The sequence below is a fragment of the Platalea leucorodia genome (genome assembly GCF_965183815.1).
Source record: "Platalea leucorodia genome assembly, chromosome: 18".
Lineage (NCBI taxonomy): Eukaryota > Metazoa > Chordata > Aves > Pelecaniformes > Threskiornithidae > Platalea > Platalea leucorodia.
In genome coordinates this window covers 8,760,082-8,877,167 of record NC_138840.1, presented here as the reverse complement: position 1 = coordinate 8,877,167, position 117,086 = coordinate 8,760,082, and the positions used below count along the sequence as shown (strand labels likewise).

At 48.8% G+C, this 117,086-nt stretch overlaps 5 protein-coding genes across 18 annotated transcripts in view; all 5 read right to left on the bottom strand.

Annotated features, from left to right (window-relative positions):
• The window catches only part of SRRM1 (serine and arginine repetitive matrix 1), a 19,706-nt gene extending 16,149 nt beyond the window's left edge, over positions 1 to 3,557 (bottom strand). For 5 of the 8 annotated variants that reach the window (XM_082329882.1, XM_082329894.1, XM_082329891.1 and 2 more), the window contains exons 1-2: positions 3,423 to 3,556; positions 688 to 777 (exon numbers count right to left, since the gene is read on the bottom strand). In XM_082329882.1, the coding sequence (XP_082186008.1) occupies positions 688 to 777; positions 3,423 to 3,443 (111 nt within the window). In that variant the 5' untranslated portion in view covers positions 3,444 to 3,556. Of the gene's footprint in view, positions 1 to 687; positions 778 to 3,422 lie in introns of all 8 variants that reach the window. The other 3 variants (XM_082329896.1, XM_082329893.1, XM_082329895.1) reach the window with 1 other exon arrangement.
• A 4,324-nt stretch (positions 3,558 to 7,881) lies between these two features.
• On the bottom strand, positions 7,882 to 8,799 carry NCMAP (non-compact myelin associated protein; the record flags this gene model as incomplete). Its single annotated transcript, XM_082329399.1, has 3 exons — positions 7,882 to 8,023; positions 8,500 to 8,584; positions 8,715 to 8,799. The coding sequence occupies 3 exons, from the start codon at positions 8,797 to 8,799 to the stop codon at positions 7,882 to 7,884; spliced, it is 312 nt and encodes a 103-aa protein (XP_082185525.1).
• Positions 8,800 to 28,625: 19,826 nt separating this feature from the next.
• Positions 28,626 to 49,337, bottom strand: RCAN3 (RCAN family member 3). 4 transcript variants are annotated; one of them, XM_082329702.1, is made up of 6 exons: positions 42,105 to 42,173; positions 38,517 to 38,557; positions 36,563 to 36,805; positions 32,465 to 32,638; positions 31,569 to 31,740; positions 28,626 to 30,766 (listed from the first exon to the last, which is right to left on the bottom strand). In XM_082329702.1, the coding sequence occupies exons 3-6, from the start codon at positions 36,755 to 36,757 to the stop codon at positions 30,558 to 30,560; spliced, it is 750 nt and encodes a 249-aa protein (XP_082185828.1). In that variant the 5' UTR covers positions 36,758 to 36,805; positions 38,517 to 38,557; positions 42,105 to 42,173; the 3' UTR covers positions 28,626 to 30,557. The 4 variants fall into 4 exon arrangements, with proteins under 4 accessions (XP_082185828.1, XP_082185829.1, XP_082185827.1 ...); XM_082329703.1 differs by lacking the exons at positions 38,517 to 38,557; positions 42,105 to 42,173 and adding an exon at positions 49,277 to 49,337; XM_082329701.1 differs by lacking the exons at positions 38,517 to 38,557; positions 42,105 to 42,173 and adding an exon at positions 41,336 to 41,422.
• Positions 45,431 to 61,302, bottom strand: NIPAL3 (NIPA like domain containing 3). 3 transcript variants are annotated; one of them, XM_082329696.1, is made up of 12 exons: positions 60,920 to 61,302; positions 59,387 to 59,796; positions 57,476 to 57,544; positions 57,207 to 57,378; positions 57,038 to 57,097; positions 56,185 to 56,330; positions 55,305 to 55,401; positions 53,892 to 54,027; positions 53,129 to 53,217; positions 51,547 to 51,610; positions 50,408 to 50,502; positions 45,431 to 49,715 (listed from the first exon to the last, which is right to left on the bottom strand). In XM_082329696.1, the coding sequence occupies exons 2-12, from the start codon at positions 59,483 to 59,485 to the stop codon at positions 49,516 to 49,518; spliced, it is 1,227 nt and encodes a 408-aa protein (XP_082185822.1). In that variant the 5' UTR covers positions 59,486 to 59,796; positions 60,920 to 61,302; the 3' UTR covers positions 45,431 to 49,515. The 3 variants fall into 3 exon arrangements, with proteins under 3 accessions (XP_082185822.1, XP_082185823.1, XP_082185824.1); XM_082329697.1 differs by having other exon boundaries at positions 49,514 to 49,715; positions 56,185 to 56,306; XM_082329698.1 differs by lacking the exons at positions 50,408 to 50,502; positions 51,547 to 51,610 and having other exon boundaries at positions 49,514 to 49,715.
• Positions 61,303 to 80,894: 19,592 nt separating this feature from the next.
• GRHL3 (grainyhead like transcription factor 3) lies at positions 80,895 to 109,278 on the bottom strand (the record flags this gene model as incomplete). Of its 2 annotated transcripts, none has more annotated exons than XM_082329357.1 (15): positions 109,181 to 109,278; positions 98,601 to 98,787; positions 97,821 to 97,882; positions 95,889 to 96,225; positions 95,509 to 95,588; positions 93,463 to 93,616; positions 92,536 to 92,647; positions 91,728 to 91,822; positions 89,871 to 90,029; positions 89,219 to 89,297; positions 88,642 to 88,816; positions 86,956 to 87,044; positions 86,726 to 86,811; positions 85,503 to 85,567; positions 80,895 to 81,009 (listed from the first exon to the last, which is right to left on the bottom strand). In XM_082329357.1, the coding sequence occupies exons 1-15, from the start codon at positions 109,195 to 109,197 to the stop codon at positions 80,895 to 80,897; spliced, it is 1,812 nt and encodes a 603-aa protein (XP_082185483.1). In that variant the 5' UTR covers positions 109,198 to 109,278. The 2 variants fall into 2 exon arrangements, with proteins under 2 accessions (XP_082185483.1, XP_082185484.1); XM_082329358.1 differs by lacking the exon at positions 109,181 to 109,278 and adding an exon at positions 87,760 to 87,794 and having other exon boundaries at positions 88,683 to 88,816; positions 98,601 to 98,780.
• Between the last annotated feature and the right edge of the window lie 7,808 nt (positions 109,279 to 117,086).

Here is a 117,086-nt window from a genome sequence, read left to right as displayed (position 1 = left end):
CACCAGTTGCTTCCTTTGCAGGTTAGAGCCAACAAAGCCTCACGAAGGACCAGCTCCACGCTTTGAAATAAAATGTTTACTAAATCGGTATCTACTGACAGCAACTACCCTGGTTGCATCACTTAAACACCCACCTGAGGAATGCACCCTCCCTAACAATCAACAGGTAAAGACTTTCACGGGGCAAGTAACTGCATCCAAGCAAGGAACTCTAAATTGAGTGTTCTGCAGCTCTCACAGCCTCCCTCCGCTGCCCTAGAGACTATCACTGCAATAACTGCACCTTCACCCACTGCATAACCACTGTGCGTTTCTAACACACTAGTCTAGAAAACCTGAAACAACAACAACCAACACCCCAAAAACCACCACCCCAAAAAAGGGGGCTGGTGGCAACATTGAAGGATGCCTAGAATTCTAAATTACTTAACATTTCTTGGAAATCGGACTTCTTTTGAAGCTGTATTTTACATAAAAGCCTACTGGTGATGTTTAGTACTATAAGTAGATCATGTATGTTACTACTATATCTCTGATGCTCAAGTGGACATTCCAAATGTCCTCCAGTACAGTTTTAGAGAAGACAGTCCTCACATTCTTGTATGTACCTTCTGATACCAAATTACTCCATTGAAAATTGTCTTCAATTTGTGTGCCTTGCTTCCTATCTCATCCTAATCAACTTACCTTCTTTTCTAAGCATTCTGCAAATTTCAACTGCTTCAACAGCTTCTTCTGCTTGTTGCTGAAGCGATTGTCCTGTTCTGCGCTTGTTCCCTAAAGCACAGGAAATAAGATTTTTAGTCTGTATGACATTCAGCTATCTTCGAGTATCAGTTTCCCACGTATTTGCACTGGACAGCGCACAGCAACACCAGTCATACCGTTCTGTAAGCAAATAAGCCTTTTCAGGTGGAATAAGCCTTTTCAGGTGCCTTTCAATTTTAGCACTAAAGTCTTCATCTACTGCTGAAGATTTAGGGGTCAGCAGGCTCTTACAGTGACACCTTAATCATATAATCTCCCTGGCATACTACTTACAAATTCAAAAGTACAGTGGTATCAAACTGCTATGAAAAGGACTTATGCTGGAATTCACAGACTCCTTAGAAGGAATAAGCTCTTCTTCCTCAGTCCAAGAACAAAACCGTCACATTTGTTTACAGTGACATCTATGAAACCTTTGGGTAAATTTCTCCGAAGCAAATCAGCCAACACAGAGCCAGCAAGAGTACAAAGAATACTCTTTTATTGATCATGCTCCGTTAAAGTTCACCAACTCATTCCACTTTCATGAACAGAAACTATAGGTTAATTCATTTGGAATTGAAAGGCTTGAAAGTCCAGTTCTGGAAAATTTACTTGCACAGAAGTAAACAGAACCACCCATGAACAAGAGTGTGTGCAGAACTGCATCCAAATACTGCCGACCTGTTAATGATTCAAAACAAACCCACAACTCACACGTGAAGTGAAGCTTATTCAGGAAACCAACCTGACTGATGGAAAACACAGGAATTTAATACATGCAGTTTCCTATACACAGAAGAAGGGGCTGAGTACCAGCAATAATATAAGCTGGTAAGAAACCAGAAGATAATAAATAAGAAAAAGCTCAAATTCTAAGGTAACCTAACCACTTTGTTTGATCAGAAAGCACCTTGAGTTAGCAACGTAACATGCTACGAAGTCATCAGATATTGAAAGGGAACTATTAACATTCCCATTTGCTATTCTGGAACACAGGAATCCCAAAGGCTGATTGTGGCACAGGCACTTAACAGGATTAAGTCTGTTTAAAACTTTTTATGTTTGGAGTCCGCTCTGTGGCTTACACATTAGCAACAAACACAATACTCGTCAGATCACTCAAGAATTTGATGTTCTATATTTTTTTTTAAAATTGTCTTTCACAACCCAGAAGTGAAACAGAAAGGAATGGAATTTTTCTTAGCCTGTTTATAACACATGGCAAGCAGCAAGGGTAACCAAACAAGACACAGAGCACAGTATCACAGGGATTTCAAGGCAGAGACAAAACAGTTTGCACTGACAACTTTACAAAAGTGTGAAGAACTGAAAGAATTATTAATAGCAGCTTTCTTGATAAGGTGAGTCCAAATGGCTGCCCTGCTGCACTTCCGTAGCTTCCACAAGGGCTTTGGCTTCTCCTGAACCCAGACTAAAACTTGACCAGAACACTGTTTTCAACCCCGTTTCAGTGCCATGTTGCTTTTGTTTTTATAAAGTCACCTTTCACAGGCCAGTTTTAAAAGAACATTAGATTTCTAACTCAGTGTTTTCAGTCCCAGGAATTCTGCTGTCAATTACAACTACTTGATTTGTAAACTTTTTAACAGTTGCATTACACAGAACAAGCATAGATTTAACTTGTAATTATTTTTCCTGGGCTAGCACATTAACACAAAATTGAGTTAAATGAAGGATTATGTGTGCCCTCATGTTTTAAAAGTATCCTAGGTGCAGGAATAGAAAATAATAGGGCTGAACAGGTGAATGAATCTTGGAAAATTAAACTGGTTTTCAAAATTGTCAAGGAACCCTCAAAAAACAGGTTCATTCCAATTAATGGGAGAAAAGGCTGAAAATAAGTATACCCTAGGTAGGTTACTGTTTAATAGTCTCTGCAGAAAAAACAGCACAGCTGAAAGAAAAGAAGAACTCAATGATTAAAAAAAAAAAATCAAAGACCAACCTAAAAATAAAACATAAGATTAAAAGGGCAGGGGTTTTTTTATTTGCTTTGAACACGGACACCAAAGCGCATTTCACTGCAAAATCCGGTTCACCTCCCATCTGCCCCTCGGCCCTTCCTCCCGCACTTCCTCGCACCTAAGGGCCGCCAGAGGCCCGGAGCTGCGCGGGGGGCAGCCCTGACACAAGCCCGCACAGGGCAGGCCCCGAGCCGCTGCGACCCCTCTTCCTCCGGCGGGCTGAGAGGCCCGGCCGCCGCGCGGCCTAGCGCAGGAACCGGCGGGCTGCGGGACCGGGTCGGGCGAGCGCGGCCCTCGGGGGCCGCCAGGGAACCCGTGCTGCGGGCAGGCGGGCCCCCGCCGCGCAGAGAGCGGCCGGCCCCTCCGGCGACCCCGGGCCTGGGGCGACGAAGCCCCTCCGGGCCGCTCCCCTCCCTCTCCCGCAGCCCCGCGGCGCCGCGGCCTCGCGGATGGGCCGAGCCGCACCGGCCTCCTTCCCGCCGCCATTTTCTTAGCGGCGCCTCCTCACAGGAGCCTGCGCAGGGCGGGGGCGGGGGGGCACGGCGGCGCTCCTCGGGCGAGCGCGGCGCCAGCGGCTTCGCCCGCGGCGGCGGGGCCCGCCGCGGCCCGGCTCGGCCGCGCTCTCCCCGCCGGGGCTGCCCTGCCGCCTTCCCCGCCCGCCCGGCCCCCCGTGAGGCCGGCACTTACGCGGAAGAACCCCGCGTCCATCTTGCCTCCTCCGCCTCCTCCTGCTCGCAGCGCGCTGCCGTCCCGGCGTGCACCGCGCGCCCGCAAGCCCCCTCGCACGAGCGAAGGGGCGGGGCCGGGCCCTCCGCAAAGGCTCTCCGACGCCTGCCGATTGGTGGCCGAGGCCGCGGAGGGTCGGTGCGCGCGCGGGAGCCGGCCAATCAGAAAGCGTGGCGTTCCGGGCGGAGGGGGGGGGGAGGTGGGTGCGCGTGAGACTCCTCCTCTCGCGAGATGTTGACGTTCGGCGGAGCGGCCCGCTGCGCGCGCGGGGCGCCGGTCAGGTGACCTGGCGGCAAACGGCGCGTGCGTGGCGGGGCATGGCCATGGCGGCGGCGGCCCCCTCACCGCGCTGTCCGCGCCCGGCGGCTCCCTCCCCGCTGCCTCCCCTCGGGAACGGTCTCCTCCCGGCAGCTGGGCTCCTCCCCGGCAGAACAGGGCTCCCCGGGCCCGTGCGGCCCCACAGGAGACAGCGCGGCCTCCGCACCACCGGGGCCTGGAGGGGTCACTGCTGTGAGGCGCCGTGCCCCTGGAGGCCGGCCCAGGCCTCTGCGGCCCTGCAGTGCTCCCCTGGTACACGGGCACCGCGGGCCGTGCGCGGTCCCCACTGCCCGGTCAGTCTACGCAGTGGGCTGCGGTCGGTTACCCTGCTGGCAGTTGCCACGAGCAGCCTGGCCCCCGTCCCACCCAACGCCGAGTTGGCGTCTGTCTTGTGCAGGCAAAGCTCGCGTGTGGCACGTTACTGGCTGAAAAACACGTGGGAGGAGGGGAGAGTAAAGTCACAGTTCGCTGCGGTTAACATAAATTTATCCAAGCTAACAGCCCTGGGGTTTATCTAAAAGAAACTCCTGTCCTTTATCTTTGAAAAGGAAATACCAGGTTCCTTTAAATAAACTTAGATTATACTTCAAGCACAACTGCTTCCCGCTTTATCAGCGGTCATTAGTAAGCGTCATGTGTGAGAGACACACGGTTTTACACGTCTTTTTGGAAAATAGATTGGTTATGGGACTCGGGAACATTCCTGTATTTTATCTGCTTAGGTTTCCCATGATCGTACCTCTGCCTTTTGCACAGCCAAACTGGGGACGGCGTTCAGCTCGGCTGCTTAACGGTCCTGGCACCGCGGAGTACGGGGAGGGAGGAGCGGGCTGGGGGTGCCGGTAGTTTCTGAAAGGTGGTGAAGCTGGCAGCTAAACTCGGAATGACTTTACGGTTTATGTCCGATGAGGAGTTGCAAGCTGTTGGAGGGGAGGAGGACACTAGGTGGAGCTACGTGCTCTCTGCTGAAGCAAGGCGGGTGAGGGATGCGGCAGGGGCGAAAGCTGCCTTGCAGGAGCCGGGGGAAACAGGACTCGCCCAGAAATGAAAACTGAAACATTTCACTCGTGTGCTTGCATCAGTAAGGTGCCAGCTGTGAGACGGAAGGATCCAACCTGCTGAAGCAGTAAATTCCCACAGACTTTCAGGAGCAAGAAAAAAATACCAATTCTTGCAAGACCCGCTGCACACCAACCATTGCGTACGCCCTTAGGAAAAAATTTTAGCAGTATTTGATTGTATGACCTGCAGAGCAAATGTTCTCATTGTCACTGCTGCACCCAGCCCTGCTGGCGTTTTGTAAAGAGAGAAGCTTAACCAAAGAACAGAGTGAGGAACTAGGAAGGTTGCGCGTACCACGCTGCCGAGCAGGAAGGCACGCTGGCTCAGCGTGCCACTGCGGGTTCGACTTTGTGTTTGCAGAGCTCCGTGGATAACCTCTAATGAGTCTGTGTGAATGAGTTAACGCCCTACGCTTACACTGCCTGGTCTCTCCAAAGGCTCACCTGGTCTGGGATTTCTTTAATAGACCAATTTGCAGTATCAGCTTTCACTTGTGGGGTTTTTTTAACCAGCAGGTTTACCTGATGGCAAGCCTGGGCGCGAAGGCAGCTGAAGGGGAGCTTTTCCAGAAGCTGGGGGTTTGACAGCGGAAGCCGGGTGCCCAGATGGCGCAGGTCGAATCAGTGCTGAAGCAGCTACTGTTACAGGACAAGGACAGCGTGGGATTGTTCCTGGAAAACCGTTAAATCCACAGCAAATTACACAAGCGTTACAGTGGCAGTGCAGTGGAAATACAGTGATTTTTGTTTCTTAAGAAGGCGATTTTGCTTGGTCAGCATAAGCATTTGCTGACAGGAGTCAGAACGGATTGTGGGGGCCTCCCGGGCTGTGCCAACAGAAGGCAAATTTGACTGGTAGAACAGCACGCTTTGAATTTTTCAGATTGAGCAATGCTAGTGTGGTCAAGGCAGGAATTCTCCTGCCAATAATAGTAATTCTACCAATCTAGAATTGCTTATAGTAGTACTGCTTATTCTGCTTCGGTGAAGCAAAGTGAACTTCATTGTTCTGAAATTCTGTAAATGGAAAGTAAACAAAATTTGCTAGAATTAGGTCTGGCTGGTAATGTTAAAAAATAACAGTAAGATGGGGCTTATCTTTTCTAAAGATCTTGATTTTAATACAGTGGAACACGCTCAGGAAACATCCTTAGCTGTCCAGAGACAGGAACAGGAGGGCAACTCCTTTACATTTTTAGAAAAAAATTAAATTGGCAGCTGCAGTCCCCTCTGAATGATTGTATCATCATTCCTGACACAAAAAATAAGTTAGAGAACTAGGGCAAGTAAAATATTTACAATAAGGTTTAGAAACTTTGCAAACAGCTGTCTCAATATTTAGTTTGGAATTCAAACTGCGCTCCAGTTTCAGACAAAAAAAAATTGCAAAGTAATTGAACTTTGTTCCTCCATAAAAATACCAGTCAGAAAAAATGACCTGTTCAGGGAAAAAAATATATCGACTTATCACTCCAGTCCCTCACCACTTGACTCTGAGAATTGGTCAGCTTTGTTTTGGCACCGCGTGGCTGAAGGATGCAGCTATTGGCGATGTGTGACGGTGTGGGGAAGAGCACAAGTGAACCGCTGCAGGACAAAAGGCTTTGAAGCTGGAGGCTCTCTGTGATCGATGCGGTTAGACAACAGTAACTTCTTTCTCTCCAGCGCCCAGAACGGAGTTGAAAACGCTCCTAACAGTTTTACTAAGGTCCACAAACAGGCTGGAGCCCTCTAATGGCCACAGTCGCTTGGAGCTAAGCGCTGGCAGCGTCTCAGTGCAAGACACGGACGATGCAATAAATCCAGACTACGACGTTACCGCTGTGTTCGCTTCAGGCTCTGTCCAGCCATTCCAGCGAGTGGTGCCGTAAAATTTAAGCTGTGCGTGCCAACGCGTGGAGCTGTTTCTCAGAGCCTCACGTACTTCTGTTTAAGACAAGGTTTAACTCCTCGACTTCTTCCTCATCCTTCCCATCTGTCCGTCAGCCAGCGTTTCAGGGCTGCTTGGATTCGCAGGCGTGTGACAGTCGGCCACTCAACGCCTGACAATGCTGCTGTGTGTTCGCACTCGGTGGGCTGGGAATATCCTTGGGAATTTCTTTGTTGCATTACTGTACACCCACAATCATCACACTTGCAAAACAACATCACTTTCGGTTACTTTCTAGAATAAAAAATGTCTAAAAATAGTTCAAGCCTAGTCTGCATTAGAGAATAAACCATTTCAGGATGAGTTGTACACAGTAGCTGCATAAAGCCTCACTTGCTTTATGCCGCCTTTCCGTGCTTACTTTGTCCATTAAAGAACTTCTCAGATTTTGTGTAAGACAAAACTAACGCAACTCCAGTCATGAACCTAAAGCAATTCTTGGCGTGAGAGTGAAAACCCTTAGATGTTGAGTTCATTTAGAAACGGACAGGTTACCAAGTTTATAGAAATATTTTAAAAATACTTGAAAATAAAAAGTAACTTTTTCTCTTTTGTCTACAACCATACATACGTGGCATTAGAAACACAAAAGATGAGTAAAGACAAACACAATTTTCATACCTCCTGTACTATCCATCATGTACAAAATAGAGTACAAACCTGTTTCACATAAATCGTAATAAACCCAGGTTCAGCCTGAGGGGCAGCTTGTATGTCCAAATTTTTCTTCCCATTTATCATCAGTCGTTGCCGAAGAAAAAAAAGCTCAAACTCTCCGAGTAAGCAAAAGCTCCACAAAAGATGAGTGTGCATCTTTTCTTCCAACGAACGGGCTTGGTTTATTCGGTCTCTCCATGCCCAGAGCTCTGTAAGAAGGCTCGCTGCCTTTCTTGTGATGTGTATGCCTCCACCAGTTGATTTCAGCCATACGAAAAGTGTCCAGACCTTTTATTTTTCCTCCCCAAGAGAGAAAGCAGGATTAATGACAATCTACAGACAAAATAACAGCTCGTTGCTATTCCAAACGCAGCGTCGCTTTGCTGAGGCGTCCCAGGTCCACGTAAATAAGAATTCCAGCTCTCTTCTCTCACTGGGGGACGAGCGGTCCCAGTTACCTGTGGTGCATGTGGATATCCACAGGTATGAAAGTCACCGTAGGATGCTGAGGCACGCTGTGGCCGCTCTGCCCCAACGCAGGCGGCATTGCTGTTGTGGTGGGTTTGGGTTCCAGCTCCCGCTTCACTCTCATGCGCCTGTAAAGGCAAAAATGAAATTGTCACCAGAGCTGGCACGTGCTGCGGTCTCTCCCGCGGTAGGTACCGGGCAGGGTCCCGCGGAAGCAGGTTACATCGAGCAGCTACCGAGAAGTCAACGCAAGCCAGGATTTCATCCCAAAGACACTAAATGGCGAGTCAGTGCTTCTACAGCAGGTAAGTCTAACCCGATGCCCTGAAAAGTGAGAAATCAAGCAGCCTCGATGCACGCAGACCTTGCCTGCGTCAGAGCTTCCATCAAGCATCCTCGATCAAGAACCTCCTTCTGCTTCCTAGCAATTCAATCGCAGAACACCGACGGTGAGATTCAGGACACGTCAGCACATTATAGTTTAAATTCTCCTGGACATTTTCAGCAACAAATACTGAAATGGCCTGCTAGACGAGAGCACACCTAACGGTGATTTTGGTTCATCTTCTCTCGCCTTAGTGAAGCACAGAGCTTGGCCACGTACCTGTTATATGTTTTCAATATGAGCAGAACCACTGTAAAAATAATAATCACTCCTACTACGATGGCGGCAACTATTGCTCCAGAACCTAGCAGGGAAGCAGAAAGGAAAAAAAAGGGTTTATTTACAAAGTTGTCATTGTACTGTTTGAAGTTTGCTAAGTTCAAGGTCCACTTAAAAAAAAAAAAAAAAAGCCACCACCCCACTACTTTTCTTACTTTGATAGAGACTTTGTTCTTGAGACTTTGTGGTCACATTTACCGAGAACTGCGTGTTATTGATCAGTGGTGCGGCTGTCGTCATCTTGATTCGGCTACAGAAGAAAAAAAAAGAAGAGTGAGCTCATAAAATATTAATCAAAATTTGACAGCAGAATTCACTGATAATTAGGCAACAACCCATTAAAGATTCAGAGCTCACTAAGTGCAGGCTCACCGAGCTGGGGTTCTTAATATTTTCTTAGTGGTGTAAATCTGACCCTGCTGAAGTCAATGGAAATGTCGCTACAATCTGGTCTTGAGCAATTTGCCTTTCGATACAGGCTGCTCAGTATTAATAGGATAAAATAAGATATAAACAGAATAATGCATTGTTACCTATATATTATTGCTGTCATACAAGTTTTGGATAAATATGTATATTTTAAATGCTTTAGGATTTTAGATTATCATTTCAGGCTGAGATTCAGATTACTGAGCAAATAAGTGTGAAGAGTAATATGTCTTTAAGGACAGGAAAAAAGTCAGCACAGAACGGTTTAAAAACACCTTTATAGAATAAAGTTTAAAGTAGCTTCATTCATCTAACATGGAGAAGAAAAACCATTTAACCCCCGAAGTGGAAGCCCCAAAAGCTCCATGACAAAGAACGGCTCTCCCACGACAGAAAACAAACGTTGCACCGCGACTACGACAGAAAGGCGACGCCGGCCGGGCCCAGCACCTCGCTCACGGCAGAGTGGCCTCAGGTCCGTCCTGGGAAGGCGACGAGCCTGCACGCGGGTAGCTGAAAATACGCCTGCTCCTGCATTTTGGCAGGATAAAGCTGTAGGTCTAGAAAGAGCAGCCTGTATGTTTACTGATTTTTAAAAGCGTTTTCCAAATGTTTTCTAAGTGTGACTAGTAACCTCAGCCGTTAAAAGACTCCTTCAGTCTGAGAAGGGTGTGAATACCACTTCAAACAGACCTCCGAAACCATTTCAGCTCCCGGCTTCACAGAGCTAATACCCTCAAATTATCCATCGAAAATTCAATTATTCTTCAACACCTGATCCTGGCACTGAGTTTACCGTTTCAGCTTTGATTTTACAGAGCACAAGATACAGAACAGCCAGAAAATTACTGAGTGGATAGAAACCAGTCAGTAATAAAGAGAAGTGCCAACGTGAAAGGCAGCCTGCCCTCCCTTCCCCCTTGTTGAGGCTTTCCTAAAGGTTTCTGCAAAGCAGCGCCCATCGCGCGCGCTGCGTGCTTGGGAGGCTCCGCTAGCGGGTATACGAGAACGAGAGGGATGGGGAAGGGAGACAGCCAACGTCTGCCTGGGTACGAAGGATCAGAATTGCGAGGTCGATTCATCAAATACTTCGATCCTCTTAAGTTAAGAAGGTTGGGGTTTTTTTTCTTTAGAAAAACAAAAATAACTCTGTCTTGAGTCTGTAACTGGGTCGTTCTCTGACTGAATGATTCCTTTGTTTTGCCAAGGCCAAGTTAATTCAGCAACACGATCATCAGCTGTAGTCGTAGATCTTTCCACGCTGAAAGGCGTATTTTGTGTTTAGAGTTTGCCCAGCCTCATTGTACAGCACAGCGAAAGGATTTACGTGCGCCATGGAGGAACCGGCGAGAGGCAGCGACGCTCGGGTGACAGCGCTGTCCCCATCTCTTTCCCCACCCATCCATTCGAAACCGCGTTGATGGAGGTGGTACCACTGACAAGCAGAGGCTGAAGGGGCTCCCGGTCCCGCTGCAGGCTGGGGGAAGCTGAGCAAGTATTTTGACTGTGGACATAATTCAGAAAAAGCCACGTCCAACTTTTACCTCGTTGCTCCTGACTAGGAGAGCACAAATTCCAGATTTACAAAAGTGTTTTTCTCCTCCTCTGGCTGCTAAAGTGAAAATCCCAAATAAAGAAGGCTGAATATTTTGCTATTAAGCCATGTAATATTCATACTTACTAACTTCCATCTGGTTCAAACCACCTTGGTAATGGTGAGCTATTTGTGCATGAGTCACCTATAACCAAAGAATTTTTATTGTTGTCAGTGAAACCGCCTGTTTACAGAAGGAATGAATTTAGCCAACAGGGTGTAAGAATCTAAGATGCAATTTGAAAAATGCATCAAATCTTTTTTTTTCTGCATTGTGTAGCAAGGAAAGAGGTCCAAAGGCTGTGTCTCAGGCCAGGCTGGGAGGTACCAGTCCTCAGTTCGGCCGTTTTACCTGCCCCAGGTCTCAGCTCCATTCCTCACCGATGAATCAGCGGGGTTACGCCTGACCAAGCCTGCGCTGCGAGGACCCAGCGACGTCCAGCGAAACCCATGGGAACCTCCTGGTTTCGGGGTATCGCAGGCTGGATCCTGCTCCGTTTAGAAAAGCATTTTGAAAATCAAGAGTGCTCAATAAAAGCTATGCAGCAGGGGAAAAGAAATGGACTTTGACACAGCAATCAGAGGACATTCCTTCTTTATGACACACGGCGGGCACTTCCCCCTGTGCATACACACCTGCCTGCGGCGCTGAGAGCCACTAATTCACCCGCAGTTCTCAAGGTGGGGGCACACACTGCTGGTTATTTTTGCATCCCCATATTACGGAGCTGGAAATGTTTCCATAAAGTTAAGCTTTGGGCGCGTTTCCATTTAAAACACCTTTGCAGATACAGCGCCTAGGTTGTTTTGGCAAGTGGTAGCAATGCTCCCATTTACGCAGCCGTCCCGCCTCCCCCTCCCCTGCCGGATTTCAGGCTGAATGGCCGGTCTCATTGACCGGAGACCGGGATCAGGGCTCATCCGTCAAGCGGCTCCCGCAGCACCTGGCAATGACAGGAGAGGGGGGACGGGGAACAGAGGGGATGGAGTTTTTTTCCAGGAGAGCCGGACTCCGAGAGCCAGCTCCCTGCCAGGGAAGGCAGGTGCTGGTTAGGCAGACACACAAATTCAGCGCTTTGCCACCCAGAAAAAGGTGCATCAAGCTGTGTTGCAGGCTTTAAACCGGACACAAAGCCAGCTATTGTTTCTCCAGCAGTAATACATACTAGTTTTGACCCAGAAGCTCGCTTAGAGAATCAGTTCATCCCTTCAACTGCGCTGCTGCACAGGCAGTATGTTCATCTCACACTGTGGCCAAACCCAGGCTGAAAATCAGGTGATTTTTCCCTCCTTACTTATCCAGGTCTATGGAAGAGCACTGGCTGCCAGCTCTGCTGCTCTGGGACTTGATTCCCTTCCCAAAAATGTCAGCAAGGCAGAGTCTTAAATCACAAAAAAAACCCCACTAAAGAATGCGACAAGAAAACCCAGCACTGGTTTCCTTGATTTCTGGTTTTCTTTCTCAGTATACTGGCCGTGACAGCTGCTAGGAAAGGGAATATTCTCTAGAATATTTAGAACTAGATTTGGGCTCTTCTCTTCCCTCGGGTCCTCTTGCAGATGTAACTGAGCAGTGCCATGCGAAAACCATCTTACGTGATCAAGGGACCACCGAGAGCTGAACTTAGATGAACACTACCAGGGTGCTGTGTGAGGAGAGGCAAATTATCAGCGGTATAAAGCATTCATTCCAATAAACAAATGCCAAGATGTCAGCGAAGCGGCCCAGGAGGTGGTCAGACCCTATTAAATAAGGGGGGAAGGACTTCCCACCACATGGGCGGTAGATGTCCCGACAGTCGATGGAACCTCAGATTCATTCTCTCCTGCGAGAATCCCACACCACAGAGCCATCACCATCCTCTGTCCCGCGAAAGAAGAGGCTGAGGAGTCAGCCACCGTCCACACCCACCCTCCCACCGCTCCGAAGTGGCTTTGTGCTAAGGCACGACTGATTGAGGCTCAGCTCAAAGCATTTGGGCTCGGCTCAGCTCGCACATCAAGCTCAGCAGCAAACTCGCTCCCATCCAAGGGAGAAGTTCATCCTTCTAAGTAAGTCTGGAGTTTTTCTCCCTTCCGAAAAGTAACGGGGCTGAAGAGCAAGGAGCCGGCTCGCGAGCAGCCCCCGGGGAAGCGGACGGCTGCTTCAGCTCTGCTCCTGCCTCCACCCGAGCAGCCTGACCTTCCCTGTCTTTGCAACGCGATTTACCTTGTCCGATCGCAGCGAGCACCGAGAGGTCGGAACCTGCACGTTTCACTGTTCCCTGCTGTTTTCCAGCAGCAGGGGAATCAATTGGGCATTCGTGGCACAGCGCGGAAAGGAAACGGGCTTCTATTTACGAGTCACAAACTCAGCTTCAGCTCGCCGTAAACCGGCAAACCATCCATCTTCCAGGCAAACCACCTCGCGGCAGCGCGGCCGCGTGCTCCCGCGCTCGCCTTCGTGAGCGTCACGAGCCACGAGAACCGGGAACGTCGCCGGGTGTTTGAAGGCAAACTGTAATTTCAGAAAGCAATAAAAACACAGTGTGCTTCAGTAAGACCTGAATGTGCCTGAATTTACCTTGCGAGGCTCTAAAGAGGGAGGGAGGGGAGAAAAAAAAACCCAAGTTCAAACGGGCCGGTGGGAGCTAAAGCATAAACGTGGCCTCAGGCAAACAACCCTGCTCTGTATGGAGCCTGTGTGTTGGGACGTGTCCCGATGTCAGAGCGGCACCTTTACATAAGCATTTGTCTCAGGTTCTGGCATGAGCTCTCCAGGTTTAGCTGTTGTTAAAACACATATTAAAAGCATTTCACTTCCTTGCCAAGACAAAGTTACACAAACTGCAGGCAACTCTACCGTGCAATAGCAGCACCAAGAAAAAAAAAAAAACAGTAATTCTACCTGCGTGGCGTATATCTTGAGAGGGGCTAAAAATCCTCAGCTCACACAGACGGCGAGAGCTGAGGAAGCGAAGACAGGTCCCCAGAAAGGAACGCCCTGGTTTCGAAAGCCGTGCCTGGAAATACGAACCAGACAGACTTTGTCGTTGGCTTGCCCAGGAGCAACGTCTAAACCGGACTGTGAACTGCAGATTTCCCAATTCTAATTTTTTTGCCTTAAAATGCTGGGCCACACACGTTTCTCCTCTCCCTCTGTGTGAATGCACTCATTCATGGGAACTGCAGTAATTCCACCACGTTCAGCAAAGTGCATTCACATCATAAAACCACTCCAGATCCTTCGGGGTAGGGCTCTCTATGCAGACAAGCCATGATATGGAACCAGCACAAGCCAGAGGTATCTTCCCGCTGGTTACAGGCCAGGATCTAAGGCACACTCGGATTAGAAGACTTGCTTAGACACTTGTGAAATATATGTCAGAACCAGAATTTGAACTTAAAATGGGAAAACCCCAGCACGCCACCACCACACCGCTGGCGTTCCTGCAGCTCAAAGCTTGCACCGCTCACGTGTAACCTCCGGCCGGGTTACGGAACTGCGGGGCCTGGCAGGCTGTTGTTGAATTTGTTATTTTTTAAACACCCTAACTCCCCCTCTTTCACTGGCAAACACCGTCTGTGTCAGCTGGGGCTTCCCACTAGCTCTGGCGGTTGTCCGGGATTTCCCGTCCTGGACCCAGCCACGCGTTGCTACCTGTCTGCGTTTCCAGGCAGACCCGTGGAAGTCAGGATGCATAAAACCCCCTCCATCCAGGAATGCTAAAACCCCCTGAAATTATAAACTAATACATAATCCAAAAGAAAACGGTCCGTTTAATGTGATTATATAGCAAGGCTCTTTAAAGGGCATTTACAATAAATCATTTGGTCCAATGGTTGCATTTGCAGAGGACGGAGTTACTTCAGTATTTAGACCTGAAGTGATTCGTGTAAGAGGATATGGAATAACATTTTAAAACAAAACTTCCATTTACGTGCAACGCAGAGAGGATAGATCAAACATCGAGAGAGACCTGGGAGCCATTTCTGAAAGGAATTCTGAAAGGAAAGGCAAATTCCTGAAAGGAATGCTAGAGGTTTTCTTTTGTTGGCAGCCTTTTTTAATTATTATTAGAAGGCTCTTATTCTACATTTTTAACTTATGACTGTACACACACAAGATGCTAAATTAACCAACTACGAGTGGTGGAATCAAGAGCTGGCAAATAAGAGGTCTCACGGGATCGACCTTATTATAACAAAGAGGGAAAGGTGCGAGACACTGCTTGGTCTTTTTGTTTCTTGAGAAAAGATTCCTCACTTTCCAAACACACAGAACCATGTCTCAAGACTTAGAGCAAAATAACCAACGTCCAGGTTCACGAGGAGGTCTCAAGGCTCAGGCAGCGTCAGCAACCTCTCTGGTTCTGCCCCTGCAATCAGGGAAGCCTTTCCTAACAGTGCCGCGCGACAGGCGGGCGATTTGTAGCTCCTTCGGGGCCGGAGCTAGCTCACAGCTCTCTGCACTGGGTCAAGACGACCATACATCATTTTTTTTCTTCAGATGTGCTCTTCCACCAGAAGGCTTTGTCCGAGCAGATATTGGGAGTTTTTCTATCCCTTGGTACCCGGGAATCCTCCATTTCAGTCATCGCTGCACAGATTCAGTAGCTCCGAGTACGGCTGCACATCTGGAAACCTGGGATACACCCCCGTGCAGTAAGCCCCGTGCTCTCTGGAAGGGATCGGATGGACCTCTGTATCGCATTTTACAGCACATTGCTAGAGATATACCACTGCCTCCCAGAGTGCTGCTTATGTGCTAGAGGCAGCTCAGACGCACGCAATTCGGCCAGGAGAATCAACGGGAGGGACGCGAGCCGATTCATGGTACAGAACAAAGCCCGCGGCCGATCCCCAGCTCATCTGGACTCAGCAGGAGCTGGAAGCCCCTTCCGCGCCCAGGAATATTAGCAGAACCGTATTTCTGAGCGGCAGCTCCCACCAGTGCCTGGCAGCATGCTTAACCTCCCATTTGGGAATGAAAAAGGCAGTCTGGTGGATCACAAGATCACAGCAATGGGTGAAGAAAATCCACCCGCGCTCGTGCACGTAACAAGCAGGGACCGGGGCAGCACGTGCAAAGCATCGCAGGAGCCCAAAGCCCGCGTGGGCTCCCCAAACCTGACGCGGTCCGGGCTCTCTGCTTGCGGTAAGGTGGCTTTACCCACCGCGCACCGGTAAGGTCCCACGCACCGCGCGCGCTCCTGGGGGCACAGGAGCTGTAATTAGCAGTTAAACATTACCCTGAAAAAAATGATACGGAAAGAAGAAAAATGCCTGCAGGCACCGCTATGGCTCTCAAGGGAGGAATGACTCGGGGGGGGGTGAATGGGAGTCAAGGTGACAAACCTGAGAAACCATCAACCTGTGCGCTCAAATGGAAAGCAAGAAAATTAATCTGAGCTGAACCCTCGGTGAGACTCGCAGCGGTCGGTGGCACCGTGTCACGCGTCCCTCAACTCGCACGACCCAGCAGTTTGTCTCTGCTGTTCAAAGAAGCCCCATGTTGGTGGCAAATTCGGCGGATCTGGACAAACCAGCCACGCAAAAGCAGCTTGCCCTTGAGGCCGGTCTGCTGCTGTTCTTGCAGCGGGAAAGCAACCCTGCTTTGTGCGCAGAATGCTCTAGGAAAGGCCCTGTTACGCAGGACTCATTTCAGCTCTTCAGCAGTATCTCTGGAAAACTCCCTCCAGCTTTTCAGATTCCTAGAGAAGAGAGTTTGAAATACATTCCAGACTCAGTAACGCTTGTGCAGAAATGATTACCAGGCTCTGCACCTTGCTGGATCTGCCGTTTACCGCAAGGCCGGAGCAGTTCAGGAGGTTGCACTGTTGGAGAAATCCTCTCTCACCTGGATTTTCCATCAGAGCATCTCCTTTACCCCGGGCACAACCCAGGAATGCTCCGGAGCAGGAGAGAGGGGATTAGGACTGAAACTCTGAGCGCGGGAATTGCAGCATGAACCCTTTTATTTAAAGGTCAGAAACAGGCATCTGTCTGAAAGTCCAGTATTAAAAGGAAGATCCCAAATGGTTCCCAATTAGAAAGGAAGAAAGAAAAAGCTCAAACAAAAACCAAGAGACTGTGGTTTAGAAAAGGAATCGCAGCACAGAAGAGATTGGTTTCATGTAGGGCCAAAGGTTTCAATAAATGTAACTTTACACGGAGTACGTAACTGCAATCGCTTGGAGAAAGAAAATGTCCCAGCACTTCCAGATCAAACCCCTGACTTCTGGGATCCAGCCCAGGCTGAACTGGTCTGAATCTGCGTTCCTGCAGAGCCAGGTGTGTTTTCTGCGTGCTCCCTACAGCTCCAGAGCTCCTCAGAAAAGGCGAGAAACAGAAAATAGAGGAGCATTTCCCTGCTAGTCCAGAGCTGCATAAAATCCCATCTCGGTGTGGTCTCGGACCCTCAAAACACCGCCGCTCTGGCCACTGCTCTGGGGGACAAAACGTTTCCCTTTGCTCATCAAAACCTGCGTCACAAAAACCCAGATATTGCAGCTACGCGCTCCTACAAGCAGAAGTCTCCACCGAGCCGAGGACGTGGTCCAGGCATCAGGACCCTTGTCGCTGCTCGGTGTCTGTGGCCAGGCTTGGCACTTGTTCGCAGCGCGACCAGGCAGAACAGGAACGCTCAGGAGGCCCCTGCCCGCCAGCCAGGAATCCGGAGAACCCAGAGACGAAGAGGGAATGGCAGGGGCGAGGAGCCGGAGCGGGGCGAGGACGGGCTCAGAAATCCTGGGAACAAGCTGCACGGTGCAGCCGCTGCCCCCAGGAGCCGGTGCCCTGCGGATGCCGGTGCCCTGCGGATGCCGAGCCGGTGCCCTGCGGATGCCGGTGCCCTGCGGATGCCGGTGCCCTGCGGATGCCGAGCCGGTGCCCTGCGGATGCCGAGCCGGTGCCCTGCGGATGCCGGTGCCCTGCGGATGCCGAGCCGGTGCCCTGCGGATGCCGGTGCCCTGCGGATGCCGAGCCGGGCAGCGGTGTGCCACTGCCAAGCGCTGCAGGACAGATGTAGCACCTCAGCCCCGTTCTCACGGGCAATGCAGAGAAGAGGAACTCGATGGCCCGTTTCGTGTTACTGGAACAGGACTGATAGAAACCACAAAAACAATCTCAAAGCATCGTATCCAGCTGGAGAACAGCATGAAATTAATTAACATCAGTAGCACAGGGCAGATCTGGGCTCCTGCTGTGGCATGCAGATCTGGAATCAGATCCAATTCCAAAGATTCCCAGAGTTCAGGGAGTTTTTAGATCTTGTCTGGCCAGTTTGCATCCCTTCCCCGTGAAGGGCTGGCCGAGAGACAGGCGTGCAGCGGAGCAGCTTTGCGTGGCGGTGCCGACAGTGAAGAGGGAGGTTTTTAGAGACCCCGAAACATATTCATAGAACCCTATCGTATGCACGCAACCTCGTCTGCCCCGGGGACCAGTGACCTCTCGTGAAGCCCAAAGAGAAGAGGGGAAACCCAGTAAAAACATCCTCTGCTTTGCCGAGACATGGGGAACTCGGCTCACAGGACAAAGAGCTGCTAAAATACTGACAGCCACTTGTGACCAGAGAAGGAAAAGGGAGTTCCCTGGAGCAAATGAAGGCTTGTAAGGACAGTAACAACCAAAAAAAGGAGACACGCAAGTCAAATGCATTGAAATCTATAGCTCCACCTTCCTTCCCAGCCAAACCCAACCATGGCTGGAATCCAGTATCATTTGCGAACAATTTCCCCAAACCAGGACTGGGATCCCAGGCTGGAAAACCACTGCTCCCAGTTCCCACGCCATCGCACGCCTCCCCGGCCAGTCCCTTCTGTTCTCCAAACCCCTCGCTGCCTGTGGGCAAGTCACTTACCCAAAGGCACGCAGATGCCAGGAACAAACCCCAGGAGGAAGGCGATGCCAGAGGTGCCCTCAGGCACCCCTCGCTGCGTCCCGCAGAGCCAGAGAGACGGGAGCAGCTCCTTCTGCATTTACCTTACACCGAGATTCCCGTGGGACAGAGCCAACACCAGCGGCTCGCACCGTCACCCGCAGCGGGCTGGAAGGAGTTCACACCCTGAGCTGCCTTTCATGTCAGAGAACGGCGCTCTGCATTTATCAGCACAAACCGCAGCACGTCAATCAACACGGCTCCCGTTTGCTGGCAGATGGGTGTTCGTTTTCCTTTTCTAAAGACAAATGCATTTGCTGGGTCAAGAGTTTTGAGGCTTCCATTACAGACTAATAAGTAAATAGGAAACTCTGTCTTTCCAAGTGATTATTTGGTTTCTGTTCTGCTCCGAGCAGAAGCACAAAGCAGCTGCGCAGCACGCGGGGCTGCGGCGCTGCGGCTCGGCACAGCAGCTGACGGCAGCCCGAGCCCCCCATGCTGCTGTGACGATCCCCGGGCTCGTTCCTCAGCCCGAGCCCTGCCAAATCCCACCAAAAATCCCCGTTCTTTGCAAGCGCGCAGTCGAGTGCTTGGACGCTGGCGTTAGGTGGGACGACCCTGGGTGTCTGTCTGGGCCAGGGGCTGCCTCCATCCAAAGGGGGGGATGCGATAAAGGCCGAGCCCCTCTCCGCTGCCCCCCAGGTGCTCAGCCTGGCGCTTGAAGCAACTGCACCGTCAGCCACGTAGCTGGGCCGGGGATCCCCGACCGGCGCCTGGCCCCGAGCAGGGGACGGCGAGGAAGCACCATGACTCCAGGGCCCCTGGCGTTAGGTTATAACTCTCTTGCTCCATGGTGGTGGTTGTGAAAACATTAAGCTATGTATGTTAGTGAGAAACCGGATGACTCAGACATCCCAGGAGCTTTTTTTTTCTTGCTTTCCTCCGTGATCTCCGTTCACGCCTCGTATCATCGCTCCCTGCAAGAGGCTTAACGAACACTATAGGTTTTGGCTGCGTTTCCTGATTTCTCTGACTCTCAATAAAAGCAGCACAGTCACCCCCACCGCGTTTTCCCCCAGCAGGCCAGGCCAAGGTTAACTCGCCGGCCCCCGCCAAGCCCCCTCCTAACCCAGCCGCTCTCCAGCGACGCTGCTCCCAGCCCGGCACGAGATGCCAGCAGGCGAGGCATCACCCCGGGGAGCAGGGGCTGCTGTGGGCAGGCACCAGCGCCCCGCGGGGCGCTCAGCATTGCTGGATTTACCCCGCGAGCACAGCAGCTGCTGACCTGAGCCCGCCATAGGCACTCGGCGTATCACTCACGGGCTTCTCCGGCTCCTTGGTGCACTAAATCCTGGCTGATTCACTGTTTATTGCCATAAGTAAGAAGAAGAATTTAGTGTAACCAATAAAAGTCACGCTTTCGGCAGCAGCGGACAGACAGGAGCAGGACTGGCCGGGAAACGTTCATGAATTACTGCCAACAGAGGAGCCAGCTCTGCTGCCGGCGGTGGACTGGAGCTTGAGGACTCGTCCCCTGCCCGCAGCTCCGGCGCGCGGTGCAACGTGCTCCCCAGCTACGGGGCTGGATCTCCTGCAGCTCGAGCTGTTCACCTACCAGACAAATGCAAATCTCAGTACTGTTGTAAGCACCTCCGCAAGCTTCGCATCCTTCAGTTTTTTCTGTATTAAAAAATACAGCGAGAATTCCGTGTGCAATACAGAAATGCAACTCCTTCACAAACAGCCAGGGAAAGGCAGTCAGATTTCCTCACGCACTGCATATACAAACTTGCTGAATCGATGAGGCACATTCCCCTCTTCCAAGAACACCGAGAGACAAACCCGTAGGCAGCGCGGTACCTCGCCCTGACACCTCCATCCACTCCATCCACCCGCTCCGAGTCCCCGGCGAGCCCTCAGCGCCTGAGCCCGGCATCCGCAGCCGCGGCCGGCCCCATGCAGCCACTCCTGCGGGGCCACGACGGCACCGACGGCTGCGCTGCCTTTGTCTGCTGCTTTCCACCCGCCCAGTCAAACCCCCCTGCCCAACCACTCCGTCCAGCACAGCGCGTCCCGTCAGCGAAGACTGCTTACAAAACACCGTGCTTCCTTTAGCAAGAACTTCTGGGGCATTAAGTACAACAACTACCACGAAAAACCAGAAATCGCAGTTCCAACCTGTCAGCCGCTTCAGCACGTTCCCGAACAACGCCAGCAGCGTAGTTCTGCGCTGGCGACACTCGGCGAACTCTAACGCGACGCTCCAAGCTTTCTAGGTCTTTTCACGTTAGATATCAGCCTGCCAGCCCTTTCCAGCGCGCCGCTCAGCAGATTTTTAAAAAAAAAAAAAGCCACCGACAAAACCTTACTTTGGTGCTGGGGCTGAATCAGTCAGGGCAAGGATGGAGCACAGCCCCGGGGTGGTGGGACGCTGCCGGCGAGGGAGCGATCTCCGGGGCAGCCCCGCACGCTGCTCCCCGGGGAGAGGCGACTCCCCAGCTCCAGTCCCGGTACCCCAACGGCTTCCAGTGAACGACACAGCAGCTACAGCAGCAGATTAGAAGGAAATCGTACGATGACATCTGCTCCGTGTTTCTTTCTGGTTCGGACTTACCGATAAAGAACGTGCGGCACGCAGAAGCCTTGACTGCAGTATACACCATGGCTTGCACATAAACCGGAGTAGCCCCAGTGGAGCGGCTATTTACAGCCGTTTCGCTGGCAGCAGGGAGTAACTGAGAGCTCGAGAGCAAAGTTAAACCGACGCCAACCCCAAAGCTACGTCCCGGCGCACCCAGCCCCCGCCAGCCTCCCCCGCCCGGCGGCCGCGGCTGCTCACGGGGATGGATGCTGCCGGCTCCGAGCTCCGCGCCGCCGGGGCCGGGGCCGCCGCCGCCTCGGCCCCCGCCGCCTCGGCCCCCGCCGCCTCCCCGAGGGCTGCGGAGGAGCGGGCCCGGCCCTGCCGCTGCCCGCGGGGAGCCGGGGCCGCCGCAGGTGCCTCCCCCGGCCCGGCCCCGGCGCCGCCTCCCCGCGGCCGCGGAGGGGGGGGGCCGCTCCCGCAAGCGGGGGCCGGAGGTGAGCGGCTCCCAGGGGCGAAGCCGCCTCTCAGCCGCGGCCGGTGCCCCCCGAAAAGCCCAACCCCGTCCCTCGCCCAGCGGCCGCGCCTGTCCCGGCCGGTACCGCCGCGCTTCGGGTCCCGGCCGCCGGGCTGGGGCGGGGGCTGGAGCCCGGGGCTGGGGAGGGGGAGCTGGGGGGGCTCAGCCTGGAGAGGAGGAGGCTGAGGGGAGCCCTCATCGCTCTCTGCAACGGCCTGAAAGGAGGCTGGAGCCGGGGGGGTCGGGCTCTGCTCCCCAGGAACGAGCGCTGGGACGAGAGGGAACGGCCTCAAGCTGCGCCAGGGCAGGGTTGGGTTGGGTATGGGGAAAAACTTCTTCCCCCAAAGGGCTGCCAGGGCCTGGCCCAGGCTGCCCAGGGCAGGGGCTGAGTCCCCATCCCTGGGGGGATGTAAAGGACGGGCAGATGTGGTGCTCGAGGACATGGTTTAGTGGTGGGCTTGGCAGCGCTGGGTTAACGGTTGGGCTCGATGATCTTAAGGGTCTTTTCCAACCTTAACGATTCCATCATTCTACGAGGGGTTTCGTGGAGGCGGCGGCACCTGGCCGGGCCCTGCTGGCTCCCAGCTCGCCGGGCGATCGTCCGGGCCTTGGGGAACAGCCTGGCTTCTGGGGGGTTCAGCGCCCAGAGGTCTCCCAGGCGCCTTCGGAGAAGAATCCCAAACACATCCAGCCCCAAGCCCGAACAAGTGGTTTTGTCTGCTCATTACCAGCATCAAACTGGAAAGGAATCCTTGCCTTTAACCTGTGCTCAGCTGGTTTTATTCTGCATTTCCCACTAACGAGTGGGGAAGAAACGTGTGACCGCAGTCCCTGTCTGCATTTTTCACGTGGAAATCACACGTCCGAAGGGGTCTGTGCCCTGCCCGGGGCCTGACGCTGCTCCCACCAGAAGCCAGGAACCCACATTAACCAGCCCGCAGCCCTCGGTCTGGGCTCAGTCCCTGGTTTATGGCTGCTGAGCTCCCCCCGTCCTGCATCTCAGCCTCCCCATCTGCAACCAGAACTGACACCACCATCTCTGTTCTAAAGCAACCTGAAACACGTGGATGAAACCTGCCCGTTACAAAATCCTGCCTCCGTCGGGGAGGGCAGCAACAGGGGGGTCGTAACCCTCCATAAACATCGGCAGCGGATTTCTTGGAAAGCCCAGAGCCCATCACGCGTGGCTACCCAGCCTCCATCGATGACTGACTTCGCTAGGGTGCAGGTTTGACTGTAAATGAATCTATAAATTATTGCTTTTTGGTGATTTAAACCTGTGCACCCTCAGCCAGCCCCTGGCTGAGCTGGCGTGGCTTGCGCGGTGGGATAACGACTGCCAACTTCTTTTCAAGACTTCTCCAGGTGACAGTTACCCGGCTGCCACTGGGCTGCGCAGGGTTTACCTGCGTGTTTCCTCACGCAGGGATTGCCGCCCACTGCGGGGTTCGTAACACGCCACGCAGCAAAACTCCTCTGCTCCTGCCGGTCTCCGCTCTGTCGTGTGGGCACCAAAGTCCAGGCTGGGATCACCCGTGACCTGGGGTTTTGCTGGAGTGTGAAACTGATAAGAGACAACCAGCGACGTGAGGGGAGAGCCACGATTTTCTACGATGTTTGCAGCTTCTCTTTGGGGACAGCTCTAGGAAAGCTGGGGCCCGCGGCAAGGGGAGTTTCAAATGCTTGGTTTGTGGCGGGTCCCCCCACGCCTTCACGCAAGAAGTCGGGCGATGGCAGCAGGCGGCTTCTCGTCGGCCCCAGCGGGAACGGCGCATTGCTCCGCAGCATCCCCCCGAGGGCACGCGGGAACGGCCGCACCGGCATCTCCCGCAGCTCCCCAGGGCTGAGCAGCTCCCCGGCCGCACCTTTCTCACCCTCCAGACATGGATGCCTTTCCCTTCCAGTAGCCCAGAGGATGAAACTTGTGCCGGCTGGTCTGAACGTACGAGCGTCGGCAGCCACGGAGCCCGGGTATCGGCTGCAGAACCCCAGCACCCGCGCATTTCTAAGCGTTTCACTGATCGGGCATCGCTGAAGCGAACAAGCTCCTTCCCGAATCGCGGGTGGACAGAGGCAGGGCTTGGAGAGCGAGCACCGGCTTGTTACTGCCGGGTCTGGTGGGGAAAGACGAACAGGAAGATCGAGAGGGCAAAAGATTTCATCTCACACTTGAAATGTTTTGAAAGCTGGAGAACCTACCGCCGACAGAAGCGGGCAAGTAGGTGCCTGCCTTGTCCACCTTTACACGAAGCCTTCGAAGGGAGAACCAGGACTTCCCCAGCCCACAGCTGGGGTTCGATAAGCAAACAGGAGAAAGCTAAATCAGGAGCTGGCTCCAAAAATCAAGAGCTCCTTTAAAAATCACAAAATTTAGAGTATGTATCAGCATTCACAGGGATATTTCTTTCTAGTGTTTAAATCGGTTTTTCCTTTGCAGCTGTGAAGGAAAGAAAAAAAAGAGACACACAAAAAAAAAAGGTAAGGTTCTTACACCATCGTGTTTCTCCAGAAGCTGCTGCTTAGAGAAAGCACCGACACCGGAGGCTGAGAACAGCCGTCAGCCTCGGCAGAGCGCCCCGTCCCCGCTGCGCAGAGGTGGGGGTTACAAGCGGGGCGCTGCCTGCGCCGGACGGGCTTCGGGAGGCGGTGGTGGAGGAGCGCCCTCGACGCAGCCCGCGGGAGCAAAGCGGGCGCGATGCAGCTCTCCAAAGCGACCACGCAGCAGGGAGCGGGAGACGGCTCATGGCCGCTGCAGCCAGGCAGCTCTGCCGCCAGGACGCTCTCTCCCCATCAGGACCCAGTTATAAAAGCATTTCTGGTTTCCCTTGCTTACGCACAGCAACTCGGTTATGCAAAGAAACACGCTACCCGACGCTACATCTCACTGCGAACCTGCAAGATCCCCTTGTCTCGCGTGGGGCTGTGCTTTCTGCCCAGATGAGGAGCGTTGCTATCTAAACGCGGCTCTTGCCATTACACGCTCTTCTCAGTACAAAACAAGAGCTGCTGAAGGCGGGAGACCTCATTCGTTCCACTCGATTCACCACGTATTTTCCTGCCCTGTGAAATAACAGCTTGAAACCAGCTCAGTCCCGGGGTGCTCTGAGCGGTGGGTTCACACGTGGGAAGGCGACGGACCAGAACCAGGCTTCTGGGGCTCTGCGGCGCGGCTGCGCGACGGCTTTGGTGACCTGGTGCTTTGAGCCGGCAGCCGGAGCAGAACCTACCGTTCCTGAAGGAGGGCGTTTTCCCTGATTTGCTTATTTGAGCTGGCTGGAGGAGGCAGAGAAAGGGCAGCAAAGACATCCACAGCCGGCAGCCCGCTGGATCTAGCTCTGGAGGAGGAACACAAAGACGGATCGGGTACGCAGGTGTCGCCGCGTAAGGCACTTTGGGAGCCACTGGTAAAGACGTCGGCTATAAACCTAAACCTGCATTCATAAACCTGAGCTTGCCTTGGCGCCAGCCACCCCAGCGCTTGCACCGAAGAGAAAGCGACAGCCACACGTCCCGTTTCATAAGCTGGCGCCCAAGTCCAAGTGCAGACTGTAAGGAGCAAACCAAATACCACCCATCCCGGCGGTAACCAGATACTTATCTCCTAAAGAAACGTTTCTGTTTTCCTAACACGGGTTTTGCTTCAGTTTGGTGTTCACGATTGACTGGTTTCGACACTGAACCCCAAGCTGAACCCCATAGAACAAAACCACAGAGGCTTTCTCACCAGAGTTTAAGAATTAGGAGTTTCAAGATCCAATTATTTAGCAAAAATTGGGTTTGTATAGCTACAAAGACCCACATTAGTCACTTCCAGCTAAATCCTTTTGCCTCAATCACACTAAAACCCGTGCAGATATCGCAGCTCCTTAAAACCACAGACTGACACCTCAGTGAGGATGACTCACCGTTCATCTTTGCAGGGGAATAAATGCAGTTTGATCGGTTTCTTTACGGTCGCCGCCTCGTCCTGCACGAATGAGAACGAGCCCGCGGCTCTCTCCCGGGCAGAGCAGGGGCGCGCGGCCGCGGGCTTGCCCTGGGCTGTGCCTCTCCGTCGCCCAAAGGGGCTTCTTTCAACAGCGTGCACTCGTAACGCCGAAGAGGTGCGGCTACTTACATGTACGTTAATAATAATAATTAATAATAATAGTCCTAACTCAATTTAAATAGTGCGAGAAAGGAGACACCAGCCACCGCGACTGTCAGGCAGACCACATGAATGTGGAAAGAGGAAAAAGTCCTGTATTTTCCCCAAATTCCTTTCCTGTTGTCTTTGTGAATTGCTAGGAAAAGCAGAGTAGCGAGGTACGTCGTCAGCGGTTCCCCAGATCCCCTGTTCTTTCCTCCATGATGAAACCAGAGCAGATCTCCTAAGTCTGGATCTGGTGGGAGGCACAACTGGATCCGGAGGAATCCTGGAGCGATGGAGTCTGCGCCGCTTGGCGGATCCCCAGCCTCGCACAGAGCCTGCTAGGCAGGGTGAGCCTCGGTGCCAACGCTTTCTTGCCTATCTGTCTTTGCAGTAAACCCTGCAGAGCATTTATGAGCTTATACAACTGCGTACAGCGGGGCACACCCCGACAAAGCTGCCAGGCCTCGGAGGCTGGGCTCACCCACAGGCATGGGCTCGTACCTCATCTTGCTCCTCGGGAGCCGTCGGCCGCCTTGATAAAGCCGAGATTCAATTCAAGGTGAGATTTGGGAAGGGACTGAGATTTTTAAGACACCCAACACGCACTTAGCCCCCCTCGTCTCCAGAGTCAACTAGTTCCAGGGCAGCCCGTTGGCCACTTCTGCATCCTTGGAAGAGGGCTTCGTGGCCTTCCTCGCGGCCAGCAAGAAGAAAGCGAGGCCATCTTCACCAGCCTGGTGGAAGCGGGCAGCTGGAAGGCGTTGCGCGCGCCGCAGTTTCTCCCTAACGAGGTTCCGGAGCCTGGATGTCCACAGACGCTTACTGGAAGACCAGCTGGTGCTGTCTGACGCTAGTGCCAAGCACGGCGGGTCCCATCACTGATGCTGGGTCGCCGTAGCACATTTTGAAGGTTCAGCTGGTTCAAAAGTGTTGCTTTCACTGCATGCAGTATTTTATATTAGCTAAGTCAAAGCTCGAGACAATAGCGTTTGTGGAAAAGTTTGGGATTGTTTACCAGCATTGGGCTTCTGCCCTCTTATTTCTCATTTTCTTTGCTCTGTTTCATCTGTTACGGATACTGCCACGGACGGAAAGGAGGATTCACAGGTGAGACACAAAAGGAGAGGCTCAGAGACCAAGCGCAGCTCAGCTTCTGTGCTTATGGAACCGGCGTAGCATTTTGCAGCACGAAAGCTTCCAGTCACACTGTTCTGGAGGTCAATAGCTCCGGGAGAAAAAGCACTTTATCTTGCTCAGAACAAAGGTGAAGAGCTGCGTAAGCACCCGCTCCTCGGAGGCGTCGGGGACCGCGGTTCCCTCCCAGCGACTCCAGCGTCCCCGCGCCCCTCAGGCTGGCCTCGGCGCCCGCGGGACGCAGAGGTCCCAGCGCCGTGCCGCAACGCTGCCTCCCGCTCCGTTCGGTAAAGGAAATACGGCTGCGTTTTTCTCCACGGGAACGAGGCTTGGCCGCGGTCTCTTCCCGCGTTAGAAGCACACCGGACCGTGAACTCCTCCTAGCAAGTTTTACACATTAAGCAGAGCAAGTAAACAAAACCTGGGAAGCGTAAGACTCATAAGACAATCTTCTGTGCTGGGCTAAAAAAGATGGGTAATCCAAAACCAGACAAAAATGGAACTATAACCTTTCAGAAAATAAATTAAGCAAGAGACGTTTTATGCATGAGGTCTTTCTGGGGGGAAGCCGTTCAGTAACAAGGCAGAAACAGAACAAGGAGCAGCAATCACAGGACCGCAAAAATAAGGGCCATTCTTAGCTATTATAAAATAAAGTACTCCCGGCAGCTTGTTCTCCAGAACACGCAGGCAGGTGGCCCAGAGAAACAACCATACGTTTTTGCAGCTGCTTCTCAAGAAGAATGCTATAAAGGAATTGGGGATATTTATCTACACAAAGCGCAAGCTCAGAAAGGATGAGGCACCAGTGCCAGCCTACTTCTGAACACAGCCCTGCAGTTAACAGCAGGTCAGTGATGACGAGAAACAGGTTCTGGTGGTCATTACGGAATCATCACCTGGAGTAAATAAAGCAAACTTGAATTTCCTCCATTTTACAAGGAAGGCTCAGTCACCCTGGAGATTATGGACAGAGTAAAAGCGGAGTAGAATCACTTCTGGTGTTGATCGATGGCTAAATTCAGATTTTCCTTGTTGTGAAGCCTCTGCTTCACCTCCTCCGTGCCCACCCACCTTGGTCCTTGCGCGGAGCCAGGCACCCGACTCCCTTCGGCTCCAGGCGAACGACCGCCTGCTAGACAAATCTCCCATTATATTTGCACAATGGGGCCCCAGGCACTGTCACAGAAACGAGGCAGGGCTTCACGTACAGTAAAGGAATGTGATTTTGTAGCATTTTTAATATAATTCAATTACATTGCGCCGGCGCGCGTTAGGGGAAGGGCAGCCAGCCTCCCTCTGCTGGCTACCGCAAAAACCCGCCCGAGTTTGCCTGATCCGAGAGACGGGAACCTGGTGGGGCAAAAGCACACGCAACGAGCTGCCGTTTCACAATTTTGTCGATCAATGCGTGCACGTTTTCTATAAAGTCTGACCCTTTTCCTCCTGTGCAAATGGGTCTTTGGAAGTCATTATTTATCTTTATTACCACAAATCCGTTACAGAGCTCACTACCGCAACCCAACGTTCCCTCCCACGCCAGCCTAAGCAGGCGTCAGACTCCTCTGCAAAATTAACGCGGGGTAGGGATCCAGATGCAGCTCTGCTGCGACAGGCACCCGACACCACCACCAAACCTCCGTCCCTCCGCCAGCCCAGCTCTTCCCGGGACTGTTCTGGTGAAATCCCCATCCTCTTCAGCACTATTTTTCCAATAATTTGCTTACGGAAAACCAAAAACTCTCTCAACTGTTCACTCAACACTATTACAAAACTTATCTATCGAACTTGGGCCAGTATGGAATACAGTTAAAGAACCACATGTGAATGGCACTGCATTGTTTTTATTTTAAGTGTCTTTACACAATGGAAGATGTCGGAATGCAAGTTGTTACACATCTTACACAAGATACATTGACAACAATTCTTGCTTCATTTGCCTTATAAAACTGTTTCTGAAGGTTTTCCACTTATTCCTACTTACAGCAACTTCTACAATGGGATAGAAATGAAACAATTAAAATATAAACACCACAGAAAATCCAAAACGGACTTCTGGAATTTTAAAAATACACAAGTCTGATGGACAATACAAGGGTTTTGTGGTTTTTTTTTTTTTAATAACATGGAACAGTGAGACAGAGAAGTCGGACTTTGAGTTTAGTACCTGACGAGAGATATAGATATCACGCCTGTGGAGGCAAGATGAACAAACCCCATTTTCCTACCTTTATAATATCTACTATTCCTGCCTCTGGAACGGGGACCTGCCTGCAGGATCCCATTTTGCAACGCGAGGATGGGATCACGAGCCGGCACAATACGGAGTTGAAAACTACCATGCCCATGCAAATTCACGACCGTTAACTTTTTCTCTCCGCCATCAATCAAGTGAAAACACTTTTGAAAATTCAGTAAGCACTTCATGTAGAACTGAACAACACTAAAATGAATTTGAAAAAGGCCAATTTCTGAATGATTTATATGTATGAACATCAGCAGCCTGGTTTGTTCACAAATAATTTTATTTTTTTAAATAGAAAAAAGAAGAATCTGTCTAGACTAAAAAAGGTTGGTTATAAAATAGCATAAAAGCATAGGAGCATGTGTCAGCATACCGAGGCATATTTTCCTCCTACTAAAACACTTAACCCAAGATCACAAAATTAAAGATCTGTATTTTAAAAGATGCATCCTAGTCTCAAAAGTAGCAGATGCTCTATCAGACAGACAGGATGCCGCACAGTCTTCATGAAAAACAGCAAACAAGGGCTGAAACTGCGTAAAAACCGGCTAAGCCAGGCAACCGATTGTCTTAAAAAAATACGAAACAGACTGGAGAAGTTCAGGAGCACAAGTTAAAAATTAACCCTAGATGTTTTATCTCCTAGCATAATGTAGTCACAACATAACAGTCACTGCATTTATTTATAAAGGTAGGCCATCTCGAGGGCTGTAGAGGAACAAACATTACCGTAGTTTCAGAGAGGATCGGAGACGACACATTCAGCAGCTGAATCCCTGCCTCCCTCTAGGGACGGGCCGTCACTCCTCAGGGGTCAGTGCGAACCAGCGTACCTGTCGGTGTACCGTCACAGGGAGTAGCAGCAGCAGTGTCGGCGACAGACCCGAGTCTGTCTTCTCAGTGCTCTGTGGTTCTTCCTCCCGTGTTCTTTTCTGTGTAGTTAGCAAAACTACTGGAATTTAGCTCCGTACGTGTATTTGTGCCTCATGTCAAATTAAAAACACATTCTTGGCACTTCTGAGAAAAGCAAAGATTCATCTTCACCTCAGAAGATCACTGGCTGGGAAGGGATTTTAGCATAAAGAGTACCTTTCACTTGCATTTAACACTATATTAACTGGAAGCTGTTGTACCAGTACAGATCAGCTTTTAATTGCTATACAATGAACCTTCTTGAATCCAATTGTGACAGTAAGAAAGATCTTATCTCAGCACTTGGTACATCACACTGTACAGTATAAAGAAAAGGGTAACATCTTAAAAGAAACCAAACAACAAAAAACCACAACACAATATTTTTCACCATTTCAAGTCAGGCGGATTTGCTACACTTGGGGGACTAGTCCCTAAAATTAAAGTGCTTTTCAGAGCATTGGCATCCGAAATCTTGAACATGAGAGACAACTACAAGTAAAATCTGTTGTCGCTATACATAACATATAGCAGCAGTACAGACATCAACACACGTACTCATTGTCTGATTTTTGATACTACCTTGAGCATCACAGGATTTAACAGTGCAGAGTGCCCCCCACCTCCAGCGTACAATCAAATGCCTTCGATTCATTCAGTATTGTTGCAGGGGGTTCTGGACGCCTTGTCTGCACGATCTTCTGCTTGGGATTTTTTATTTCGTCTTCCTCTTCTGTCTCACTTTCACAGACATGGACAACTACGCTAGGAGTTGATTCTGTTCCTGCATGAAGCTCGTACTTCTCCCCTAAAGAGCAGCAGACAAAAATCATGCTCGGAGCATCCCCAAGGAACAGCACTAAGCCACTTTATCTCAAAAACTCCTTAACAGCTGCAGTAACACAATCCAATATTCATTTATTCCCATCTCACCTTTAACTAGCTCAACTTCCACACTTCACCACACCTGTTAAATGTTTTAAAATAGCCCCTGTATCTGTTATACCGTACTTTGAATACAATCAATCTTTTAACTGATATTTAAAGGAAGGGAGGGAGGGATGCAAAAAACTATCATGAAACACGGAAGACATCAGAAGACAAGCAGCATGCAAATTTTTAAGTGACATCATTTATGCTGTGCCTTTATATGACATTTGTAAATGAAAAGCTACAAAAGCATTTGAAAACATTAAGCCTCCTGATTCTCTGCCTGTCACAGAAAGCAAACAGCACGTTTCCTAGGAAGGCTCATAAAGAAGTCTGACGATTAAATGCACAAAGTACATATTAGCATCCTTAATTACTGGAGCTGTCCATCTGCAAGGGACTGAACTTTCCATTCCTCCTCTTGTTTGTTACTTAATACTGAGACAAAACTCAGTACGTGGATGTGATGAAGTCACTACCACACAATCCAGTTCTGTGCTATACTTTCAGTCAATTAACGAATTAAGTAAGGAAAGTGGTGGATCGTTTTATTCAAGTAAGAAATATGACATTAGGACAGACTCAGTTTCTTCTCACAGAAAGAAAGATAAGTAGATAAATTCCCTCAATAACTATTTTTGAAGTTAAGTAACTCAACAAAAGCAGGTAAATATTCCTACCTGGTCCCAACTTGGAGACAGCACAAAGCAAGTCATAGTTTATCAGGGGAGTTGCATCTTCACTCTGTTTCCATCCAACCGGCGGCGACGCAGGTGGTGATATCAGGAACTGTTTAACAGGTTGTGGAGGAAGGAGGTAGGACTTGTCGCCTATTTCACTGGATACCTGTACCTGAAGACAAAAGCCAGGAGATGCAGAATAAGGTAACAAATATTAATTTTCTTTTTATTTAGTCTACTTCCCCAATAATTCATGCCCATTCTCTGTATTAGCAATGCTTAATTCAGCCTGGCTTTAAAAATAAAAGTAGTACAGCTTTTGTGAGTTCTTGGTATGACACCCTGGAGAAATGCTGCGGGTAAGAAATTGGCCTGTGTAAGTGTTGACAACGTGGCTGCATGTGACACATGAAGGGGCAGAGTCCCCATCCCGGGGGGTATTTAAAAGCCGGGGAGATGTGGTGCTTAGGGACATGGGTTAGTGGTGGCCTTGGCAGTGCTGGGTTACCGGTTGGACTTGATGATCTTAAAGGTCTTTTCCAACCTAAACAATTCTGTGATTCTATGATTCTAAGAAGAATATGCCTGCAAAGCACCTCTTTTAAAGAGATCTTTGGACCCATTTATTTTCTTTCAGCACATTTCTATTTGCATATGGGGGAAGGTGGTCTGTGTCACTGTGCAGCGACTGTTCCACACCAATTACAACTCCGTAAGCTCGAGCTGAAAAGCAAAACTGTCCCCTAAAGCAGGAATTTTCTCCACGAGCGAAAGTAATACCTCTCAGGATAGAAGAATGAGGTTGAAGGTAATTTCAGGTATCTGTCACAAATGAAACTCATGGGCAAAAGTGGAACAAAGAAGAAAGAGGGACACATCATAGTGTTCCATAATACCTGTGCAAAGTACAGCTTCAGCTTTTTCCCGTTGAAGTCAGTTTCATGCAGTTCTATCCGTGCTCTTGCTGCTGCCTCTGGATTGCTGAAGTTTATCCTTACTCTTCTAAAGCTTTTAAACAACTGGAATGTAACTTGATTATCGTAGACTGTGAAAAGTGCTTCAAATCTTTCCTAGAGATGAAGTACAAAGATTCTCCAAACACAAAATGAACATTTTCACTCAATGAAAAGGCATTTTCCTTTCACTTTCCTCTCCCAAATCCCAGTAATTTCCTTAACCGCCTTCTAAACCCGCACATTCCACACTTGCCTCAGTTACCCCAACTTGCAAATCTGTATTCAGTGTCGTACTGCTTTGTCTCACTATTCAAATCTGAATTCCAAGAGCACATTGAGGTGAACAAGTGCACAAAACTCTTAATACATAAAGTGCCACCTAGCGACAGTTACTCAAAAGCACAGATGTCAACAAAAATACTGGTATTTGCACATGACTTTCACCCAAGCGTCTCCAAAAATACTATGCAAATCAGTTAGTTTTTATATTAGATAAGCTAAAGTACCGAGTGCTTAAGGAAGATGTCAAAATTCTCAGGATGAATGAATAAGACTACTTTGGAAGAGACAAAAATCTATTACTACTAAACAACACTTGGTCACAAACATAAAAAATTGAAAAAACCCATGTTTTATTGAATATGGAATCTTATCCTCAAGTTCTTTAAAAAATAACAACTACATTGTTATGAAATTCAATCTGGTTTAATTTACTAGTTCTCTGATCTACAGGAGACCTAATTTACAGATATTTCTTTTTTTTCCTAGTGTAAATGCACTAGGGAATTTCCTAGTGTAAATTTTCATTCAATGTAAAAAGTCAGATTAAAATCAATAGATGAGAAGTATGCAAGCAATCTCTTTTCAGTTTTATTTACTATGTTCTGATAATATTCAGTTATTTGGAGAGATCTACGTAAGCAAGAACTCTTTCCAATGACAATAGTTAATTTGCTTGATTCCAACAGACACCCATCTCTTTACAAAAATCCTGCTGATGCCTTCCTTCCTGTAAAAATACTTACAGGATGAGGGGCTTTCATTTTAATTAAGACTGAAGAACTTCTTCAGATGATGCCCATGTTAGTTTTAACAAAAACACTATTTTCTTGCACTATTCTCTCCAATCTGTACAACGTCAAGGTCTTCATTAAGTCAGAAAACCCGTTCCTTCTGCACACGGGCCAAATTTTGTACTTGACAAACCCAAAACTGCAATCTCGTGGATCAACCCTGCAACTGAAAATGACGAAGACAGCGTTCCAATCATGACATTAGCCTCAGAAAGGTGAGTATTTGAGAAAGAAACAATACGTACTTTATCTGAATTTTTCACCTTTTGCTGTTTAAACTAAACTTGAAAAAACACTTTTAGATGCTATGTAAAAGACAAAATTATTAAAAGATGTGTGCCAACTTAGACACCTTATGGTTCTTCTGTAAACATACCGTGTATTTAACTGCCAACACTGAAACAAAAGTGGAAACTGACCGCATTAAATTCAACAACTTAACAGTCAATTCAACATGACCTGTTAATGTTTAAGCGTTGCTTTAACAAATCAGCAGTAAAAACAGAAATATAGCTAGAAAAGGTCAAAAAAATGGATGAAAGAATCAGGGCAGAAACAGAACCTACGCAAAATGCTTCATAAGAATTAAATATACAGATTTCAAGTCAATAATGTCTTTTTAGTCTTTTCTCCTTACCAGAATATTAACCATTACTCACTTATGTGAAGTTTCACCAATGAAAATGCTGAGCGTAAAATATTTGTGCCTACATACAGAACCGGGCAATCTATTTTGTACAGTTGTGACCACTACAAAATCAGGGAAGAGGAAGACTGACTGCCTGCTTGCAAGTGCTGCTAGCTTTGCTAGTGTTACCAAACGAACTAAAAGGTCGTTGGGCAGCAAAACCCTAAGTGCCATCAAACACGCTCCCCCCCCAATAAAACCCCAAACCACCACAAATTTTCAAACTGCTTTCTGCCCGTGCACAGACAGCACAATTTCCATTTGTTTCATTAACTGCTTGCTGTGCATTCAGCCTTCGAAAGAAGATGTAGGCAGAAGTAAATCAAGCCATTGAAATGCGCGTCCAGGGGCTGACTAAGCTGAATTTCATAAAACAGATAAAAGCCATATATCAAAGCACCTCTATTCTTCCGAGCACTAGGAAGAAGTCTGCATAGTAAATGTTCTATTTATAGATATAACGTACAATTCTGACCTATTCTAAACTAGTGTCTCGGCTATGACAATCAGCTTAGATGAGCTTGCTGACAGTAGAATCGGTACACTTTACAAACTGTACTTTAAATGAAACATTTAAAATTTTAGATTTGTGGCTAAATTTACAAGTGGTTTAACGTGGCAACTAATTATGCCAGTATCATTAGAGAAAAAGCTAGCATGCCTCCCTTGATACACCTCGTATGCACGGATGTGCTGTGGATACTTCCATGGAAAAAAGCAAGTGTGCGTTAAAATGAGAAATCACACGTAGACATGTGCAAAACAATTTAGCAAGGCAGCATTTCCCGTGCACGGTTTCTATACCGGACACACAACGAACTATGGGGCACTGCTTCTGTAGCATCAGAGTTAAATTAGTGCAGTGCATTATTTAATGTTCCCTTGATTAACTGATGCTTTACTACCTTCTTCCAAGGGTAGTAACCACCGAAACAAAAGGAGTGCTCCCTGCTTACAAAAGCCTTTTGAACTAGAAGCTGATCTAGTAGAAACAGTAACAATTTAAATCAGTCATCAGTGAGTTAAAAATTTATCTAGAAAGGGAGACACCATCTTGATTTTTTTTTTAATCAGATGACATATGATTTACATACTCTCATGCATCACCTGCTTTGTTTTCCAGTAAAAACAGCGCTAATATACAAGGCTAGAAATTAACTCTTCTACTGACGTACATAGGCTAGCAACAACTCATGCTCTTTGAAGAAAAGCATTTGACACCAGGCATATAAATAACGGCTAATGAACTGTATCTCATTCTCTCTATAAAACATGGGAAAGAAAAAAAATAAAGCATTGCATCTGAAAATAAGCCACTAAAGACTCAACAGCCTTTTCTGGCACCTTTCTTTCGTACCCGTAGGAATACAATTACCACAAACTACAAGAGCAACAGCTCTCGTTATGCAATACCCTCCTCCAAAAGCGGATCTGTAAGCTGCTTTACAAACTGTTTGTGTGACACCATGCGCACGTTCTCAAGCGATCACTGTTCCTTTTATTTTGAATGTCCATTTGTTAGGAGCACTGGCTTAGGAATTCAGCTCACAGCAAATATTTGAAAGATCGGCTTAAATACAAGTACGCAACTTAGCAACTCTGAGGCACCGAGCAGCATTTCCTATCTGACACCACAGCTTTCCCTCAGATGCTGAAAACTTTGCAGCAAAACTTCCTAAGTACTTTTGTAAACTGAAACTGAAGAAGCTGCAGGCCAAAGCTTTCATATCAGCCCCTATTTTCCCTCACTCATGTAGCGTACGTAATTATTCCTGATGCTCTTGGAAGGAAAGGGAAAGTAGAGATTTGACTGAATACAACGTTAGCAGGCCAGAGAAGATTTAGTTTATTATAAGGTCTTTATAAGCCACTTTCAAGGTGTTCAAGTCAGAACAAGCATCCTGCAAATTCGTAATGCTCTTTTAACAGAATCCTTGCCTTGAAATAAAACATTTAAATTTGTTTTCAGATTTTATTTAAATCTGCCCTTGGATTTGGTACCTTGAATAAAGAGAAAAAAGAAAAAATCAGAAGAGCTTTTCATGGGAGAAGGACTGTATATCCATTAACAACTTCAAATGCCAGAAAAATGTAGTATTATCTGTTCTTTGGTAATTGGACTCATGCTGATCTGAGCTTACCAGGTAAATACTTTGGTTTGGATTTTTTCTCCCAATTATGATATGCAGTAATACACTGACAATCCAGACAAAAATGTTCAACAGCTCTATCTATACTTACAATAATATCCCGCAAATATGCCTCTCTCTACCTTACCTTTTCTTCCTGTACCTCAAACACAGCTTCATGAACACTGCAAGCAAAGAGTGAGGTAGGCAAGTCACTTAAATCCATCATCTCTTCCAAATCATCTTCATTTTCTCCAAAAATCATCTGTTCTTCCTCTTCTTGGTCACTGCTGTAGAGGTCTGACTGGCTGTCACTCCAGGACTTCATCGTATCTCTGAGCATCGTTCACCCAAAGCAACTCTTCTTTATGTTCCAGTTTCTAGTAGGGGTCTGCCATTCCAAAAAACAAAACCAAAACAGCATGTGAAGATACCACATCTTCTTGCTTTGACTGTTCTTTAAGGCAAATAATTTTACAAAAAAGAACAGAAATCAACATGAAACTCGTTCTCTCATCCACGAAATAGAAGCACCGTATCCCATTTCTGTACATGGGATAGAGATGCTGTTGTTCAATCTACGAAAAGGAAGATAAAGTCACTCAGTCAAGTAAACAAAGTTTCTCCTCCCCTTACTGACATAAATCAAGAACTACAATACTGTAGGAAGAGAGTAACTACAGCCTTGAGTAAACACATCAAGGGAGAAAAAAGGCGCAAACAAGCAAAAGACTAAATAAAAGACTTTAGGTAACAAGCTTGTTTTTACACAATAAAAATGATTTTAATAGTGCATACCTTTTGCCACCTATTGCTGCAAAAATCATGAGGAGATTATCACACTACTGTATATTCTAATGTAAATGATAAAAACCATGTAACTGTCCTCTAGATTTGGAGGGGGTGTTAATTTGTGCCATAACATTAAAAAAAGGTAAGTAAACATATTATGTTTCATGGGCAATGATCTCATTTGAATATTTGCTTAACCAGCTTATTCTTTTGAAGCAGTCACTGAGAAATGCCATCAACTGAAACCAATATGCATAAAAAGATGCGTTAAAAAAATCCATAATAAATCTATGCTCACTCATGGGAAAAGGCTTAAGACAAGCTTTCTAATTAACACCACCCAAACGCTCTCAACACTTTGTACTTAAAGAGAAATAGCATGTGAAAATGAGAAAAAAAGATTTAGTACCTATTTTAAGTATTTATAAACTGCTTAGAGACACACACACACAACTTATTAAATCAATGTAACCTCGGTGCGGACACATAAAAGCTGTCTGAGGCAACGTGCGCACACGCACACGTAACTGCACCAGTTCACCGTCGCACCTTTAGGCAAACCATTACAAAGCCATGCACAGACGTGGCTAAATCTTCCCAGCACAGCACGTTTCAAAATTTTCACAGGAAACGCTCCTCAGCATCACAGAAAGAAGGATGCAAATGCAAGAAAACATGTAGCTGGTGGAAACCTAATTTTTTGTGCTCGCTGATTCATGCAAAAAGGAAAGAGAAAAGGAAAAGAAAATACGCCAACACAGTAAAAACAAAAGCCACCATCTGGCTTGGCAGCACAGACTGCAAGAGTTCTGGGCTCTTCAATCCAACATGCAACAGGACACAGCTACCTACAATCCAGCCAAGCTACGTGCAGACAGCATCGAGAGCAACACGCTAGCCTTATCCTGGTTTTGGTCCTACCTCCCCAAGCATCCCCATCAGAGAGGAGTACGGGTCACAATACGAAACACCTAACCCACACGACTGCTCCAAAAACCTCGTTTTCTGACAAATCAAAGAATGAGGAGACTCGCAAACAAGGCAAGAGAGCAAAACTGGCAGAGAAAAGGGAGAGTTTGGAAATGCTGGCATGTAAATTCAAGGATTTATATTAATGGTGAATAAGAGGAAGTAAGGTAACATACAGATCAAAACAAAATTTGGTCAAGTGGGCAGCGTTATGAAGAGCTTTAAAAAGTTCAGGCTGTCTGAGCCTCATACGCTACAAAACGAAGTCAACAAAGCAGACTGGAGGAAGGCAAAAGCATCTAGAAAATAAGATGAACGGAGTGTACAATTATGTGACTTACACTGTGCCTGCAGTAGTACTCCTCTCTTCATTCTGTTAGTACTGTGGAATCAGACATCACAATTAAAATCAGAGAGAATTTAATCCATAAATTATCAACTGAATCCACTACTCCTCCTTTAAAGTTGCTGTCATCTCTTATGTCACTTAAGGAGCGGCAATCTGCTGATTACTGAGACCAAACGCTGCAGTGACCACAGAGACGTTCCTCGGTTTGGTACGTTAGCACAGAGCAACAGCACTTCAGGAAAAAATGAGCAGAGAGATGGACAAAATGACGGCAGATCGAGGGTTTTATTTGTATGTATAAGACACCTGAACTCTGCACTTCTGGCTAATATTCTGTAGAACGAGACTTTGTATAGACTCCTTGAATAGAAACCATCTTTTACACACCAATGAGACAAGTATGCAAACATCTGCTTGAAAATAAAACAAACCTGATACTGTGAAAAAGAGCAAAACAAGGCACTTTCTAAAACACCAACTTAAAGACATAAAGAATGGGGGGGGGGGAGGAATCCCAGTTTTTCTTCCTTCTTTTGCCAAATTTGGTTAAAGTAATTCAGAGAATTAAAATTAAGTTCAAAGTTCATCATGAAGAGATTCTAGAACTCCGAAACTGTTATTTTGTATTTTGGAAAAAAGGCATCCATGTTATTTCCATGTCTGTTTGGTATAACAGAATAGGGCAATTTTGTAAATGAAAATGTGACAACATACAAAAGACAGAGCAGTAGAAAGCAAGAGTGATAGCCAGGTAAACAATATAATTAAGGAGAGTTCTTTGCCATATCAACTTAGGAACCGGAGAGGGATCAGTAACAAACAACTAAAATGTTTGCAAACAAATGCCAGGAGCTCAGATATCACAGACCACCACACACACTGTAAGAGAGGATGGGAAGGAAAAAAGACAGGGAAAAAAGCCAACAAAAAAGCCACAAGATGTAGCTTCTTTTACGATTTAATTTATATAACATTAAGCGATTCAAGTAACCTACGAAGCAGACCTAGATAAAGCGATGGCTGCAAGGTCACTATGATGTGCACCATGCACGAACTGGTCAATAGACGTAAGCGAAACTGTCTAGTTAGCATCTTAACATTAAAGAAATTAAACTTGCAGTTCCCCACATCTTTAGTCTCCTGCATCCTGATTCATTGCATCCAGTTCCATGTGGAACCGACAATCAACAACTACCACTGTCTACCTGCGTGTGCCACCCTCAAAACGCACACAGATTAAAACAAACTACCAAGGCAGGACTGCTCAGAAACAGAGCTGAGCCCTGGTGATCCTGCGCTGCAGGCCTCTTCTCTTCACCACAAAAGATCTTCCCTGGAAACCTTTTACAGCGTAAATACCCTTGATAGGAGGAAAATACTGCTTTTTGCTCAACAGCAATCTGTGGTTATTATGAAACACATCAAATTCTGCACAGGCACGCATTATTGCACTGAGGAGATGTGCTTCAGATTTGTAAAGAAGTTTAAGAATCCTGATGGAAAACACACAAACCTGTCCAGGCACACTATCCAGCTCTGCAGGCAGCCAACAGCCTCTCTGGCTTCAAGTTTCATTATATGCGAATTCATCACGTTGTAACATTTAAATACAGCAACAAAACGTTTTATCGTAAGGTATTTTCTGCTCTGTAAAAAGGCAGCGGGTCTCAAATGCTGTGTGTGAACAGGACCGGAGAGCTGGGGCAGTTTAAACCTCTCCATTGCCATAAAGTAGATTACATTTTTTTCTCAACTAGTAACCAAAATTGAATTACCAGAAATCATCTTGTTCCGTTAGAGAACAAGAGTAGCAACTTGTACACTGTTAAGCTGCAGAAGACAATGCAGTTATTCCCTTGAATTCCTGCAAACAGTCTGCAGGGAAAGTGATTTAATAGAAGCAATCTTAGTCAAAGTTAAGGAAACATTTCAGCAACAAAATCAACAGTTCTGTATAATTTACAGTACGGCATTTCTTGCTAGTATAAAAACAAAATCTGAAAAGCTTCTGTAGAGAGCGCTGAACTATAAAAGCTACTTCAATTATGTTTTGTTCTTTAAAAATTAAGAATGCATCACAGTTCTAATTTTTTTTAATCATAAACCTACATGGTTAACTGTAGTTTTTCCACAGATTACTTGTTTTTCCTGACTTCACCCAAATCAGTATCAAAACATCATGGTTACTGAGCAATGCAAGAATATCCAATAGCCCCCCTGAAATAAGGATGAGACAGGTAAGACTGATGTATGAATGTTAATTAAGAAGTACTGTTAGAAACAGTACTGCGAGAAGTGATACTTTAACAGGTTAGGCAGAACTATTTTATTGTGCAGTTATTAGAAAGCATCAAAATCAGAAGAAGAAATACTGCAAGCTTGACAGGCACAGTGATGTGATTGCCACTGCAACAGCCAAACTGCTCTGCTTCAGCTTCCCCTGGGCAAAAAGCGAATTGCTTCGCTTACCTCCTTGGAAAGGTGAGAAGTACCTATTGATACGATAGTCTGATCCGAATGGAAATACACAAATGCTAGTCATTTGTGACAGTCAGCTAATTCTTACAGTAATATTAACTGCAATAAACAATTCAAAATTATAAGGAAATTCATTGCGTAGACAACTGACAATACTCGTTAGCAAGCTATTTGATCACTCGCTCCCTCTTAGATTTTAGATTAAATGGCCTTACACAGCAGGACTAAAAGGATCCCAAGAACTAAAGCCCCTTGTATAAGACCTTTTACTAAGTCCTTTATTCCTCTGAGAATTCATATCTGCCTATCATTTCAATACCGAGTGACAGGTACCTTTGAAACACTTAAAAGGAAACTCTTCGACAAAGCTTAGGATGTTCAAAATTTAAACAAACTGTGGAAATACAGCTTCTGCCATTGAGAGCTTCAGGTCTTCATCAGAGCATCGGCACAGACAGCGCTGGTATTTTACCTTTGCATCGTCTGGACCCGCTCTTCGGGCACTGCTGAAACACAAGCAGCTCATTTTCATTATCACACCCTTCCCGAAAACCCTGAGTACTCACAAGGACTGAAAACGGCACGGCAATTTCTACATAAACGGTCAAATCTGCTCGGAGGAGTTTAGAAACTCGGGCTCAGTCCTGCAAACCCGCAGAGGACTGGGCTACCCAGGGGAGCAGCCCCGGGCAAGTTCAGGGGCTGGGGGACCAACACCCAAGTTCAGAGTTAATAGGGGATGGGATGAACACGGTGGAGGAGGCAAAAGACCGCTCTGGGATTATTCTGGGGAGAAAAAAAACAACCAAAAAACCCCAAAACAGCCGAACCGTCTGTATCTGCCCTAACGAGCAAGTGCTAAAGGAGAAAACAACTTCGCCGCCCCGCCCGGCCGCCGCGGAGGGCGCAGGCAGCGGCACGGCGGGACGGGAGGGCTCGGCCAGGCCTCGCCCGGGAGGCGGCGGCGGGCGGTGCTCGGCGCTGCACGGCGAACCGCCACCGGGCCGGGCCGCGCCGCCTCACCGCAGGACGGGACTCCCGGCGAAGGGACCGCTGAGGGGACGGGGGAGCAACAGATGGCCGGCGGCGGGGGGGGGCTCACCGTCTCCTCGGCGGGGATCCCCTCGGCAGCGGCGGAGCAGGGCGGCCGCGCAGGGGGCGGCAGCGGGAGCGCGCACTCCCCGCCGGTCGCGGTGCGGAGCGAGCGGCGGCGGGAGGGGAGCGGCGGGAACGCGCCTGCGTGCGCGCCCCCGCGTCGCCTCAGGGAGCGGCGGCGGGGGGGGTCGGTGACCCGGATGGAGGGGGGCGGCTCTGCGCATGCGCCAGCCCCGTTCCCGCCGCGGCGGGCCGCCCTCTGCCCGCCCGCCAAGCCGTGAGGGGCTGCCGCCGGCACCGGCCCCGCCGCCCCGGCCCCGCCGCGGGTTGCAGGCGTCTTTCCCCCCCGCCGTGGCGTCCGGGGGTCTCCACAGCAAAGGGCGCGAAGCGTTTTGGGGACGCGAACGGTGTCGTACATGAGGCAACGGGCTTCCAGCCTCTGCCCGGCCTCGAGGAAGGGCTTTCCTCGGTTCCCTGTGGGAATGACTGAGCTCAGAGAGATGAGAATTGACTCAAAATTTGAAAATTGCTCTCGGAACTGCCTCTGGAGAAGCGGTCGGCGGCTGAGGTGCTGGCAGAGCCCAGTACGGAGGACAAGAGACCTCGTCCATGTTTTTAATTAACAGCCTGGAAACCCTGTTGTGATACCTGCGAATATAGAGAGCAACTATCAATTTAAGTACTTAGAATCATTATACAACAGATGTAACCAAACAAAAGTAAATCTTCGTGAATACTTAGGGCACTTGTAGGACAAGAAGCTCCTGAATACTCCCCTTTAGACAGCTAGGCCTTGGGAGAGCAGATGTGCGGAGCCATGAGGGTAAGGAAGTTGCAGGATGACCATTAGACCCGAACAAACCGACCTTGAAGGACATCGCATACGTGATCCCAGAACTGAGTTTGCGCAGAAGTAGAGGTCAGTCAGCGAACACAGTGAAGAAGACTATGAGCCTTCGTCTGAAGACCCCCAAAGACCACCTGAAGACCACCACGGAAGACGATTGCGCATGTGGATCGGACATTTACATATGTTAATAAGTTCGAGGAAATCTCATGTTCATGTAGCCAAATTATCGGAATCCTATGAATATGTATATTTTCATAGTATATAATTACTGGAAGTTTATCAAGCCGTGGGATCGTTTATGGTGGAATTATCCCCCGTGTTGCCCAGAGCCACAATAAAGAATGCCTTCTTTCTAAAACTCCAAAATTAAGTTGTAGACAGTGAATAATTTTGCCGCTTTCCAGTAACAGTTTGGGACCTGACAGAGGAGCACCTGGGGGTGTCCCAGCAGGACGCTTGGATGACCTTGATGGCTGAAGCCAGAGGAGAGGACGTGGGACAGACTGGGAGCACGGCACCTGTGCTGCGGTGCTTCGGGCTTGGCAGATGGCTGCTGCGACAGGCCCGCCTGCGCTCCTGCGTGGCGGCCGGCGTTCCGTCGGTTTTTCTTTGCGGTTGGCCTCGGCGGGCGGACGCGCTCAGGCAGGTGCCAGATGGGAACAGCGACAGTTTGTGTCCCTCGTGTCTCGGAGTAAATCATGGCTTAATACAGCGCTGAGATGATTCGAGACAGTGGTCATCTGAACTGTGCGATAAATGAATGCGTGTGTACGTTTACATCTAAAGAAAGCACAAACCAACGCCCTTTTACTGGTTGCATTCAGTTTTCCACAAAAAGCACACAAAACTATTGAATTTCACTGACACAAATACTTAGTTCAACAGCTTTGTCCTCACTTGGAAAGCCAGAAGACAGTTAGGATTTTTTTACATAAATACTGAAATTTCAGTGGTTGAAATGCTTTCTTGTGAAGTTTAGGTACAGAAGAAAAGGCAGAAAGTAATGCTAAGCTGCTCTTCTTTACCAGGCTTGTAATTTGTTTGTCCCCAGTGCAGACCTTTCCCTCGTAAGAAAACAGGGCATAGCGGAATTCACTTCAGGGAAGGTAAGGTCAGTCTTAGCGGTCCAGGGAAGGGATTCTGCAGTTTAGATGCAGTGCAAATTTAGGCGGTGATTGGTTAGTCTCAATTACCTTAGGCTTTCCTTGCTGCAATCACATGCTTTATTAATTCAACACCATGTTCTTCCTCCCTGGCCAGCAATATATTCTGCTTTAATACCACAAACTCCCAAGAAAGATTTGCGTCCATTTCAGGGGCATTTTAAATACCGTGTCTTTTGTAATAACCCCTCTTTCGGAGCATGCGTTTTTGTAACGATCCTGGCCTCTGGCTTGATTGCCACCTCTTTAAATTAGCACTTAACACAGTTGTCTCCGATAAAACACCCTAACCCTTAAGTGAGGTATGCTAACAAAGTACTACCACATTTAGCAGAAAGTCCGGGGCTTAGGCATGCTGCTTCTGCAAGCATTCAAGAAAGCGCTAGGCAGTGTTTTAATCCTCCTGTCCAGGGACTTCTATGGAGCGCAGCTTTAACGCCAAAGTGGATAAGGCTGCTCTTGGTGGTTTTTTTTTAATTTCCATTTGTGGCTTGGGACCCCAAGAGATACATTTAATTAAGAGTATCCTGAGGGTTATCTTCTGCTTATCCCCCTGGACTAAAACCCATATGGTGAGTGTTAATTAGGTTGGCAAGCATTCGATTGAGCTACACCGCCAGTATTCTAAATTTATGACCGTCTGTATCTCCTAATGGCATTGTTAGGAAATGCCTTTAAGCTGTCTACTCCTGCAATCAAAGACATGATAGCCTGTATCCGAGGGATGGCATCTCCTCCGGCGGAGCATTCCCAACTAGTATTAGAGGTCTTTGCTGTCTCAGAGAAGCACGCTGTTGTCTCAATTTCAGCATTGAGTTGGCAGGCATGCAAAAATCATGAGTCAGGCCACCAATAATATAATGCTTCTTGTTTTGTGATTTGGCTCATCTTGTGTCGTGGTCCCCCCTCCCCCTTTAGCCTATACTCGGATCACATTTGCAAGCTCTTCTCTGACATAACGAATGCTAACATTTTTTTTCAGGCCCTGTAAAACTAAGGTTTTAGAGGAAATTGCACGATTCCTAAAGCTGACACCAAATACTTGGACGCCCACGTAAAATGGTGAGCGTTAGTAACGCTGCAGCCCCAAGCACGAGTTGTAGCAATCTGCATTTCAGTTACAAGTGCCCTGTTAAAAAAAAAGAGTTCTTCAAGTGCACATAGTACTTATGGTAGTAAAGTAAATCCTGTCTTAACTTCTCTCAAGACATTTATGGCCGATTAAAGGTATACCAAGAGTATGGAGCAGGCCAGAATTCTATAGGTTTTACCACAATCTTTTATTAAGTTTCATTTCCAAAGGTCTCACCTAAAAGACAAACAGAATTAAAGACATGCAACATTGCTTATGAAAAATTAAGCAGCTATCCTTATAGTCCAATACTGTAAAGCTTGATTTATTTACACATTTTAATGTGAACAAGAGAACGTCGTAGGCAGCCCATTTTGTACATTCAGCCAACATGGGAGCTGTATTCCACAGCATTAAGTCACGTGTAAGATGTGCGCTGAGAACGTGTTAAGTGCCCTGGTGCACTGAAAAGCCACACGGTGTGGAGGCAGGAGCCGTCAGCTCCCATTTGATAAAGAAGCTAGGAGATGGCCGAGGAGCTAGTCTACCAGTTTAGCGCAGGAGCCAGCAGTCAGCTGATTTTTGTGCACGCTTTTTCAGCTCCTGATGCCGAGAAGCGCAGCACTTCGGGAAAGCTAAGCACACTGCGCTGCTACAGTGCCCTGCCTCTCTCGGGATCAGCCCTGGAGAAAGGCACGTTTTGACATACGCGTGTTAAAGTGTGCTGTACACCAACAGATTATTTTTCATGCTGCAAGGACTCGAATGTGGCATGGGGCTCCTCTCCGTTAAATCTTCACGTGCTGTTTAGCTGTAAACATTCGCTGCAATCCCGGGCATGGCCATTCTCGCCTCAGACTAACCAATAGTCCGTAAAAAGTACAGACTTGAGGGTACCAATAGCTCCCTGTTTTCAGCCGGTAAGCTCTGAACTGGAAGGGAGGCAAGGAGTTCATTTCAATCCTGAGCTATACCCTCCCACTGTTAGAAATAGCGCAGAAATCCTACAGTCAGCTTAAACACGTTTGGCTTCTCGGGGCCCCTGTTCATCCCGTCTCAGCAACAGAGATGGCAGCTGTAAGACTGTGCTGAAGAGCAGAAAATAAAATCTTTTGGAAGCTTGGGAGAAAGAGCAAGAGAGGGGGAAATAAATAAAATACAACACCCTCCTCACATTTTAAAATTCAAGTATTGAACATAGGCAGCGAGCAGGAGCGAGGTGCAGCCTGGCCGTCCTCCCACCGTGCGTACGGTGGCTAACACAGGCCGGCAAAACGCAACCCTTACATCAGTGCACTGAGTTGAGGCCTATAGCCCAAGGAACGTCCCGGGCTCTGCTGAGGTGGCACAATGGAGTCATCTAAAATATTGTGAGTTATGGGCTGCAGAAAGAGACATCACCTCCCTTGGAGTCCTTTGTCAGGAAGTTTCCAAAAGCAAGTCTCGCTGCAGGTGAAGGGAACTGTCATTATTAAGTAGAATTATTTAAACACACACAGACTGGGTAAATAAAACATGGTTATATAAAGCTTTAAAGCAAGACTCTTGCCTTTAGAGTCTTTGAAAGAAAAAGGCCAAACCAGCACAATAATAGAAAAGCTCAGGTTATGGCTGGAGGAAATCTCACTCAGAGCAGAAGACAGCCACGTGCTGATGACTGAGGGCTCCCTGGCAGAGAGGGAGGTCAGGCCCGCAGTCAGCCAGCGCTCAGGCTGCAGGGCTGTGGTGGATCCGGGCAGCTTACTGCAAAAAAATCACTGAATCGGGCCAGAGAGCAGCCCACAAAGGAGAAGTACGAGCAGGGGCTCAGCACCAGAGCAGCTCTCTGCCCCCGGCAAAGCACTCGGTGTCCGTCTCTCATGATGTCAGGTCCCCGGATTGGGAGAAAAACCTAAGCAGCCATTTACCAGCTACAAAGCCTGCACACCGGTCAGCTGCGGTTTTTAAATACTACTGAAAAACCAAGAACCGAGAAAACACCGTTCTGTTACACACAGGACCATCCTAATAGTAGAAGCCAACAGCAAAACATTTAGGCGCTTCTGATTATTTTATACCACGGCAACATCTGTAATAAACAAACACAGAGAATATTGCCATGTAAAAAGCAGAGTTTGTAGCTACGCGTGGTTTAGCACAGCTTGTTTTAAAACGGTGTGTTTCTGTGGTTTCAGAACTAATAGGTCAAAACAGCTACTGCCTCATTGATGAAAAGGGAAGAGGGAAGAAAAGCCAGCATTCCTGTACCCTTCCCATTCAGCCTCCCCTGTACTACTTCGGTTTGCATTGTTAATGAACAAAAGCTGCACATAAATTCACAAACAATTGATTACCGGGAATACGAAGCCAAAGGCAGTAAATCAGTGTCACTGCAGCTCCAGCACGATGAATGTTCTGGCAGTATTAGCCCATTAACATCGTTATCTTACTTAAACACAAAAAGTATTAAGGGCAAAAGAAAAGCTGCTATTTCGTGAGGTTTCATAAGCTGTAGTGTACAGGATGCCACTGATAAGATCTGAATTGTCAGACTGCCAAGCTGGTGAAGAAACTTCACACACAGGTACACGTACAGCCACTGGGCATCTACTCTTTGCAGGGGGAAGGGTATAATTTTTCCAAGCTGCACAAAAATGCCAAAGCAATCTCAAGTATTTCCAGATTAAATTAGTATTCATAGCTGGCAAAGAAAACATAGGCAGAAGAACAGCTCTGTTGTCATATACAATAGCAAGAATCTGGAATAACTATATACAAGTCAGCGGCGTTCTTGGGAATTTTTGGTAGTGGGAACAGAAACTGGCCATGAGTCAATTTAAAAAAAAAAAAATAAAAAAATCAGAAAGCCACTGTTGCAAGTCCAAGATCCTCCCAAACCCCTTGGTATCAGAGCAACCACTCAGAAATGCGCGCAACACAAGCACTATTCACTTCAAATAACGTCTTCTAAGGTCATGGAGACGCTCCACTATGCGTACAGTCCGAGACACACCAAGCAAACTTAAAATTCTGTTTCCCAGCAAAACAACTGCTCTTAGAGACGATGATGATATCAAAGTGCCAGCATAACTTGCATATGCCAGTAAATGTTGTACTTTGTCCTCTTCACTTGACAAGTTCCCCCCGCCTTGTGTCTATTCTCCCTCCGTATCAGCTTCTAGCCATCTCTTGGAAGCCGGAAAGATAAATATCGTGAGTACACAATGATCCATTATTCTTACAGTCCTCACCGAGTGCTGGACTGTGCATGCTTCTTTTTTCTTCTTAGGTCATTCACCATATTAGACCACTATCTTTTTTTGCCTTTTTTTTTTTTTTTTTAAAAGCTAAATAAAAAGGGGGGGACACCCCAGCCTAAAACACTGAGACTGAGCTTTTTAACTGGGAATGTCAACACCTTTAAGCATTTAAGACCACTAAACAAAGTTGGAAATCCTGCCTCAACCAGAAAGAAAAGTGGTAACAGAATTAGGACCTCATCAAGAGCTACAAAAAATTCCGACCAGACACCAGTCACATTGCTATTCTCATTTCTTCTTCTCACACTTTACAGGGTTCCCTCTGCACCATTTAATCCAACCCAAAGCTCCTGCTATGAAACCAGAAAACTGCCACGTAATCTTTGTTCTAAGCTGCCATATAATGCAGTGGTGCTATAAAACCAATTCACAGACTCGGTGCACATGTCCAACGCTAGTCAGAGAACAGCTGTACAGAAGCGCCCAAGATGCACGCTTTGAAGGAATAACGTAGCTTGCTTACTCTAACCAAATACGCTGCTCTAAAGACACAGTAGGTTTCAGTATTCGTGCTTGAAAACAAATTACATTTTATTGCCATGTTAAGGTAGTTTGGTGGTTACGCTAGAAACATGAGGATTTACAACTTTTCTGGAAATCCGTCACCGTCTCTATATATGAATGATGAAATCCTGCCCTCCTCTCTCTGTGAGCAACTCCTGAAAACTTCTGTTTGGAGATAAACCCGCTCCCAGCAGGGCTAAAAGTTGCACAGTCACTTCTCTTCCCACAGCTCTGCGTTTTCACAGCGTCCGCTATCTCAGCGGTTCCCTACCGCCACGATACTGCACTCACCATTTCACACTTCCAGACAGCAGCCTTCAGTGGAGGACTGTGACTTACTTCTTGCCAAGACGAATGCTTTCAACTTCACAGCCATAGAGGGTTGTTTATTTTAATCATCAGCCTTGAAAGTTACGTTTGAGACGAGCTTTAAACTCTATCGAGGTTGGCTTTACACTTGCTTATATTTTAATGGTTAAATAAATAAAGGTCATACTTCTGACAATTCAAATCAGTTCCTTAAAGGTCACTCACTCCTTCTTGCTGTGCTCCAGCACCCGGTAGGGTGGAGCGGAAACTCCTTTGGAACCATGTTGCTCCTGCACGATCGGCAACGTAGCTGGAGTATAAATTTCCGGCATGTTGTCATTGTTCTCTAGCGCACCGTAGGAAAAAGAAGCTTTGAGGTCAGGCTGAACTGCAATCCCCTTATCGTGCATGTTCAGCATGCCTGAAAAGAGCAAAGACAGAGATTAAATGCTTAGGAACAAAAATTGCATTCTTCCTGCGCTCTGTTAAATCAGCAAGTCTTAGGGTTCGTGATATGCGGCTCATCGGTTCCTCGAGCGTTAAATGAAAGACATAATGTTTTTCTGCTCAGCACTAAAGCAACTAATGGAGAAATAAGCTTCAAGTGAACGAGGGATGGCAGTCAGTTATTTATCAAGTGCTGCTTATCTTTTATACAGCTCACCAGAAAGAGAGTTTAGCTGTACTTCCCAAAATAAATCTCTGCTCCCCCTGGCCTCCACCTCTTGCAACATACCTCAGTCCTCCTCAATAACCAGTTCTTCCTGCTGGATGAAGACCAAGCCCAGTCCCAAGCAAATGCTCAAAACCAGTTCAGCCTCCCAGACAGTAGCCAACTGGACAAGGCTATCCGGACAAAATCTGACATCCCCCCTGGTGTCAGAGGACCCAGAATAAGCGGCATCCAAGTGGCACATCACCTCTCCTCTGCTCTGTGCAGAACAGGCACGTACCCCTCCCAAGGCACAGACAAACAAGAGAAGGTGAAACTAGAAACCAACACAGCCGCCTGATATATCCGGACAGTTCACAGGGCCTAAAGCTTGAGCTTTCTCTGTGAAGCCCAACACTTACAAGAGGAAGAGTGATAAACCACCGTATTTTTACTGTTACCTGGCATAGCATCCATTGATATGTAAGGTTCAAATGGTACAGACTTCTTCCTATTCCTTGTGATCAGGAAGACACCTAGAAATGCTATGAGGCACCTGAGGGAGAAGACAAGATCTACTGAGATAACTATGAAAAGGGAGAGGAGGTAATATGGCATGCTGCTGCTTCTGGGTGCCTAGCATGTAGCACCATAAAGATTCAGAACGGGAAGAGAAGGAACTGTGAAGTCAGAATTACAGGGAACTGTCTCAGCTGAATAACCCTCTTCACCGGGATTGAAATCCACCTAGCAATCAGAACGATTTCACCTTTTCTTTATCAAAGGGCAGGGAAAAGTTTTCACATGAATTAATTAATCTTGACTAACTAAAGGGGAAAGAAGCATATCAAAATTTGGTTTTCTTTGATGAAATTCCAGGATTTAGCAGCCTGACCTTTGAAAGGTTTCCCAAAGGTAAACACATCAACAACTGTCGTTCCTGATTTTTACAGTATGTTGACAGAGAAAGGCACAGTTCCTAACATTAATCTCCCAATTGTTTTTTTCTGTACTAATCTGAAAGACATTTCAGAATGTCCCCTGATTACAGAGAGCTAATCACATCCAGACACTATACTAGGACTAAATACTGAGTTACAGAGCAAACATTTCACTGATCATATCTGCATTGTGCGAGTGCCCATGCCCTAAGAAACAGGACGCCAGAAGCCCAGTCACAGTTCAGTGAAGGCTCGGAGCAAAACCTGAAATCGATTCCCTAGAGATGGCTTCTTTTGGTTACTCTGCAATTCTTCTGGATTCATGAGCAGGTAGCTTGAAAAATAGCCGATACGCTTCGACATGCAAGCTGATCTCCAGTACAGTCAGTACGGGATTTAGTGTTTAACGTACAATTACGCCTAACCTAGTGTTGTACAATTCCTCTAGAGCATCCACCATCGCTCAGCCAAGGTACGGAGCTCTGTGGGCCACTGTCTGCTCTAACGGAGAAAGTCCTTTCATTTGCTCTCCTCTCCAAGAATGTACGTACCTCCAATATACAGAGAGAGGCAGAGATAGATAGATATGCGTTTTTAAAATTTTACTCATATGAAGGAATACTTTCCAGTTTTCTATCAAGGAAACTTTAAACACTTACCCAAGCGCAAACATACATATATGGAGAACGTCTTCACCAGTGAAGTCCAAGTAAAAAGTTGCTCCTTTAAAAGGAAATAATTCATGACATCTCTCTTCCCAGCTTACCCGAGCAATTAGTGCTACATCTCCAGCACTAGTCCCTCCAGAAACCAAATCATGTAAGATTCCTATTTTTATACTCGGCACCTTTGTTTTTCCTGTGATCTTAAAATGGAAAAAGGTGGCCTGATTTCTACTTTTACACAATTTATTGACAAATCTTTCAGAACTTCACTACCAAAATAGTTATACTGGTGTAACCAATATAGATGCAAGTAAAGCTGTACAGCAGCACAGCAGCTAGTACAACTCCTTCCATATTGGGGCAGGGGGTTGCGAAGGAAACATTGCTGGAACTATGGCATGCCACTGTGCTAATAAAGCCCGAGCCAAATTCTCACCATACAGCAGTGGTTACCACATAAACAAGAGACTGTATTTCTGAAGTCTGAATGACAAACCAAATCGGATCTCTCTAACTACAACAGGATACAAACTCTTGACCCCCAACGAGTATCTACAGCTCAAACCTGTGCGACGCCAAGTGTCCTTGGTGTCCTGGATGTCAACAGGACACGCATTCTGGCTCCTGCTCTACATTTCTAATTGAAGTAAAGTAAATAAGCTGATGACTCTGAGAGCAGCATATGGCTTGGAACCTGACAGGCAATAAACATTAGCCAAAGAGCGGGCCATACTCTCTCATGACGTTGAAGAGGAGCATTAAAAGGCAACTTGTAATTTACGGGGGAAGCTATTGCCCTCGTACACCCAGAAGAGCACTGCTATTTACACAGAGAGCATGGCAAGCAGGTGCACTTTCTCCAGTGTTGGGGTTTGGGTTTTTTTGGTTGGTTGGTTGGTTGGTTGGTTTTTTGCCCCCAGTTTTGCTCGTATGTCTAAGTAAGGAGAACACCACCTTAAAAAGGCTGCTCGTCAGGTTTGAAGCCTAAGGGGTTTAAAATGCACATCTTTGTTCACACAGACAAAGCTTTTCCTGTGTGGGCAAGGGCTGAAATTGGAGTCAACTGTCAGGAAGAAAAGCGCCTATAAAGCTGTGAGCAGCTGCATTCTAGATACAATTCAATCAAGACTATCGGGAAGAGAATTGTGACCCCTTTGTACAGAGGAAGCAAATAGGTTTAAACACTGTATCCCATGCATTTTTACAAAATCCAGATAAAACTACACAAGGAGAAATTTTAGCTGTGTATTCAAGTCAAACATCTAAGAGCATACATCACCCTCTTCTTCTACACGCTAGCATGGTATGAGTAATATAGTCTCAAACGTAAATTCCCATGCACTTTAAACAAAATGACAGAACTTAACAGAGAATTTTAACACAGTCTAATGGGATAATTCACATTTTTTGAAAGAAAAAAGAAACAAAGCCAGCTGCAGAAGAGAGACGACAAGAAAATACAAGTCATCATCTTGCTGAGCATTCACCTTCCTCACCTGTAAAGCGAGGATTATATTCCAAAACCTTTTGCCCACCCTTTTAGAAAGAACCAACGCACTGTTTTGTGCCCTGTTACCTGCTGTGATTGCTACGGTTGTGGACAGGATATAGCCGACGCTGGCAATCTGAGATGAGTCATACAGCTGTGAGGCTTGAGCTAAAAATCTGCAATACAAGGACAGACAACAGGGGCTGATTTGGGAAGGATACTCAAATTGCACAGCAGTTATCACGGACTAGTTTCTTTTTGGAAACACCTTTCAGAAGCGATGCATAAATTTAAGAAACTCTTCTCTTTCTCACTAAACCTGCAGCAGCATCCCTTGGAATTAATATATAAGTGACAGAAGAGTAAGCCTTATGCCTGCACTGACTAAAGGCAGAGAAATTACTGCCACTGACCTTAGGGCCAGAACGTCACTCACATTTTTAATAGCTTTTTATCTCTCCTGCTACCGGCTTCTTATGTTATTACAAGTACAGAGGAAGAAAATATAGACACATCATCAACACCACCGATTCTGCACTTTGATTTTAGCCAGCGCACAGATACTGTACTCTATTTGCCACCACTTCATTCCTAACATTGTTTGGCAAATACTTGAAGGATGTATGAATTTGGGGTTAAAACCACTTGGCAGTGTCACTACCTGGAAAAGCAGAGAACACCACTGTCTCAGGCTCCCGTGACACGATTTGAGGACAGGTCACAGAAGAGAATGGATAATTCTTCTCCTAAAACTTAATCAGCATTCTTGGAATGGATAACAAGCAGCCCACTAATTACTGATCCACTGCAACCAGCACAATTCTAGGCAAAAAGAGAGCGAATGTCTTACGTTGCTTGAAAGATCGCCGTAGCAATCATGCACACCAACATGATATAAAATATAGGGTAGTCGAGTTGTAAGTTTCCTTGTATCGAGACAACAATCATGCCTGCCACAGCCTTCACGGTCACGACAGTCATGGAACCTGCGCATGAGAGAGAACGCTTATCAGCTGAAGCACTGACACGGGCTCGATGGGACACGACCGCTGCACATTCGCTCTGTACATGACAGGCATCTGCAAACAAACCCAAGAGCTACAAGAATTGAACCCTCCTTTTGCCAGGGCAAACAAGGGATACAAACTGCAAATTTTATCCCCAACTCTGCCAGTTTTATTCCCAACGACTTCACCACAGTGGCCTTCAATAAATCACTTAACCCTTCTGAATCACGGTTCCCTTCCCTACAGGACTGGGAGCATTTACTGGTTTTTTTAAGTGTTTAAACAGCGTTGTGCAATCACATGATGGAAGAATAAAAATTTTCATTTCTGATGCCGTCTTGGCTTCGTTAATAAAGCTAAGGACATTTTCAAAACAAGAATCAGAAAGAGCCTACGTCCTTTCCATTTCTTGAAAGCACAAGTCAGGGCCATTCAGAATTAGGCCAGTTGCTTTGCCTGATTCACGCAGCCTCTGAGGCATCAGTTACTGAAATGCAGCCGCAAACAGTTAAAAAAAAAAAAAAAAAGACAAGACACTGCAGTGACTGAAGTTGCATAAATAGCAAAAATTGAGGACTGTGACATAGATTCAACAGCACGTCAGACTGCGTCACTGCCTTGCCATTATTCAGCCTTTTTAAAGTTTAATTGATCACAGTTTCTTAAAAAAAACACAGATTAATGTGGAGAAAGGTACAAGTAAAATCCTGGCCTTTCCAGAGTCACTGTAGGATCCCGCTATAGGCTATCAGGAGATCAAAAGCGTCATTTGACCCCATGCCCAGAGGCTCTTCCCACTTAAACAGGGACATACTGGCATGGCAGAATATTTGTCATTTATTTAGCCACACAGCAAATCTTCCCAGAGCCAAGAAGATTCTTGTAGGTCAAACGCTCTCTTTCACCCACTGAATCAGCCTTCCTTATTGAAGAGAGAAGATATTGCACTGTGCTTTGCATGCACAGATTAAAATTAAGAACACTAATAAATAACTGGCACTTTCTGTATTTGGCAGATTATTCATCCTTATGGGAAATAAGTCTTAATTGTTCAAAGGGGATTTGCAAAGACCCTAAACATCACTGCAAGATATCAGCTTTATCTAATTTGCAATAACATTTCTGGAGTGGATTGGTGCATTTTATGACATCGATTAGGTCAATATCATTCCCTATAAGCCATAGATGCCTCAGTTGATTGTAGTTTACTGTTATAAGCCAGAGTTGGAAGATCTTACAAGTCCATATCAACTTACCCAGCAAAGCTACCAGCAGAAGAATAACTACAATGTAGTTTGCATTTTTCTCCTTGTAAAAATACAGTAGCAGGCAGAATACGATGATCTCCACAAGCTACAAAAGATAGAAATGAGAATATTAAAAGATGCAGGGTGCATGGGGTTGGCAGTAAACGGGATTCTGAGCCAGTCAAACATAAGAATGACACAAAAGGGCAAATCAAAGGAAAATGAGGATCCCACACAATTACAGATCAAATTTAGCATGATCTTAGACTCTAATCAGATGAGATACTCAATAGCTTCTTGCAGAACAGGAAACATGAGACACTTTTGACATTATATTCATGGTAAAGCAGCAGATCAAATAATCCTGACTGAATATTTACCTCGGAGATCTCAGCCTGCTTTCTGTAATGAGGTTCTTTAAGTGATCCCTGCAGCACACATCTTTTTTAATGGCCAAACTTATCTCCATTAAAAAACCGAAAGATTTCATAAGATTTTCAATGAGAGATTGAAGAAAGTCAGTCTAGAAAAAGCCCAGGTGCAAGCACAGTATTTGGGCCCCTCTGGAACAGTTGCTCTCAGCTGCCATCAGCGCTACTGCCACAGGCTGAAGCCGACAGGTCAGAGAGCAAGCAAGCTATTTTAAAACTTTTCAGTTCACGGTATTTAAGTCCTAACAGAGTAATTCAGAGAAAGAACGGGAGGGTTCCAAACTGTGCATGCTGGTGTCCGCAGGCAATGTGGAACTGACCCTGGGGAAAGCTGGCATAGGTTCATTAGCAAGTACAAGGAATATTGCTAGTAACCGTAAGGATAAATAAAGCTTGAAACGAAACTCCCAATCAGGCATGTAGCAGAAAACTGTCCCACAGTTTATGGGCCATCTTACCATATACAACAGAAATGGCCAGCTCACTAAATGCCTAGTGATATTTTCTCCTGTCATCTTCTCATGACTATTAGGTCCAAATGTTATCAGCAGATAAGTTCCAACAATTGCCAAACCACAGCCTACAAAGGACAAAACATAGCGCCCTTCGGCAACCAAAGGACAAAAAAAAAAAAAAAAAAAGAGAGAGGACAAAGTTAGTGGGTTAGTCTGGATGCATGGAATTAATGTCGCACGTGCACAGTGACCATTAATGACATCATGCACGTTCCTCCGGATGACTCATTCCTCTGCCCTTCATGCCCCACTTTCAAAATAGTAGAACCAAAAAAACCCTAGGCAATGTGCGTGCTGTGAGTGGAGGAAAAAAAGTTCATACCGGGTAGCATCTGCTGAACAAACAGGAGCTACAAGATCTCTGTCTGGGGCCTATCCTGCCTGGCGCTGCCCACAGCCCATTTTCTAGGAAATGGAGGAATGAATGCCGCAGTTCTGCAAACGCTTGCACATGTAGGAAATTCAGCTGATTCGGTTCTGCCTACGCTATTGCAGAGTCAAGGCCCTAGGCTGCAGCTTCAGCCCGGAGCACCATGATTCACAGATCCTCCAAACAAACACCATTTCCATGTATTTCTAAAATCTGTGAGATTCAGATGATTTGGCACAAGTCAGAAGAAAAATTTAAAAATCCATTTTTAACAAACAGTGGATGAGATGACACGTTTCTTCGAAGAGGTACTACAGCTAAGGGAGATCTTGCCATCCCTCTAATTATGATTCTTGAGAGGCCACGCCATGTGTTGAATGGCTTGTAAACAGAGAGGAAAAAATGAAAAGGAACTGTGCAACTTACTCAAAAAATCCTTGGGCTTCCATTTTTCTTTAATAAATATAATTCCTATGATTGCACTAGCTATAAAAAAAGGAGAGAGAAACAGTGAATTACGCATCGGCCCAGTGATCAGCAATCTCACACCGGAACGCACTCAGGCTTGCATGGCCGTTGCCTCTTTCCCCCTTACCTATAACAGACACTGCACTGAGTGGCACAATCAGTGAAAGAGGAGCAAAGGCGTAAGAGGAAAACACTCCCAGTTCGCCCAGCACCAGCAGAAACAGTCCACACCACCATGTCTTGGTTTTGAAGTAGGCTCGGGGGTCTTTGGAACCTGCCAGTCGGATGTGACTGTATTTCTAGAAAAGAAAATAAAGGCAAAGAATCTTTGGCATGCTTGATGCTCTTTAATGCAGGATGCTTGAGGCAGATCAATATTTGCTTCATGATACTCACCTGGAGATTGAGTGCAATACTGATAACGAGATGCCCAAAAATAGCTAGTAATGCACCAATCAAGTTCTCCTGTAAAAACAAAGTAAACACACAGATATTAAATTTAGCCACTGGACCCTGAAGGAAGCTGGAGCTTTTTGCACAATCTGGAAGAGAGCAGACTTTTAAAACAGCTCCTAGATCACCTGTCAACAAAATCTCCCTTTATCGTCCTCCCTTTCTAGGTGATCTAGGGCAATTCAGGTAAGTTCCCTGTGGCTGTGTTCCAGATCTGTGACACTCAGGTGAAAGATAACCCTTCCTTAACAAACACTTTCTACAAGAGACTTAAGTTAGTGTGCATATATTTGCATTCTTTGCAGTTTCTCAGAGGGGAAGAAGATCACATTTAATGACCCATTCACTCATTCTTCCCTTTGAAAAACTCTTTTTGTGAGGATATTAGGTGGCCTGGAATTCAGCAGAGTAGGGATCAGGAGCCTCTGCATTCTGCAGGTCACAGCTTAAGAACTATCCTGCTCTTCTCCACTTAGAACATCTGCTGGTTCAGTAGGTAATTCAGCCCATTCGATGAGGCAGCCCAATTATCACAGATTTTGTGCTGCTTTTTATATGAACCAGTTATTCCAAAGTCAAAGGCAACTGGTAGCAGCTCCTAGCAAGCTCCCAACCCCTTCTACATTAGCATTCCCAGCTCAGCAATAATTCTCACGGTCTAAAGACAGAATTTGAAATAAAAAAGGATGTAAAGCAGGCTGAGTCACAAAGGAGATGTACATTAGGAGCCAACAGAAGAGCCTGAGGCTAAGCCAGGCCATTTAGCATTTGTGTTCCTCCAACAACTGTCTAAATCTCATTAGATGTCATTAGCACTTTCCATTTCAGTGCTGGTCTCCAAGATACAGCCTAGTACTTTGACTGATTTGGGATAACCGAGCTCACATTCGTATTCCTCCCTTAACAGTAAATATACTGTTCTTGGTTTTCTCATACGTAGTAAGACAAGGACTTCAAGATTTCAAGTTCTTATCAGTGGAACAAAAATCTCTTTATCGGGATGTACAAAAATAAGATTCACCCAAGCAGCTTCATTCGAAAACACCCGAGAGATCTTCCCACAACAGACAGTAAAGTTGGCGGAGAAACGTCCCTGTGTGGTCACAGATGTAGCCAGAGCAGCTCAGCACAGTTTACTGCTTCAGCAACCGGACCTCAGTGTGGCGGACGCGGTGCCTCAGCTGAAGAGCTCCTAAGCGCAGCCCAGGTTTGGGACTGGCTTCGGGCCTGCCAGAGCTCGCAAGCCAACGTCAGCCTGGTCAACTTCTGCAACGCACCTAGGACTGCGTTCTCAGCAAGTTATTTTTTCCAGTGAAAAAAGCCTTTCTTGCTGGGATTTTCTGAGCACCTTCCAAATCAGGGATTCAGAGGATATTGATTTAGGAACAGAATTTAGGAATTTAGAATTTTATTCTCCATTCCCAGTTGGAGAATAAGGAGGAACTACAGCAACGTGTCCTACCTCGGCTGCAGGCTCTCTGCAATACTGTGGGCTGACCCACCTGAAATTCAAGCACTTGAATATACAGCAGACCAGAACATCCGATCTGTTACTGATGTATGGATTGGTCTGAAAAGGCACCTACCAGAATTTATTGCACCTAACCACCTTTAGACATCCACATCTCTTAACTGCCAGTCCTTTCTTCACTTTGCCTAGCTCTTCAAGACACAGAATTTTTCCTTCTTTCTCTCACTGCTTATATACACACCATAAAATACACTGGGGGCTCCAGGCACGGCTACATACACAGACAGTGCATTTTCTGCAAAAAATAACCAAAATACAGTGGTGTTTTCAGCTTACTTGAATAGTTAGGGCCCTCTAGGGATAGACTGGGGTAGAAATCTGACCTTGTAAGAAAAGGAGTCAGTGTGTGGCTGCACAGAAACCGCTGCTGTGGCCAACGGGAGCTGCTGAAGTTGCAGATTTGGACTGTTGCCTCCTTCCATTTTGGTTGATTGCAGTGTTTGCTTTTCAGCCTCTTTGATGCTGGAACTTCTCTTTACAGAAGAGACTTGGACCCTGCTGGAACCGCCTTATCTGTAACTTGGTACCACTTCTTCCCATCCATCCTGTTTTGCTTGGACAAGCAACAGTTAGTTCAGTGAAGCACAAAAAAATTCTCTGTAGCCTGTCTGCTGCCTTTCTTCCCCCACCAGGCTACACTGAGATAGGGTAGGCACCGTAGGCAGAAGTGTAGATAAGCCAATATTTCCAGCAAGTCAGTGGGGCAGCAAGGTTATATTCCTCCAAGGTGATACTAAGGAAAAAAAAAAAAAAATATATAGAATTACGTCAAATGAACTCAATGGTCCAAAACCTGCAATGAAATCCTGCTGAAGGATAGGCCACAGAAGACTCCCAGGAATCAAACCAACAGCTGCACATGTCAGCAGAGAAAGTAGAATTTAAATGCCTTCTCACAAAGTCTCACACGCAGAAACTCACACAGACCTCGCTTTACAAGAGCTCGCAAACCAGCTTGACCCCAAGGGCGACATATTCAGCTGGCATTTAACGTCAGGCCTTGCCATTTGGAAAGCTCTTATCAAAGAGTCTCTGAAGTCCTCTAAGTGCTGCTTTTAATTTCTCTGCTGCCTGCGTACCTCTGTTGTTTGTTTGGGACGCAGCATTGCATTAGTCATGCATTCCCCACATGCTGGGGATGACGGTGCTGCTCTTCACGCAAACAGAGGTCATTTCAGTGTAATCGCTGTGAGCGGAGTTTGGAGGCTAAATTCCTTGGAGCCAGACTCATTATAGGTGTCTGGAAAGCACCACAGACAGCGAACCAGTCTGAGACCCCCCCGTGCTGTGATGGCTCCTTTCCCCAAAGGCCTCAAAGAGCATCAGCGACCCTGAGCAACGGGCGCTGGTGGAAAGACCCCTTTGCACAGAGGGGGATGCTGGTATACAGACATTGCAGGGGTCTGATCCTCACAAGCGACACGTTCCTGTTGCTTTACTGCCCGAAATGGTGCGGGCTGAGCATCCCTTTGACTCAGGCCCTGGATAATTGGCCTGCGGTCACATCCTGAGGTAGCAGGACCCATCCCACGCTCAGGCCGTGAACTGCAAGCTCTTCCTTTGACTCACGGGCTGCCCCCAGCGCGGGGGGACAGGGGCAGCATGGCAGCCCAGCCGTGGAAGGGCAAAAGCACCCCGTTGTGAGGGGAGGTGGGGGGCAAACCCCCTCCCCATGGCGAGGACCCCCCCCCCGGGCAGAGCAGAGCCTGGCTGAGGGCAGGGGGTGCCCCCGGACACCCTCCCCGGGTCAGGCCGCCCTGCCCCGCCGAGACCCGCAGCCGGACCCCAGCGGCGGTTTGGGGAAAACCCGCCAGGCCGAGGCGGGGAGGCGGCCTCCCCCGGCCCCGCTCACTCACCTGCTCCCTCAGGGAGCGGCCCCCACGGCCCGGGCCTTTAACCCCCAACTTCGGTTCCCGGCCGAGCGCCGCGTTCCGTTCCCGCCCGGCCCCTCCGATTTGCCGCCAGCCCTGTCAGTCCGGGCCGGGCCGCGGCTGCCGGCGGGGACTGGCTGCGGGGCGGGGGCCGGGCCTGGCGCAGCCTATGGGCCGAGCCCCTCCGAGGCGCAGGGCTCTGAGGAGGCGGGCGGGAGGAAGGAACGGCGTTCCGCCGCTCGTTTCGGGGGCTCTCCCCGGCCCAGGGCTCCAGGGACAGCGGCGGCACCGCACCCTCCCCCGGCGGGGCCCCGGGCTCCCCCGCGTGCGCGGCTGCGGCCCGCCCCGGGGCCGGCGGCGGCTCCGGCTGGGCCCCCGCCGCCAGGGCCGCCTTAAGGCGCATGCGCAACGCGGCTCCTCCGAGCCACCTTAACCAGCCGCGCATGCCCAACCGCGCGCACGGCGGCTCTGAGAGTTGGCCTGTGATTGGGCGCCTGCCGGAGCGCCCAAAGTAACAGGCGCTGTGATTGGAGGAGGGCTATGTCGGCCGTTGTCTCGGCAACCAGATGTACGCCTTCCCCCTGCCGCCGGTACCGCCGAGGGCCGGAGCGTCCCGAGACGCACGGGCAGGCACGGGCAGGCACGGGCAGGCACGGGCAGGTACAGGCCGCGCCCGGCCGCCCCGCACCGCCTCACCTGGGCGGGGACGGGGCGGGAGGCACGCCCGGCGCGCAGCGCGCTGCCTCACCCCGTCAGGTACCCGCCATTCCCAGCGTGCACCGCGCCATCACGTGGGCGGGGCGGGGCGTGACGTTACTTCCTGTCGCTCCCCGGGGAGCTTTCCCTCAGGCCGCCTCCCCTCACGGTCGCGCTGCGCAGGGGCAGCGCTGCGTCGCTGCTGGCGACAGGGAGGGTTATGGCCGGCCCTTGGCTGCTCTGTAGAGCGGCAGCCCCGCGCTGCCCGCCTGCTGCACGTCAGTAGCGCTGATTTGTTGCAGAAACAAAACGGTGGCGCTGCACGGAGCCGTTATATTTGATGCGTGGTAGCGCGGGCGTGGATGCTTGCCTGTCCGCAGGCACTCGGGGATGTTCGGGAGCAGGAGGTGCGTCGAGCAGAAAAGCACCGCTGGGTGCCACGTAGCGAACAGGAACAGCACTTAATCATTTCACAGCTGAAGAAGGAAAACCCCAACCGCGCAAAGGTTTTTCTTTCAAAGCACAGCAAGGGTTCATGAGTTAATCAATAGGAAGTCGCATCCGGAACAATTTATATCCACATATAGCTGGTTAGAGGTGTTTCAGGTCCAAAATTGCTCTCCTTGGGGACAAACCAACACAAGGGAGTAAGAAACGCTATCAGCTTTCCTAGCCCTCCGGTTGCTGTGTGTTTGGGAAGTTGGCTGCTCCGCAGCACTGACCACCTCCTCGTCCCACGCACCGCCCCGTCCCTGGGAGCTGCTCAGGCCTCTTCACTGACCTTCCCTCTTGTGGCAGAGCTCATCTTAGGACCTGTGCTATCCTTGGTAGGAAGCACACTTACATTTTCAGTGACCTTATATTTAAACTTCCCTAACGCAGCGCTGTTGCCAGCGCAGCTCTGTGACTGGTAGTAACAACACCAGAGCCTGATTAGATGAGGTATCAGTGATGTCGTGCTGTGTCTGTGAGAGACCGTGCAATTTGAAAAACTGTGGTACCTCCCACCTCGCCATCTCTGGGCAGTCAAAGGCCCTGCCAGGAGAAGGCACTTGATTCCAGGCTTGCAGCGCTTCTTGGCTGGCACCGGGCAGCTCAGCGTCCGAGTTCGGCAGGAGCCGGGGCACTCTGCTCAGATTTTCGGCTTAGAGAGGGTCGGCCCCGTGAAGCGAGTGGTTAAGATGCCTGACTCAGTAAATGGGGACAACCTGCAAAAGCCATTTAACAGCACTGAGTCACCCTTAAACCCATCATCAACAGCAGTGCTTCGAAGTGCTTTTTTTCCCTTTGCTTCTTAAATACAACAGGGAAATTAAATGCAGAAATGACTGCTGATTTCTTGACTCGAATACTGCATTAACATTAGATTTGCCTTTAACTTACACATCCTATTTAAAAATAAAAGCTGGTGGTGTAGGTACATGCTTCTTGCATCTCCATATTCAGAATTTTGTTATCATTGGCCGTTCCTTTTAGGTTTCAAGATTTCCTCCGGTCTTTATAAACACTGTAGGAAAGTAATCTCAAACTCGGAAAAAAAGAGATTTAATTCTCAGTCAAAGAGATTTCAGTATAACCAAGTGAGTAACAAAAATGTTTGAGGTTTATGTCTTTGTTTTGAATTTTTTTGCAACTCATAATGATCCTGTTTTGCAACAAGAATAGCAATTAAGTTTAGATCAAGGTTGTTAAATTAGCTTTGTAATCACAACTGATAACAGTATGAGAAAAGTGGTAATACGCTATTATTGGTTTAAACCTTGAGATTACTCTACATATAGTACCCTCGTCTGTACCACCTCCCCATCTCTCACCCACCCAGCTTTGGCCCTGGTCCCATTTCCAGTCTTCTCGAGCTCCCCAGGACACGTTCATATTTGTTCCATTTCTTCCAAAATTCAGGAGCAAACTCAAGGAAACCGGTGGAGTTAATGCTTGCGTAGTGATGATAGCACAGAACGACCCCTCCTACCTTCTGCTGTTCTTCACCCCGATCCTTCCCTGATTTGGTGCCTCTGTTATCCGGCCAGCAGAGGGAAGCAGAAAGATATTTTAAAACCGTACTCTTCTCCCGGCCTGCACCCTGCCGGGTTTCTTTTCAAGTCCCGCCAACACTCGCAGGTGCCAAGGGCCTCCTGGGCTTTCTGGATCCAGCTTTCAAGCTACTTCCTCTGCTGGTGGAAAGAGGATGCCCATGGCCCCTGCTGACGGTCTCCTGCTGTCTGGTGACTACGTGATAACCCCAGAACTCGGAAAATTACGTATATTAAGAATTTCTGAAACTTTGTGTACCGGGTATGTAAAGTAGGTAAATCAAGGAAGTATTTGGCATCTTCTCTCTTTCTTCTTCTGCCTTTGGCATCTTCTCTTTCTTCTCCTTCCTTTGATCTCTTCCTCTTTGCTTGTCTCTCCCATCTCAGCGATATCAGGAGCGTATTATCTCAGGATTGAATAACAGCAATCAAGGACGTAAAGGACAGAAGATGAGGGAAAATGATCAAGGTAGAGAAGTTGCTTAAATACCTTCTGTCGGCGCCATCAGTCTGTCTGGTCAGCTTCCAGGAGTTCCAGATGACCTGATGCTAAGTTCTGACTAAAAGAGAAGAGGCAGAGTCTTAAGGTGGCTTCACAAAGCGCTCCCTTCCCTTTGAGAATTTCCTGCTTGAAGGGCAGAGCAGGCAGGAAGCCAAACCACAAGCTACACAAGGGCTTGGCTGATTCTTTCTTAAGCTTTATCCCTAGAGAAAAGTTACCGCACCACGGAGGGGAGGGGAAGCGTTAGATCCATTAACGCTAGCCCGTTTGGGGGCCGCCGACTTAGTTCGCTCTGTCAAAAGCACTTGACTCTCTCCTCTTCAGCACAAGCCATTTTGGAGCGCATTCCTTTAGCAGGGTAGTCAGGAGTAAATGCCAGTACATGAAGTTTACCCACTTGTAATTTAGGCAATGGAAAGAGCTTATTTGCTTCTTACTACCTGACCTAGAATACCTAACAGGTGAGTTGACCCACTTTTTTAACTCTGCCAGTTTACCACTGTCTTCCCACATCCCTACGGGTACTGGAACACTGGAGTTTGCAAGGTGTTTCTGACGCACTTACCTCGCAGCTCAGCACCCCCTGACATGACCAGAATACGATTCAAAGGGCACTGAGCTCTGCAGTCACTTGAGCAGGTGGTGAATTTCCGAGGGCGTGTAGATGCCTAATCTCCAATTACTTTCAACAACACTGAGGTGATGATGGGCATGCCAAACCCAGAGCTGGCTGCATTGGATGGGAGAAGGCCTCTGTAGCTGTTTCCCTGACACGTGTCATCCTGGAAGGCGCTAATCAAGAAGGTGCTGCCGGAGCAGTAACTCCCCTTTATAGGGCAGGGCTGAGCACGGGACTCCGGCCAAGCCTCAGCAGGCTGGTCAGCAGGAGCAGCCAAGCCTGGGCAACACCAGGCAATGGAGCTTGCAGATGCAGTTTTTTATCAGCTGCTTCGGAAACCTGCTGCAATTTTAATAGCCAGTTCTAGCAAATTGGACCAATCTTGCTTTCCTCAGCACAACCCTCTTGTCCGTGGAGCACAGGGTGGAGAACCTCAAGCACGTGGCAGGGCTTCCACGTGGCAGGGCCACGTGGAGATGCGAGCTGAAGACCGGAGCAGCGCAGCGTCTGTTCTGCTTCTGGGGGTTGATAAAAAACAGCTAGCTGAGGATCCCTGCCTGCTGCATGTGGACAAGCCCTCAGCCCCCACCTCCAGAAATCTCCTGTGAGTTTGGCATCCTAGGAGCATCCCACAGGGGCTGAACTGGAACACAGTGTAAGTGAGAGCAGCTCTGCTGAGATTCCCAGAGCTGCATCACATACCTCAGCTTTTGGTTTGTCCTGGAGCATTTTCCTACAAAGAAAAATATGTGGAAAAGATTATTTGTGACCATCTGCTTTATAACTCAGGTGGCATTTTTATAACTCAGGCCAAATCTGCAAGGATTACGTGTGCAAATAACAAGAAGTGGAGACCTGGGATGTGATTCCTTGCAATGCTCTTCCAGTTTTAATGGAAGTGGCACATATTTCGGTTTTATTTTTTTTAGCGCTGTAGGAGCACTATTACACTTGTCCATGCATGTAGCAAGAAACAGCTCAGCTGCAGTGGAAAAACAGAGTGGGGAAGCGACTTGCTCATGATCTCACTATAAATCAACAGCATCTTCTCCAGCAGACAACTCTGCCTGCCCACTCCCATCTATTCTTCCCTTTAGTCTGCTCTTTTGCAAGACCAAGCAGAGCAAGAGCCTCCGTTCTTCTCCCTGCCCTTTCTGGTTGTTTCTTAAGGGGGAGCGAGTCGTTCCAGGGCTGCTGCTGCTGTATGGCCACCAGCGCAGGGCCTGTCCGGACGGTGGGTTTTATTCGACCATATCCTCGTCCTGCGCAGGCTTCCACTTCCCCACTTTTAACCTTGCGTCTTTCCTGCTCCTTGATCCTGCAAAAATTTCATTCAGCCTTGTGTCTGGGCATGAGTGGAACAATGCCCGGATGACTTTCTTTTCTACTCTCGACTCCACATTGCCTTGTTCTTCAATCCCATGCATCTTATTCTCTTTTCTTCACTGTTATGCCCGTGCTATTTTTTGTGGGGGGCATCTGATCATTGTCAGAATCCAACTCTGAAGTCGTCAGAACAGGAACTAAGTCACTTCCAGGTACTTCCAGAGTAGTTTCCACTGGTAACTGGCAAGGAAGACAATTAATGACGTTCACATAATGGTAGAATGCTCTCAAAGATCAGGAACTCCAGCTCTTCCCACCCTACACACTGGAATCATTTCACATTTATGTTAGTACAAAGTTATTTCTTTCATCTGGTATGGTCCCAGACCTCCCAAATCCCACTTTTTTTCCTGGGATTGGCAGCAGTGTGGCATGCTACCAAGGGCATTCAGCACTTCATGGGATCACACCTGATAAGCTCCAGGTTTCATGTATGACACAGGCAGGTTTTGATTTATTTGGCTCTATAAATAGAATCCCGCCCAGCCCTCTTTTTGAAAAGCCCAGAAAGAGAAGAGAGTCAGGAAAGGTGTGGTGACTGCAAATAATGCATTCTGCCCACATGCTGAATTAATCCGGTCCGACTCAGATGTTACAGGTGAGACTGTGGATTTGCTGTGGCTCCCAGTCTACACAAATTGCCGTGGAGACAGTAGAGAAATTTGATCTTCCTCCTACTCAGAAATATTCCGTTTTCCATGCAACAGGAGACTTGCATTAAAAGATTGTAATTTTGAAACAATGAAGACGTCTACCTCAATGCATAATTACAATTAAAGCGTAAAATTCAGGGGTGCAAATGATGGCTTGGAAAACGATACAGGAACTACAATAATGCCATCGTTTATGCTGCGGGTACACCTTCAGCGGGAATGTTGTGTTGAGTTCTGGCCACCCTAACTCCAAAAAAAGGCTACGGCAGAAAGAGACTCGATTTAGAAATAACAGATAGGATCATTAGAGTCCCAGTAAAGACTGAAAACACTGAAGATGTTTAATTTAGAGAGAAGGCAAATAAGATGGCTTGAAATGTATGTGAGATAATTAAGAAAAACGAAATAGCTTCTCCCGTGTCATATAAACCAGAAGAATATCAGCATAAACTTAAAAACCAATAAATGTAAACTTGGAAGAAGGAAATAATTGTACAAACAGTGTTCATTCCCCGTTTGTAAAGTGGGATGGTAATTTACCATGCAAGCTGTTTGGAGCAACAGATACACAAATGAAAAATAAGAATTAATAGTAGTTCATTTGTGGAGCTCCCAGCCATAAGGGCCAGTAAGATCAATTGTAAGCGAGGTTTAAAGGTTGTTCAGACACATATGGACACATACGGACACGTATGGACCATGGCTCTGTTCCAGCGTCACTGTTCTCAGTTATTCCTGAAAGAACCGGTGTGTTTTGGTCTACGCTCAGAGAGATGAAGAGCAGGGATGCACTGGGGAAAAGAGCTGTGCCATTAGCATCGGCCTGTGAGCCTGTGCCCGTGTCTCACTGCGTTCGCCCCGGGAGAGAGGTAACGCGTACAGCTTGGTCACCGCGTGCGATATTTCTCTCGCTAGAATGCAAACCCAGGCCCAGGATTCCACAGTGTAACTCACCGGTCTGCGGAGATCAACAGCGCCTCGTTGCCAAAGAAAGGAACCGGATACTTCCCTTCACCGGTAAGAGGAAGCATTTGGGTTCAGACTGGTTTCCAAAGCTGCTCAAGTCACCTGGTGCCTTTGTACTGACTTCAGCGGACTGTGGATCTGGCCTTTAGCTGCCTCTGTTGACTGCGTCTGCAATACCTGTTCAGTGTTGTATTTGGGATGTTTCTAAAATCCAGCCAAGAAGGAAAATCATTTCTCCTCGTCAGACAGTTATCATTAAGGTGCGAGTCCAACAGCTATTCTAAGCTCCTTTTTCGTATGCTCTTACCTTTTATATTTCTACTGGGGCTGGAATTTCCTTTGCTCAGTCTCACCCAGAGGTGGCCCTTTTTTAATTTTGCATGAACCTTTCCAAGCAAAATTGGCAGAGCTGCTGTTAAGTTACCAAAATGTAAAGAAAGATCCATACACACACACTTTGTCGACTCATTTAGAATATTGTACTAAGCTATCTGAAATTTGTAGCTAAAGTGGATAATTTCAGGATCTGTTCTCCCTAACACAAGACTTAAAGGTTGTCTTTAAGGTTTCTTTTGCAAGCTGATGAGCATCTCCACCCCAAAAAGAAGAAATCAATGAAACTTAGTACCTGAAAAAGTCACTCTCGCCCCCATTTCATCTCATAGAACTTGCAGCCATCAATTCTGTATAGCAAAGTTTCTGCTGTTTTTAAAATGCAAAAGGTGATTTATCCTTTAAAAAGACATTTGGTAAACTCCAGGCCTCAGTTCCTTCCCAGTTTCTTTCCAGCTCAGCTACTGACAGTCTCCTTGCTCCCTGTTTCCAGGCTCCGCGCACTGCATGCAAGAAAACCTCCAACTACCCAGCCGCAAACGCCTACAAGATCTTACCACGGTTCCAGTCCAAGCAAGGCTTTAGCAAGGGAAACTCCAGCGTGTTTCAGCGACCCATTGCTGGGAAGGTTGAGAAAATCCCCGCTCCAGCACCCAGTCAGTACCGCGCAAGGAGATTTGGAAGAGAGGACAAGGAGGGGGCACAGCTGATCTGTAACGTTTGTGAAGTGACGTTTGATGTTCCAGAAAAGACTAGAACTAGCTGTAACCTACCCAGTTTGGGTACAGCGCTCAGGGTAGCCGCGACAGCTTTGCGCCAGGTACTTACCCCGTGCCTGGCGATTCCGAGGTCCGTGCCGCTGCGGGCGGTTTGGCACCAGTATCTAAACGACCGAGCGCGAAGCGAGGTCAGGTGTTTCCGCGTGAGCTGCTGTCTCCCCTCGGGCCGTGCTGCAGGTGTACCCCAAGCTGCTGTGAACCCCGAGCACGCATCGGGCAGTACCTCTTCAATACCAAGGGAGGAGGAACACATCCCTGGCCCGGGGACAGCAGCAGCCCCTGGCCTTGCCGCATCACTGCCTTTGATACCGAAAGACCCCGTGGCATCCCATGAGTTTTCATCCCAGAAATCCGCCCTGCGTTGGTTGGTTATAGGGAACTTCTGCCAAGAAGCTCAAGGCAGGTGGATGTTACGTGTTTAACAGGTATTGGGTTTTGAGGCTCAACCTCAGAGCCGGGAATCAGGTCTGCGTACGTCCAACTGATGTAACTGACTGTGCCCTTCCTCGTGCTGTGGAGCTGTGCCAGTTCATAGCAGCTGAGGACCTAACCTTCAGGTTCAGCTCCTGAACCTCCTGCTGATTCACCCTTGTGTAAGTCACTTAACTGTTCTGCGCCTTGATGCTCCCCACCCCTGCCACCGTGACCAGGCTTCGCCGGGGTGTTGTAAGCTTTGGTCCACAGGAATTCAGAGCGTGTTCTGAGATATGGAAGATGTTAACTAAACACAAAGCCTTATTAACAATTATCAGATAGTTTATAATAATATACGCACTGCTAATGGACTTTCCTGTCCCTTCAATGGTGTCTTGCTATAGCTGAGGTTATTTTTGGATCGTTTTGTTATTCTTTAGAGAGAGTTTTGGGGTTTTTCTGCACAGCACGTCTGCATTGCAGCCGTTTCCTAGCGAGCTCTCCCCTTTTAAACTGCACTTTAACGCAAGATACCTCCACTGTGCGGTGAGGCAGGGCACCTTGACTCTTTATAATATTTGATGACTTTGCATAGCTGTTTAAGACAGAATGAAGATGACACAATTTAATAAGCTTAATAAGTTGCCACTCATCAGCTGAGACATCTTAACTGGCTGCAAGCATGTTCTTGAAGCAATTCATGCTTTTATAAAGTAATTTGATACAGTTTAAACATCAGCAAAGGTGTTTTAAACAAACATGTCTTACCTCACAATTTGGGTGTGCAAAGAGCACACGTACAGCGTTCCCGAGACTCAGCTGACATGGGGTAATCGCGTTCGCTCGCACAACCTATGCGCTAAGACTGTGAACTTTCTTATAATGACTCACTCCGACTGAGTATCTGCTCCAGCATGTTCTAAGTTGATTAAACTAGTTTGCAGGCCATAATTATTTTCTATATCATGCTATAATGGATTCACATCATATTATTTTTAACATTGTAAGAATTTGCTTCTGGGAACGGCCTTCTTGAATTAATCACTGACTCATGATTTACTGTAGGAGATAATATCTAACCTACAAGAAGCAGAACAGGAAACTATCTATTTAAAAGATGGCAGTGTCTTATAATTTATGACTATAGACAAAGAGAGATCTGAGAAGAAAAAGAAGGCCAGATCCTGCAGTCCTCACATGGTCACTGCCCTCGTTCAGGCAAAAAGGGACTTTTGTCTAGCAGTGGGAGGATCTGCTTTTGAGGCAGTGACAGCTGAAAGCTGACAAATATTGGAGAAAAAATGAACGAGAAACAAGAAAACAGGGTCCCAAGGTGTCCTCAAAGCTCTGGGACCAAACCCTGTGTTAAAATCAAGCCAGTTAAACATCATGACTGTTGTAGGCATTTCACTAGCTGGATGTAGGAAGCAAAAGGAAAAAATAGGGAAAAAGCATCAGTCTCTTTGTGTTTGAATCTTTTATGCAGGTTTCTTTCTACCTCCTCACTCTTGGGCACGAACCGGACTCTCCCCTTACATCAGTGGATTTGCCCGGGCTGTTCGATGTTTTCTCTATGGCCTCGCTAGAAAAAGTCCGTTTCAGCAGCCAGCGATCAAAAGCTTTAAATCCTGAAGCGTGTTCCAGGAGGTTAGGCTTCGTCCTGGGAATCCAAAGAGTCTTTCCCTTTATCCCATTTCACCGTGATCCGTTCCGTGATTCTGGGTAACTCATGGGACCTTTGGCACCTCAGGTTCTCCGGCTCTGTAAGGAGCGCAATTCTCCCTGAGCGTGAGGCTCCTTGGGAGCTGTGGGTGAAACGTGCTTCTGCGTGTGTTTTGTAGAAGAGCTGGAGCAGGGAGCCGAGCGCCCCAGGAGGGCAGCGTGTCCCGCTCACCGCTCTCCACGTTAATGAGCCGGGGACCGCTCGCAGCGACAGCAGTGCTGCGCGCTGAGCTTGGGGCAAGCTGCAGGGGGGCACAAACCCTCCAGCAGTTACCTGCAGGCTTGAACGAACCGAAATACAGATCCTTCGAGTCGTCCTTAGCGGAAAGCCGTCAGCCCACCCTGCAGTCCCAGCAGCGACAGCCAGAGACATCTCCTTGTTCTGCCACGCCGGTGCCCCTTTGGTGTCTCGGCAGCACCACCTCAAATTCCCTGCCCAGGTGGTGACTTGAGCAAAACTGGACACTTAGAGCTGACGTCGGAGACGTCTGGAGACAGCAGTTAAACACACAAAGCCACATTTTCTGCAAGGGTTTCAAGTCCTCGGCGTCTGTGTAAATGCAGCCTTTGCATGCTGGGCATCACAAAGGGACCTGCCTGCAATTGGAAAGCACTCCCAGATTTTGGCCCTAATACTGCCTACAGCTATAGCATTAGAATCACTCACAATGGAGACAACTGGGTTTTAAATACGGGTTTTCCCTTGTTGGTAATTACCCACAGGTAAAGACAATTCAAAGGCATTCACGAGCCCTTTTTCTTTTTCTGAAACAGACCTCTCTGGATTTCTGCAAGCAAAGCAACAACGTTTCTGGCCAGACAGTGTTTGTGTCCAAAACCACAAGAGGATTAAATTTCAAAAAATGTGGAAAATGGCCTTCTCCGTGTACGTGAGCCTTGGGCTGGGAGGAAAGCTGTTGCTGGTGATTTTGGTTCGGGTTCTCCAGGGCGCAGAGCACCATCGCACACAAATTCAGGTCACTCAGAGCTTCTTGAGGTACGTTAGGTTGAAGCGGGTGTCAGGACGCTGGTGAGTCTCCCTTCCAAGAGCTGTGGGCAGGTCCCTTTGAACCTCCGTGAGACAACCGTCCGGAAACCGTCCTGACCGTTTTGAGTAGCCGTAAGGAATCCCTGGAACACCCCACAGCTCGGCGCGAGTGCCAGAGGCTTCAGGAGAAGCCACATTAGTGCGTAACGCACCCAGCTCCGCAGGACTTGGCTGCAGAAGCAGCCTGCTCCTGGCCCACCGCCTGCTGAGGTCCGAGACCTGGAGCTGAGGGCACCCAGCTTTGTAGCTTGTCTTACAAGTTACACCACGTGTGAGCACTCCTGTTTGTTTGATTCTTTAAAATTGCTAATATCTCTGTTTGTTCCTATGCTCAGGACGAAGTTTAGCGCTGCCTTATCAGTGTCCCTCGAAATGAGCTCTGCCCAGGACAGCACTTTTTAAATCCAGAAGTGATTTCCCCACACGGTCCTGTTGTACCGGTTCTTTTTCCTTCTGTTACGTTCGCTGACTGATGCACCCTTTCCTCAGTGCCACCGGCGTGGCCCTGTTTGGTATTTACATCCCATTCCTGTTTGTTTGCTAGGTCACTACAGCATCAACGATTCCCTCAGCAGGGTGTCTCCCAAGGGTAGAACTTCTTCCTTCAAGTCAAAGCCTCCCGCCTAACGGGGATGGACAGATTCACTCCGGAGCCTGCAACCTCTCAGCCACACAAACCTAGCAAGGAAGCAAAGAAAACTCCTTTCAGGTCAGTCCAGCCGGGAGGACGTGCCGCTCTCGTGGGACATACGGAAATATGTCAGCCAGCAGAGCGATCCCGCGGCGTCCCACTGCATCGCCTGGCCCAACGTGGCCAGTTATTGCCACAGGTCTGCAGGAACTGGCTCGGGGGTGGAAGCGTTACCGTGCGCTGCCGCGAAGGGGAGCATGGGCTGATGACACCCTGGCGCAGAGGTTCCTTATCAGGTGATCTCTCAGACATTTACAAACAGTAATTAAATACGGCACCACCCTTATGATGCTGGGGTGATTTCTTATCCCCATTGTACGGAGCGAGAAGCCAGAGCACACGTGACCTGGAAAAAGATCCTTCGCATCCCAGGCAGAGGCTTCCAGCGCGAGGCTGCGTCTGCTGCGTCGCCAGCGCCTCATCCCGGAGCGCTCTGGGCGCCCAGAGCCAAACGCGGGGCCCGGGGGCAGGAACGGCGAGGGGTGCTCCTGGCCGCGCCGCAGCTCAGGGAACCTGGTGGCTGAAACACGGGCATTTCCTCAGCCCTTGCTAAGGCTGGGAATTGGAGCTGGAAAGAAGCCTGTAAAACTTTCAAATACTTCAAGTCGGAACTGCCGTTCCCACGTATTCCTACCGCTTGTTTCAAAGAGACTGAAAGGCACGAAAGGAAACTCCCCTCTCCCAAGCCCTCCCCCCTTGGTATCCCTATGAGAAGACAAATAAATCTGCCTATCAACAAATTGTTCAAGTAAATTTATTCTCACCGTGCCGTGACGTTGCCTGGCCTAAGATTAAGATCAACAATAAATTCCTGACCATGGAAAAGAATGAGAACATGAGAAAGCCCACGGCTCTCCTTACCCAACAGCTCTATCTTTACTACATCTCTCAGCAGTCGTGTCTCCTAACGGGGGTTTTGGAAAAAGAGCGGGAAGCTGTAGGCTGGGAGGGAAGCAGTGCCAAGTGGCGTTTGATGAGGACAGAGGGCTAGAGGAAAGGGCAAATTAAATCTGGGGAGAGAAGATCACCAGTCTGTATTATCAGAAAACCCAACCCCCCCCGCCCAGCCGCGGGGGTCAGAGCCTGCTCCCTCTCCCGTCTCAGTCGGTGGGAGAGGACGGGAGGAGCTCCCAGCTGGAGCCGTTTGGCACGGCTGCCTTGCTTTCAGCGCTGTCTCGCTCTGGCGCAGCCAGGTCTCTGCAGAGGCTGGACCGCTGGCAAGCCTTTGTATCGTCCAACAAACAAAGCGGCTGTCTGCGGCCTCGCAACTGGACCCTGTGTCCCCCAGATCATTTCCCAAAGATTTTGGCTTAGGAGGATGCAGCATCCACCCCCCCGGGGCACTCAGCAGGAACCACAGCTTTCATTTCCAGACATAAAACCCCGTCAGTTTGGGGCAAGTTCCTCAAATCTCTTTTTCTCCGGAGAGGCAGAAATTCTGCTCGAGTCTCTCTGCTCCAGCCATCCCACCTTGTAAAGCTCCTCCCTGGCCTGGGCACCGCGACCTCACGGATTCCAGAGGGTCTCCAAAGCGGGACCACTCCGGTGCCGCGTTTGCCGCAAACACCGGGCGACGGGCAGAGCACGGGTCACTGGAAGGGTTCCCGGGGCCAGGTAAAAATCAGAATTGGTCCGAAGCGCTTCTCACTACCAGGATACCGAAACACAAATGTGACTGAGCAGCGCTGTTGCCCACTCAACGGGAAAAAAAAAATGAAGCACGGGAATTAGGAGAGCCCACCTGCAAAGGCACGGGGACACCTGAAGACAACACCATTTCTAAAAGGCGCTTAACTCGGCGGCACGTGGCACGTAGGGCCCTGTGTGCACGGGGGGCTGTAGGTTCACGATGAGCGCCAAGCGCCGACATTCTTGTAAGATCAGAGCACGGCGCCTCCCGACACCTTTGCCTGGCCCGATGTCATTGAAATCCGGGCTGAACGGCCTGCAAAGGGCCACGCAGCAGCAACGTGGCAGAAGCAGCACTCGGGTCCTGACTACCGGCTCTTTGTCCGACTCGTTCATCCATATTTGACAGTATTATTTTTAAAGGCAAGACTGAAAAAAGCACGTTTGCGATGTAAAGGCCTTTAAAGTATCACCGACTGTCAGCACGTTTGACAAACAAACAGGTTCTGTGAGTCCTGGCGCACGTGTGAAGCTATCCCATAATTCTGGCTGCTGGCACAACCGACAGTTCACCTGCAGTATTTCTCTATTTGATTGGAAGAGAGGAGCACTTGCAGGGAGAGGGGAGGAAAAGATAAAGCGTGCCTTCTTACGGCGGGGAGAGCCCCCGTGCCCCGGCTGGGGAGCGGCGTCGCAGCGCCTCAGCCCGGTCGCCTTGGTTTTACCCCGCTCCGGCTGCCCCGTCCTCCACAGGCGTCACCGGAGCTTTCCTGACGCAAAGCTGAGCGAAACGGGAGAAGCAGCGCATCCCGCGGCTTGGAATCAGGAAACGCCCGGTGAAGCGGGAGGAAGGAGCCGCCCTCAGTGAGGAAGGGGTTAAACACACCAGGCTGACTTAGGGTGACAGTGACATGCCACCCGTCTCCGGTCGGTGACATGCCACCCGTCCCAGTGCCTCCAGCCGGGACTCCTGCGGGCGGTGCTCGCCGCGGGGGCTGTTCCCAGCGGCACAAGGAACCCAGCCGAATTTTGACCCCGGCATCAGCGTTGATGAGAGGCGGGCGCGGGGACGGATCCTGCCGCGGTCTCCTCGTGTGGAGCAGGTGGCGGCGTGGACGCGGAGCTCGTCATGGGGTGGAGGCAGAGCTCAGCTCGGCCCGGGCGGATCGTGTCCCTCAATGCCCGTTGGCTAATTGTTGCCAGGCGCAAGTAACGCTATTTTTTCAGTTAGTCAGACTCCTATTTCTTGCCCTGTTTATTTCGTCTAAGACTCCTAAGTCCTTCTGGGAGGTTACCGGAGGGCGGGGAAGGCAGACACCAGCAATGCTGCTGTTACTTCTAGCGTTTGAAGTGACCCGGCTGCGAATTTTGTCCCAGCCACGGAGAGCGAGAGGACGCGCCGGTGCCACGGGTCCCTCCGGAGCCCTCGCGGCAGCGCGGACGGGCGATGGGCTTTTCTGGAGCCGCGTCCAGGTCCCGCCCCGCACTCGCAACGGGCTGCGTCAGCCTGCAGAGAGCCGCTCTGCTGACTGAGCTGGGCCAAGGTCCCCGGCCAGCTACAGCCGCCTCTTCCAGCCAGAGGAACGGAGCTAGGCCAGCGTATTCACGCTGAAGATCTGGCCCGCCATTGTTGAGGATGGTTACCAAATTAATTAAAGAGGAAGGGAACGGGCTAGCCATACCTTCTGCAGACGGTGGAGAAATGCCCTCTTTCGTTTTCTTCAGTCTTTTATGCCAATTTGATCAGAAACCCACGCAATACCATGGCAGCGTGTGAAAAGGACACCGCCATGGGCACAGCCGTCCATCTGGTCTTCGCCCTGTCGCTAGAAAGAGCCCCGCGTCTCCTTTCCACTGGCGCCTGAAAGGAGGGGAAGAGAATTCCACTGGATCGAAACTCGCAGTCGCGAGGCGGAGGTGACTCGAGCCCTTTGCCCACGGGAACGCGCAACACGAACGGAGCTATGCCGTTCTGCGCCGCAGCGAGCAGAACTGCAGCGGGGCAAAATACTTCACAGCTAAATCAGTCAGCGGCTGATAGAAGGCAGCAGCTTGGTTAGAGGCTGCTTACTCAGCAGTTGTTGATGCCTGGGCTGCTTCAGAGCCAGGGTCTCGGTGTTCCCAGGAACCCCGGGCAATCCCTCGCGCAGGAGTCGCGGTCGAACGTACACCCAAGACAACCCGCGGCAGGCTAAAGCTAAACCCAAGTCTGCGCACACCAAACGACAGCACTAAACTCTAACCCTGTGGCCGAGGGCGCTTTCCAGCTGCAGATACCAGGGCTGAGGGCGTTAGCGCCCGTCTCGCCGATCGGGAATTTCGTTCACCAAATCCAAGGAAGTACCCGAGGAAACGGGAGGAAGCGGAGCAGAGGGGACCCGCACGACTGCATCGCAGTGTTCCACGCCGCGAAACAGATGCGGGCAGAGTTTCGTTTTCCTCTGTCTTCGGTCCTCTCCGATGCCCAGCCCAGCGCCGGTGCCCGAACAAAACGCAAGATGCTGTTTGGCCCTTCAGAGCGCTGCAGAACCACGCCACGCACCGGGAGCCTCAGCGGCTTGGTTGATGACGCAAGGGATGAATAAGCACAAATAAAGACACAGAAGCTGGGTGTTGTGCGTAGAAGTGAAGAGCAGAGCCCTCCGCCCGGCGCGGGGGATACCAGGGCTCTTGCACAGCTCGGCTCACGTGCTGCCGTGTTGCTCTGTTTTAACGCGTCTCTGTCGTTGCAGGCGCTTCCTCCCCGGCGCTGGGAAGCCCGGGGAAGCGCTCGCTCCTTCGGCGGCGGCTGCGGCGGGAAGCGGCTCCCAGCGCTGCGAGCAGCGGCACCCGGAGCAGGGCTCCTCAGACGGGGCTGCTGTCAGACTCTGCAAAGCGCACGCTGCCCCAGCGCGAGCGCTGCCGGCCGCGGCCGGCCGCAGCGGGCTGATGGCTCAGCAGCCAATGAGCCGCGCTTGGTACCGCGTCTTGGAAGATGATCATTAGCTAAAGTTGATTGAAAGCTTCCAGTTTTGTAGATGTGGAATACGTACTACAGTTAATGGGAGTTGCAAAAACACTTCTCTTGGTGCTTTTATCTGATAAAAAGAGAAACCAGGTGCCCAGAGGAGGCGTTACCCTGGCGGGGAGCCCTTTCTTATCGGGGTAGAAACACGTGAGAAGGGCAGCGCCGGCAAATCCCGCACCTCTGCCGCTTGCTCGCTCAGAGGACGGACACCGCGTTTGCCGCACAGCGTCGGGCCCCGGCGCAGCTGGAGGACGCTGCCCGCGCAGGACGCCCGGCAAACCTCCACGGCGTGGGGGCGCGGGTGCCCGGCCGCCCTCGGCCGCACGCCCGCCGGGTACGTTTTGCAGGCCGCTTGACTCGAGCGTTTCTGACTGGAGTCAGCACAAACCAGCTGCCGACCGTCCGGAGCGGATTCCGCTCCAGAGGAAGCTGCTCGCATTTGTCAGCGCGAGCCCTTTGCAAAACACAAGCGGGTTCATACTTTCACACGACCTTTGTTCGCTCCGAGGTGAATCGCCTTCATCACTCCTGTCTTAATCTTCAAAAGGAACTGGTGGGCTCCGGGCAAAGAGTCAAGAATGCTTTCACATATTTGGGAGCTCTGCTTTACGCAACCTCCGCAGCAACTCGCCTTTGCTGGAAGGGATGAACGATACCGAGTCAGTCAGCAAAACACCCACCCTCGGCAGGGGTGGCGGGGGGCGGTGACTGTGGCTGCTCTTACGCCGGCCTGAGTCAGCCGGCGCTTCCCCGCACGCAGCGGAGTTACCGTGATTTAAAACCTGACGCAGTCAGGATCACCCAGAACCTGCACAGAAAAAGCACCTGGTTCTCTGCCTCCGTCCCGCGAACAGCAAGCGGGGGGAAGCGCTTTGCGCAGCGCAGGCAGGCGCGGCTCCGGCCAGGGCAGCTCTCACCCCGCAAAACTTCGGACGGGTTCGTAGCCAGCGCGAAACAGAGCACTGTAAAACCCAGCAAAAGTCATCGCTGTTCTGCTGGGAACCTGAAGTTCCAATGCGAGACGATTTTTGCTCTCATAAATCAGGAGCCGTGCCGCTGGAATCAATGGAGTTAGACTGGTGTAACTGGGCATCGGACTGGCAGCCCTGTGTGTACACGGGTAGGAAGTTGGCCCCAAACCCAGACTTTCAGAGCAGCTGATCGAGGGATGGGTGGTCACCAAGAGCCCGTAATACTGTGTGCACAAAAAGCCCCACGGCTGCCTGCAGCCCTCCCAGACCCGTCCCGCGGGGCACAGCAAGCTGCCTCCGCTCCCAGGGTGTCCCCAAGGCCCCGGCCTCCGCCAGGGCAAGGGCAGCTCCGCAGGGAGAGCAGCAGCGCCGCGCAGAAACCCGGAGCCGGCCATCGGGGCTCTCCCAGCTCCGTCCATCCACTGTTTGTACCGATTCCCTGCGCTCAGGCCTCTGTTCTTACCGTAGCAGCTCGCTGTCCGCGCGGTCAGGCGGGATCGGTTCGCTGGCCCTGCGCCTGGGGTCCTGCTGCGGAGCTCGCCCCAAGAGGCGCAGAGCCCCCGCGCCCGCCTGAGACGCGTCAGGGCGACGAGGGGATCCGTAGGTTTCGCGGCCATCGGCACTACGCGTTGGGGGATTCCTGGCGGGCCTGTTTTTAACTGGAGCTGAAATTCTGCTGTAGCAAGACTGTAGGCACGGCCTTGCAGACCGAACGCTGAATCAGAGAGATCCTGCTGAAGGAGTTTATGATATGAAGATGAAAGAGTGCAGAGTGCTGGGAGAGATCTTCTAAGGTTGATAAGCCTTCAAACTTATCCGAGCCTCACCTTAGAGGCCCTCCTCATCACAATAACAACACTTAAGTAATCCAAAATTCACCGGCCTGATGCGTTTCGACATTTCAAAACCCCCTTCCCAGGAGGAGCAGAGCTGCTCTCTCTTCCCCAGCCACCGGACTCAGGTGCATTTCTCTTCGACAGGGACAGGAAAAGCAGGAGGAAGAAGAGGGAGGAGGAAGGTCCCTGGTTCTCACTGGCCAGAGGATTAACGAGAACATGCAGGGCTCCCTTGGCATCTTTTTACCTAAATGGGAAGCAGCTGCAGCCGATTGTAGCACAGGGGACAGAGGGGTGAAGGATGGGCGGTGGAGAGGCGGCAGGTGTGAGGGGCTCCAACAGCCGCACAGCAGACGGGAGGAGGGTACAGCCGGCCATCCGGTAACGCCGCCTCGCCAGCAGGAGAGAGGCCGAGCTGCTCCTCCTAGGAGCAGAAGTAAAACAGGGCATTTCTTTTGGACTTGTGTAAAGTTTCAACAGATCTGTGTAACGTAGTCCCTCCGTCCAAGGGATGTGCCTGGAACTGCTCAGTAACCCGCACCCGCCCGCAGCGCCGTGCCGGCACGGCCGCAGCAGCCGGCGCAGAGCCGGGAGGGAGCCCAGCGGGCGGGAGGGGAGGGTTTAGGAGGGGTCCAGGCGCTGCTCTGCCCGGGTGGAAGCGGTGGCTGCAGGCGTGAGCGGATCGGCAGCGCTTGCTGTCGCTCAGCCCTTCGTGGAGGGACGGCTCGGACGGACAAACTCCTCACGCTGTTAAGCAGCGTGCGGTGCAAAACCAACCTTGAGTCCTCTCTGTGCCTCTGGGGTGGCCTCCCTGCCCTGGCTCCGGCCCGGCCCTTCCCAACTCCAACCTCCAAGCGGGGTGCAAACACTTCGCTTTCTGTCTTTGAACCTTTATTACTACGGAATATCCAAAACAACAAAACCAACAACACAGTTACAAAAGGAGTTCACGGAGAAATGTGAAGCAGCCTGTGTTTGAAATGCTCTGTGTCACCGTACTGAGTCAAATATAAAACGATGCATATTTATACATATATAAAATATAAAAGGAACAAGACATCAGAAATGTATAAACAAGGGCTATGGAGGCCTTCGTGGTATTTACAATCAGAGATACGGCGGGGCGGGGGGCAGGGAGCAGGCAGTGTCCGTTCAACAGGGAGTTCTCCATGCATCTGTGAGCGTCTCTGTGGACAGAGGGAAGCTCAGAGCTGGGCTCAGCCCTGCTGAGCTGGGCTCAGCCCTGCTGGAAGTGGTTTGAAGGTTCTGCATGACTGATGGTTTGGGAGAAAGCCAGAGCCCAGGGCTGGATCGGTCGCGGGCCAAGGCAAACAGCGAGCAGGGGCAGCCCCCTGCCTCTGCCCAGGCTCTGCCAGCCATGTTCGCGTAGCTTCGTGTTCCCAGCTGTGAAACAGAAGGTCAGGCCCATCGCCAGAAGGGAATAAAATAAAATAAAAATAAAAAATAATAATAATAAACTCAACAGAGAGAAGTTCCACGTTCACATCGATAACAGATCTTCCAAGCAGTCTCCGGCCCGGCAGCGCGAGGCCGAGGCGCTCCCCAGAGGCAGTGTATTCAAGTAAAGGCAACAAGTTGAGGCACTAGGCTGAGTTCTGTTGGGTCAAACTTGCCGGCTTTGAGAGAAGTCCCAGTAAGTGCTGCCTGCGGCTCTTTATAGCTCCTTGAGGATGATCTGGAACTTGTCCTCTGCTTCCACCACGTCCAGGAGAAAGGCCATGTGGTTGCTGTAGTGCTGGATGATGTTGTTGTCCATGTTCACCAGGATCCTACAGGAGAGGGAGAACGGCTGGGTCAGAAGCAGCACATCGAAAGCTTTGCAGAGCGGCTTAGTTGGGAGGGCTGGACATTACTGCACACTCGGGATTCCCAGCCGTAAACGGGGAATGACATCACTGACAAAGCCTCGTGGCACAGGGGTGGCCCTCTCCGAAACGTCTGCACACACAATTCCCATTAAAAATTGCCTTTACTGCCCTGTCATTGATCAGCGTCGCATTATGGCAGCCGCGCTCCTCGCTGCCTGCCAGCCACAGCCCTGGGCAGGCACGAGAAGGCACTGCAGCGTCCGCCGTAGCCACTTTGAGGGGCTCAGCCACGATTAATTAATTAAAGCCACGATACGACACAAAGGAACGTCCTGCAGAGCTTTTTGCAATTCTGCCCGTGACATGCCTAGGCCCAGCGTTTGCTACACAGGCAAATTAATCTGGATTACGGCAGGGTGTGAATTTAGAGCAGAATTGCTCACTCCTCGCTTCTTGCCTGGGTGCTCTTAGGGGTGCATTATTCTGAACAAGCTGAGACTGCTTTGGGAGCAGATGGAAGTGGTTTGGAAGAGGACGCCTTTCTCCTATCCAGAACCACCTCCCATGCAGCCGTGCCCTGAGCGTTGCCTGCGAGGGACGTACGCAGCCAGCCGGGCCAGCCGCTGGCACATTCCTCCCCGTGCTCCAGGGCACACCTCCAACCCTGCTGCAGATCACACAGCCTCTCTGACCTGGAATCAGTTATGTGGAGACACGGGGAGAAGGAAACGTTTCAACGGCTGATTGAAACCTGAGGCTGCGGTTCTGTGCCAGGCAAGAGCCCCTCATTATTGTAATGGAAGCAACAGGGCAGCTTTGCATCACCCCGCTGCGTTCCCATAAATCAGATGTAAAATTTGTAACTGTTTGGAGGAATCAAAGCGAACAAATTATCTTTCTTTGCAGAAAGCACACCCCCTCCAGGTTCCTGCTGGGGTCATTAATGGGGCAATAGCATTAATTGTGCAATGCTACACAAGCCAAGATGAAAAACGAGAAAAAGCAAAGGCTGAGCATCTAACAAATCTAACAGTTTGACAAGCACTAACACGGGGCCCCGGTGTCCCTCCGGGGAAGCCTTGGGGGTCAGCGCAGCCACGCCGGGTTGCAGCGAGGGGCTCCTGCCCGTTTGACGGCAGCGCGCAGCGGCAGGCTCGGCACGGCCCTGGCCCAGCGTGCCTGAATGTCAGAGGCGGAGGTGGGAGCTCTGGCCTCACGCCCAGTCTGTTCTGGTGTCAGCTCTGTCCCAGGGCTCAACACCGCGCTGCCTTTCAGCAGCGCACAAAGCACTTCACCAACAGGCTATTAATTCTGTCACCGCACAGCCGGGGAAGGGCATCGCAGCCAGCGCAGGGGGAGGCTGAGCCACGGGGTCTGACACCGTCCAGGGGCCTTCCCGGGGAATCATCACCTTCCCGGCTGCATCTCGCCTCCTGGCACCGGACAGGAGCGGTGCTGGGGCTGCCTGGCGGCAAGGGGCCCAGGTCCCCAAGGCCCGGATCCCAGGGAGCCCGGCCTCCGACGGGTGCCCCCAGAGAGACAGCGTGGATACCCAAGGGTGGGTTGTCACAAAAAGCCTTGCAACAGAGCTGCTCCAGTTATCTCTGGCTATCTTAGTGCAGGAAGCCAGAGAAGTCACCTCTGCCTCTTGCTACCGTGCTTCCATCTGATTTCTCAACCACAAAAGATTCCAGGGAGTGTTGATTAGGAATCTGAGCCCTGTATTGTTTTTCTAGACCAAACCTCACCAAGATATGAAATTACTTATTATCGCTCTTGAGTCACCCTGCGACTAAGTTCATCTGAATGAGCTCATCGCCCTACGAAGGCCCATGGCTGACAGTGGGTCCTCACCTGCTGTAAAGCCAGGTAGCACCACTGAGCTGCACTAGTTTACACCAGATGAAGATCTGACCCTCAAGCTGTAATTACCAAGAGAGGGTTGTTTAGGGTGGAGCAACAGGATAAAATTATTCAAAGGAAAATTAAATCTGGGGGAGCAGGAAACAGTGTCCGACCCTGCCATCTAGCAGACTGGAGAAAATCTTGTACGTCCCCCACGCTTCTGCAATAACCTATGGCGTCAGTCATGTCCAGCTTTCATTAAACTAGGTGTCAAATTTATATTTTTTTAAATCTGATTTCCAAGTGTTGCCTTTTCTCTTTGCATTAGATACCGCTTTGCTCCTCCATTTTGGGGAAGAAATGGAAAGGATGTAGAATCATAGAATCACAGAAGCATTTAGGTTGGAAAAGACCTTTAAGATCATTGAGTCCAACTGCTAACCCAGCACTGCCGAGGCCCAGCGTGGGCGATGGACCGCCTGAGTCGCCCCTTTATGTTAATATTAAAGGCAGGAATAGACACCTGCCTATTTTCCCTCCCAATCATTATTAAACATTATTTAAACAACATTCACTACTTATCAGATCAAGTAATGAACCAAAGCAAAACAAAGTACAGGTGGCCTCTCCCCTGAAGCGGTGCCATTTCCTGGTCCACCTGCAAACTCATCGCGCTTGGATCTCTCTTGCCGCGCAGATGCTCGCAGTCAGCTGCTTCGGAAAACTCCAGCCCAGGCTGGCGTCACCCGAGAGGAGCTGTTGCCTGATGACAGCCTGATGACCTGCGATGGCCACATCACAGGCCACCACCACAGCTGACACACCTGAGTTTTGGCTCAGTCCTGAATTTTATAATAAACCGACCACCCCTGTCCTTCACAGTGGTTCTTCTTTGAGATCAGACTTGAGGCACTCACTGACTGAAGGCGTATGGGACAACCCCTCTCTTGAGGCCGCCAGTGTTGCTCTTTTTCTTTGGGGAGAAAATGTCCATTTCTGGGCTAGTGGATGAGCAGCATCCGGCAGCAGTGAGGGCCCCGAGTTCAGGAACAGGTGGAAGAGCCTCCTGACAAATTCGGATGCCTTGCTATGGCCCATCCATAATCTTAAAATTAGGACCATACCTAAAACCCCTCCTAAATGGGGAAAGGTTGCTCAGGTGTGGATTTAGAGGTGAGGGGGTTGTAACAGCTTCCCAGTTCAGCATCATAACAGCTTCCCAGCATCACCACCTCTCCCCCTGCACCCGCCTCCAAGTCTCACTTCAGCTCTGCTCCCCTTGAAGCAAACAGGCCAAGTCCCATGGGGATCAAGTTATGGTGACACCAAATGAGCTGGAAGATCCCATCCAAGGAGCTTTAGGACTTTCTCAGCTCACTGCCACCAGAAAGCAAATGCAGCAGCAGAGCTTTGGACTAACGCTCAGCTCCCCAGGACTCTTCCCTTGCTCTGTTGCACAGAGGACCCCTCTGGGGGGCTGCGCTAGTGAGAACAGCAGGGCTGCAGAACGTGGGACCTGTCATCAGCCTTGCTTTCCTGCCTGTCTCTCCCCATGCTCAAACTCTGGACCAGGGCCAGCAACAACAATGAGTTCATCTCCCAGGCAGTCACTGCTGCTTGCAAAGCCTGATTATATCTCGCTCGCTCTGCAAGAAGGGCTCTGGATTTAGCTTTATGAAAATAAGCTTGGGAGTTTATGAGTCGTTCCCTTTCCAACACCTGAAGGGAGAACTCGCTGCCAGAGATGGGGACAACCCAGAGGGAGTTCTTAGTCCAGAAAACATTTCTGAAAGTAGCGCTTGGCCCCACATCAAGACCCCTGCCCTCCATGGAGGACTCGGCAGCTGGTCCTCAGCTCACGCAAACTAGGACCGTTCCCTCTTGGCCACGGGGGAGGATCCACACGGATCCGTCGCTAATAAAGACCATGCTGAGATCACTTCAGAAGCCATTTCACATTTACTGCAAACCTCGCCTGTCACACTCCCAGCAGCGCCTGATGAGTGTCTGAAGTGGGACCTGCGTTTCTGTACTGGGGCTGCACAAGAGCCACCAGTGCCCGGCAGGGTCTGATCCATCGCCTCCCAGAGTGGGTGTGAAGTTTCCTATTGACCTCCCTGGTCCGGGGATGGGATGGCAAAGCTAGGAACAGGCACTCCCCTTTCAGATCTCTCCTCTGCTCCACTGGGGCTGCCCATGCTCTTATTTAGCCGGTACAGTCTCTTCCTGAGCCAGGGACATTTAGGCGCTTGGTTTGGAGAAGCAAACATTTATACCTCTCTGATGGCAGTAAGATAAGTTCTCCATAACCTCAGGCTTTTAGACTGAGACACAAAGGATCACCCATTAAACTACCCAAACAATTCCTCCTTCATCCAACTTCCTTTCCTTGGGAGACTTTACACTCCAAACAAATATAATACAAACAAGCATTATCCCAAATCTTTAAAGCCCAGAAAGATCTGAGTTTTATATGCTCCAAATAGCACAGACTCACATGGCTTTACTTTTTATCATCTTGTTAAAACGCTATTTCAGCCTATGGCAAGGTACCAAACAGAATGGGGTTTTAGAGGCACAGCGTAAAAGCAGATGAGAGATTAGCTTACCCTCTTTTGCATTTTTTGTAGACTTTATAAATGCTTTCTTCAGGAAGCCCATACTTTTCTGAAATCTGTGAGAGAAAACATGGCAAATCTTTGTACTTGTAAAATGAAATTCCTATGATAAAAATCAAAGATAACACTGAGCCAGGGTTATTCAGCAGCAGAGGATTCCCCCTCCCTTTTACTCAAGAAAAAAGGGCCGAAGCAATGATCTGAACAGGACAATTTGAACATGTCTGTGTCTTGCAGTGGGCAGATGGGCAGGCTGCAGCTTGGCCTTGGTTCTCTTTCTGATGGCTACTGCCAGGCCAGGGACCCTGGGGAACAGTCTTCATTTTCTGTCTCTCGTTCCCTGGCCTGTTTGGGGCTTTATGCTTCGACCTGCTGGGCACAGAGAGCGCTGAGCTTTTCCTTTGCTGCTGCGTCCAAAGGTGAGAGAAACTACAGAAAGTGTGCGACTGTGTCTGCTGTGGGTGCGTCTGACTGCGGCTTTTTCTTAGGTTTTAGCTGATCTGCAAAGCTTTCCAGCAGACCTCTCCTAGGCAAGGACAGGCACGGTCTTAGGATGACGGGAGTTTTGTAGCTTCTTCACAAGTGTTCTCTGTAGAGGTTTTTGACTCTTTGTGGTGAGGGATGGGGGAGGGAGAAGATGGCAAAGAATCCTCTGCGCTGACATTTTTCAAACTCTCTATTTTTAAAAGTTTGTAAAGCCAACAGAGCTTAAAGTGCAGCCATAAAGCCACCCCAGGTCTGGGAGGTTTATTGTTTGTTTCCTTCCCAGCAATCTCCAAAGAGAGGTGGGTTATCAGAGATGCTGCTGATAATCATCACAGAAATATGTCTGTGTGCTCCTCAAACACAACACAGGGAATTCCAGCATGAGGCCAGAATCGGCTTCGGATTGCACATCTACAGCCTTGAGAATGGAAAGGGTGTTTTACAATGGAAAATATGAATGTGCTGTCACAAGAGGAGACTTCTATTATGATCTGAACAAAACATCTTGCCACAAGGTGTGTTCTTCCCCGCTGCAGCACTAACAACGCACAGCCCATGCCAGGAGCTGTGGGTAGAATTCACCTGCTACTCACAATTTCCATTTCCATTCTCAAGAGAAAGCAGACGTGAGATATAAGCAGTCTTATATCCAGCTTCCTATGCACCAAGTACCATTGTCCTTTTATCTGCAGTTTGTTCACGTGCCACAGTTTTTTGATACCACTTACAGCTGTTCTGAGGCCCTGGAGATCTGGTGTCTTCAGCATGAGAGCATCAAACACTTCCTCTGACTCCCTCCGCACGTACAACAAGACTGAAAGAGATAAAGCACAGCACTGCATCAGGGCTCTTTAAAGCATGTTCGCAGAGTGATGTGGCCTCATGTAATTCAAGATCCAAGGTTACTTGAATCAAATGAGACACTACATTCAGGAAGAGTTCCCATCCCAGGGGTTACCTCTCTGAGGATCTTCTTCCTTGGTTTGCTTTGGAGGTATCGGGTCAAACTCATCTGTGAATGAGGCACCGCTCCGTTTTAAGGGCAGTCTAAGCAAAAGGAATGCAATACTCTCAAGAGGACAGAACAACAGCAGCGAACAAAACAATTCCAGCAATTGAACTTTTGATTGAACAACCAATTACCCCAACAAACATCCAGTAATTAAATATCGGTTTTGTAATTACGGCAGCAGAGTGTCTGCCAGAGTTGCAACTTCCTGCCTACCGCACACAGGGGCCTCGGTGAGTGCAGGCAGTGGTTTTGGTATCGCATCGTGAACAAAAGCCTTTGGCACCTGCCTGTCACTGTTTCTCTGTCGATACCACTAGACAGTGGATCAAGCCTAGGGTAGATACTGCTGCTCCCCACTCTAGACACATTACAAGTGTGATTTCTACTTCATTCCACTTTATTTGACAGCAGTATCTGGTTACTTGAACCCTTCAGTGATAGTTCTGTGATCTTTTTTTTCCCCTCTTTCAAACATTGTCTCAATAAGAACAGCAGGACAGTCACAGACCAGACTTGTGTTGGAGCAGCTCACTGATAGGTAAAGAAATGTATCTGTGTTTCTGCATCCCTTGAGTCCCTTCTAGGCCAAAGTTTAACACGTATTTTGACACTCAAGGGCATGAGGGAGACACTGTGCTGTGTTATTTTGCACCTGTAGATATATACTGCCTATGGATATCAACCAACCGTGCCATACCCAAAGAACCAGAGCAGCTGATGGATGGGAAATACAAACTGCTGCATCCTTACCTGTTTGCAGAGTTGGGAACAGCGGGAGGAAGCACCTTGAAATGGAAAGGAAACGTTGATCTTTTAGTTTGCACGGTATCATTGTGTGCCAATGAAGCGGGGGGGGAAGGCAACACGGGCACATTTTAAACATGATTTCCTTCCTCCCAGTCCCTCATTCTTCCTACGCAATTAAACCCAAACATCTGTACATGTTTCTTAGATTAAATGAAACCTGATATAAAGAACCTATCTAGATTCTCCTCCTCTGCCTAGGAGAGACCTGAACGCATATCTAGCTAGACCCAAAAGCAGGTCAAATCTCATAACCTGCTTGGGATCAAGGACCAAGTTTCTCAGTGAGTTCTTTGGTTGTAAACCAGATTCTTCCAGCCCCTGGTTTTGATGCCGATGCATCAGTACAGCAGCCACTGCAAAAGGATGCTAGAGTATTGTCACAGCTGGCTCTTCCCCCCTTTTTGACAAACGGAGTCAGTTGTTTCTTGAGGAAATACTGATGAGCTCTGAAGGACGCTGGGTCTAGGTTTCCTCAGGCTCAAGGGGATAGAGAAGGGCAGAGGCCAAGTGAGAGATGTCCCCCATAGGCAGGAACTGATATGGTCGCATTTTTCTGTAGTTTACTTTCTGCTGATATTTTTGCTACCGCTCCAGTCCTCTGTGGAAGCTGCAGATAGCAGCTGTAAACCACAGGAATATCTGGCTGGAAGGAACCTGGAAAGGTTATCTTGCCCATCACTGTTGCATGACTATCTAGGCCACTCCTGACAGCTACGTCTTCAAGTTCACCACATTTCCACAGACGAATTGTGGTTTGGTTTTGTTTTTTTACATAACACAAGTCATGTCTGGGGGACTGATCAGTTCGGAAATGATGAGGGTGACAGATGAGGGCAACAGGTTGGTTGTTTTTGGAAGGGACTTACCGTGCCACACCTCTGCAGGTTTGAAAAATGGACGTTGGGGATAAACAGGACTGGCTGGGTTTCGAGGTCAGTCTCTGGCCTCAGGAACGTGATTTCATTCCCTCTGAAGCCAGAGAGCAAACAGCCTTTCAGACCTACAGACGGAAAGTCCAGTTCATCTCAGTTCAGATGGCGGTTTAAGAGGCAACTACATGCAGAGAGGGGAAAGCACCTGCCCAAGGTCTCCCAACAGAAATATTAGAAAAAAGATGGGACCCTGCAGAACCAGGTCTTCTGGGCTTGCCCAGTGCTGTCTCCCCTAGGGAAGGCTCCTTGCCAAGGCCCCAGGACAATTCAGAAAGGTTGGTTAGTATTAATAAAGGGCTTTGAGAGTCTTGGTAGGAGACCAGGCAAGGACCTGACTGACAAGCTATTTCTGAATGGTGCTGATTTCACCAGGCTTGGCAATACCCAGGGCCAGATCTTGTAGAAGTTAACGGACAAGCCTAGATGGATTTCCACACGCTTTGGATCGGGTAACAAACACTAGCACTGACCATTGTTATTGGAGTCCAGGCATTTTCCTTTCCTTCTGAACTGTTTCCTTTCATCATCCCGCATTTTTCTCTCTGCTCCCTGTGGGGAAGATAAGGCGAAAATTAGGACATTGACAGTTCTAACATTGGCAAGAGAGTTTACCGCCATCTCTGGGAGGTAAGCACATTAAAGTAAAGGCAGTCTTTATTAAAAAATGGTCATCTCGGAGACCTTCTACAGGCCATCCAGAACTTTCTGATACTTATAAATTAAAAAACTAAAACAAAATTTGCTTTTAAAAATTAAAAATGCGGACAAAAACAGCTGTGAGAAATTTTTCCATGGGAAGATATCCGAGACCTCTAAGGAGGTTCTCATCTCTTCTGCTATTTAAAAACTTGTCAAAAATAGAGTTTATTATGAGGCATAATCCCATGTAGGTCTGATATGGGGAAAACTTTCTAATGACTCTGTTCTACAAAGGTCTCAGCAGTGCAGACACATCCCCACTGTCCTGTCTCACTCAGCTGAGGGGGCAAACCGTCTCTGTTCCTCAGCCCTGACCTCTAGGCTGTTCTGGACTCTCACAACCTTTCTGTTTTTTATCCCAGAGTCACTGGCCACCAGTTTAAAATTCCTCTCGGACAACCTGGTGGAAAAGCAATGTTCTACCTTATCGCAGAATATCTTGATCTGGCAGACGGCGCGGTGCACCAGCTGGCTGGTTCCATTGCCGTAGTCATAAGTGTCTATCTGGAGGTTGAGCGGGACACCTTTCACTCCCTTCTGGGAGGAGAAGTCAGTGCTCAGGCAATTCACCCCAATAAATACCTGCAAATAGGAACAGAGATTGATACAGCTTGTTGGTGCTGAGAACATTATTCTCAAACAGCAATGAGAACAGTGGGTAGGAACAAAAGCAGCTCCTGAGACATCCTTCCAACCCTCCCAGCGTCGGCCAAGCATGTGAGCTGTTGGTTTGCCACCCGAGTGCAACCACCAGTCCTTCCTAGACACAGCCTCCCCCCACGCCTACCGCAGCTCTCCATCTCTTTATTAACACTTAGGCTATCCACTCCCATCAGCCCAGGCAAGCGTCAGACGAGATGCAAAGTCTGCGTGGGGATGTTCTTGCTGATATTTTTGATCTTTCATTTGAACAAGGGACCCTCAGACAGCAATGCCCTGGAGGAAGGGAGGAGGGCTAGACTACAGCTTCAGGAATTACAAATCATTCCTGCTAGTTAAATAAATATTCATCACACACTGGTCCCCTTTATTCTACTCCTCCTCCTTTAGGATGGAGTTACCTCCAGTGGGAACTTTTGAAGAAAAGCTGAACGCAGACATAACCCACGTTGTATCTCCAAATTACCAAGTCATTTGTGTGACCTTGAAATTTCCCCTGGACTCTGGGGACAGATTTGCAGCTGGTGAAGCTCCCACAGCTCCCTCAGCAGGGCTTTGGCTGAGGATTTCAGCCCTGAAACCTAACATCAGATCTAGTCAGTACCTATATATAGAAAAGAAAACCACTTAACTGTGGTGTGAAGTTTAATTGCAAGAAGAGAAGTAACAGGTGCTACAGACGACCCAAATACCTGACCCCTCCTGTCGCGGCTCCCAGCCCTCGCAGCTCTCTGAAGTCTCACCTTTACCTGCCCCAGGCCAGTGCATGTACAGAGTTTCTGCTAAGAGTTAAATCCAGTTTTGCTGAGGTGCCCCTGAGGGCTTGCCACATACCTGACATATTTCCATTTCTGACAACTTTGCCTTGAAGACATTTGTTAACCTCTTGGGTTGTAAAAGACCAAGGTCGCCTTTGGGCTAAAAGAATCCCAAAGCAAACCAGAGTTTTCCCAAGCTACCAACTTCAGAGAGATGGGGTATTTATGCTTTTCTTTTTTTCTTAGTTACTTCATCTTTTTTTATGTGCTCCTTTCAATCCACACTAGAATCAAAGTGTTAACGAGAGACTCTGAAGAGATGCAGAAGAGACAGCGGAGCTGGAAAGATGTTGATATAAGCTTTACAGATTTTAAGGTCAAAAGGGATCTTGTGACCTGCCTGGCTCCCTTCCACATCACACAAGCCACAGAGGGGTGGTCAGTCATTTCTGCATCAAAATGCTGCCCTGAAAGGAGGGTCTTTGTTCCCTAAGCTGTGGTTTATTTAAATAGGCTTCACCTACATGTGAGTAGAGCCCTGATCTAGACGGCCTGCTGCAAAAGGCTTTCTTCAGACTTATCCATCAGCACTAAAAAAACATCTCTGAGCCAGTCGCAGGTGTACCCAGAGTGTTTATTAGCTAATGGCAATGCTTAAACACACAGAGAAGCATGGTGTCCTTCCTCGCTGTCCTGGCAGACAAACACTACCTGGGGCCACTGGAATGGAATTGTTTGGATTTGAAACTCTCTCTGTCTTTCAGCTGAGAAGAGGGGGGAGCGTGCCTGGGCCATCAGGAAGGAGGCTACAGTTTTGCTGTGGACCAAGGCTTCCCATATCCCTTCCACAAGCAGTTTGTACCTTTGCTTCTTCGTGGATGTTCCACACGAAGGACAGTGCATTGTAGGCTAACTCCTCGATGTTCTGCACTGTGTTGAAGTTTTCTTTACAGTCAGCTGAAATGCAATGGAGAAGCAGTTTATACTCTGGCTGCAAAACTGGTTACGTTCCCTAGGCTTTCCACTCCCCAAAAGCCTGCCTCTCATTGACTCCAAGGCTAAAAGAAGCCTTGCACTATAATAGAGGCCAGCCTTGATACCACTTAGTGTGCATATGCAAGGGATAGGCCAGAAATGACTCGAGGATATTGGCTGGTGACTGCTATTTGAGTAGCGATGTTATGCAAAGTCAATGTAGATTGCTTCTAAATTCAAACAACTGTGCGTCTCGCTCTGAGCCGCAAGGTGCTCAGTGAGGTGCTCAGCTGAACGGACAAAACCTTTGTCTGGCCCAGCATAACACGCTGCAAAGCCTGTGTGGTGGCAGTGGAGAAGGACAAGCAGTACCAAAGCCTTTTCTAGCCCAGATTCCTAGACTCCAAGAGGCCACAGGTCAGTTTAGCAGTTTCTGTCTCTGACTGAGGCTCTCCTTTGATGTATCTTGAGCTCCTAGCGCATGTCCCTACACTTGGCAAACAACATCTTAAACCCACAAGAGCTCCTCAGCCAGAAAGCATCTGAAGCCAGCAGGTCAGCCTGCTCCTCCCCGCTTTCCCCCAGGCCAGATTCTGAAGCTTCAACTGTGTTATTGTGTATTGGAAATGCAGTAAAATGGTGCTAGAAGTTATCAACCCCACCCAGCCATCGCAATCAGACAGCCCCGCTCATACCGACATCAATGACTCTCTGCTTAGCCGTGGGCTGGCGGGAATGCCAGTGCTTCCAGAACTTGAGCTGCTCTGTCGGGATCTTTTCATTGTCAAAAACAATCATCACAACACTCTGTAACACAGCAAGGATATCCCATGTTAGTATACACAGCAGGCTAACGCTCGGTGCCCTCACTGCCCGTTCCATCCAGTGCACCCAAGCACTGGCCAAGGGCAGCTCAGTGTCATTGTTAATGTTTTATTGCTGGGGAAACTGAGGCAGGCAAGGGAAGGGACTTGAACACGGTCATGCAGGCAGGCAGTGGCAGAGCCAGGAGCAAAACCGAGATACCCTGTATGCCCCCTAAATGCACTGCCCATGAGTTCCCACTGACTCCAAGGCATACAAGGATCCTGTGCTGCAAGAATGTTAGCAGTGCTGCAGCAAGTATTAGGCTGGGACAGCCTAATAAGTCTTTTTCTAGACATTCTCAGTTTCAGGAATCCTGTAAGTCTTAAGATATCCAAAGTCGAGCCCCTAAATACCACTCAGGATTGGAGGACCAGGTTTCTTTGCTGGGAATTCAAGCTCAGCTTAGTCTCGGGGGTGGCTCTGAGGCCTGGCCACACATCCCAGGAGCAAGACAGGGAACCTCTCTCTAGCTCAGAAGTCCTCCCACCAGGGCCGCCAGCCAGCCATCGGCTAGGGAGGCCTTTTGTGCATCCCTGACCTTACTGTGAAAGGTTTCAACTGCTAGGTAACCTGAAGGCTGTTGCTGTGCATCAGAGGATTAGCTTGCTATGAGTGAATCCATCCCATTCATCGCTTTAAGCCAACATGAGCCACAAAGCCATTACTCTTCATGTTCAGCTCTGTTCCCAGGCCAGTACAATTGCTGGATGTCTGATTACAGCATGTGTCAGCAAAATTGTCAGCTTGTCTCTTACCTTCACTTTATTTGAGGACAAGTGTAAACATTTGCTGTCTCCAGCTGTCCGCAGCGTGATGGGATAGAACTGTCCTTTGTTGAGGTAGGCCATGGGAGAGTCCCCAGATTTGATGTGAATGGCTTTGGGTGACCCCAGAGTGTATTCAAAGTCACTTGTATGGAACAAAGAGAGAATGATGAATAAGCACATGCTGCTGTTTCACTCCGAAAGCAAAACAAGAGACATGCAAATCTCCATCCCTACAGGTTACAGACACTGTACACACAGGAGTCTCTGCCCTGTTCCCCACCTCACATGCCCCTACAGTTGTGATCAAGCACCTCCCAGCACAGCACATACTGATCCTCCCCAACACCCTGGGGAGCAGCAGTTCTCAGATATCCTCATTTTACCCTTTGGTTTTGGCTTAAAAAACCCTGTACATTATTGTAACCAGTATTTTTCTGTGGATGGCTACAGAACCATTGCACAATCAAAAGTGTAAACCAAAACAAAAATAGGTACCTGTGATGAGACTTCTAAAACATCCTAAACTCAGATTCCTGTCTCCAAATTCACACCCATAAATGGCTGACCCAGGAAAACTGTGTCCTAATGGGTCCTGTAGAAACAGGAGGACCTGCAGGACACTGACATCTGCTTATTTATCCGGGTGCTTAAAATGGACTTGGAAGCCCAGCTTGCTGAACTCTCAGTCTGGTGGGCAGCAACTTTAGTCTTTACAGCAAAGATTTGTAGTGTTACACAAAGGAAGGTGTCACTGTTGACAAGCAAATTTAAGAGAAGAGCCTGATTTTCAAGAAGCTCTTGGGCATTCACCAGCACCTATGAGCATTCAAACCATGAGGCCATAGCTCAACCTATTTTCTTCTGTGAGGAATCTGTGCAAGCCACCACCTGTACACGAGCCTTCACACAGACCCTTCAAGTGCCCTGGAGTTGAAGATCATCGTATTCCTATTTAGTCACCAACCCATCTCTTTTTCCTGCTCCACCTCCCCTGTGATGCCATCTCTGAAGATAGGCTTGGCACCTCCTCTTATCTAGGGCCAGGAGAGCCAGAGAACTTTAGCGCACAAAGAAACAGCAAACAGAAAGCCTCTCGCTCACCAACGCGAGCTGCTGTCTGTGTGAAAATCCCCACGTCTGACAGCTGAGTCACAGACTCGGGTGACTCAGGAGGCAAATAAAAAGTGGGAGGTGGAATAATGTTACCTACTCGGAGGTTTGATGCAGTATCTAGAGCAGGAAAGCTCCGCCTGAGAGAGGGGTGGAAAAGAGGAAGAAACCTCTCTCATGTTTTAGGAGTGAGAGGCAGTGGCACCTTCTAAAATCAAGGTTGACTACCAGTGTTAAACCCAAAGCAAGAACCTAAACCTTAGATTAGGAGGAGGCTGCTGATCACCCTCATAAACTGTCATCCTCATCTTCTCTGTCATTTACCCCATTCCCAGTAGCTTAAGGAAACATGGTGCAGCCACCTGGATCTCTCTGTAGCACGGGAACCAAGCAGTGCTCCCTGGGAAGGGGCTGTAATGCACAGCAAACCCGCACATGGAGGAACTCAGTGCCACATCTCCCCTCGTGCAGGTCAAGGTGCTGATGAGATGTGACCAGAGCAGTGGAAGCAGTCGGCACTGGATTTACACCAGTTTGCCCAACAGAATATAGTCTGAACCACACACCTCAAGCTAAAAACATGAACTGGCACAACTCTGTCTAGTGACTTGAATTTAAGATTGGGTTTGACTCCTTCTCAGCAAAACATTTCAGACCCTGCTTCCTACTACAAACACTAAAATTCATCGCTGCTTTGTGTCCAAAAAGTCATGGAACAGCACCTTGCTCCTAAGACACCAGGGGGACACAACTTGTCTCTGCAAAAGCATGAGATCTCTTAAGTTTGCAACCGTCATTGTTGAGACTGGCACTGGGGCGAGGGAAGGGATGCAGTCTTTCCCCAGGAAAGGGATGCAGTCTTTCCCCAGGAAAGGGATGCAGCCAACTGCACTGGAAACCCAGAGATCATGGATTTGCAGTTACCTCTTAACACCGTCCGTAGCATAACTCTCGGGGCAAGGTGGCTCTGGCTGGGGTTTGAGGATATCACTGAAGAGTAGCGACTGTAGACAAGTGGAAACAAAAGAGTCAAAAGTAGAATCTTTCATTGCTTTGTCCATCCACCTCCTCCCAGACATTACAACAGAGGCCACAGATAAAACATGGACCCTCGTTTCAAAGCCTTATCCTACTTCCGAAAACAATGTGAAACCCCCCAAAATTCAATGGGAATGGCATCAAGCTTCTAATGCAAAAGCAAAGCTCCCACTGACTCCAGCATGAGCAAACCCCAAACTAGAGACAGCCTCATGCAGTACCCCCTGGGCTGCACTGCCAGCATGCAACCCACTAACGGCTCTGACCTCCTGGGGATCCTCTTTGAAAGTGCTGTCTGGCTGCCACCTCTGCTGCGGTGGGGCTACGGGGATGGTCTCGAAGAGGGAGTTCAATGAGCTGTTGTCATATACATCCCCTGGAGGGACCATGTAGTTGTCTGGGGTGGCGTCCAGCTTGCTAGTGCCTGGTGGAAGCATGGCTGGCTTGTGAGGAGTAGGGACGCCTTCAAGACTTAAGCCGTTCTTCTTCTGTGGCTCACAGTATTCTTGGGTCATGGAAACATTTTCAGACAAGAGCTTCATGAGATGGGCTGAGCCATCAAAGGATGCAATCTCTGGGTCGTACTCCATTCCGTGGCAGTGCCTGGTGGAGAAAGGGTCCTGTCTCAAACCAGGGCAGAGGGTGGGCAACCCCAGCAAGTTGTCACAGCAAGAAGCAAGTGCCTTGATGTGCTGCTGGGAAGCAAACTGCACAGTCTAGCTGCCAGGTGACCTTGACTCAGCTGTGTACATCTCCTGCTTGATATGGGAGATCTGACAGGCCCGTGGGTGATCCCCACCCACCCACCCACCCACCTCTCACTGCAATCAGCAAGAGCCAGAGGTGCTCAGCAGATAAGGGATGATCACACGGAATCAGAGAATACGGTTTAGACGTCGTTTGGGGCTGCAGATCCACGGCCTACATCCGTTATTTCTTTATTTATGCTATTAAACACTCAGAGCAGCAGGGACAATAAGAAAGATAACTGCTATGTGGTCTTTCCATCTTAGTCTTTCTAAGGCTCATTGACACTTTTTTTTTTTTTTTAAAGGAAAGCTGATTCTTGTACAAATTCACAAACTCCAGGAGCTTAGGAAGCAAAACTCCCAGAGAATATGAGATCAGTGAAAAATTGACAGGGCTGCAGTATTGGAAGTGAGGTGCATGGCCCAGACTTCACAGCAGAAAAGACTAAGTATAAGAGCTAGCAAGTGATAAAGACACGTACAAAAATGCACTCCTCTCGCACACGGAAACCATCCCTTTGCAAAGCATCCCAAGAACTGGTCCCTTCTGCAGCGGTGACTCTGTGACCCTGCTGACTCTGCAGCCCTAGCTGGGCTGGGAGGAGGTGGCTTATTGCCCCTGCTACCATGCTCAGAAAGCAAACCAAGCCCCACATTAGCAACCCGCACACCTCTCGGCAGCATGAGCTACCCCCAAGGGAAGTAAAGCTGAATGAGTCGCTCCCACCCACTCTGCTTCGAGAGCTTCACCTTCAGGTATGTGCTGAAATTTCCATAGTTAATAAAAAGCATACCGCTGTCCAGAACGCAGTGGCCTTTCAGAGAGGAGAAAACACCTTAACTCAGCTTACTTATGAAGAAGGAATGAAGTATCGTTCTAGAGGCTTATTCTGTCAGGTAGTTAAAAACAGACAACCAGAAAAGGTTGCCAAAGTACACAGCATTCAGGAAGGGGAACTGAACTCGTAGTGGCAAATGAGCCATTAATTTAATAGTTAATTATCTGAAAACCTCAAAGGACAAATGGGAGTCACTGGAAGAGAATCCTGGGAGACTGGAAGCAAGTGGAACAGAAATCCTTATCAGCCTAGTGAATGGAGGATGACTTGGTCATTCCCTTCTTGCTGCCAATGCTTAATTCCCTTCCCCTTTCCAATTGTCACAAAGTAGGAAATAAAGACAAATTCTTCAGTTGCTGCAAATCAGTGCAACTCCTCTGAACGCAGCTAGACAGATCCTCAGTTGTGTAAATGGGTGTAGCTCAATTTATACCTGCTTGGGATCTGGCCTAAAGAATTTTAATGTATGTCTCAGGGTTAATAACCTCCACTGTTGTTGGTAATAACACTGTGCTTTGATGTCTATTTTATGCAAGCTAAGAGACCCATCATGCATGCAAGCAGCTGCAGGAGAATTAGACAGCTATAGAGAGCAAAAAATGAAGCTAACCTCTTTCCTAGTTCATTGCGTCCCATCATACCAGGTGGAAGAATCCTCTTCTCCTTTGGGACCTGGAACAAGGCAGAACAAAGACTTTGTTTATCGTTAGATTTTATTAATAGAAAACAGAGGCAAAATTAGCCTTGTCTGTGTAGCAAGTGAAGTCTCATAGATAAAACACTGGATGAATAATAAACACTGGGTGAGGACACAGGAGACCTGGCCTCTCTTGCTGGTTCTGCCGTGGATTCCCAAGGTAACCTTAGGCAAGCCACATCACTTTGTTCTGGGAAGGACTTTCAAAAGCACCCAAGTGAATGGAAACATTAGTCCTATTGGTTTCAATTAGGGCTAAATCATATCCACACTTCTGCAAGCCCCATCCTACAGCAACACTGGAAAAATAAAGATGCTAGGGTCTGCCAGGCACCTAGCTATTCCAGCTCCATGTCTCTCGAAGCATTCCTGTTTCTTATATGAAAGCTGTCTGGGAAAAAACAAAACAAAACAAAACACCAGGCTGAGACTCAAGACACCCAGGTTCAGTTTTCCACCCTGTTCTGGGTTTCCTCTACAGCATAATGGTGTTTTGTGCCTCAGTTTACCATCTGGGCGCTGGGGATACTAGTGGCATTCTATGCCTGGGGGTGTTATGAGGTTCATTGCTTAAACAACACGGAGAGCTCAGGAGATGGGTACCCTCCTAAGGTGGCTGAGCACTTATTTTACCTTCACGCTTCTCCTCTGAGACAAACTCCCCCAAGACACCCAGCCCCGATGGGAACGCACCATGTAGTAGTCATAGAGGAGGCTCAGAGCAGCCACGCTGTCATCATCTCCGTTCACTCTCATCATAGCTTTGGTGGCTGCGGTCAAGGGGTTCTCTAGGTAGGTTTTCCAGGCTTCATCTTCATTGGTGTAGGGGAATTTCTGGAAATTCATGGTATCATTCTTCATCAGATGCACAGATCTAAAACTGAGCCAGACAGAGGAAACATAATGAAGGATACTAATTTTCCACAGCAATTTCCATGCCACCCAGCTGAACACATGAAGGGCTTCCCAAAGGCACTGCTGGAATAGAGAAGGGATGCTTTCCTGGTCCTTAACTCCCAGAGTCTTTGAGATTACCAATTCTTCTGCCTGTAGCTACGTACAAAATTAGGCCAGAGTCTCTCTGGTGGGGATGTGCAGAGAGGCAGATGAACCTCTGCTTCCTTCCTCCTGCCCCAGCGATGCAAAACACCACGACATCGTCTGCAACTGCTCCTTCCTCAGCAAGCACACGCTACCAGCCAGCCAGATCATGCACCACCAAGGTGCGATGTTGGTCAGTAACTTGAATGCAACATGACTGGGAGAGACTGCAAAATTTTTCCTTGAATTTGGAGCTAAAGGCCAGTGCAGCCCACAAATGTAAGTGATCACTCAGTGTTCAGAGAACTTGACCTACCCAGATGAAACCAAACCTCGCCATTCTTCTCTGCTGTAGTTCATGGTTTTTAAATGTAGTTTCAATCTAACTTAGTTTTTTTCAATCATTTGTAAATGATTTTACTTAGAGGGAAGTAGACAAGCAGATCACAACACCCTCCCTTCCACTAAAAAATTCCTGACAAAGGTGAGGCTCATGGGACTACGTGAGCTGAGAAGCAGCATACCAAAATGATGCCCTGCCTGTCCTCTCTTCTGGCACTTTCTCCAGGTCTCTCCATCTTATGTTAATAAACTGTCAGACACTTAATTACCCAAACATTGGTCATCTTTCCTTTTCCTCCAGCAAATCCTACTAGCAGCCAGCACAGAAGCACCTCCACGCATTGCCCGGGTGCTCCGTGCTGCAGGTTCACCCTGCTCAGAGGAGAGGATGAATCAGCGGCCGTACTCCTGTCACGTCCTTCAGCCACGTGTATACGGTGTCACCACTACAGCTCATACTATTCGTCATAACAAACAAGCTTTGTGGACAGAAATCACTTTTTCATCAAAATGGAAACTTCCTGGAAGGGCAGACTGGTTTTTACTGGTGGGAGAAGTTTAAAAAAATTATAAGAAAAAAGATTTCTTTAAATCTCCAAAGAGCAGAACTTTTTCAATTGCTGATTTTTTTAAGGAAAAGCAAAGAAAATCTACAGGATTTAGGTAATGAATGCTACATTTTAATGGCATTTTTATAAGGAATATGTTGTTTCCGTTAAGCTACTCTATGTTTATATTAAGTCCTGGGCTAGACTTTTAAGTGAATCATTCGGAGAACAGTAATTCCTCTTGAAAGGAATCTGGCATCTCTGAAACTCCCAATTGTTGCTAACTACGACAGATACTGCCAGCCCGTTTGGTGTGAGCTGCCCATGCTGACAGGGTGAAAAACCAGGTGCTCAGCGGATGCTCCTGGGCTGGAAACTGGAAGGGTGCGGAGGTGGACCTTGGATGGAGGAAAAGATGCTGGTCCGTCCTCCCTGGCAGCTCAGCTAAGACGGCTTCACTCCTGCACACGCACCGATCTCTCACGCTGCCACGACTCCAGCAGGGAATACCCATATAAACCGTGCACGGATAGTTTTGGTGATGCTCCTGGATCAAACTCAAGAGCTCTCCTTGGCTGAGCAGAGTGGCAGCCCCATAATGGTACACAGTCTCTCCCAGAGCAGCACAAGGGCCATCAAGGGCTGCCTCTGCTGTCCTTGTCACCTTTTTATTAAAGAATATGTTGCTTCCGCACAGAGTCCCTCCACATCTGAGCTGCACAGTAGAGAAGCTGGTAACAGCTCTACTAATGGCCTGAGGCACCCAGTTCCCACTGGTTTCTACACTCATGGGGCGGCAGGCGCCTGAGCTCAGGTTGGTACGGAGAGCAGCTGCTTCCATGGTTCTGGCCACCACCGGCTCCCATCACACGCTGGTAGAACAGGGATGCTGAGCTTGCTCCTCTTCTCCCTCGCACGTCGGGATGATGCACTAGCACCAGTTTCACCCCGCGCATGAAACTTCACCAGGTGTTTTGCGAGTTTCGTTGTCTTTAGTGTTTCTCACACAGCCCTCCCTCCCCTTCAGTGCCGCTGCTGTCTCCAAGGCGAGCAATCGGCATGACTCAGATTTCACTGCTGTCGACTTGGCGATGGGCTGTTCGGTCCTGTCTGGACAGGAATCCTCACCCGTTCTCAATCCGATCTTCTCAAGGAAGAATAGGCAGCAACAGAGCTTGCTCTCAGGGTAAGACTCAGCTCCTATCACTTGTAATCAACATAGATAAACACACCATGGTGCGATGTAGCAACAAAGCATTCAGGAGCTTAAAAAACCACAGATATTACAAGGAAAAATGCTTTGGAGCTTTCTTCTCTCTCACTTGCGCCCTCAACTGAAGCACTCCTCGTTGTATGACTGTTCTGCCTCCCTGCCTTGTCGCTTTGGCATGGCACAACCACTGTATGCGTGGGCAGCTGATGTTTTAGCATTTTACCACCTGGTTTGCAATCTGTAGGCAGAGGGAAGTTGGGAGGGGGGGCTTGAGATCTCAATTGCTTGCAGCTGTGTCCAGTTTATGACGAACACAAGTTTGCATTGGTCCCAGTGAGCTTGCACTGATTCACCCAGCTGAGTACTTGGACAAAGGTGGCATGATGGGAATTGCACATTTATTCCATTTTGTTTCTTTTCCAGAGTTTTTATGATCCCTAATAGTCACGGAAATATATCTGAGTGGAGCCAGGTGAACCGCCTCAGATAAAACTCTGCAGCTAGGACAGCTCTGCAGATGAGATGTAATGCAAACTCCATCCCACCTTACTTTTCCAGAGAGGTCTGCTCTGACCCTATTCCAGAAGATCAACAGGGCTAACCAATATCTGAAGAAAGAGGGTGATCTGAGGAGATAAGCAGATACGAGTACATGTTTAGAGGCACCTTTTTGCCATCAGATGCATTTCAGTTCATCCAGCTACAGCATACCGTCATCTCAGTTTGCTTCTACAGCCTACTTCCAGCTCAGCACTGGCAATCTCTGTGAAGCAGAGATGCAGGAGACATCCAAGTCCAGATCCAAACACACGCGAACTTTACTTTCACCACTCCCTGGGATGTCCTTTCCATGTGGCTATGCCATGTTTGTCTGCTGCAAACTGCCTGCTCTCTGTTTGGCAAAACAAACTTTCCTTTCACAGGCAGCCGCCCTGGTGCAGTGGCTCAGACAAAGCGAGGATCAGTCAGTGCAACACAAACACGTGGGACCAGCGGCCTCCCTTCTTGTGTGCACAGACTCACCCCGCTGGAGCCTCGGGGTCATGTGCAAAGCAGCGCAGGATTTTGGGAAGGGAGCAGTCTATTTGTTTCCAAACAGTTTAGAATTTGACACAAGGTGATACCAGCCCCCTTTCCCCGCTCCATCCCACCCGATCTCTGTTTCCCCTATTTATCTGCCAAGTCTACCATAACAGTGGCCTCCTGATTATGAATAAACACTCAGGGCTACGCTGAAACAGGAGAATATGCCCAAAGGGTCTAGGTGGGGAGATCAGCCAGGCAGGAAAGAAACGCTTGTATTCCTTTTGCCTTTTGTTGGGTTTCAGTGGGTGGTTTTGCCGGCCTTTAAGCTTTGTGTTGCTTGTCTTTGTTCTCTCCCCTATAACTGATTAGGCCTCCAACCTAAATATTAGCCATGCCAGATGCTGATGGCTACAGAGAAACATCACATTGTCAAAGGAGCAGAGTCCATGGCAACCAGCAGCAGGAATTCAAAGCCACAGAATAAAGACCCCAGCTCACAGGACTTCGAGACACCCCAGGCCGTTCACGCAGGGGCTTTCATTAGCTCTGGCTTTGTGCATTGCACTCACCTCCCTGTTGAAATAACCCTGACGTTCCCCAAGAGCCTCTTATCAGTAAGACGGGGAAGGATCAACACTACACTCGAGAGAGCAGGGCCAATGAAGAGCAGCATTTACCATGGCTGCTTTCTGGGGTAGAGATGTTGTCCTGTAAGCCAGGCCCCCTTGCCAAGGAAGAAGAGCATCCCACAAAGTGGCCTCATTACTAAATGCAAACTTCTCAGCTAAATTCTGATTTTACCCTGTCTTTGCAAGTTTAATAAATAAGCACATCTGAAGACAATGTGACAGTACAGCCACCAGTAAGCATACTGTCACAGGCCCATTCACAGAGTCAGGCAAAAATCCAGACAGGGACAGAGCCAGGAAAATAAAACACAAAAAGAAACAAACACACAGACTAATGATGGAAAACATCGCCTAGATGCCAAGTACAATACAGTGTCGATCCCTAAGCGTCAAAGGCCTAGGAGACCACTAATCTCATGGACCTGACCTGCGCTGCCTCCAGGATTGAAATATTTCCTCTGGCAGCGGGATAACAACGTGGCCTCTGTCCCTGGATTTCTTCAGGGGCATTTCAGCAGCACGATCAGCCTCAGGGTAGTGCAGTACCTTGACTTAGCACAACAGCTAGATGTTTCCTAGCCATCCCTCAGCTCTGTTTCACCCACAAAGACAGCGCACGAGCCTCTCTTTTTCCTGGAAGCACGTGGCCTGCGTGGCACACGCACGAGACAGGCTAACCCCATCGCACTCAACCAGAAACCCTGCACAGAAGCACGCAACAAGGCAGCTACCTGCATTTAATAAGCACAGAGCAGAAATGTGCGGTGGCTGGGACTGAAAGAAAAGGGGCCATCACGAACATCTTTGAGAAATGGCTCCTGTTTCCCAAAAGGGCGCTGAGGGTCCTCAGCGTCGATGCAAGCCAGTGGTGCTCAGCACCACCCAGGAAGATGGGTTAGCCGTGCAGCTCCGGCCACACAGCGGGGAAGGCGCGGTGCGTGCCCGCAGGCGGGATGGAGGAGGGTGGGGACCGGGGCGATGCGCGCCGCGCCGACCCTCGGGGAGACAGAACCCTGCCAAGCTCTTTGACCGAATCCCCCACCCCAGCTCTCCCGCGGAGCTGAAACCAGTTGGAACGGTTTGCAGGCTGAATCCGAAGCGTCGTGAAGCCAGACAAACCTTCCAGGGGCAGGCACTACCTGGGTAATATGCAGGGAACTTGCCTGTCTCTTGGTCCTCTTGGGTTACTTACAGCCCTTGAGGACCCACAAACCCAAGATCCAAGCTCAGTATTCCTCCATTTTTACACCAGCCTAACTCCCCGCTTCTGAAGCTGTTTATTATCACAGGAGGAGAAACTGGGGCACGGGGATTGACATGAAAATGACTTATCCAAGGCTGCTCTGTGAAGATGAGAGAACAGAACCAGACCTGAACCTCTGCTATAAACCTCCCCAGCATTGGACTGGTTCCTGCCTTTCTAGCCTGAAGGGCTCTGTGAGACGATTCGGTGTTGAGTGATGTTTGGGGGACACCAGCTGGTATTGTGTTTTACCTGATAACATCATCCTTGAGGTATCCACCCACACAATCACATTTCACAAATGATTCGTGCTTTAGTGCCTTCCCTGCCTAACAAAACAAATTACAGCACAGAATTAGTTTGCAGTTCAGGAATTACGGCTGATTTTTTCCAGAAGCAGTTTATGATGTCGGATGCTTCAGTTTTGAGGTGTCCTGAGTTTCAGGGTGATTCCTTGCCTCCAAAGGGAGGACACAAAAAACGGGCCCTGAACAGTGCCTCTGACTGAGCATCTGCTACCACCTGGCACTTCTGAAATCTTGGTCTAAACTTCACTCTCTTATTTTCATTGTAGACAGCTAAGGACCCCTTAGGTATACATGTATTCATGAACACAAACCTTCATCTCCACCAACACATAACACGCACGCACACACACTGCATTGAAGCTCCCAGTCCTTCAAACACCATAAGAAAGATTACACACGATGAGAAGAGCTTCATAACTCCAAGAGTTCAGGTGCTTTCAGTTATCTTTTTTTGGTTTCAGTGCTTATGGATTTCCCCCCCAGCTTCCACACCCAAAAACCTAGCTAGTTGCTATTTTATTTTCTAATTCTCATATATTCACTGACTCCAAGAGCTGTGGCTGTTAAATGAAAAAATAAAAAATTCACAGTTTTACAAGACTTGGATTAAAAAAATAACGGTAGCAATAAAGGGATATGCAATCTTTTGCGACAAAGTTTGTTTCTTTTTTACTGCTCTTCAGGTAATCTGGTTTTAATCTAGTAATCAATTATTATGGGTTATTTGTACTGTAGCAGGGCCCAGAGCCCCTGACTGAGAACAGAGCCCAGCTTTACTCCGTTTCTACACTTCCCTCACCACATCCTACCAGAGGATCCCGCAGTAACACGTTACATATTTCTGCATGAACCTCAGCACTCATTTAAGAAAGTAGTAAGAGCAGAGATTGATATTAAGCTCACAGGAGGTTTGCCACTTCAGTTATGCGTTGAGTCTCGGGCTTCCTATGTGCTCTGAGAGCCAACAGGACAGTTCGGTCCTCCCATTTTAGGCTGGCATGTGCTGATCTCTTCCTATTGCCTGCAAATGCAGTCAGCTAACAAACTTGGCACCCGGGTTTAATCTGGCTGAAGGTGGGTGAGGTGAATCCTCCAGCGAGTTGCCCAAGAGGATCCACGAAGCGTGTGTCAGGGCAGGACACTTGACACCAGCCTCACGCGAGGCAGCTTGCTCCCCTGCCCTCTCAGACTGTCCTTGCCCGATGGCTGGCAGCAGCTGTACCTTCTCCAGCTGCGCTGTGGACCGTCTGCAGACCTGGGGAGGTGCAGCCAGGGCTGGCTCTCCCCTTTTGTTTTCCTCTTTCTTCCCATCCTGGAGGGACTTTTCAGGCGGGCCAGATCTCAGCTGCCCAGACCTCCTATAATGTGCTCAGCTGATGTACTCTGTGTGTACACTCTAATGTATTATTCCGATTCAGAGTATCCTGTGAACACGTGTCCCCCACGGTCAGGCAAGCCTTTTGCTTTGCTGTTTTAAGTTAAAAAAAAAAAAAAAAAAAGGCATAACATGTTTCAAACAACGTTTTTGCCAAACCAATACGATTCATCCCATTCTAGGCATAACCCTATTAAACAACACATTTCTGGAGAGCAATCATCACAGCTCAGACAGCAAAGACAGAATGATGAAGAGAAACGCAAACTTGACACAGCAGGTGGCTGGCACCCGGGAACCAAATACCTTGGAAACAACGCCTGCCCTTCTCCTCCGAACCCTGGGGACAAGGACCGGTTTTGGATCAGAGCTACCCTCACCCATAGCATAAGCACAGCTACCAGCCGGACCAGCATAACACCCGAAGGAGTAACAAAACCCAAGCCATCACATTTTCTTATCTTCCAAGCCTTTGAAACTTGGGTATTAGCAATGGAGTCCCAGCCAGAATACAACTGTGTGCTATATAATCAGTTCCACCGATTAACGTCTTTTTCAGCTGCTGCCTTTATCACCCTTGAGCGCCCACCATTGCAGGTCCCAGGCAGCGATCAGGAGCAGCCTCCCTGCCAATCAGCTGAACTGAAGCGCTCGCAGGTGCAATGTAAGTGCAAGTGCATTTTCAGATGAATACTTTACAAAGATCAACAATTTAAACACACCAGACCGAACAAAGCAGGAGTAGATCCTCATCAGTGTAACTGTCTTTATTCTACAAATTTCTCTGGAATGATACTGATGTACCAATCGGTTGAAAATGTGACCCAAAGCATCAGAGATACTATGTAAATGTTGATTTATCTCTGCTTTGAGTCTAGAGTTTATTCAGAGGGCTTTTACTCCTTTGTTGTGAATTGCATAGGTGGTTGTTTCTTTAATTTACAAATCTCTCTTTTTCTTTACAGAACTTAAAAAAAAAAAAACAACCCACATCTGCCTTGAAAGCGTACCTTGCTTCAGCATGGTTATCCCTTGTGTGCTTTACTGCCAGGGTTTTATAAAAGGGCTTTAACTTTTCATTCACCAGGAGCATAACTCAAGTTTTAATAACACACCTTATGCATGACAAAAATTTGCTTCTGGCGATCATGGTTTCGACCACAAAACCACAACTGGGAGTAACTCCTGGTTAACTCTTTCAAGCCCACGCATTGCAGAGTTAGACATAAGTTCAATTTAGAAGACTATGGAAATTATCAGTTAGAATATTTTATAATAGGCAAAACATCTCATTCTCTCATGCCACGCTAGTCTCTTCCCAGTCCTTTCTGTGAAATTAAAGTGGCAAAGGGAGAGACGAGATTATTCTCCCTGTCATTTCGGGTGACGGCATCGATGCATGGGGACATCACAGCTCCCTTAAAATCAGCTGCATCGGGGCACACGTTCACAGCTCAGATCCATCCTCCCTGTGCTCCGCTTGTCCTGGGGGTTGTATGAAGAGCAATGGCTGTGCGAGACACACAGACACACACTGCTGCCCTTATCAGATCCTCCAAGTACTGCTCCCCAGAGCCCTTTCCTTCCACTGATGTCTACAGAGCTACACCCTGCGTGACTCTGGCCTGGGTGATTAACCGGAGGTTAACAGCTACTGCAACACTGCTCAGATGTTGGGCTTTAGCGGCTCTTCACAAGGTCCCTCCTCCCCGGTGACACCTTTTCCCCTCACAGTAAACCCAAAAGCTGAACGTCTCAGCTATGCCTTTGGTACCACCAAGTTCCCAGCTCCCTTATCTCCTATCACTGCTCCCCGTCAGCCCCTGGGGAGCTTTCGGCTGAGGTACTCCAGGCCCATCCTGCTCCTAAACGGTTTCTCCAGGCGAGCTGGCAGCCCCAGCCCCTCTGCCACAGCATCAGCAGGCTGGAGTTGTTACAGCCCGCACTCCGATAGGATTTTACCCCCCCAGCTGTGGGCTAGTGAACTAAAGTGAAATTTTCAGAGGGATCTGCAAACGTGTCCTCCGGTTGAATCTATAGGAAAACGTTGCACAGAGCCTTTGCCTGCGGAGGCGACCAAACCCAGCCCCGCGCTGAGATCTGTCGGGAAGACTGAGAGCAGGCAGCAACCTCTGCATTTTTATCGGTCTTGGGAGTCGAGATCTGAATCTCAAAAGGGATGCTGCTCCCATCAATTCCCCCTTTCTCATGTGAAAGGCACAGGGGTTAACAGCCCGTTAGTAAGAGAAGAGTCAAGCAACCATGTAATTCATCAGGTAACGTAATGCCCCGGTCCATAATTACTAATACATCAATCTAACTCGGCAATGCCCCGTGCGCACACACAAACACTCCTGACTCTTAAGTTTAAAAAGCATCAAGTATAAATTACCCAAAGAGTTCAGAAAGGGAAAATTTAACTCACTGATTCTTAATCGATCCAAGCATACATATCCCAGTATTTACATAAAATAATAATTAGTGCTGCACCTTTTCGGGGTTCTTAATTATTAAGAGATTAGCTGTCACAACAGCTCCGTCAGGCTTGTAAACACATACAGTTATGTGGTTTTCTTTCAAAATGCACCTTCTGAAGCACCATACCTGTACACAGATGCATATATGGGCATATATTTCTCGATATATTTTATTATACCCATTTATTTCATACAGGGCTATACACCTAGATAGCTTTTTACGACCGGATTGACAGCAGCATTCACTACCATTGTTCAGTATTCCTCCAGCCTTTACCACACCGTGTCATACCAATATGACATTTGTTTGCTTTCATTCCAGAGGTGCGAGGCATGGTATGCTGTGCAAATCCGTACCGTCGGTATCCAAAGTCCAAAATATTTTTGAGGACTCAAGATTGGAAGCAAGAGTTATACAGGATCAACAAAGTGTTAAGTGCTTTTTCTTGTTTTAAAAAAAAAAAAATGTAATCAATCATAATTACTTGATAGAATCATAATGTGAATCCATTTACTAAAAAAAAAAAAAAAAAAAAACCAAAACAAAAACAACACAAACACAAACCAAGCAAACCCCACCACACAACAATGCCTGCCCCCCAAAAAATAAAAACTCATCCAAAATTGGTAAATAGTTTGGAAGGTATTTTCTAAGAAAAAAAAAACCCACAGAATCACTGTAGCCTATGTTAGATTTTGTTGGATAGAGGCAGAACAGACTTGCCTCTAGACAGAAACCCTATCTGTCCAATTTTAGTTGGGGGGGGGGGGGGGGGGGGGGCAGGAAGAAAAAAGGAAGGAAAAAAAAAAAAAAAGGATCCTGATTTTAAACAACTCTTAAATACTAACAGTAAGAAGTGATTCCTCCTAAGAGCAGCAACAGGTTAGTGAGGAACAGAAAGTCTGAAAAATGCTCCCATCCCATTCTCGTACTCCCACTTGCAAACAGCTGGACAGGCGGATTAAGCCGAGGAGTCCGGTTCATTCAGACCCAAAGCACTTAAACAAGGCTCAGAAGAAACACTCAGCCTTTGCAGAGAGGAGTGGGTAAATAGAAAAACCTCTACTTACTCAAGTTCATTGGACATATTTCCCCACGTTTCCAAATCTTCGCAGGCAGTAAATTCTGATGACTTCTCTCTTCTAGTACCTGCTAAAGACAGACATTGCCTGTGAAGTGTTTGATTTATGTTGAGGTTTTGCGTACAGGTATTTTGCTGACAGGTCGCTTGGCAGGGCGCGGGGATTGGCTGCCGGCACAGGTGCCGTGGGACAGGTACAGCCAGACAGGTGCAGCCCGTAACCCTCTGCCTGCCGGCCCGGAGCAGGGCGAGGGAGCGAGGGTGGGGAAGGAGGGAAAAGGCCTTGGGGGAAAAGAGATAGGGGAAAGGAGTGGAATCAGTTATTCATCTCCCTGATAATTAGTTTCAGTTTGGTGGACGTGTTCCATATACTGCGATGCCAAATAGCTGTCATTTTTATGAATCTGGGGGTTGATTTGTCCTTTGCTGTTTCTTTATATATAAATATACAGACAAAAATACATACATATATATAAAGGAATAAATTAGGCAAGAAGAAAAGCCTCTTAGTTTCCTCTCATTCCTAAATGGTAATTGTACTGCCAGGCTAACCCTTCGTTTCCTTTTCTCACCTTCTCTTAGCTGCTCACTCCAGAAAGTCTCCATAGGTCTTTGGGTTTTTTTTCTCTTAAAAAAGTAACTTTAAACCCCCTAACTTCAGATGCCAAGACACACAGCACATTACTGGCTCAGGGAATCTTTGCATTACACCGGATACGCAAGGAAAACAGGTCTGCGGGATAACCTTTTTCCGTACCGTTCACACACGCTGTCCTGCCTTTGGTAGCGCAGACAAGAGCGTTACTCCAGCACGCACGGGACGGCAGCGGGAAGTCCGGACACACGCCGTTTGGGAACCGGCTGCAGGAATACCACCCAGGCAATAGCTCTGTAGTAACTCACCTGTAAACGGGGAAAAGATTTATGCAATAGAACAAAACTCATCATGGATTCAAGCACTCCTGTTGGATGGTTTCTGTCATCCGTGTTGCAATGAGGAGGCAAAGGATGGGCTCAGCGGGTGACTCACGTTGACTGGATTTGGAAGGCAGGAGAGGATTTAACGAGACAAGTTGGTACAAGCCTTAAAACAAAGGGAAAAAGAAAGGCTTCCACCACTTGTTCTCACCCCCCATCGCTGTCTCACTCACTGAATCTGTCCCACTCAGCGCCCTGCACCAGCAGGTGAATACAAGAAAGTCTGTAAGTCTTCCTGCACATAACAGTAAGCTCAGCTCTCCCAACTCGGTGGCAAATGGCCTTCCCAGCCCACTCAGGCAGGCATAAGGCATGTCCGTACAGGCAGATGTGAAGACAGAGCATATTCATTTGGGTACAACACCCTTCAAACACATCGCTATGGCTTCTGGCTCGGAGCGTGGCCAGCTCGGAGCACAGGAAGAATGACCGTGGTGTATCCGCGCTGGCTGATAAGGATGTGCTGGGCCTGAGCTTTGCCTGACCCAGCCAGCAACTATCGCCCTCCGCTCTGCTGTGCGGACTCCTGCCTGCCAGGGATCTAGGGAATGGACAAAGTCTGTTTTCTGGGAATAAAAACCAAAGGTCTGGAGCAATGCAAACTCCATTGGGGATCACTGGAGAGCACCAGCTGCCAAGAACTTGTACCGCAGAGGACAGCAATACCCAAAAGTCAGCTGAATGAGGGCTGATGATCAGAATCAATGCCATAGCAGAGACCCTGCAGTGGTGAGAGTACAAAAAAAAGAAGAGGAAAGAACACATATGTCCTATCCAGCCAAGGAAAGCACAAATCTTATGCAGTGGTAGCATCAGTGGATCAATATTCTGATTATATCTCTAAATTAAGCAAACCTTGCCCAGTTCATGATGATGAGAGTCGTAGTCCTGGGTACTTGGCCTTTACCAGGATCCAGGCAGAGTATTTCACTGACTCTGGGTAGTGCAAAGAGCAGCAACATCCCCTTAGGGGATTTCCAACTTTCTTCTAACCTTTCAGTGAGACTTACCAGATTCCAGCAACAAAAGTGAAGGAGAAGAAAACACTAGCTGAGCCAGACCATGCAGGGGAACGGCAGGGCACGGGATTCTGACCTCCACGGGAAAAAGTCTGCATCAAAGAAAAGAGGGAGAAATGTGTCTGGCAAAGCTGAGCAGTGATAGACTTTGCCTTAGTGAAAGGTGTCTGCGGGCCTCAGTGCCACCACGGCCAGGCCAAATCCACCTCTGGATGGAAACATTTGGGTTTTCAGACTTGGCCTTTTGCAGAACAGCAGGGATGACGCTCTCTGATAGGGAACAGGAGAAAAAACAAAGCCACGAGACCCTTCTGCCTGCCTGGAGCTAAGCTCTGTAACCAGCATGCTGCTGAGAAAGCCTTGTTTCTACCTCTCGGGGTTTAAGCCCACCCCTGACGCACTTGCAGCTCATGCGCCAGGGCCAGGGTGGAAGTGGGGACAGCCAGGGCCAGTCTGGGCTTACCAGGCTCTTGGTGCTGCCTGCCAGTCACCGGCGAGGCTACATGCCCTGTCCTGCTTCAGTGCGTCTGGAGGCTGCCTGAGAAGCCACGAGGTCCCTTGGGAAGCTGGGAAGGCCTGGCAGAAAGGACAGAAACACAGATTCTCCTTTGAACAAATTCACTGGGACTCCAAAAGGACAGCTGCGACTGTCTCTCTTAGTTTTACTAATTCTGTTTTTAAGCATTAAGTTTCTTCTTAGCTTTGCTGCCACTGATCCAGGACCTCATCTTTTTCCTGCGAGGATCTTATTGCAATGGCGAACTGAGAGACTTTTGCCAGCTAGGACGATGCGTGCTCATTCTCGCATACAGTCTTATTTCTTATGCAATTAGCTATGCGCCTACCCGCAGCACTGAGGCACTCTCCCAGCCTCCAGGAATTATGGCGCCTCGGTAAAATCGCTCACAGCAGAAACCAGCCCCTTTGCGTCAATACTGTGGGGCCTGTACACGTATCTGTCGTCTTTATGGTAACACCAGCTTGAGTTGCTCTCTCAGACACATTTTCAAGGCCAGATGAAAATGTTACCGACTGCCTATCACCAGTGCTCCCACAGACAGGACCCTCACAGCCTCCCCTGAGTGAGGTTTACGCTATTGCCAGGGAAGGAGGACCAGGACCGCCCCAGCACGCACGCACCAGTCTAGGTGTGATGTGTCCTGGTGGGAAGCAGGGACAGCCGGCACCGCCTGGGCACGGCGCTGCCTCCAACACCCGCCAGGTCCTGCCAGACGGGACCACCCTTGCCCTGCCTCTTCCATTCTCTTGGGCACCTTGTCTTTTTTGTGATAATGTATGTTTTATGGCGCCTGAGAGGCCTCCAGGCCTGGATGCCTAGACAATCCCTTTGACTAGGATTTCGGTATTTTTAATTATTTTTTTTTTCTTTTTTCTTTTTTTTTTTTCATTTATACTCCACCCTCCAAGAGTATCTGGTGAGGGGGTGGGTTAGAAGAAAGAGACCAAGAGATACATTCTCTATGCACAAACCCCTCCCACTTCCCTTCCACTCCCCTGTTAAATATACCTTGGAACAAAAGCCCTTTATGATGCTCTAAAAATAAAGCAGGCAGCAGTCAAGACAAACTGCAAAGTTTAAAAGACAGGGCCAAATTCTGCTCACAGCTACACCCTCTCTAAGGCAACAGGGCTGCGCTTCTGTTTGGATTGTTAAACCCTCTTTAAACATCCAGGGGCAGACTGTGATTAGCTGCATTTCATTAGCAGGGCATCAGCAGCTCCGTGATTGAGGACAACATCACTCGTCGGGTCTCCAGCCCTCAGATGCCGGGGCCGTGTCAGGAGCTGGCTGGGTCTGCATCCGGAGGAGCTGCCGAAGGTGCAGCGCGGCCCTGGGACCACGCCACCCTGATGTTCCTATTTCTCCCTCCGCCACCGATTTGCGGTATGACCTCGGATAAGCCATTTCACACTCCCTGTTCCCAGTCTGGCTTCTTTTCTGTATAACTTGTAGGAAACTTCAAAGCAAGGGCTTTTATCCCTTTAGGATACACAGCTTTTCCCACTGACAGCTGTCAAACATCCTTTCCAGTTGTCCTGTGATGTGCCAGGAATTTCAGCTGTCTTTGACCAAAGGTTATTAAAACACTCCAACAATTAATACGCAGTAAGAGGAAGCAGCCTGAAGCAGGTTAAAGTGAGCTGTTCTCCAAAGGGAGATGTGGCTGCTTCAGGTGCTTTTCCAGCAAAAAATATAGCTTGTGCCACATAAGTTTGTAGAAACCTTTGATATCCAGACCAGACGCTCTTTCCCAGTGAGAATCCCTCTGCCTCCCAGAGCCTTTTCCTTGGGAAGGCAGAACAAAAAGCTGAACTGGAACTTCCTTGGGCTGCAAGTCTTAGTCTGGCAGGACTGCCCTTTCGCTCTGTTTGTACAACACATAGCACAACAGAGGCTACAAAAGTCACTCTGTAGCGCTATTGTCATAGCAATAATGAGGAAAAGGAAAAAAATAATTTGGGCTTCTGCAGCGAGCGAGAGACAAACCCCTCGCTGACCCTTTCCCAGCAGTTGTTTTCCAGTTAGGTGAATACCTCTATCTGCAGGGTATCTGGGAAGCTGGCTGGCTCTGCTGGATCCTAGTACCACTAAACAACATGACCTGATGCTTAAATGTCTTTTTAATAGAGTCAGGTCAGTTTGTTATTATCTGTTGTAGCCCACGGGGCTATAGGAAAATTCCTGTTGTCTTTATCTAGTTCTACCAGTTTTTACACAGTAACAAGTTTGGGTTGCAAACAACTGACCCAACTAAGAGTCTTCAGGGCAGCCACCTTCAGTTTAAACAAACAAACATGACCCACCATCTCAGCCAGCTTCTCTTTGTGGAAGAAGCTCCTCTTTTCCTCTGCGTGCTCTGACCCGAGCTTGTCCCGTGCTCTCACTCTGGCGCTGACTTTCAGCGCGTGCGTTTAGCTGACGCCTGTCAATCCAAACCCACAGCGGGGAATGGACGTGCCGGCTTAGTCCACAGAGGGAGGGAGTAGGTTGGAGATGTCGCAAGGATGTTCTCCGTTTCAGTCAGATTTGCTGCCCAGGCCCAGGCTTCCTGTGACATTCAGCTACAAATATGTACAGGGAAGGAGTCAGGGGAAGGTTTCGCAGAGGAAAACTGGGTCCTCTTTAAAAGGGATTTCAGACTGGCTCCAGGTAAACTTTGCCTTCTAACCCCAGCACCCAGCAGTGAGCACGTGCTGCAGCTCTTCAGCCATACCTAACCAGCGGGACTTCCCTCCCATCAACTGTCTCACACATGCAAGTCGAAACACAAAAACACATTTCCTCTTGCAAAAAACCAAGGAGCTGAATTCCCCCCCAGTGATTACCACACCAGGAGCAGAAGGTGCTGCCAGTGACGCCAGCAGCGCAAGGAAGAGCTCAGGGCTCGGCCCACAGTTACCGCAGTGCTGCGATTCCTCACTGAGAGAAACTTATTTTTAAACATGAAAACAGTTTTTAAAACGGACCAGATGCAAAACATCAGGTATTGCTCCCAACCATTTCCCCCACTGCTGCAGCCTGATCAAAGCTGCCTCCCTTCAGGAAGTTATCTGATGTCAGCCGGTGACGCTATAGCAGGGATGAGTTTGGTCTCAGATACCTCAGTTGACTCCATTCATCATTAATCAGCCCTTCATGAGCAGAGATATGGAAATGTCACTGGCAGAGGTACCCAAGCTGCTCAGAATAAATTACCCTTATCAGCCAGCGGGTTAGATCCCAGCAGCAGAGACTGGGCTCAGATTCAGACTCCAGCTGAAGCACGAAGCGTGTTTGGATCCCGGTGTCTGCTGGGTTCACGCAGTTGCAGAGACGCCAGTTCTTATCGGAATCTAAGCACGGCACAGAAATGGGATTCCATTCAGTAAATCCTAAGTAGCAAATAAAAAAGGAAATATTTATGAATGAATATCAGTCCATCCTGGTAGGCTATAATGAATCTGCTCAGGGAGCCTTGAGAGACATCCTTCCGTGACAACTTAGTTTCTGTTGCTAATTAGAAAAGCTCAGGCCAGAGATACTTATCTGTGTGCAACATCTGGAACTCATAACGTCTTGGGTTTGCCAGCTTTCATGGTTTCATCACAAATCTGCTGATACTTGCTGTTGTTATTAGTTTATTTAGTTGCCTTCTTAAAGCCTGACTTCCTGTAATCACATGATCATGTGAAAGTTTTCTCTACATAAAAATCTCTGTCCTTCATGATTGTTGCAAAACGCCTCAAAACACAATCCCTATAGGCTCAGGAATGAAGAGACAGAAATGAAAATAACTCCCTCACACACCCCACAAAGTTAAGCAATTTTAAAGCCAATCCTACACCTACCAGGGCCCTGGCTTGTGGTTTCTAAGCCAGCCCTGCGTTTGGCAGGACCATGGCCCATGACATATTAGTGCTAAGGCTGGTCAGTATTAGAATCAAAGCACTCTGCAAATTTTAATTATTTCTCACTTCTGTTCTACACCTGTCATTACTCATCTGAATCAGTCCTGGGATACCGGCACAGGGGATGTTTTGGGATGGCTAGAATTGGCACGCAGCAGCAGTCGTCCTGCCTTTCTCTGTCTCAGCACTTTGGCAGGAGCTGACTTTCCCACAATACCTTGAGGAGAGAGCTGTTGGACCTGATTGTTTATAGAGAAGAGGAAGAAGCTGGCTCCGCAATCTTGATTTGACTCTAAAATTGTCCCTGGAGTTGGGATTCTGTGCTTAGATCCCAGGCCTGGTTTGGAGACACCTTCTGCTCCCGAAGCATTCAAATGAAAAGGCAAACGCAGAGGGAGGGGAGAAGCAGCGAGGCTGGGCAGGGGCTTGGTACAGCGACTGTGGGAACTGAATCTCATTTCCACTAAGAAAACTGGAAACCCCTGCCAAAGGCCCTGCATAAGTCACGGAGCTATCGTCTCGCTGGCTGGTGCTGCACAGGTAACACAGCACAAACTTCTGAACAGCCTCATGTGGGAGAAGCACCGGGTACTTGGGGCTCCAGTTCTCAGCTCTTTACAGGCAGGGAGGGATTTCCCTTTGAAAATCTGCAACCAGGCCCAGAGCTGGCCCTGCTCCCTCCCCAAGGGCTCCAGCTTTGTCATGCTAACATGCAGCCATCAAAGGAAAAAGGAGAGCCCCTTTCGCACAATATGTGGAGCCCCCAGTGTGTCCGATGCTGCAGCAAAACCCAAGCAAAGCTGGCACTGCTGAAACCTCCTGTAGAAATTACAGTTCTGGGCTGGAGAAAGGGGAAACTTGAACTTTCGGATTTCATCTTCTGGTGCAAGCACAGCTCAAGGGAGTTGCTGCAGTACGTCATCTTCATCTGACGTGAGGGAGTCAGTGGCTCCCGGCTCCCCTTGGGTGCTGCGCACCGCTGCTGAGACCCGCACGCCGTCAGCACAGAGTAACAGCAGGGAAAGCTTTCCCGGGGGTCATGAGACCTTCGAGGTCAGCCCAGCTGCACAGTCCTCCTCCAGCCACGCTGCAGCTGCACCCACCCCTGGATGAAGCTGTGATCTGGTGAGGATACAGGTAACCACAGCCAGGCATCAGGTCCTCGCCTGCCAGAGCCCACACGCTGCAGCCCATCTCCTGCTGACCCCTCTGTCAAAGGGACCAAAAGCTGCGCGGAGCCTGGGCTCCGCTCTTATCTCTCCCTGTCAGAGCTACAGCACACAGCAGGAACATGGCAGCTTGGCGGAGCCCTGAAACTCCACCGGCATCGTCTCTCCCAAACATCCTCCCCATGGGTCTGAAGTCTAGGAGAGAAAGAAAAACAGATACCCATCTACTCCACCCTCTGGTAGTGGGCAAGCTCTCTTTGCTTCCTAGCTGGCACCTGTCTATCATATTTGATACCAAATAAAGGCCCACTTAATTCTG

Bases quoted from the DNA above. Each gene is read 5' to 3' on its own strand.
- RCAN3 (XM_082329703.1), bottom strand. From the start codon at position 36,757: ATGCTCAGAGATACGATGAAGTCCTGGAGTGACAGCCAGTCAGACCTC. The intron at 31,741-32,464 runs GTATTATGGAAC...TTTTGTCTTCAG, and splicing joins TGAAGCTGTACTTTGCACAG to GTACAGGTATCCAGTGAAAT. The intron at 30,767-31,568 runs GTAGGAATATTT...GCTGCTCTTTAG, and splicing joins TGTCTCCAAGTTGGGACCAG to GGGAGAAGTACGAGCTTCAT.
- NIPAL3 (XM_082329696.1), bottom strand. From the start codon at position 59,485: ATGGAAGGAGGCAACAGTCCAAATCTGCAACTTCAGCAGCTCCCGTTG. The intron at 51,611-53,128 runs GTAACAGGGCAC...TTCCTTTTAAAG, and splicing joins AACCGTAGCAATCACAGCAG to GAGCAACTTTTTACTTGGAC. The intron at 49,716-50,407 runs GTAACAGTAAAA...TGCTCTTTTCAG, and splicing joins ATCAATGGATGCTATGCCAG to GCATGCTGAACATGCACGAT.